Below are 144,179 nucleotides of genomic sequence, written 5' to 3'. Positions count from 1 at the left end.
AGAAAACCAACATTTAATAGAAATGTGAAGCATGATTTCTATCTAAGTAAGTTTATAGGAGGTGAGTTCCAGGAACTCCTAGAGTTTCTCAAGACCCCTTCAGGGGATCCATGAAGTTTAAATTATTTTTATGGTACTACTAAGAAATTGTCTTGTCCACCCTCATTTGCTCATGTAACCAAAAATGTGTGCATATGTAAGTCGTACAAAAGAAAACATCCTAAATATTTTCTAAAATCATCTGAAAGTTAAAATGGTTCTGGGTGCTACCCTTACCCTACTATCTTTGGACACTAAGAAATTCTTCAAGAAAACTACCCTACCCCCTAACACCAGATGGGGAACAAGAATTACTTTTCAAACAAATGGACAGTCTAAACCAGGGACTGATAAATTATTTCTATAGGGCCACATACTAATCTGGCTGCAGACACACAGTGTCACAGCTGCTCAACTCCACCACTGTAGTATATGAGCAGCTATAGATAATACAAAACAAGAGGCACAGCTGTGTTCCAATGAAAGCGTATTTACAAAATCAGGCAGTGAGCCATATCTGGCCTACAAGCTCTAGTCAACCCCTGCTCTAAACTAACATTCTTATACAAATCCAAGTGATGTTTCTGTTCAATGAAATTTATCTTAATAAAGTGGAAGATATAGTCCTCGAAATCAAAATTTAGGAAAACAGAAAAATCGTACATTATGTTATCTTGTTTCTAAGCTAAAACATCAAGAGTTTTCTGAAATACTAGTGATGCTAACTACTTCTACTACAACACCTGACAGATGGAAGTCTATTTTGATTTTCACTCAAGATTATATTGTTTTTGAAATAAAATATGAAATAGAACATTTTCAGGATTGACTTTATTAAGCATGCCAACATTGGATACATAACTATAGTAATTTAATCAAGTCTGAATAAGTTTTCTAAAAATCAAAGTCATACAAAACCAATTATAACATCCCCACAAAAGAAATAAGATTCCAAGTGGTTTATTGTATTAACTATTACCCCTGGGTACGTTACAGAAATAGCGATACAGTAAAGATGTTTACACCAATGAACTGAATCACTACAAAAAGAAAATCTGTAATTGACTGAAGTACTCTCCTTAAGTCAACATACCTTTCCAATAATTCTCTACTTTCTTGCACATCTCTAGTGGAGAGCGTAAGAAGCATAAGGTTAGCATAAGCCAGAAGTAAGTCTTTATTGGTAGTTTGCCAATTACTTTTATCAGACTCCAAACACTGTAAAGATGCCAGATATTCCTATTTTGTAGAAAAAACACTCCATTATAAAACTTTATCAAGCATTACCAAATTAGTTTTATGCCTATAAACTTTGCCCATCCCTATACTTCTAAAACTATATTAATGTTTACACCAGCCTACGAAAACACCAAAAATATATATATTAGTTTAATTTCTCTCTAATCTACCCATCATAAAACTGAAGACATCCTAGTAAAAAGTTCATTTCACAGTTGCTATACATAAATGAAAGAAATTTAGGGCGCCTGGGTGGCTCAGTTGGTTAAGCGACTGCCTTCGGCTCAGGTCATGATCCTGGAGTCCCGGGATCGAGTCCCGCATCGGGCTCCCTGCTCGGCAGGGAGTCTGCTTTGCCCTCTGACCCTATCCCCTCTCATGTGTTCTCTCTCATTCTCTCTCTCTCAAAATAAATAAATAAAATCTTTAAAAAAAAAAAAAAAGAAATTTAAGTCTTAGAGAGCACTGCTTAAATACAAAGGGATGTATATTAATTGTCTATATAGAAGTGTAGAGACCCAAGAGTTTTTACCTACCTTAAGGGTCTGTACAACACATGAATTCCATTCTAAACTTGAACGCAGGGCTATGTTTTTCTCTGCCTCATGGCAGTGGCCCACAGCATCCTTCAATCTTTTATTTGAGCGATACAGTTCTACTAGTCGGATGTTCACATAGACATCATCAGGTCTTGCATAAAGTTCTGACTGAATCAAGTCAAAAAGCTTATTCCATCCATCTTCACCTTTGCAATCTAAAAGCTGTTCCTATTAAAAAAGCATCATTCATTTAGAGAAATACCAGTGCAAGTTTAAACACATCATGGTTCCTATGAGCACCATTCCACCGTGTCTAGCTGTAGTAAATTACCACCAGAAGTACCACCTTATATACCCCAACTCTCATAAAAGAGAGCAGCTCCCAGACCAGAAACTAAACCTCAAGAAATTTATGTGGAGAGAAACATCTAGGATTATACAGTAGCAACAGTTGCATATACACCTCACAGACTGCAAGGACTACTGCCCCACATCCCTGTACACCCCAGTCACCACCAAAAGCCTAGGCCTCCCCAGTCAATCCTCATACCAGGGTCCTTATCCCCAAATTGTTCTGCACCTCCCTAAATCTGACTCAATCCCCTACCCCCTCTGCTCCCACTTTAAAGCTTCTACTGTTTTTGCTATCTTAGAGTCTTCACCATCCAGCCTTAACTAAATGGAGTGTTATCTCGAGATAACCCCTGTTACTTCTCTGCCATGGTGGTCTTTTCTCTGCTAGCCTACATACAAGTAGAGAAGTGGGGTCAGTAAACTGCTCACCTCCAAATCATATGTCCCCACACACACCTGCTTATAATCCTGTCTTCCAAAGGACATGCTATCCAGCTTTTCCATTCATTCCTCCTCATGAGCAACTGGAATAAAACACTCCCTTCCTAACAGCCCTTGCTAGTATTAGCAATTGGAAAGATGTACAAAGATACCCAAGAGCCTGGCTACTCGGTTCGGTAATTACCTCATCTTCATGGCTTTGCTCTATACTCCAGTCTCAGCCATCCACTTAGCATTGACTTGGGTCTTCAAAATCTGTATTTTGGTCATACTACTTAGATCATTATACCGCTCTTATTCTTTCACCTCACTGTGGGCACACATGCCCTCACTGCCACATATATTTGTCTCTACCACATGGAAAGAAAGCTTCTGTCAAGGGGCGCCTGGGTGGCTCAGTCGTTAAGCGTCTGCCTTCGGCTCGGGTCATGGTCCCAGGGTCCTGGGATCGAGCCTCACATCTGGCTCCCTGCTCTGCCGGAAGCCTGCTTCTCCCTCTCCCACTCCCCCTGCTTGTGTTCCCTCTCTCCCTGTCTGTCAAATAAATAAATAAAAAATCTTAAAAAAAAAAAAAAAAGCTTCTGTCAATATACTCATATCACCAGGTTTTAATTTTCCATAGAACACATATTTTCCTTCACTGTCAAGCTAAAATGTCCTAATTCCTAAAATCCATAATTACTGTTTGCTTACTAATCCCCTCAATTAATTCCCTCTACCTTTCCTTTGAAAAACCCTACCAACTGCTTTCTCTGTGCCTATCTATACACTAACAGTTGAGCAATAGGGGGTAGGGCATTCGGGAATTTGGGGAGATCACAACCAGGCTAACTAACTTTCATAATCTCAAGTCTCCAAACTGGTAATGCCTAGAACAAAATTATATATGACCTCTATCTATATAGATTCAAATTCTCCATTCCCTGAAAAGGTTACTTCATACTCTTCATCTTTCCTCACATTTCCCACTTTCCTTCAACACTTTCAACTTATGATCACCATTCACTCTTCACTGAGAAAACTGAAGCCATCATTCCACTTTACCTTATCAGCTTGTACTCACCTTTTCACTGCTCCCTCCCCACAGCAAAGACCAAGCTCTCCATTAGTGCTGTTTCACTGCCCTCTCCTTCACCAATCTCTCTCCTTCTTTTACATCATTTCCATAAACTTACACTTGGCCTTTCTAGATCTTCAAAAAAAACCTAGACTTTACTTATAAGTTTAAAAATTTGTGGGTCACCTGGGTGGCTCAGTTGGTTGAGCATCTGACTCTTGGTTTCAGATCAGGTCAAGATCTCAAGAGTCATGAGATTGAGGCCCGTGACAGGCTCCGCGCTCAGTAGGGAGTCTGCTGGAGTCTCTCTCTCTCTCTCCCCCTCTGCCCCTACCCCCACTGGCACACTCCCGCTTTCTCTAAAATAAATATTCCAAAAAAAATTTGTAAGTAAAAGATCAACACCTTCATGGGTGCTTTTCAAAAACTCTACTCTCATATTCAAGAGAAAAAGCCCTCTCACCAATATTTCCATTCATTAAAACAAATACCAAAAAACTATTTACCTTAAGTAAGCCTTAACTTTTAGGAGAAACAGAATTACTCTACTAAACAGTTATGAGTCTCATGCATTTCAATTTCAAGAAATGGGGGCAAAATCTAATATAAGGAAGGTTTAGCTTTAGACAACAGTGTATTTTTTTTAAGTTTTTAAGTAATCTCTACACCCAACATTGGGCTCAAACTCACAACCCCAAGATCAAGAGTTGCAGGCTCCGAATGAGCCAGCTAGGCACTCCTACAGACCAGTTACTAAAGTTACTAAAGAGGGGCGCCTGGGTGGCTCAGTCGGTTAAACGACTGCCTTCGGCTCGTGTCATGCTCCCAGGGTCCTGGGATCGAGCCCCGCATCGGGATCCCTGCTCAGCGGAGAGCCTGCTTCTCCCTCCCCCTCTGTCTGCCGCTCTGCCTACTTACGCTATCTCTGTTAAATAAATAAATAAAAATCTTTTAAAATAAATAAATAAATAAAGTTACTAAAGAGGGGCGCCTAGGTGGCTCAGTTAAACGTCTGCCTTCAGCTCAGGTTATGATCCCAGAGTCCCAGGATGGAGCCCTGCATCCGGCTCCCTGCTCAGCAGGGAGTCTGCTTCTCCCTCTGCCACTCCCTCTGCTCATGCTCTCAAGCGTGCACATTCTCTCTCAAATAAATAAATAAAATCTTTAAAAATAAATAATAATAAAGTTACTAAAGAAAATCAATATCCTTCAGAAGCAGCTATTTTACAAGAAAAATAAACTCCTATCAATATATATGTTCCTTAATGTCCTTGTCATCAAATGAATTGGATTGTCAAGGCCAACAGGAAATTATGTTTGAGGCTAACACAAAGGTAAAGAAATCTATATACTTAGACCTGACATTTTAGATTAATATTTAAAACCCAGCTGCTTATTACAGAAACAAGAAAACTTGATGTTACTGGTATTTACCTCTAGGGTTTTTAAAAATATCTCAGATTTTAAAATCTGTGCACACTTGTTCATATGAGATTTATAACAGCCAAAAACAACCAAAACAGAAACAACCAAAAGGTCCATCAAAAGTAAATGGTTAAACTGTGGAAATACTACTCAGCAATAAAAGGAACAAACTACTGATACACCCAACTTGGATTGATCTCAAAGGCATTATGCTGAACGAAAAAAACCTAACATCAAAAGGCCACATATTGCATGATTCCATTTATATAACATTTTGAAATTACATAATTTTAAATATGGAGAACAAATTAGTAGTTCCCAGAGGTTAAGAATAATGGGAAGAAGGGTAGGTAGGACTATAAAAGCATGAAGGGAGATGTTTGTGATGATGGAACAGTTTTGTACTTTAACTGCAGTGGTGGTTACACCAATCTATACATGTGATAAAATGAAAAATTATACACACACATTATACCAATGTCAAATTACTGATTTTGATATTGTACTACAGTTATGCAACATATAGCCACTGGGGAAAGCTGGGTGACATATACATAGAACCTCTCTGTACAATCTTTGCAACTTCTTGTGAAAAATGTAATTACTTTAAAATAAATTTTACTGAGGTGCCTGGGTGGCTCAGTCGGTTAAATGTCTAACTTCAGCTCAGGTCATGATCTCAGGGTCCTGGGACTGAACCCTAAGTCAGGCTCCATACTTAGAAGCTGAGTCTGCTTGCCCGTCTGCCCCTCCCCCCCACTCATGCTCACTCAATCTCAAATAAAATTTAAAACAAAATAAAAAAAAATTCTTTTTTTTTTAAATTTTTTAATTCTTATATGTATATGTACACAAACATGTATAATGGGGGTGGGGGAGCCATTAAAAAACAATATACAGTTGACCCTTGAACAATATATGTTTGAAATGCAGTTCTACATTTTTGTAGAATTGTTTTCAACAAATAGAGTACTGTAAATATATCTTCTCTTCATAATTTTAACATGTTCTTTTCTCTAAGCGTAGAAATACAGTATATAATACATACAGCATACAAAACAAGTGTTAATTGACTGTTTATGTTAAGGCTTCCAGTCAACAGTAGACTATTAATGAAGTTCTGGGGAGTTAAAACTTCTATGCAGGGGCTCCTGGCGCTCAGTCCGTAGAGTATGTGACTCCTGATCTTGGGATTTTGAGTTTGAGCCCCACACTGAGTGTAGAGATTACTTAAAAAAATAAAGTCTTAAAAAAAAATTACATGAGTATTTTCAACTGCACAGGGGGTCGTGGCTCCAGCCCCCCACATCATTCAAGGGTCAACTACACACTTAAAATTCTGTTTGCTTAGAAAATTTGGAAAGACTTTCTCCAAGAGTTACTTAAGTAAACTATATTTTACTCAGTAAAAAAATAACCATTAGAATTGGTCATTGGTCAAAAATTAGCAAAAACTTCCTATTATTTTTTAGTAATTATCTATAACATACTGGAGAAACTATTATCTTTTACTTGAAAATTTCACTGTCCCCTAACACAATCCTTTCCATATTTTTTCTTAGAATGATTTTATTTTTAAGTAATCTCTACACCCAACGTGGGGCTCAAACTCACAACCTGGAGATCAAGAGTCACATGCTCTACCGACTGAGCCAGCAAGGCACCCCAATGCTTTTTTAGATAATAGTTCTTAAAAACCTGTATAATAAACCTAAATTGTCATCCTTTTCACCCAATGAAGCAAAAATTTTGTATCAGACAGAGCTCAATTTAAATCCTAACTCTAGGGGAGCCTGGGTGGCTCAGGCCATGATCCTGGGGTCTTGGGATCGAGCCCCGCGTCAGGCTCCCTGCTCTTTGGGAAGCCTGCTTCTCCCTCTCCCACTCCCCCTGCTTGTGTTCTCTCTCTTGCTGGGTCTTTCTCTGTTAAATAAATAAAATCTTAAATAAATAATAAATAAATCCATCCTAATTCTACCATCTAGCTACAAAACCGTAAAATCCCTGTATTAATCATTTCATAAGGGTAAATGTGAAACTATTTGTATAACATAAGAGTGCCTAATAAAACAGCATACGCTCAGAAAGGTTTTGAAGGAAAAAATTTTGTTCTGCCATTTCTTATAGATAAAATTGACATATAACATTGTATTATTTAAGGTATACAACATAACGATTTAAGATATGTATATACTGACATGATTTCCACAGTAAGTTTAATATCCATCACTTCATATGGTTATAAATTATTCTTTTCTTGGGGTGCCTGGGTGACTTAGCTGGTTAAGTGTCTGCCTTTGGCTCAGGTCATGATCCCAGGGTCCTGGGATCAAGCCCCATGTGAGGCTCCCTGCTCAGCAGGGAGCCTGCTTCTCCCTCTCCCCTCAGCAGGGAGTCTGCTTGTCCCTCTGCCTCTGCACCCCCCCCCCCCCCAGCTCATGTCTCAAATAAAATCTTTAAAAAAAATTTTTTTCGGGCGCCTGGGTGGCTCAGTTGGTTAAGCGACTGCCTTCGGCTCAGGTCATGATCCTGGAGTCCCTGGATAGAGTCCCGCATCGGGCTCCCTGCTCTGCAGGGAGTCTGCTTCTCCCTCCGACCCTCCCCCCTCTCATGTGCTCTCTTTCTCTCTCTCTCAAATAAATAAATAAAATCTTTAAAAAAATTAAAAATTTTTTCTTGTGATAAGAACTTTTAAGATCTACTTGCTCTCTTCACAACTTTTAAATATACAACACAGTATGGTTAACAATAGTCACTATACTATACATCATATCCCCAGAATTTATTTTATACACAGAAGTTTGTACCTTTTGACCACCTTCACCCATTTCCCACCAACTCCCAAACATACTGGTTTAAGGTTTGCTAGTGAAAAGTCATTTAAATTCCAAATATTAGAAATGGTTGTGTCTTAAGTTTTCCCCACTGTTTTTACTATGCTTTGTTCTGTTTTTACCTTTAGTTTATAAATTGCAGGACTTCCTGGGAAAAGTTTAGCTGCTCTTTCAACCCAGTATTTTGCTCTTCCATCAGTAACATCATTTTTACAAAGCAATTCTGCAATCTTCAAAACAAGATCTTTTTGTGTTGGGTTTAATTCCACTGAACGCTGAAACCAGAAAATAATAAATTAGGATTCCTAAAGGATTCCTAATTCCTAATTCCTAAATTAGGATTCCTTATTTATATTCCTCACATATAAATAAAAGTTAAAAATTTATCACTGTCCACATTAAAAACTTTTCCACATGACAACATGGTATTTCAAAGTTGTTTAAATCAAACAAAGTGTCTTGGAATTTTTGCCGATTAAATAAAAATTATGTTTTTATTAGGTAAGTGCTCCCCAAAAAGAAAGAAAACCACACTTATAAGAACAGCATTTCAAACCATGTTAGTCTTAGAATTTATAGGTGTTAATCTTTTACAAGTGCTAACTTAAGGATTAAATTACAGTGTACTTTGGGCCAAATAATTAAAGATCTATTCTAATCCATGTTGCTTAATAGTACTATCATACCAATGCTTATTTTTATGACATTCATAAAATATATTTAAATTATTTATTATATAAATTACTCTGGGCATCACGTGAGTGACAATGCAAAGGCTATATTTTAATCTTAAACAGTTTACCTTGTAACATTCAACAGCTTTGTCTGTATTTTCCTCCACCTCATGAAGAAGACCAAGAAATCTGTGAGCTTTAGGATCTCTTTCTTGCACATTAATATATGCAGATATGTATCTGTTTAAAAATAATAATACAAAAATAATCTTTAAATTATCACATTCAGAACTGTATTTAATCCCAACCTGAAGAGTACATCTTAAACCAAAGCAACCACTAAACTAATGCATATTGTTATTCTAAGTATTGACTACCACTAAATTAGAATATGCAGAAAGCTCAAAAGCATCCATAAAAAGAATAAACACATACATACAAAATTGACAATATACTTATTTTACCATTAAATACTACACTTACCAAATGTTTTTTCTAATGCTACCGATACATAAGAAATGAACGCACAAATTACTTTTTCCTGATTATATTTTGATAAAGCACTACGATTTTACATAGAAATTAAAAAAAGATTATAGTAAATATTTACCTTTTTTTATTGTACTAGTCACCTTTTAAACAAGAAAATAATATTTAATAGTAGTACTGTTCCCAGCTAAAACAGAGCAGAGGAAAAATTACTAAAAAACTAACAAATGTAGGTAATTTCCACTTCTTATTCAAATTAACAGATAGAAAATAAGCATCTCCTAGGCTCAATAAAGATTATAAATAAATATGTAAATATATATTTTAACCAAAGACCAAAACTGGAAGAAAAGGGGTCATATTAAAAAGGAACAAGGTTGTTGGGGCACCTGGGTGGCGGAGATGGTTAAGCTTCTGCCTTCGACTCAGGTCATGATCCCAGAGTCCTGGGATCGAGCCCAGCATCGGGCTCCTGGCTCGACGGGGAGCCTGTTTCTCCCTCTCCCTCTGCCTCTCTCCCTGCTCATGCTCTATCTCTGTGTCTCAAATGAATAAATAAAAATCTTAAAAAAAAAAAAAAGGAACAAGATTGACAGCCCCATTGCTGCTAGTTAAATAGTTAAAAAAAGGTGTTACCATTTCCTTACATATCAGCAGTTCCATCTTCCCATAAATGCCTTTAACCTACCTGCCTGCCTGCCTGCCTTCTTCCCTCCTAATTTCCTACTTTAAGCCACGTTAAATCAGGAAATCAGATCACCAACCTTCTTGGCCTTAGAGGTGAGACAAAGCCTCAGAGTGTTACCTATTGAGTCAATTGAAGATCTTTTACACAAGCTATTCTCCTGCCCAGAAATCACAGTTTAATTTTGTATTCATTGGTATTTTTCCAGCTGATTAAAGTACCAGATATCTAACCAGGAAAAAATTAAAAATAAGCATGGTTCTCTTTTATTCCTTTGAAGTGTTTTAAACCAAATGATTTCTTGCCCTAAGTATAAACAAGCAGCAGGCAGGCAGAAAATACTCATTCTAGGCTCAACCTCCATGGAATTGAGGCTAGTCCTTTATATCAGTCTGAAGTGATATAATACCTTATTTCCAGGACATACTTAGGAAGAACTGCTTTTAAAAAACATAGTATTTTCTCACCCATTTCAAGTAAGAATATGGGGGGGGGGAAATGACTTTAGAAAACTAAAGCATGTTTACAGTTTGGTACTTACTTTTTAGCAAGATCATATTCTTTAACTTCATAGTATAGCTTTGCAAAATAGAATCCTTTCATTGACTTCTAAAAAAAAAAAAATTAAGGGTTCTTTTAACTTTTCATATTTTGAATTCTGTAAAGTTTTCACAGAACTAAAAATTTGCCCTAATAAGGTATTAACATACTTGATTTTTGTTCACCTAAAAGGGAGGAAAAAAACTGCCTGCAGACATGCATGTATGTTGCAAAAGTCATGATTCCATGTTTTATAATTCTCATCATAAAACTAAAAATAAATTTAAGAACAGCAAGACAACATCAAAAATTAAAAATTTATATCAGCAGATCATGACAGACTACGAACTCTGAGAAAGAAACTGAGGGTTTTAGAGGGGAGGGGGGTGGGGGGATGGGTTAGCCCGGTGATGGGTATTAAGCAGAGCATGTACTGCATGAAGCACTGGGTGCTCTATGCAAACAATGAATCATGGAACACTGTATCAGAGACTAATGATGTAATGTATGGTGACTAACATAATAAAATAAAATTAATTAAAAAAAAATTTAGGGGGCGCCTGCGTGGCTCAGTTGGTTAAGCGACTGCCTTCGGCTCAGGTCATGATCCTGGAGTCCCGGGATCGAGTCCCGCGTCGGGCTCCCTGCTCGGCGGGGAGCCTGCTTCTCCCTCTGGCCCTCCCCCCTCTCATGTACTCTCTCTCTCATTCTCGCTCTCTCAAATAAATAAATCTTAAAAAAAAATAATAATTAAAAAAAAAATTTAGGGGCGCCTGGGTGGCTCAGTCAGTTAAGCGTCTGCCTTTGGCTCAGGTCATGATCTCAGGGTCCTGAGACTGAGCCTGCTCAGCGGGAAGCCTGCTTCTCCCTCTCCCACCCCCCCGCTTGTGTTCCCTCTCTCGCTGTCAAATAAATAAAATCTTTAAAAAAAAAAATTTTTTTTATCAGCGGCACGCCTGGGTGGCTCAGTCAGTTAAGCGTCTGCCTTCGGCTCAGGTCATGATCTAAGGATCCCGGGATCAAGTCCCGTGTCGGACTCCCTACTCAGCAGGTAGCCTGCTTCTCCCTCACCCTCTGCCCTGCTCATGCTCTCTCTCTCTCTAATAAATAAAATCTTACAAAAAAAAAAAAAAAGAATTTATATCAGCACAAAAGCTGAAAAAACACATGGTGCCACTCTCTCATTTTACAGATAACTAAACAGACAGAAACCTGCTTTCTTAGGGGAGGTGAGGTATACTAAAAACTTCTCTTGCCATATTCAAGTCTTTATGGGCAAGTACTTCCAACCCATTAAAGCATGGGGGACTCTCTGGTCCAGGTACTATTTGCTGTTCTCTCTACAGATCAGTATTTTACACTCAAGGAATTAAAAAGGCAGAAATAAAAGTTGAATTCTTCCAGTAATAAACCAAGTTTACACCCTGGCCTTTTATTTCTGTGAGTTCCAAAGTTTAAGATCCTGGGACACACCAGATGTTATACATACATGATAAGAGTACACAGCCATCAAACATCTAATTTTTGAAAACTATAACAAGGACACAAAAAAAAAACATATTAAGTGAAAAAAGAAGTCTACAAAGCAGTATGTTTTCATTTATTATTTCTAAAAAAATGCAGATTTAGGATTTGCTCATTGTGCCTACAATAGGCACTGGGAAACGAGTAGTACACACAAAAAAATCTGTCTTCAAGAAGCCTGCACAGAGGAGCAGAAAAGAGTGCTATTTTATAGTATTTCATCTATTATTTACAGTACACCACATTTTAACAAAGCTAAAATCAGTATTCATCTCACAAATCAGAGGAATCCTAACATTGTTGCCTGTTTAGTTGGCAGAGTTTCTTCTTTCTTAGCTGGTAATGGTGGTAGTGCACAGACAATGGCATCATGTTTTATAAAATAAGAGAGTTGTCAGGAAAGGTCTTACTACTAAGGGGACATTTGATCAGAAACCTAATAAGGTGAAGAAGTGATTATCTAGGGTAGACTAGACAGCAGATGGACTATAATAATTTAATCCCCATTGTTAGTGTTTCAATTTTTCCTTTTTAATCAAACCTACAGAAAATACTCTTAATCACACTCATCTTAAAATACTCTTTCTCATGACTTCAGAGATAACTATGCTCCCTAGTTCAACTTCTACCTTAGTGGCCACTCCTTCTCAGGCTCTTCCTCACACTGAATTCCCCAGGAGTCAGTTCTAATTCCTCTTCTCTTTCAGGAGATCTCCTCTCTGACAAATACTGAATCTCATGTACGACTACTGACAGTATTTTGACTCTCAAATACGTATTTTTGGCTCTCATTTTTCCTATGCTCTAAACTTATGTGCAAAATATCATCACCAAAATCTGTCAGTACTACCTTCTACATTACCTCAGTCCACCCATTTTTCTACATCTCTGTTCCTATTACCAAAGTCCAAGCCTGCTATGATCTCCCTCCCTTCTGAAAAGGCTAATTCCTTCCTGTTTCCCTCTATATATTTTTCTTCCAGCTAATTTATTCACCAAAGGTGTAGCATTTCAAAAATAACACAAACCATGTTATGCCTTTGCTTAAAATTTAAAATCCTTCCATGGCTTCCATTATGTGTTGAAAGACCCAATTTTCCCACCAAAGACTAGCATGACATGGCACCTGCCTAGCTCTCCAACTGTACTTCATCTGGCCCCTGCCTGCTATGGTTTAGCCAGTGACTAAAACCAGAATGCATTTCTCCAACTGGGGTAGTCCCAAGGAATCTGTTTTAAACAAAGGCCAACAGCTGGTATTGATATGATATTTCTATCCAGCGCTTTCAATGTCAGAGTGAGAAATTCAATGAATGTATGTAAATGAAAGAGAAACTATGGTTCCCTTAAACAAATGCCTCATCACCTAGAGACACACGTGAATGAGCAAACAAGATTATCACTATCCTAGTGAAACCACAACTAAGGGGCAATCAGTTTGAGAGAATCACCTGACCAAAACAAAACAAAACAACCCTTACTGAGCAAGACTCTAGTCTGGCACAGTGAAACAGTTAAGTGTAGAATAAGTGGAAGGCTCCCCATGCCCCTCACCTCCTCTCACTCCCCTCTACACCTTGGGGAGGCAGGGCTGGGTCCAGTATATCTGTTAAAAACATAACAGAGGTATTCTAAGTGAGTAAAGAGAGAAAACTCCAGTGAAGCAAAAGGGGGGAAAAATCTATGTTTTCAGTAGGAATACAGACCCAGAAAAAGTGGGGTCTCCCACTCCTTCTGATATTTTTAAGTTTTGAGCAGATGCCAGAAAGTTACCATACTGACTTTGGGCAGTCAAGTCCTCAGAAACCTCACTTTTTGGTTCTTGATGTCCCTTCATCCTATCTTTGTGAAGCAAAATTCATCTATCACTGAATTTGTTCACGCACTAATAGAGCTAGGTTTACTTTTTATCCAGTTATGGGGGGTGGGGAAGGAGAGCAGGAGCACACACGGAGGAGGAGCAGAGGGAGAGACTCTAAAGCAGACTCCCTGCTGAGCACAGAACTCCATGCGGGGTTCGATCCCAGGACCCATGAGATTGTAACACCAGAGGCGAAACCAAGAGTCAGATGCCCAACCACCTGCACCACCCAGGCACCGCTGAGGGCTTTCTGCAGCTTCCCCAAATTGTCACTTATCTGTGTTTGTGAGATAAAGCTTCAATTTTTATGCAGTAAAAACTATCTTTACTGTTCATTTCTTTTTTCGGATTATATGGTAAAAAAAGGTCTTTTTCATTTGAGATGAATACTCATCTATATTTTCTTTCAGATTCTCTAAAATTACCTTTTAAGTATGAAACTTATTTTGGTAAATATTGTAGGCGAGAGCCCTATTTTTAAAAATAAATCATTAAACCAAAAAAATCATTAAACAAATGTCAACTGTTCAAGCAACATCTACTGAATAATCCATATTTCCTCCATTGCTTTGGAATGTCACTTTGCAATGCCACATAAATCTATGTTATGGCATCTTAACTTAAAACCCCTTTCTCCTACACTTCTTACTCCTCACCAAAGAAGGTGTTAAATAAGCAGATATGTTTTAAGTCATAAAAGTCTGTATGAAGATTAAAAAATTTAATTTAAAATTATAGAAAAGTTGGGGCACCTGAGTGGCTCAGTTGTTAAGCAGCTGCCTTCAGCTCAGGTCATGATCCCAGGGTCCTGGGATCAAGTCCCCTATCAGGCTCCCTGCTCTGCGGGGAGCCTGCTTCTCCCTCTCCCTCTGCCTGCTGCTCCCCTTGCTTGTGTGCTCTTTCTCTCTGTCAAATTAATAAATAAAATCTTTAAAAAATAAAATAAAATTATAGAAAAGTTGGGGCGCCTGGGTGGCTCAGTTGTTAAGCAGCTGCCTTTGGCTCAGGTCATGATCCCAGGGTCCTGGGATCAAGCTCCACACTGGGCTTCCTGCTCAGCAGGGAATCTGCTTCACCCTCTCCCACTCCCCCTGCTTGTGTTCCCTCTCTCGCTGTGTCTCTCTCTATCATATAAATAAATAAAATCTTTAAAAAAATAAAATTATAGAAAAGCATAAAGTTGACAAGACACACACACACACACACACACACACAAATCTGTTTGTGTATCACACTATTTCCTCTCTTAAGGAACCAATACTGCTAAATAATTTTCACAAGTCCTGACTGACAAAGTGAGGGAAGAAATAGGGCAATGATGGGACATGGATGTGGATAGTTATTCAGGCCAAACAAGAGCATGACTGTGTTTTTAGGCTAAGGAAAAACCGCCAGTTGAGGACAATCTGAAAGAAAAGGGGGGAAATAAGGGCTCAGGAAACTGAAAGGGATGAGAACAAGAAAAGATGTCAGGCAGGTACCTTGAAAAGGAAATATACAGATGACAGAAGAATGAATAGGGCCTGGTGGTTCACTGCCAACAGTCTAAGCTTACCAATGAAGAAGTGAGGTAGTTTGTTGAGTAAACATATGAAGAACTTCACGTGGACAGTGAAGTTCTAAAACAGCGACTGAAGTGATCAAGGACAGGCGCATGGCCCACAAATAAATGCTCACATATATGGTCACGTAATCTCCAACAAGGGTGCTAACAATACTCAATGGAGAAAAGACAGTTTACAACAAATGGTGCTGTGAAACCTGGACATCCACATGCAAAAGAGTAAACCTGGACCCTTACTTTATACCATCTGCAAAACTTAACCCCAAATGAATTAAAGACCTAAAACTAAGATCCAAAACTATAAAACTCCTAGAAGAAAACAGGGGAAAAGCTGTATGACATTTAATTAAGCAATGGATTTCTTGGGATTGACACCAAACACATGGGAAACAAAAGTAAAAATAGACAAAAAGGAGTACATCAAACTTAAAAACTTTTGTGTATCAAAGGACACAATCAACAGGATAAAAAGTCAACATACAGAATGGGAGAAAATATGTGCAAACCATACAGCTGATAAAGGATTAATATCTAGGATATATATATATTAAAAAAAAAATTCCTACAACTCAATAACAAAAAATCAAATAACCGAACTAGAAAATAAGCAAGACTTTATAATAGACGTTACTCCAAAAATGATGTATGAATGTCCTAAAAACACATAAAAAGATGCTCAGCATCACCAATCAGGGAAATGGAAATCAAAATCACCATGGGATACCACTTTATATCCATTAGAATGGCTACTATACAAAAAGAAAAAAAAGTGAAAACAAGTGGTGGTGGTGATATGGAAAAGTTGGAACCCTTGTGTATTGTTAGTAGAAATGTAAAATGGTGCAATTATTATGGAAACAATGTGGTTCATGACAAAATTAAAATTTAAACTACCGTATGATCCAGCAATCCAACTTCTGGGTATATAACCAAAAGAAGTGAAAGCAAGGTCTTGAAAAGAAATCTGCATACTCACATTCATAATAGCACTATGCACAACAGCCAAGGGTTGTAAGCAACCCTTGTCCCTCAAAGAATGAATGAATAAAATGTAGTATATACAATACAAACAAGAAAATGTTATTCAGCCTTAAAAAGGAAATTCTATGACAAACTACAACAGGGATGAACTTTGACAACATTATACTAAGTGAAGTAATCAGTCAGAAAAACAAAAACTTCATATGAACTTTAGATACGAGGTATCTAAAGTAGTAAATTCATAGAAACTAAGTCAAATGGAGGTGGCTAGGGGAAGGGAAAAACGGTTTAAGTTGTTCAATGGGTGCAGAGCTTCAGTTTGGCAAGATGGAAAAATTCCACAGCTCAACTGCACAATAATGTGTACTAACACTAATGAACTGCACAATTAAAAATGGTTAAGATGGCAAATTGTATATATTTTTTGCCACAATTTATGGGGGGTGGGGCAAGGGACAGGCAAATGGACTGCAGAATACCGAAGACCCAGGTGAAGTTGGAAATCTGAGATTTAAAGTGACACCAATCTAGAAAAGCAATTTAGAAGTGCAAAGATAAAACCAATCACCCAAAAAGAGCTTTAGAAGCAGTATTTTAGTTTTTATATGACAAAAGCTAATAGGAAAAGACTTAACTAGATAAAAGAATAACTATTTAAATAGTCATATCACAATAAAAAAAAGAAAAACACTAAAATTGACTCTAGACATCCAGCTTCCAGTTTGGCATGTAAGGAGTTTAGAAGTAGCCACTCTGTCCTAACAAAAAGTAAAAATTTGAACAAACTAAAAAAACAAAATACAACTCATTTTAGATCCATAAGAGAAGTTAAGGTCACTAACTGCCCCTCAAAATTGGAGACAAATACAGAGAATCAAACCTCACCACAGGAGAAACCTCCACAGGAGCCAGTGCCAAGGTAGGAAAACCTAAACTGTAATTGACAATTGTTGGAAACTCAGGGTGGACAAGTCTGAGATAAAAACCCCATCACATTACTCAAATTCTACCAAGTACATCATGCCCAGCTGTAAGAAAAAAAAATGACAAGGCTACTAAAAGGCAAAAAACAGTTTAAAGAGAGAGAGCAAGAAGCACCTGTGTGGCTCAGTCAGTTAAGCGTCCAACTCTTGATTTCGGCTCAGGTCATGATCTCAAGGTCATGGGATTGAGCCCTGCATCTCACTCCACGCTCGGTGGGGAGTCTACTTCTCCTCCCTCTCTCTCCCTCTAACCCTCGCCCTCCTCGCACGTGCGCTCTCTCTAAAATAAATAAATCTTTAAAAATAAAAATTAAAAAACAGAGCAAGCATCAGAATGAGACTCAGATATGCAAGAGATGCTGGAATTACCAGACTGAGAATTAAAATAACTATGATTAATACACTAAGGACTCCAATGGATAAAGTAGAACAAATGAGCAAGGTAAGCAGAGAGAGAAAAATTGTAAGCACAAAAAGAAATGCTAGAGATCAAAAACATTAGCATAGAAATGAAGAAAAGCCTTTGATGGACTTACTAATAACCTGAACATGGCTGAGCTAAGTATCTCCAAACTTGAGGCTCTCTCCAAAAAAATCTACAAAACTGAAAAGCAAAGAGAAAAAAAGATAAAGACAAACAAAATATCCAAGAATTGTGGAACAACTACAAAAGGATAATATCCATGAAATAAGACTACAGGAAAGAGAAAAGATAAAAGAACAGAAGAAATATCTGAAACAATAATTACTATGGAATTCCCCCAACTTAATGTTACACAAAAAAACCCATAAATCCAGAAAGTTCAGACCCAGCATGCTCAGAGAACATCAAGCAGAATAAATGCCAATAATAATAGTAATAAAACCTATGCATATCATATTCAAACTACTGAAAATAAGAGACAAATGACATTTAAGCTAGAGAAGACCTCACCTATGAAAGGAGCAAAAGTAAGAATCACATTTAACTTCTCAAAAACCATACAAGGAAGAAAAGAGTGGAGTGAAATATTTCAAGTTGAGAGAAAAAACAACCAACCTAGAGTTCAGTACTCCATGAAATTATTCTTCTTAAGAAATGGAAGAAATATTTCCTCACACAAAATTGAAGGAATGTTACCAGTACATCAGCCTTACAAAAGATGTTGATAACAGTTATTTAGAGAAAAAAAAAAATGATACAGCTGAGAAATTCACATCTACATTAAAAAAAACAGGAAAAGTGAAGATAAAATAAAAACTTCTATTTTTCTTTTTTTAATTGATCTAACGTATACCAGTTGTTCAAAACAATACCAAAATGTATTTTCATTATGTAGGAGAAATGTATATAAAATTTGTTTGTGTTTACATATATGCTCACGTATTTTATATAAAAGTAAAATATATGATGGCAATGACACAAAGAAAAGGAAAATTTAAGATTATTTTGTTATTATGAGGTACTCACATTACCCATGAAGTAATGCAGTGTTATTTGAAAGTAGACTTGGATTAGTTGTAAATGTATATTGCAAACTCTAAGGCAACTACCAAACAAGTAAAAAAAAGTTTAACTGACATGCTAAAAAAAGGAGCAAAATTGGGAGTCACAGAAAATGCTAAGTGAAAACAACAGAAGGCAGATTAAGAAAGGAAGACAAAAAAACAGGAACAAAGAACAAGGACAACAAATAGAAAATAGCAATAAATATGATAGCTCTTAACACAACCATATCAATATTAACTAGAATGTCAACGGTCTAAGTCTACTAAGAGAAAGATAATTTTTAATCCACTCTGACAATGTCTAAGATTCAACTATATGTTGTCTACAAGAAATCCCAATTAAATATAAAAACCCATATAGATTAAAGGTAAATGGCTGGAAAAAAACAAAACACTAATTCAAAAAGATATAAGCACCACCATGTTCACTGCAGCATTAACTTACAATTGCCAAGACATGAAAACAACCTAAGTGTCCACTGACAGATGAATAAAGAAAATGTGGTACATATATACAATGGAATATATTCTAACCATAAAAAAATGAAATCTTGCCATTTGCAATAATATGAATGGATTTCAAGGGCATTATGCTAAGTGAAATAAATCAGAAAATGACAAATACAGTATGATTTCACTTATATATGTGGAATTTCAAAAAACAAAACAAAGACTCAAGATCATAGGTACAGAGAACAGACTGGTGGTTGCCAGAGTTGGCAGGGTGGGCAAAATGGGTTAAGGGAGTCAAAATGTACAAACTTCCAGTTACAAAATAAATGAGCCAAAGGGGATATAATATACAGCATGGTGAACATAGTTAATAACACTGTATTGCTTATTTGAAATTTACTAACAGAGTAAATCTTTAAAGTTCTCATCACAAGAAAAAAATTCTGTGACTATATACACTGACAGATGCTAACTACACTTATTGTGGTGACCATTTCACTATATGAATATCGAATTGTTATGCTGTATGCCTGAAACTAATACAATAAATACATAAACAAGTAAAAGTAAGTGGTCTGAAAAAGATACACCAATCTAACATTAATCAAAAGAAAGCAAGAGTAGCTATACTGATTCTAAACAGAAGACTTCAGGGCAAAATTATCCAGGATCAAGAGGAAGCATTACATTTTGATAAGGTCAATTCTCCTACAAGACAAAGAAGTTCTTAACATGGTATGTCCTTAAACACAGTAAAATATGTAAGGCAAAAACTGACAGAACTGCGAGGAGAAATAGATGAATCCACTTTTACATATAGTTGAGCTATTTCACTTTTCCTCTATCAGAAATAGATACAGCAGGAAGAATCAGTAAGGATAATAAATGAACTAAACAATATCATCTACCAACTGGACATAATTGACATCTATAGAATACACATCCAACGACAGAATACATATTCTTCTCAAGCTCACATCATTCACCAAAACATTATGGGCCATGAAACACACCTGAACAGATTTAAAAGAATAGAAATCCTACAATGTGTGTTTTCAAACCACAATAGAGTAACAGAAAGGTAGCTGAATAATGCCAAAATACTAAGAAATTAAGCAACAAACTACTAAATAATACATGGCTCCAAGAAGATATCTCAAGAGAAATTTTTTAATATTTTGAACTAAATAAAAAAACGTATCAAAATTTGTGGGATACAGCAAAAACATCACTCAGAGACTTTTCCTTCTTTTAAACATAGTACAGCCCCCTCAGTGCTCACAGCACCCCAGTGAGGAAGGTGGGCAATGGTTCGGGGCTGCATGCTCCTCTAGCACAGGTATACTATGAGAAGCCCACAGAGAAGGGCCTGCCATCAATCCATTATCATGCACTAGAGATATATTAATATATATACTAGATAAGATCTAGAATTAATTATCTAAGCCTCCACCTTAGGAAACTATTAAAAAAGCAAACAAAATAGGCAAAAAGAAAGTAAAAATTAAAAAATAACATGAAACACAATTAAGAAATAAAACCAACAAAACCAACGGCTGATTTTTTGAAAATATCAATAAAAATCAATAAACATCTCATCAAGGTAACTTAAGAAAAAAGAGAACACAAATTACTTAATACCAGAAATAAAAGAAGGGTGACACCTGAGTGGCTTAGTCAGTTAAATGCCTGCCTTCAGCTCAGGTCACTATCCCAAGGTCCTGGGATGGAGCCTTGCATCGGGCTCCTTGATCAGGAGGGAGCCTGCTTCTCCCTCTGCCTGCCACTCCTCCTGCTTGTGCTCTCTCACGCACACTCTCTCTGCCAAATAAATAATCTTAAAAAAAAAAAAACTCAGACAAGAAATAGATTACCTAAATAGGCATATATCTGTTAAAGAAACTGAATAAATAATCATCTTCCAAAACAAAAAGCACCAGGTTCACTGGTGAAGTCTACCAAACATTTAATAAAAAAGATTATACCAATTCTCCACAATCCTTCAGAAAATAAAAACAAAGAAAGTAACTCTTAATTCATCTTATGAGACCAGCATTACCTTAATACCAAAACCAGAGAAAAACATTACAAGGAACTACAGACCAGCATCACTCACAATCCATAGCTACAAAAGAATATTAGCAAACCAAGTCCAACAATGTATAAAAACAATTATATGCCACAACCAAGTGCGATTTATCCCAGGTATGCAAGGCTGGTTCAACTTTCAAAAATCAATTAATGTAATCCATCACATCAACAAGCTACAGGAAAAAAAAAATCTCATGATCACATCAATACATGCAGAAAAACATTTGACAAAACTCCACACCCATTTCCAATAAAAAACAAAAAACAACAACGCTCAGTACATCAGGAACAGAGGCAAATTCCTCAACTTAATAAAGAATATCTACAAAAACGAACATCATACTTAATGGTAAGGAACTCAACGTTTTCTCGCTGAGATCAGGAACAAGGCAAGGATGTCCCCTCTCACCACTCCTTCACATCATCATACTAGAAGACCTAATTAATACAGAAACACAAGAAAAGAAAAGATACACAGGTTGGAAAGGAAAAAATAAAATTATATTTGCAGACAACATGACTGTCCACAAAGAAAATCCAAAACAACTGATGAAAAAATCCTGGAAATAATAACTTTGAAGGATACAAGCATAATACAAAAAAGTCACTTTCCTATATACCATCAATGAACAAGAGGAATTTGAAATATAAAACACAAAACCATTTTACATTAGCACCCCCAAAAACGAAATGCAGGTGATCCTTGAACAATGTGGGAGTTGGGGTGCCAACCTTCTGCACAGCTGAAAATCCATACATAACTTTTGACTCCCTCAAAAACTTAACTACTAAAAGCCTGCTACTGATTAAAACCCTTACCAAAATCATAAGGCAATTAACACATAGTCTGTACGTGATATTATACGTTGCATTCTTAAATAAAACTAGAGAAAAAAACATTAAGAAAATCATAAGGAAGGAAAAAAAATCGCAAGGAAGAGAAAATACATAATACTACATTGTATTTATCAAAAAAAAAATCACAGAGAGGTGGCCACGTGCAGTTTAAACCATGTTGTTCATGGATCAACTGTAGTTATAAATCTAACAAAATATGTGTAAGATCAATAAGAGAATAACTACAAAACTCTGATGAACGAAATCAAAGAACTAAATAACTGGAGACATTCCATGTTCATGGACAGGAAGATTTGATCTTAACAAGATGTCAGTTTTTCACAACTTCATCTATAGATTCAATGCGATCCCAATCAAAATCCCAAGAAGCTATTTTGTGGATATCAACAAAGCGATTCTAAAGTTTATATACAGAGGCAAAAAACCCAGAGTTGCACAATATTGAAGAAAAAAATCAGAAGGACTGACACTACCTGACTTCAATACTTACCGTAAAACTAGACTAATCAAAAGAATGTGGTATTAGGTGGTCCCTTCCAAAGAGCTGATAATGTAGCAGAAGTGGAGCAGAAGAAGCACACCTTCCACAAGTTCACATACCGTGGCATGGACCTCAACCAGCTGCTGGACGTGTCCTAGGAGCAGTTGATGCAGCTGTACAGCGCCTGGCAGCAGTGGAGGCTCAACCGGGGTTTGTGGAAGAAACAATGCTCACTGCTGAAGCACTTGTGCAAGGCCAAGGAGGAGGCTCCCCTGATGGAAAAGCCCAATGTGGTTAAGATGCACCCATGGGACACAATCATCCTGCCTGAGATGGTGGACAGCATGGTGGGTGTCTACAATGGCAAGACCTTCGAACAGGAGGAAACCAAGCCCAAGATGATTGCCCACTATCTGGGTGAGTTCTCCATTACCTACAAGGCTGTGAAGCACAGCAGGCCTGGTACTGGAGCCACCCACTCCTCTACTTCATCCCTCTTAAGTAGCCTGTTCAGCCAATAAAGGCACAGACTTTTCAAAAAAAAAAGACAATGTGTATTAGCAAAAATATAAACAAAATGGGACAGAATAGACAGCTCAGAAATAGACCCAAATAAGTACAGTTAACTGATTTCTGACAAAAGAGCAAAGACAATATAATGGAGGCAAAACAGTCTTTCAATAAAGGGTGTTGGAACAATTGACATCCACAGGCAAAACCATAATAAAATAACAATAACCACAGACCTCATACCCTTTACAAAATTTAACTCAAAATGAATCACAAACCTAAATGGAAACATAAAACTATAAAATTTCTAGAAGATAATGGGAGAAAATCTAAATGACCTCAGGTTTGGTGATGACTTTTTAATATACAACACCAAAGGCACAATCCATGAAAGAACTAATATGCTGTATTTCATTAAAATTAATTCATTAAAATTAAAAATTTCTGTTCTGGAAAAAAGTTTGTTCTGCAAGACACTGTCAAGAGAATGAAGACAAGCCACAGAATGGAAAAAATATTTGCAAGAGATACATCTGAGAAAGGACTATTACCCAAAACACACTAATAATAAAATGAGATTTAAAAAGGAATCAGTGATCTGGACACATCACCAAAAAATATATACAGACAGCAAATAAGTATATAAAAAGATCCACATCAATTTGTTTAAGTGCAAATTAAAATGAGACACCATTACATATGTATCCGAAAAGCCAATATCCAGAACACTTAAATCACCAAATGATGGCAAGGCTGTGGTGCTAAAGGAACTCTCATTCATCGCTGGTAGAAGTGCAAAATGGTACAGACACTGTGGAAGACAGTTTGGCAGTTTCTTACAAAACTAAACACACACACACACCCCCCAAAAACTCAAAAACCTAAACATATGATCTAGCAATAGTGCTCCTTGGTATTTCCTCAGAGGAGCTGAGAACTTAAGCCACCCAAAATCCTGCACACAAATGTTTTATAGTCAAATCTTCGAAGCGACCAAAATGTTCTTCAGTAGGTGAATGGATAAATAAACTGTGGTATATGCAGACAGTAGAATATTACTCAGCACTTTAAAACAAATGAGCTATCAAGCCATGAAGAGACATGGAGGAGACTTAGGTGCATATTACTGAATGGAAAAAGCCAATCTGAAAAGGCTACATACTGTATGATTCCAACTATATGATATTCTGGAAAAGGTAAAATCATGAGGATACTAAAAAGATTAGTGGTTGTCAGGGACTAGGGGGAAGGATGAATAAGCAGAGCACAGAGGATTTTTAGTGCAATAAAACTACTCTGTGTGACACAATAATGGTAGATACATACCATTATACATTTGTCAAAACGCACAGATTATACAACACCATGAGTGAACCCTAAGGTAAACTACGTACTTTGGGTGACAAGGATATGTCAAAACAGGTTCAACTGTAACAAGTATACCACTCTGTGGGAAATACTGATAATGGGTGCGGCCAAGCACTGTGTGCAGGCAGGGAGTATGTGGGGAATATCTGTACCTTCTGCGCAATATTGCTGTGAACCTGTAACTGCTCTAAAAAATAATTTTAAGGGGCACCTAGGTGGCTCGGTTAAGCATCTGCCTTCCACTCAGGCCATGATTCTGGAGTCCTGGATTGAGCCCCATGTCAGGTTCTGTGCTCTGCGTGGAGCCTGCTTCTCCCTCTGCCCCTCCACACTCATGCTCTCTTTCTCTCACTCTCTCTCAAATAAAATAAAATCTTAAAAACAAAAAATTGTTTTAAAAAATTTAACTCTAATTCTCAACAAAGTATCCTCATCAAAATGAATCCAACAGCATATTAAAAGTATTATACACCCAATATATGGCCAACTGGGATTTATCCCAGGAATGCAAGATGGTTCAATTAAAAAAAAAAAATTGAGAATACATTTTAACAGAAAAAAAATGATCATTTCAACTGCTGCCAAAAGAAAAATTTCACAATATTCAACATCTGTTCATAAAAACTCTCAGAAAACAAGAATACAAGAATTCTCTCAGAAAACTAAGTATAACTTCAATATGATAAAGGCCATAAATGAAAAGCTCACAGCTAACATCATACTCAATGGTAATTTTAAGGCTTTCCCCCTAAGATTAGGAACAGCTTTTACCACTTCTATTCAACATTGTATTAGAAGTTCTTGTCAGAGCAATTTGAGAAGAAAGAGAGATAAGCTTCCAAATTTCAAACAAAAGGAAGATGTAAAACTATCTCCCTTCACAGATGACATGATCCTAGATAGAGAAAATCCCAAAGAATCCATAAAAAAACCACTAGAGCTAAGAAACTAATTCAGTAACATTGCAAGGTACAAGATCACCACACAAAAGTCAGTTGTGATTCTATGCACCAACAATGAACAATCCAAAAAAGGAATTAAGAAAGCAATTCCACTTATAATAGCATCTAAAACAGTAAAATACCTGGGTGACAAATTTAACCAAGGAGATGAAAGACTGTGCACTGAAAATTACAAAACATTGCTGAAACAAATTAAAGTCTTAAACAAGTGAGAAGATGTGTTGAGGGATAGAATGACCTAACACAGTCAAGATGACTCTACTACCCAAAGCAATCTATAAATTCAACACAATCCCAATAAAAATTCCAACAGCCTTTTCTGCAGAAATGGAAAAGCCAATCCTCAAAATTCATATGGAACTGCATGGATACCCAAACAGACTAACACTCTTGAAAATGACAAAGTTGGAGGACTCACCACTTTCCAATTTCAAAACTTACTACAAAGATAAAGCAATCAAAACAGTGATCCTAACATTAAAGACAAACATATAGTCTAAAGGAACAGAACTGAGAGTTCAGAAATAAACCCATACATCTATAGCCAATGGATTTCTGGCAATTCAATGGGAAAAGAACATTCAATGGGAAAAGTTTTTTCAATAGATGGTGATGGCACAACTGATTTTCCACATGCAAAAGAATGAAACTGGAACTGTTCCCCCCACCATATGCAAAAATTAACTCAAAATGTGTCAACAACTTAAACATAAAAGCCACAAAAATTTCAGAAGAAAACCCTGGGATAAGTCTTCATGACCTTGGATTTAATAATGTATTCTAAGACATGACACCAAAAAGCATAAGAAACAAACAAAAGAGGTAAAATGAAATTCATCAAAATTAAAAACTTCTGTGCATCAAATTACATTTTAAAGAAAGCAAAAAGGCAACATATAGAATAAGAGAAAATATTTGAAAATTATATCCAATATATAATTTCTGCAACTCAAGAAGAAAACAAATATTCTATTACTAGCCCAAGGCAGATGCTTGGGTGGCTCAGTCGGCTAAGCGTTTGTCTGCCTTTGGCCCAGGTCGTGATCTCAGGGTCCTGGGATCGAGGCCTTCACTGGGCTCCCTGCTCAGCAGTGAGTCTATTTCTCCCTCTCCCTCTGCCCCTGCTTGTCCTCACACACGCGCTCTCTCACATGTGTGCACGCGTTCTCTCTGAAATAAATAAAATCTTTTAAAAATAAATAAAATAAAAGCCCAAAGCAAAGAACTTGTCTACACATTTCTCTATGAAAGACCACTTCAGGGGAGCCTGGGTGGCTCAGTCGTTGGGCGTCTGCCTTCGGCTCGGGTCATGGTCCCAGGGCCCTGGAATCGAGCCCCGCATCAGGCTCCCTGCTCCGCAGAAAGCCTGCTTCTCCCTCTCCCACTCCCCCTGCTTGTGTTTCCTCTCTTCTGTGTCTCTGTCAAATAAATAAATAAAATCTTAAAAAAAAAAAAAACACTTCATGTTGATCTGGATGGCTACATTTTAAAAAGAAAAATAAAATAACAAGTTTTGGCAAGGATGCGGAGAACCTGGAACCCCCTTACACTGCTGGTGGGGATGTAAAATGATGCAGCCACTACATAAAACAGTTTGGGATTCCTCGAAAGTTAAAAAGAGTATGACCAGCAATTCTACTCCTGGATATATACCCACAAGAATTGAAAACAAGGTCACAAATAGATATCCCTACACCCATGTCCACAGCAGCATCACTCACAACAGCAAAAAGGTAGAAACAACCCAAGTGTCCTTCAACAGATGAATAAACAATGTGACATATATACAATGTATTATTATTCAACCAAAAAAAAAGAGAGGCTCTGATACATGCTACAACATGGATGAACCCTTAAAACACCCTAAGTAAAATAACCCAGATACAAAAGGACAAATATTGTATGCTCCTGCTTATATGAAATATCAAAAATAGGCAAATTCATAGAGAAAGAAAGTAGATTAACAGTAACCAGAGGCTAGAAAAAAGGGAAACCTGAGGAGTTACTAGTTAATGGTTACAAAGTTTCTACATGGGGTGATGAAAAGTTTCTGAAAACAGACAGTGGTGGTAGTTGAACGTTATTAATATAACTAAAAACTGAATTGTACACTTAAAAGTGGTTCATGAAGGCTGGGAAGATGGCAGAGTAGAAGGACCCTAAGCTCACCTCATCCCACAGGAACATGCACATCACTGTAAATATCCCAGAAAATGATCCAGAGACTGGCAGAACTCCAGAACTAAAGGTTGAGAAGAGGCCACAGGAAAGAAGGTAGGAAAGGTGGAGGAGACCTGGTCTGGGAGCAAAACAGACTGTGGCCATCCACGGTTAGGAGGGAGCCAGTAGCACAGTGGAGGGCAAGAAACAGATTATCACACCAGGGAGCCCACACGGGGGAGATGAATCCCCCTTGCTTTGAATGCAAGAGGGGCCAAGCAATTTAAAAATCAGGAAGATCTGGCTCTGAGAGCCCAGAAGGCATAGACAAACCACAACTAACAGCCTACAGAGATATAGCATAGAAGCAGCAACTTGAAAAATGTCTACGACATACAGGAGGAAGAGTTATTTACTCATCTCACAGTGTGTCCCCGAGAGGCAGGGATAACAGGGAGTCCCCTCCAGGAACAAAGAAGCTGGCAGGGGCCATTTCCCTCCAATGACCCCAGCATAAACACATGACCACCTCCAGGAAACAGAGTGGTATCACATTTGCTACTTAACTTGCTTACACCAACCACCCTCCCCATGCCACCCCACGCTTCTCTGGACCTATCCTTCCCAGTCACACTTCCCTCAGTCCCTGTGGGTACCTGCCCCAGAAGATCAGTGCAAACCCTGCCCACACCACATCTCTGACCCACACATTTTCATCAGTTCAGCAGCAGTGGCAGATCTCATTTCACAAGGAGACCAGCATGTACCTTGCTAAAACAAGCCCACCCCAGCAGGGAACACTGCCCACAACAGGCAAAAAGAACCTCTGCAGATGACTGGACTAAAGAAAAAAGTAGCCAGAACACAATAGCAGAGCACATCCAACACGCAGAGGAGACACTCCCTGAAGCGCCAGGTCCTGGAAAACAGGGGATACCTCACTGCAAAGCATTACATCCTCTTCATAAGGCATTACCTTCAAGAGTGGGAGATGTAGCTGACTTTCCTAATACAAAGAAAGAAACACAAAATAAGAAGACAGAGGAATATAACCCAGATGAAAGAACAGGACAAAAACCGCAGCAAAAGACCTAAGCAAAATAAATTTAAGTAATATGCCTGATAGAGAATTTAAAGTAATAGTCATACAGATACTCCCTGGACTTGAAAAAAGAGGGGAAGACATCAGTGAGACCCTTAACAAAGAGATAACAAAAAAACAAAACAACAAAAAAACCAGAGATGAAGAATAAATGAGATTAAAAAAAACACACTTAATGAAATAAATAGGCTAAAAGAAACAATCAAACTGAGCAAGTGAGAGACAAAAAATTATGCAAACTGAGAATAAACTTGGGAAACTCAGTTACTCCACCAAACGTAGTAACATCCACATTATAGGGATCCCTGAAAAAAGAGAAAAGAAGGCAGAAAATTTGTTTGAAGAATTAATAGCTGAAAACTTCCCTAATCTGGGGAAGGAAACAGATACCCAGATCCAGGAGGCACAGGGATCCCCTGAAAAATATCAACTGAAGAATATCTACACCAAAACACATAATTAAAATGGCAAGAAGTACTAACAAAGAAAGAAATTTTATTTATTTTTTTTTTTTTTTTTAAAGATTTTTTTTTTTTTTTTTTTTTTTTTTATTCATGAGAGACAGAGCGAGAGAGAAAGGCAGAGGGAGAAACAGGCTCCCAAGGAGCAGGGAGCCCGATGCGGGACTCGATCCCAGGACCCTGAGATCATGACCTGAGCCGAAGGCAGACGCTTAACCATCTGAGCCACCCAGGCGCCCAAAGAAAGAAATTTTAAAGCAGCAAGAGAAAAGAGTTACATACAAGGGAAACTCCAAAAAGCTATCAGTGGATTTTTTTTCAGCAGAAACTCTGCAGGCCAGAAAAGAGTGGCATGATATATTCAAAATGCTGAAAGGGAAAAATCTGCAGCCAAAAATATGTTATCCAGCAAGGCTATCATTCAGAATAGAAAAAGAGATAAAGAATTTTTCAGACAAATGGAAACTAAAGGAGTTCATGACCACTAGACCAGCCCTACAAGAAATTAATTTTAAGATTTATTTATTTGACAGAGAGATTAATTAAAGGGGACTCTGAGTGGAAAGGAAAGGATATAAGTAAAAATATGAAAAGGAGGAATCACAAAAGTAACTTTTACACTTAAAAATAAGTGTATCTGTAAAAAACAGTCAAGGGACTCACAAAATAAGAGGATGTTAATGAATGACACCATATACCTAAAACATGGGGGGGGGGGCGGGGAGAAGAATGGGTTGAAACATAAACATTAAATCATACAGAGTGCTAAATGACGATGTTACATACAAACCTAATGGTAACCACAAATCAAAAACCAGTAATAGATATGCAAAAAATAAAAAGAAACCCAAGTATATCACTAAAGCTAGCAAATCATGAAAAAGAGCAAGGATCAGAGCAAAACTACACGAACAAAACAAGTAACAAAATGGCAATTAATACATATCAATAATTACTTTGAATGTAAATGGACTAAATGCTCCAATCAAAAGACACAGGGTGACAGACTGGATTAAAAAAAAAAAAAAACCCATCTATATACTGCCTACAAGAGACTCATTTCAGACCTAATGACACTGCAGATTCAAAGTGAGGGGAACGGCGAAAGATTTATCATGCAAATGGCTGTCAAAAGAAAGCTGGAGTAGCAATACTTAGATCAGACAAGAGAGACTTTAAAGCAAAAACAAGAGACAAGAAAGGACATTATATCATTGTAAAGAGTACAATCCAACCGGAAGACATAACAATTGTAAATATTTATGCACTCAACATAGGAGCACTCAAATACACAAAACAGTTAATAACAAACATAAAGGAACTAACCAATAGTAATAAAATAATAGTAGGTACTTTAACACTCCACTTATATCAATGGACAAATCATCCAAACAGAAAATCAACAAGGAAACAGCGACTTTGAATGACACAGTGGAACACATGGATTCAACAGATACATTCAGAACATTCCATCCTAAAACAGCAAAACACACATTCTTTTCAAGTGCACATGGAACATGGTCCAGAAGAGAACACACATTAGGCCACAAATCTCACCAAATTCAAAAAGATCAAAGTTATACCATGCATCTTTTCTGACCACAAGATTAAACAAGAAATCAACCCCAAGAAAAAATCTGAAAAGACCACAAATACATGGAGGTTAAATAACATGGTACTACCAAGAAATCAAAACCAGGAGCTGATTCTTTGAAATGATCAAACATTGAAAAACAATGAATGGGTCAACCAAGAAATCAAAGAAGAACTCAAAAAGTACATGGAAACAAACACAATGGTCCAAAAATCTTTGGGATGTAGCAAAAGAGGTTCTAAGAGAGAAGTTTAGGAGTGCCTGGGTGGCTGAGTCCGTTGGGCGTCTGCCTTCAGTTCAGGTCATGATCCTAGGGTGCTAGGATCCAGCCCCGTGTTGGGCTCCCTGCTCATCAGGGAGCCTGCTTCTCCATCTCCTCCCTCCTCATGCTCTCTCTGCTCTCTCTCAAATAAATCAATAAAATCTTAAAAAAAAAAAAAAAGGAAGTTTATAGCAGTACAGGTGTACCTCATGAAACAAGAAAAACCTCAAACGATGTAACCCTGTATCTAAAAAACCTAGAAAAAGAAGAATAAACAAAACCCAAAACCAGCAAAAGAAAATAATAAAGATTACAACAGAAATGTTATATGGGGCGCCTGGGTGGCTCAGGTCATGGTCCCAGGGTCCTGGGACTGAGCCCCACATCCGGCTCCCTGCTCCACAGAAAGCCTGCTTCTCCCTCTCCCACTCCCCCTGCTTGTGTTCCCTCTCTTGCTCTCTGTCAAATAAATAAAATCTTTAAAAACAAACAACAGAACAATGAAACCAGGAGATGATTCTTTGAAGTGATCAACAAAACTGATAAACCTCTAGCCAAACTCATCAAACAAACAAAAACATATGGGGGGGGGGCGGGGGGCTTAAACAAAATCACAAAAGAGAAACCACCACCACCACCACAGAAATACAAACAATTGTAACAGAATACTGTGAAAAATTGCATGCCAACAAAATGGACAATCTAGAAGAAATGGATAAATTCCTGGAAACATGTAACCCACCAAAACTGAAGCATGAAGAAACAGAAAATATGAACAGACTGATTACCAGCAATGAAATTGAATCAGTAATCAAAAAACTCCCAACAAAAGTCCATGGCCAGATGGCTTCAGAGGAAAATTCTACCAAACATTTAAAGAAGAGTTAATACCTATTCTTCTCATACTATTCCAAAAAGTAGAAGAGGAAGAAAAACTTCCAAATTCAAATTCATTCTCTGGGCCAGCATTACCCTGATAGTAAAATTGAAAACAACAGAAAAAAATGAAAAGATATTCCATGCTCATGAATTGGAAGAATATTGTTAAGATGTCAACCCCACCCAAAGCTATCTCTACACATTTAACACAACCTCTCTCAAAATACCAAGAGCATCTTTCACAAAGCTAAAACAAACAATCCTAAAATTTGTATGCAACCAAGGAAGATCCTGAATAGCCAAAACAATCTTGGAAAAGACAAAAAAAAAAAAAAAAAACTGTAGGTATCACAATTCTGGACTTCAAGTTATATTACAAAGCTGTAGTAATCAAAACAGTTTAGTACTGACACAAAGACACACAGATCAATAGAACAGAACAGAAAGCCCAAAAATAAACACACAATTACATGGTTAATCTCCAATGAAGGAGGAAAGAATATGCAATGGGAAAGACAGTCTCTTCAACAAATGGTGCTGGGAAAACTGAACGGCTACATGCAAAAGGAGGAAATTGAACCACTTTCTTACACCATACATAAAAATAAATTCAAAATGGATTAAGGGGAGTGCCTGGGTGGCTCAGTCGTTAAGCGTCTGCCTTCAGCTCAGGTCATGATCCCAGGGTCCTGGGATCGAGCCCTGCATCGGGCTTCCTGCTCAACGGGAGGCCTGCTTCTCCCTCTCCCACTCCCCCTGCTTGTGTTCCCTCTCTCGCTGTCTCTCTCTCAAATAAATAAATAAAATCTTTTAAAAAAATGGATTAAGGATCTAAAGGTGAAACCTGAAACCATAAAAATCCTAGAAGAGAACTCACGAAGTAATTTCTCTGACATCGGCCATAGCAACCTTTTCCTAGACAGGTCTCCTGAAACAAGGGAAATAAAAGCAAAAATAAACTATTGGGACTGCATCAAAATAAAAAGCTTCTGCAGTGAAGGAAACAATCAAAAAACTAAAAGGCAACCTACTGAATAGAAGGTGACATATCCAAATGACATATCCAAAATACATGAAGACTTTATACAACACCCAGCAAATACAATTTAAAAAAGGACAGAAGACACGTACAGACATTTCTCCTTAGAAGACATACAGATGGCCAAAGACACATAAAAAGATGTTCACTATCACTCATTATCAGGGAAATGCAACTCAAAACTACAATGACAGATCACCTCATACCTATCAGAATGGCTAAAATTTCCATCCTTGTTGGCAAGGATTTGGAGAAAAAGGAACCCTCCTGCACTGTTGGGGGAAATGCAAACTGATGAACCCACTATGGTAAACAGCATGGAGGTTCCTCAAAAAGTTAAAATAGAGCTATGATGTAATCATAACTACTGGTTTTTCACTCAAAAAATCAAAAACACTAATTCAGGGGCACCTGGGTGGCTCAGTTGGTTAAGTGTCTGCCTTCAGCTCAGGTTGTGATCTTGGGGTCCTGGGATCAAGACCTACTTGGGACTGTCGGGCTCCTTCTGCTTCTCCCTCTCCCTTTTCCTCTGCCCCTCCCCCCTCATTTGTACGCACAAACTCACTCTTCCTCAAATGAATAAATAAAATCTTTAAAAAAAAAAAAGTTAAAGGGGCGCCTGGGTGGCTCAGTTGGTTAAGCGACTGCCTTCGGCTCGGGTCATGATCCTGGAGTCCCAGGATCGAGTCCCGCATCGGGCTCCCTGCTCGGCGGGGAGTCTGCTTCTCCCTCTGACCCTCCCCGCTCTCATGTGCTTGCTCTCTCTCAAATAAATAAATAAAATCTTTAAAAAAAAAAAAAAAAAGTTAAAAACAAAAACACTAATGCAAGGGGATACACAATCCCTTTATTTATTGCTGCATTATTTACAAAAGGTAAATTATGGAAGCAGCCCAAGTGTCTATCAAGAGTTAAATGGATAGGGCGCCTGGGTGGCTCAGTTGGTTAAGCGACTGCCTTCGGCTCAGGTCATGATCCTGGAGTCCGGGGATCGAGTCCCGCATCGGGCTCCCTGCTCGGCGGGGAGTCTGCTTCTCCCTCTGACCCTCCTCCCCTCATGCTGTCTCTCATTCTGTCTCAAATAAATAAATAAAATCTTAAAAAAAAAAAATATTAAAGAGTTAAATGGATAAAGATGTGGTACATATATACACAATGGAATACTACTCAGCCATAAAAAAGAATGAAATCTTGCCATTTGCAACAACATGGATGGAGCTAGAGAGTATAATTTGAAGTGAAATAAGTCAAAGAAAGACATACCATATGATTTCACTCATATGGAGTTTAAGTAACAAAACAAACGAGCAAAGGAAAAAAAAGAGAGAGAAACCAAGAAACAGACTCTTACAGAGAACAAACTGATGGTTACCAGAGGGGAAGTGGAAGCAGGGATGGGTGAAATAGGTGATGGGGATTAAAGACGTATACTTATCATGATGAGCACTGTATAATCACTATATAATCACTACATAATCACTATAATATAATCACTATATTGTACACCTGCAACTAATAGAACAGTGTTAATAATGGAATTAAAATTAAAAACTTTTAAAAAGGCATTAAAATGGCAGATTACATATATTTTACAACTTAAAACATCAATAATGTAACATACCAAAATTCATTACGCTGTACACTTTAAATGGTGAACTGTATGGCATGTGAACTGTATCTCAATAAAGCTGTATAAAATATACTCTCATTTTATGTCAAAATAGTGACATATTCTCAGAAAATTATTCCAAGTGACCTCAGTATGACAGTATTGAGTATACATCCTTAACAGGATATATTTTAAAAGTAAAGAATAATAGGAGTGCCTGGGTGGCTCAGTTGGTTAAGCATCTGACTCCTGATTTCAGCTCAGGTCATGATCTCGTGGTCATGGGATCGAGCCCCACGCCGGGCTCTGCACTCAGTGTGGAGTCTGCTTCAGATTCTCTCTAAGTATTTTTTAAAATAAATATAAAAGTAAAAAACAATAAGCAATCTTAAACTTCAGTATTAATAAAAAACCTGAGAAAAACAAGGAGGCTAGAACTGTAATCATAACAGAGCCTTCCTTTCCCTCCCCAAATCCATAAGAGCTATGAAGCAGTTTATTACAATAATACACAACAGTCAAGATGGGCATTAAAATGAACAGAAAATGAATAGATTCCCACAAGTTACAATGTCAACACATAATAGAAAAATCAACTCCACTGTCTATTTTGCCTCGAAATATCTCATTAAAGTCTATCTCAGGATTGGGGTGCCTGGGTGGCTCAGTAATTAAGCGTCTGCCTTCGGCTCAGGTCATTACCTCAGGGTCCTGGAATCGAGCCCCACATTGGGCTCCCCACTTGGCGGGAGGCCTGCTTCTCCCTCTCCCACTCCCCCTGCTTGTATTCCCTCTCTCGCTGTGTCTCTGTCAAATAAATAAATAATCTTTAAAAAAAAAAAAAGACTATCTCAGGATAACTGAACAGCAATTATTAAATAATAATATATAGAACCATAAAATTGGGGGGAAATGTGATAGTCTTCTGTCTTCATTCTGCTCATTTCATAAGGGAACTGAAGCCTAAGGGGGTAAAGTGCCTTGTTTAAGGATACACAGGTAGGAAGGAAAAGAGCCAATGTCATCCATAATTCAGTCAGTCCATGATTCAGGACATCCATGATTCAGTCACTGCTTCTTTCCATGATACTTTATGCCACTGTAAGCAAAAACTTAAATTCATTTACACTCCTATCAAAACTGATGTGGGGCTGAAAACAAGAACATTCAGACCTGGAGAGTTGTCACATTAACCCTCCTCTTGCACAGCCAATGACTCTCCATCACCCCAGGTCTGGAACACCCCCTGCAAAAAGCTTAAGCAAATGGATTTTTTCTCAGTATAAACCAAGGGGCACCAAACTTAAGGCGTCCTGACAAGGGTGAGGGCAGGGGTTATAGAAGCAGATAAGCAAAGTCTAGATACTGAATGGTGGTGAGTTCCCCAATCCCCTTCCCCTGGAAGACAAGGTTGAAAATAAAACAAAAAGACACAAGTAAGAAAGAAAGATATGGATGATCAAACCAGAACCAACTTTCACTTAGCAAAAACGTAAGATTGGGGCAAGGGGAGAGGAGAACTTGGGATGGGGGGAGAAATGCTCAAAGAAATAACACCATGTCCCAGAACTGGAAGAAATGAGTTTTCCAATTGAAAGGAAACTTCCAGAAAACCTACAAGCTATCAATAACAAGAATCACATCAGATTTCTAACAATACAAATGATCAGAAAATGAAGCAATACTTTCGAAATTGAAGGAAAAAATTATTTCAAACCTAGACTCTGATAATCAAACTATAAATTAGGTGAAACTTTTTCAGGCATACCATGTTAAAAAAAAAAAAAAAAAAAATCCCATCCATTCCTTCTCAAAGCAAACTGGAGACTGTGCTACACCAAAACAGAGAAAGTCAAGAGGACATGAATTGCAAGAAACCAAGGGTCTAAGAAAAGAAGTGAACATAATTCTCAAGATGATGATAAGCCAACTCCCAGAGCTAGAACTGTGTAGCAAAGAGGAAGAGCCAATCCAGACTGCAGCAGTAAGACAAGAGTGCTCCACAAGAAAGACCCTTAAAAAAATTTTTAAGCTGAAATCGATGGATGTGACCTCTTTGATCACACTTGAGAGTTGAACTGAGTTTGGGTAAAGAATTAGTAATACATCCTAGATAACTCAACAAACCAAAAAAATAAACTATTAACTTCAGGGAAAATAGAACTATGCAATAAAGGTGGCTCAAATGCAAAAATATGTACCTTATCATAATTATATAAACACAAACTATTCGTTTAACCAAAAATTACAACAATGAAACTGGAAGAATGAGGGGGAGAAAGATCTGTGGACAGAGATCTGGAGGACAGATTGTAAAGTACCTATAATGTGGAAAAGGAGAGAGAGAAAAGTATGTTACTATGTTATTCACAAGTCTAAAGTATATGGTAAACAAACAACTAAGAGCTGTCCGGTTGTGTCTGAGCAGTAGGAATTAGGGGTGCGGATTGGGAGACCAACTCAAGAGAAATCTAGGAAAACTAAACAGAAGCCAACTAGAGAAAGAAAAATTGAAGAAACACAAGTGATATTTTCAAAAAGGACAAAAGCAGGCCTGAAGGAATAGAAAATGACAAAACAAAAGAGACAAACAAATGAAAGCATAATGGAAGCCTGGGAAGGTAAGACTATGGACCCATCATTGCATTCCAGAACCTGGGACATCCCAGAAAGCATCGCCAGTTCAAACATGGCGGATCTTTACCAAACTGGGAGCCAAGTAAATACTAATCTTTCTACTCTTAAAAGCCACTGTCTCTGCCTCTTCCACCCTCTCCCTTCAATGCTATCCAAAGCACTGTTTTGTCCTTTCACTTAGACCTAAATTTATAGAATACCATCACCTGTTACAAAGTTACTCACTTGGCAATTGAAATCCCCAATTTCTAAAGTAAATGATTTCTCCTGTTTGAAGAAAAACATCTGATTAAAATAATACTCTTTAAATGTAAAACAGAGGTAGCATTAATATCCAGTCCTTAAAATTCTGACTCCACCCCTCCCCCTTATTTGATGGAAAAGTTAGGTAGTTCAAAGAACATTCTAAATTCTGTCTACAGAATTAAGATATTAATCTTTTGGGAGCCAGGGTCCCCACTAAAAATCTCATGAAATCTCTAAACTTGGCTTTTTAAAAAGTATGTCAATGTCAGCGTACAGAAACCCTTAATGAAGTTCTGTTTTAGACTCTGGCACCACATTTGTTGTTTATGACTATGCCAGCAGTTTAAAATTACAATCTGTATGTAGGTACCTATTCCTTTCCTCTGCTGGAACTGGCTGTAACCTACTCCGTTATTCCTAAAAGAAACTAAATCAGACCCATTACCAAAATCCTACAAAGACATATGCCTACTATATTGTTAAAGATACAATTATGCAGCTATTATAACCATGTTAATCCCTGGGTTTCTTTTCATTTCCTCACACATCTTTATTCTCATAGGCCCTTACCCAGAAGAGACCTTGAATGACTGTCCTTTTAACATCAACGTTTAGTGCTTACTATGTGGCAGGCATTGCCCTAAATGTTTACCATGAGTCATCCTATATACTCCTACCAATACCATTACTCCAACTTACTAAGTTTAACTTGCCTCAAGTCACACAGCTTATAAATAAACCGCAGTGCTGTGATTCAACTCCCAAGCAAACTGACTCAAGATCCTGTGCACACCACCCTTAGCCTTTTTCCTCACCCTCCACATCCAATCACTAAAATTCTGAAAAACCCAAAATATATATGCTACATTATCTTAAAAGAGAAAAAATACGCTGAGCATGTTGTCAAAAAGATTAAAAATTTTAAGCCATAGTAACAACGGCCTGTAAGAAATTCAGAATACCCAAGACTGCGTTTTAAAAAAATAAAGGCAAATAAAAGAAGCCTCTTAAGAGTGCTGGGAATGGGAGAGTGGGAGAGTGGGAGTGTGAAGAGGAGGGGCAGAATCCTTATAAACGCACGACAGATGCCTCAAAATAGGGGGGTCTACCAGTGTCATTTGCGCGGTCTGTCAGGGAGTTTTAAGTGTAGCTATCCCTGCACCGGTCCGCTGGATGCCTATGATGGTTGCCCGTCACCGTCACCGCAGTAAAAGCCCAACCCGGAGCTGCGTCAGTCCCCCGCTGGGTTCCATCGACCTCCAAAGCCTGGAAGGTGCCGCTTCCGCCGCAGCGGTAAACTGTCCGGGAGACGAGAAGAAACCCCGCCGCAAATGGCAGGCTCCGGAGCCCCGGTGACGAGGCCGCGCCGACGCAACCGAGAAACCCCGGGACGGGATGGGCCCGCGAATAACGACCGTCAGGAGCAGGCCAGGAGAAAGAGGAAGAGCTGGCGCCAACGGCAGCCCGCCGCGGCCTGCCCCCCCTCCCCGCCCCCGAGCTCGCGAGCGCCACGCCGCCCACCGGACCGCGGGAGCCGGCCGGCGCCTCAACGCGCCAGGGAGCGGCGGCCGCCAGAAGCCATGACGCCGGCGCTGCGCGGGGCCGCGGCAGGGCCAGGGCGGAGGCCGCCCGGCTCTCCAGGACCCGCTCACCTCTCGGGGCGACGGGACGGAACCCTGCACCGAGGCGATATACCGCTCCACATCGGCCTTGCTGCGCCTCATCGCGCCGAGACCTGACTCCCAGGGCGCGGGAGGCCAAAGCCGAGGCCCACAGCGGTCGCCGTCTCCAGGAGCAAAGCGCCGCAAAGCCCGTGACGCAGCGCCGTCGCCGGCCGACAAGCGGCCCGCCCCGCCCCGCGTGCGTGTTGCATCAGCACTGTGCGCCACGCCGACGTCGGCGTCTCTCCCGCCGCTCGTAGCCCTCTGGCCAGCCCCGCCCTAGGCTCTGCGTGGTCTTGCAGAGGCCAGGTCGGATATTTTCTGTGAGAGTCGGCTGCGAGAGGCGGGAAGGGGAAGTTCAAGACCGCGCTCGGACCAAGGGCTAGTAACTAGATCAGCGGGACGATGTTTTACCGGATGGATTCTCAAAACTTTGGGCCATTTCTTCTTAATTTTAATTACGTGGTGGTGTGGAAGGGAAAAGCTCAGGCCATTTTGGTGAGCTTGTAAATTGGAAACACCTTTCTGGAGGCTGTTGGATAAATATATGTCGGACACGTGTGAATACGGAAGCATACATGTTAAAATTCATGTATTTTGAAAGAATATGTGAGAAAATTAAAAGTGCATAATTAAAAGGTAGGCCACAGGTACTGTTTTTGGACGATTATAATTGTATAATTTGAAGAGCCCCCCAGATTTTTATATATATATAAATATATATATATTTCAATAGCAGAACAGTATATACCAAAATGTTTATAGTAATCGTGTTAGCATGTCATCTGTATTTTCCAAATCTTCAAAATTATTTACTTCCTCCCAACCCGCACCCCAAGACTGCTTTTATTGAATGGCTTTCTCAGAACAGAAATAAATCAACTTATTAAAGAAGTCAAATATTCTGATAATTTAAAAACAAAACCTGGGTGGCTCAATCGGTTAAGCATCTGCCTTCGGCTCCGGTCATAAGCCCAGTCTCCTGGGATCCAGCCCGGTGTTGGGCTCGGTGCTCAGCAGGGAGCCTGCTTCTCCCTCTCCCTCTGCCTGCCTGCCTCTCTGCCTACTTGTGATCTCCCTCTCTCTGTCAAAAAAATACATAAAATCTTTTAAAAAATAAAAACAAAGTCAAATTGGTGATACTTTTGAACTTACATCAGGTTTGGAAAATACTTCTTTGAATTCAAATTATATTTCAACAATAAAAAATACAATTACCATTTTTAAAAATAGTATTTTGTTTTGATTAAATTATCTGATTTATGAAATTACACAGTTTAATTTGAAAAGGAGGTTTAGAGTTCTTTGTATTTTTGTGGTCAGATACATCCTCCACACCTGTTCTTTTTTATAAAAAACACTTCTGGGGCGCCTGCTTCTCCCTCTCCCTTTCCCACTCCCCTTGCTTGTGTTCCCTCTCTCACTGTGTCTCTCTCTGTCAAATAAATAAAATCTTTTTAAAAAGAAAAAAACACTTCTGTTTTATAATCATTCTGTTCTTTTTTTTTTATTCTTATGTTAATCCCCATACATTACATCATTAGTTTTAGATGTAGTGTTCCATGATTCATTGTTTGTGCATAACACCCAGTGCTCCATGCAGAATGTGCCCTCCTCAATACCCACCACCAGGCTAGCCCATCCTCCCACCCCTCTCCCCTCTAGAACCCTGTTTGTTTTTCAGAGTCCATCGTCTCTCATGGTTCGTCTACCCCTCCGATTTCCCCCGCTTCATTCTTCCCTTCCCACTACCTTCTTTTTTTTTTTCTTAACATATATTGCATTATTTGTTTCAGATGTACAGATCTGAGATTCAACAGTCTTGCACAATTCACAGCGCATAATCATTCTGTTCTTGAGAGCAATTTAAAACAAGCAAAATTCTATTAATGTACAACAGAATAATTTTCTTTCCTACAAAATCATTTTGGGCTAGGACCCCCGAAGCAGTACAAATGAAGTGAGACATGACACCTACTAACAATTTGTGTTCACATAAGTGGGACTTCCTCAATTGTTCTACCATGGATGAAGGCAGAGAACTCTACACTCACCTACACAGCCCCTTCATTCATCTTTTCACTACAGAAAACAAGGTACCAGCAGGCTTTTTAGAATATCCAGTGTAATAACCAGCTTAGAACAAGTACCGGAGGAAGCAAAACAAAGAGCAGAAGAAAACTTGTAAGAATTGAATTATTATCCTCAGGAATATCTGAGTATATATTGTAGCCCTAAAACAAAAACAAGTCATTAAAGTCTACTTTGGAAATTTGAATTTTAAAATCTTAGTTTAAAATGTTTTAGAAAATTTCAGTGGTGAAGACATTAGGTATAAAAAGATCATATCCCTGTGTACATACAGTAGGGTCTTAATTATCTGGGAAAATATCAAACAAATGAAATATGTTGAAATTTTGAACTGGAAGTTTAACATGTTATGGAAAATTTTTGTCTTTTTTTAAAGATTCTATTTATTTTAGAGAGCATCCATGTGTACAAGCGGGGATGGGGAGTGGGGGCTGGTGGTGTGCAGAGAGGGAGGGAAAGAGAGAATCTTAAGCAGGCTCCAAGCCCAGTGTGGAGCCCCATCTGGGGCCAAATCCCAAGACCCAGAGATCATGACCTCAGCCAAAACCAAGAATCTGGCACTTAACTGACTTAACCACCCTTATTTTTATCGTTTTTTAATGTAGACAAAATATAATTTTATCCAATCACTTAGAAAAAACCTGACCTCTTACAGGCCATCTCCCCAGTCTCTCCTTTTTGATTTTTCCATATTTTCCAAATTTTTTACAATCAGCAAGTATTATCTTTATAAAGGGAGAAAGAGAGCATTTTCCTTTACCTCAATCATGCTGGATGTGAATAAAAGGAAGTGATTCTGAGATTAGTAGTGTGACATATATTAGAAATAAAACTTAAAGAGAATGTGGGTTGGGATAGAAGATCCTATTTTAGATAGTTGATTTATTTCGCTTTAGGTGCCATTTATATATATCCAAGTGGAGATGCCTAGTATATAGATGGAATAGTAGGATGAAGATCTGTGATGGATTGGAAGTCATAAAACTGAGGTGACAGTTGAAGCCATGAGTTTGCCTTTGAAAGAATGTTAGTAATAACAGCCATAGCTAACAAGTAAGCACTTGCTCTGTTCCATGTCCTTTTCTTAACATTTCATGTATTAGCTCATTTAATTCTCAACAGCTTCAGGAGGGTACTATTATTTTTATTATCCTTGGTTTTATAAATAGGAAACCAAGGGAGGGAACAGTAAACAACTTTCCCAAACACACTTACCTAGTAAAATCACTACCATTAATCTGTTTAAGTCAAATAAACTGAAAAGGAGTGGGCCAAAAGGAGAATCTTCTTGAGGAACTCAGATGACTTAAGTACATTTATTACGCCTCAAAACATAAATTTTGGGGGCACCTGGGTGGCTCAGTATGTTAAGCGTCCGACTCTTGATTTCGGCTCAGGTCATGATCTCGGGGGTTGTAGGATAGAGCCCTCACTTTGGGCTCAGCAGGAAGTCGTCTTTTTTTTTTTTTTTTTTTAAAGATTTTATTTGACAGAGACAGCGAGAGAGGGAACACAAGCAGGGGGAGTGGGAGAGGGAGAAGCAGGCTTCCCACAGAGCAGGGAGCCCGATGCGGGGCTCGATCCCAGGACTCTGGGATCATGACCTGAGCCAAAGGCAGACGCTCAACGACTGAGCCACCCAGGCGCCCCTCAGCAGGAAGTCTGCTGGAGATTTTCTCTCCCTCTTCCCCTTCACCCCCCCCTCGCTAAAATTAATTAAATCTAAAAAAAAAAAAAACCTCAGTTTTCACCAAATGGGAAGATGAGTCTGACCTTCTAGGCTTTCAAAATAGACATTCTCCATGATGATGTCCATTCTAGCCCACATCTTTTCCCAGCATAAACCAGTTACATCCAAATTTCTCACAAGTAATTACCCACCCCCGAAATCACACGTGTAACTGTAATGTTCTCTACAAGGAACTCCTTAGCAGGGGGATGCATTCCTCTCTAATGGCTCCATTACTCATGTTGATGCATTGCAAATTCAATTCAAATGAGGGTTGAATCCATAGAAATATTTGGCTTATGACATTTTTCATTAGCAGCAGTTTTACCTGATTAATCGGAGTCCTCAACTTCTTAACTAATTGAACTAACAGGCATTTAACATTGATGCTGATCAAACAAGTTTCTCTCATTTCAAACACCTCTAGCCTCTATTGCTAATTATCATCAACTGCAGACACAGCTTTCATATACCACATGATTCCTTTTTTTTCAGAACCATTCATACTGTCAGTTCATCCCATCATTTTCTGTGTTCCCAATTTGTATGATTCTACAGTAATCCTAAACTGTTTTGTAGACAGCATTTTGAATATTCTCATGGCTTTTGAACTTAATAGACATGATGAGATTTAAAATGTTCATAAAGAACCTCAGAGACAAAAGGAACCAACATGACTGCGCATTGCCATTTTTTGGTTCTTGGACATAAGTTATTTTCATTTTAAAACTTTTGCTTTGATTTCATCTCTGAAAATAGAGGCTTTTGCACATGCTGCTCTCGACATCCATACAACCTAAACTGTCTTTCATGTGCAGGAATGGATCTTCCACCCATCAACTGAGAAAGGATTTGGAGCTATCACATGACAGCACAACCCTGCCTGGAATTATGTGAGGCAGAGCTTGTACGAATAATAAATTAAGGAATACATGCACACACGTATGTATATGCATTTGTATGTATATATCTATATGTATGTGTATATGTGTGTATATATATACACATACATATGTGTGTATGTATGTATCTATGGGAATTGAATCCCCCAAATCAGTGCTGTGTAATATAATGTGACCCAACATGTAACTTAAAATAATCTAGAAGTCACACTTTAAAAAGTAAAAAGGAACAGGAGAAATCAATTTTAATAATCTTTTATTCAATCCAATATACTTAAAATATTATAATTTCAACATGCAATTAATATAAACAAATTGTTAATAAGCTATCTTACATTCTTTTTTGTACTAAGCATTTAAAATTTGGTATATATTTTACATTTACATCTTAATTCAGATGCCAAGATTTCATCAAAAATACTCGATCTGTATTTAGATTTAGATTAGATTTAGGGTTGAAAAAATAGGTTAATATACCCAAGTTGTTCCAGACATACTTAGAAGTTTTCAGGAATTGAATTGAATATCAAGTTTGTTTGTTTATGTATCTGTTTATTTTTAGATATGGAATACTTCACAAATTTTCATGTCATCCATGCTCAGGAGCCATGCTAATTAATCTTCTATCATTCCAATTTTAGCATATGTGCTGCAGAAGTGAGCACCAGATATCAAGTTTTTAAATTAATTAAAATTAAATCAAATTTAAAACTTCATTTCTCAGTAGCAGTAACATTTCAAGTGCTCACGTGCCATGTGTCTAGTGTGTTGGACAGCACAGTTCTATATAATTCTGTCACTTGTTCAGACATTAAACATAAAAAGGAAGAGGTTATGTAACTGTAGCACTCAATGTGGCTGAAGGAAAATCCAAAAAGTACAGCATCCCAGAAGCCAAAAAGCAGAGCTTTAAGGAGAGAATAATCAACAGCATAAAATGCTACAAAAAGATAGGAACAGGGGAGCCTGGGTGGCACAGTCGGTTAAGCATCAGATTCTTGGTTTTGGCTCAGGTCCTGATCTCAAGGTGGTGAGGTTGAGCCCCATGTCAGGCTGAGGACCATGGGCTCCTGGGTGGCACAGTCAGGCGTCCAACTCTTGGTTTTGGCTCAGGTCATGATCTTGGGATCATGAGATGGAGCTCCATGTCGGGCTCTGTGCTCAGTGCAGAATTTGCTTGAGATTCTCTCTCCCTCTTCCTCTGCCCCTCCTGCTCCTGCTTTCACACACACACTCTCTCTCTCAAATAAATAAATCTTTAAAAAAAAAATCAGGAATGATGACTGAGAAAAACTCTTTAGACTTGCTTCCTAAAAGTTGATTTTTGAAAGAAATGGTGCAGACAAGAAACAGCATGCAAATGGCTAAGAAGGAATTAGGTGGTAAGGAAATGAAGGCACAAAATGATGATTACTCTCGTTTTAATAAGGAGAATTGATGTTGGTATTAATGGTAAATAATAATCTCAAAAAACTGCCCTTTTGGGGGGTGTATAGGTTTATAACTTTTGAGATATATAGATGCATGGAATCACTTCCACAATCAGGATACAGAACAATTCCTCATCCCCCAAGATTCATTCCCATTATTACTTTCAAGTCACACCCCACATTCAACCCTTACCATTGATCATTTCTTTATACTCTGGTTTTGTCTCTTCAAGAATATCATATGAATGGAATCATACAGTATGTAACCTTTGGATACTAGCTTATGTCACTCAGATAATGCCTTTGAAATTAATCCAAGTCCTTGCATGTATCAATAGGTTATTCTCCCTCATTGCTGAGTAATAGTCCGTGTATGAATGTACTACAAGTTTATCCATTTACCATATGTAGGACGTTCAGGTTGTTAACCAATTTCTGGTAATTATGAATAGAGCTGCTATAAACATTTGTATACATGTTTTTCAATGAACACAGTTTTCATTTCTCTAGGCCAAGAGGTAGCAAACTATGGCCTATGGGCTGCCTGCCTATTTCTGCAAATAAAATGTTATTGTAACACAGCTTCGCCCATTCATTTACATACCTGTGTTCTAGCCGCTTTTGCACTACTGTGACACTGTTGAGTAGTTGTGACAGAGACCTATGTCCTTAAGCCTAAAATATTTACTTTTCTGGCCCTTTAAGGAAAACTTCACTTACACCTACTATAAAGACTCAGGAGTGGGACTGGTGGGTCCTATGGTGGGTGTTAGGTTTAACATTATAGAAAACTGCCAAAGTGTTTTCTAGAGCAGCTATATCATTTTTGCTTTCCCATCAGAAATATATGAGATCTAGGTGCTCTGCATCATTGTCATCACTTGGTATTGTCAGTGTTTTTTTGTTTAAGCCATTCTAAAAAGTATGTAGCAGATGTCATCATGGTTTTATTTTATCCCTTAGTAGGCAGTATTGTTGGACATTATTTCACAGACATATTTGCCATCCATATATCTTGTTTGGTAAACTGTGTTTTATTTGTTGCCCATATTTTAATCAGTTGTTTGTAATCTTAGGGTTGAGGCTTGAGAGGATTTATGTGTTCCGATGGCAAGTTCTCTATCAGATATGTGATGGGCAAACATCTTTCTCTCAGTCTATAGATTATTTCGTTTTCTAAACAGTGTCTTCCACAAAGCAAACATTTTTTATTTTGGTAAAGTTCAACTTTCAATTTTTTTTCTTTTATGAATCATGCTTTTGATGTCGTATCTAAGAACTCTTAGCGTAACCTCCAGTCACAAAGGTTTTCTTCCACATCTTACCCTTTTATTGATATATATGATCCACTTTGAGTTAATTTTTGTCAAGAATTTGGGGGGTTTTTTTGCATATGGATGTACAATTATTCCAGGACTATCCTTTCTGCATTTAATTATTATTGCCTCTTTGTAGAAATTAGATGACCGTATTAGCTCGAGTCTATATCTGGATTGTTTTGTTTCACTGATTTGTGTATCTTTTTTTTTTTTTTTTTTTTTTTTGGGAAGAGAGAGAGAGGGGGCATGAGCTGGCAGGGGCAGAGGGAGAGAGAGAATCTTAAGCAGGCTCCATGAAGGCCTCGAACTCATGACCCTGAGATCATGACCTGAGATTATGAGCCAAAATCAAGAGTTGGTGTTTTAACTGACTGAGCCACTCAGGCACACCTGATTTATGTATCTTTTTGCAGATACTTCACAGTCTTGATTATGCTAGCTATATATGTCTTTTTTTTTTTAAAGATTTATTTGAGAGAGAGAGAGAGAGAACACACATGAGAGTGGGGTGGGGGTTGGCAAAAGGAGAGGGAGAGAGGGAATCCTTGAGCCGACTCCCTGATGAGCGTGGAGCCTGACATGGGGCTCCATCCCAGGACCCTGAGATCATGACCTGAGCTAAAATCAAGAGTCGACTGCTCAACCAACTGAGCCACCCAGGCACCCCTAGCTGTATGTAAGTCTTAAAAATTAAAAATTAATTTTTAAATATTAGACCATCCTCAAATTCCCAGGATAAATCTCACATGGTTGTGATATGTTTTGCTTGTTTGCTTATTGTGGTAAAATACACATAACATAAAATTTACCATTTTAACCATTTTAAAATGTACAATTCATTGGCAATAAGTACATTCATGATCTTGTGCAACCATCACCACTACCATTTCCAAAAGTTTTTTTATTGTCCCAAATAGAAACTCTGTACCCATTAAACAATTAACTTCCCATTGCCCCCAGGCCCTGGTAACCTCTGTTCTACTTTATGTCTCTATGAATTTGCCTATTACCTCATATACCTGGAACTATACAGTAATTGTCCTTTTTGTCTAGCTTATTTGGCTTAGCATGATGTTTTCAAGGTCCATTCATGGTATAGCATTTTCCAGAATTTTATGGCTTTCTGTGGCTGAATGCAGATTAACCTTTTATATACTACTTGATTCAATTTGCCGATTTTTGTTGAGGATTTTGCATCTAAGTTAAGGGATATTGATGTTTTCTTTTATTATCCTTTCTAATTAAAATTCAGTTTAATTAACATAGACTGTATTATTAGTTTCAGAGGTAGAATTTAGTGATTCATCAGCTGCATATAATACCCAGTGCTCGTTACATCAAGTTCCTTCCTTAATGCCCATCGCCTGATTACCCCATCCCCCACCCACTTCCCCACAGCAACCCTCAGCTTGTTTCCTGGAGTTAAAAGTCTCTTATGGTTTGTCTCCTTGTCTGTTTTCATCTTATTTTATTTTTCCTCTCCTTCCCCTATGTTCATCTGTTTGTTTCTTAAATTCCACATATGAGTAGAAAGCATATGGTATTTGTCTTTCTCTGACTGACTTATTTTGCTTAGCATAATACACTCTAGCTCCAACCATGTTGTCGCAAATGGCAAGATTTCATTCTTTTTGATGGCTGAGTAATATTCTATTATATATATATATATATATATATATATATATATATATATATATATATCACATCTTCTTTATTCATTCATCTGTTGATGGACATCTGGGCTTTTCCCACAGTTTGGCTGTTGTGGTCATTGCTGCTATAACCATTGGGGTGCAGGTGCCTCTTCAGATCATTACATTATCTTTGAGGTAAATACTTAGTAGTGCAATTACTGGGTTGTAGAGTAACTCTATTTTTGACTTTTTGAGGAATCTCTTTACTGTTTCCCAGAGTGGCTGCACCGGCTTGCATTCCCACCAACAGTGTAGGAGGGTTCCCCTTTCTCTGCATCCTCACCAACATCTGTTGTTTCCTGACTTGTTCATTTTAGTCATTCTGACTGGTATGAGGTGGTATCTCATTGAGGTTTTGATTTGGATTTCCTTGATGTCAAGTGATGTTGAGCACTTTTTCATGTGTCTGTTGGCCATTTGGATGTCTTCTTTGGAAAAATGTCTGTTCATGTCTTCTGCCCGTTTCTTGACTGGATTATTTGGTTTTTTGGGTGTTGAGTTTGATAAGTTCTTTCTAGATCTTGGATACTAGCCCTTTATCTGATAAGACATTTGCAAATATTTTCTCCCATTCTGTCAATTGTCTTGGTTTTTTCAACTATTTCCTTTGCTGTACAGAAGCTTTTTCTCTTGATGAAGTCCCAATAGTTCATTTTTACCCTTGCTTCCCTTGCCTTTAGTGATATTTCTAGGAAAAAGTTGCTGCGGCCAAGGTCAAAGAGGTTGCTGCCTGTGCTCTCCTCTAGGATTTTGATGGATTCCTGTCTCACATTTAGGTCTTTCATCCATTTTGAGTCTATTTTTGTGTATGGTGTAAACAAATGGTCCAGTTTCATTCTTCTGCATGTGGCTGTCCAATTTTCCCAACACCATTTGTTGAAGAGACTGTCTTTTTTCCAGTGGATATTCTTTCCTGCTTTGTCGAAGATTAGTTGACTCTAAAGTTAAGGGTCCATTTCTGGGTTCTCTATCTGTTCTACTGATCTATGTGTCTGTTTTTGTGTGTTTTAAAAAAGATTTTATTTATTTATTTGACAGAGAGAGACACAGTGAGAGAGGGAACACAAGCAGGGGGAGTGGGAGAGGGAGAAGCAGGCTTCCCGCTGAGCAGGGAGCCCAATGTGGGGCTCGATCCCAGGACCCTGGGATCATGACCTGAGCCGAAGGCAGACGATTAATGACTGAGCCACCTAGGCGCCCCTATGTGTCTGTTTTTGTGCCAGTACCATATTGTCTTGATGATTACAGCTTTGTAATACAGCTTGAAGTCCAGAATTGTGATGCCTCCAGTTTTGGTTCTCTTTTTCAACATTCCTTTGGCTATTTGGCGTCTTTTCTGGTTCCATACAAATTTTAAGATTGTTTGTTCCAGCTCTGTGAAAAATGCTGATGGTATTTTGATAGGGATTGCACTAAATGTGTAGATTGCTTTGGGTAGCATAGACATTTTAACAATATTTGTTCTTTCAATTCATGAACATGGAATGTTATTCCATTTCTTTATGTTGGCCTCAATTTCTTTCATAAGTGTTCTATAGTTTTCAGAGTACAGATCCTTTACCTCTTTGGTTAGATTTATTCCTAGGTACCTTATGGTTTTGGGTGCAATTGTAAATGGGATCCACTCCTTGATTTCTCTTTCTTCTGCCTCATTGTTAGTGTATAGAAATGCAACTGACTTCTGTATGTTGATTTTATATCCTGCAACTTTGTGGAATTCCTGTATCAGTTCTAGCAATTTTTGGGTGGAATCTTTTGGGTTTTCTGCATAGAGTATAATGTCATCTGCAAAGACTAAGAGTTTGACTTCTTTGCCAATTTGGATGCATTTTATTTTTCTGTTGTCTGATTGCTGAGGCAAGAACTTCTAGTACTATGATGAATAGCAGTGGTGAGACTGGACATCCCAGCCGGGTTCCTGATCTTAGGGGAAAATCTCTCAGGTTTTCCCCATTGAGGATGCTATTCACTGTGTGTTTTTCGTATATGGCTTTTATGATATTGAGGTATGTTCCCTCTATGAGGGATACTGATATTTTCTAATTTCCTTTGAGATTTTCTCTTTGATCCATCAATTATTTAGAAGTCTGTTGTTTGTTTAACTTCCAAATGTTTAGAGATTCTCCTGTTTCATTTGTTTTTTCGATTCCTAGTTTACTTCCATTAAGGTCAGAGGATATACTTTGCCTGATTTCAGTTCTTTTAAAATTGTTAAGGTTTGCTTTTTTTATTCCAAGATATAGTCTGTTTTGGTGAATCTTCCATGTGTACTTGAAAAGAATGTGTATTCTGCTGTTGAGTTTCTATAAATGTCAGTTAGATCCAATTGGTTATGGTCTGGTTCCATTCTCAGTATCTTTATTGATTTTTCTATCTACTAGTTATATCAATTATTGAGAGAGGAGTATTTAAGTCCCAAACTATAATTTTGGATTTGTCTATTCTTTCCTTTAGTTCTGTCAGTTTTGGCTTCCAGAATTTTGAGGCTCTGGTGTTAGATGCAAACACATTTAGGATTATTGTGTCTTGTTAGTGAATTGACACTTTTAGCATTATGTAATGTCCTTCTTTATCCCTGATGATTTTCTTTGCTCTGAAGTCTACTTTGTCTGATACTAATATGTCTACTCTAGCTCTTCTGATTAATGTTCCTATGGTATTTCGTTTTCCATCTTTTTACTTTTAAACTACCTATATCATTATATTTAAAGTAGGTTTCTTAAACAGCATATAGTTAGGTATTGTTTTATCCACTCTGACAATATATATCTTTTAGTTGTTATGTTTAATCCATTTGTACTTAATGTAATTATTGATATGTTTGGATTTATATCTACCTAATTAAACCAAATAAATGGTTTTTGTTTGTTCCATTTTTCACTTCTCTGTTTACTCTTTTCTGCCTTTTTGGTTATTTGAATATTTTGAATAATAATATTCTCATTTTGTTTTAATTTATTTATTGTCTTTGAATATATCACTTTGCATAGTTTTTTTTTTAATGGTGGCTCTAGGGATTACAATATACTTGTAGACTACTTAGAATGAATACTGTATCATTTCAAGTAGACTGTAGAAACCTAATGACCATATAGATATCTTTACCTTCCCCTCTTTATGTTCTAGATGTCTCAAAGTACATTTACATGCATTGCAAACTGCGCTGAACAATCTTACAATTTTTTCTTTCAATCATCAAATATATTTTAAAGAACAGTAAAGGTAGATCCACTAGAGAAAGATCACTAAGGGAATAGAAGACTTTAACAACATTATAAACAAATTAGATCTAAAAGACATCTACAGAAAACTCTACCCAACAACAGCAGATTGCATGTTACTCTCAAGTGCACATGGAACATCCCCCAGTGTATACCATATGCCAGGGCATAAAGCAAAACTCAATAAATTTAAAAGAATTGAATTCATAAAAAATATGTTGTCCCACAACAATGGAATGAAGACAGAAATCAATTACAGAAAGAAATCTTAGAAATTCACAAATACGTGCATATTAAACAACATACTTTTTTTTTTAAGTAGGCTCCATCCCCAGCATGGCAATATAGGGCTTGAACTTACCACCCTGAGATCACACCCGAGCTGAGATCAAGAGTTAGATGCTCAGGGCGCCTGAGTGGCTCAGTCGTTAAGCGTCTGCCTTCGGCTCAGGTCATGATCCCAGGGTCCTGGGATCAAGTCCCACATCGGGCTCTCTGCTCAGGGGGAAGCCTGCTTCTCCCTCTCCCACTCCCCCTGCTTGTGTTCCTGCTCTCGCTGTCTCTCTCTCTGTCAAATAAATAAATCTTTAAAAAAAAAAAAAGAGTTAGATGCTCAACCAACAGAACCAACCAGGTGCCCCTAAACAACATACTTCTAAATAATCAGCAAGTCAAAAAAGAAATCACAAGGGAAATTAGAAAATATCTTGAGCTGAATGAAAATAAATATACAACATATCAAAACTTACGGGATGAAGTTAAAGTGGTACTTAGAGGGAAATTTATAGCTGAAAATTCCTATATTTATTTAAAAAATATTTTATTTATTTATTTGACAGAGAGAGAGACACAGCAAGAGAAGGAACACAAGCAGGGGGAGTGGGAGAGGGAGAAGCAGGCTTCCCGCAGAGCAGGGAGCCTGATGTCAGGCTCGATCCCAGGACCCTGGGACCATAACCTGAGCTGAAGGCAGATGCTTAACAACTGAGCCACCCAGGTGCCCCTTAAAATTCCTTTATTTAAAAAGAATGATCTCAAATGAAAAACCTAAACCTGTGCCGTAAGACACAGAAAAAGAAGGGGCACCTGGGTGGCTCAGTTGGTTAGATGTCCCACTCTTGATATTGGCTTGGGTCTTGATCTCAGGGTCGTGAGTTCAGGCCCCGAGTTGGGCTCCATGCTGGCCATGGAGCCTACTTAAAAAAAAAAGGGGGCTGCACCTGGGTGGCTCAGTCAGTTAAGCATCTGCCTTTAGCTCAGGTCATGATCCCAGGGTTCTGAGATTGAGCCCCACATTGTCGGGCTCTCTGCTCAGCAGGAGCCTGCTTCTCCCTTTCCCTCTGCCTGCCGCTCCCCCTGCTTCTGCTCTCTCTCTCTCTGTGTCAAATAAATAAATGAAATCTTAAAAAAAAAAAAGAAGACGTAGAAAAGAAGAACAAACTAAACAGAAAGCAAGCTGAAGAAAGGAAATAATAAAGATTAGAGCTGAAATTGGTGAAATAGAGACTAGAAAAATAATAGAGAAAACTAAAAAAAAAAAAAATCTAAGGAAAAAAATGGGTAGAAAACTTGGATATTTCTCCAAAGATGATATACAAATGGCCAACAATCATATGAAAGATGCTAAATGTCACTAATTATTAGAGAAATGAAAATCAAAATCATAATAGGATCATCTTATTCCCAATTAAGATGGCTACGATCCAAAAAAAAAAAAAATCAGGAAATGACAAGTGTTGGTGAGGATGTGCAGCAATTGGAGTCCTTGTGGACCGTTGGTAGGAGTATACAATAGTGCAACCACTATGGAAAACAGTATGACAGTTTCACAAAAAATTAAAATAGAGTTATCATATGAACCAGCAATCCCATTTATGTGTGTATATACAAAAGAAGTGAAAGCAGGATCTTGAATTGATACTTACACACATATCTTCCTAAAAGCTTTATTCACAATAACCAAGAGGCAGAAGCAATCCATATGTCCGTTGACAGATTAATGGATAAAAAATGTGGTTATATATACAATGGAATTTTATTCAACCTTAAAAAGAGGAAATCCTGTCACATACTATCCCATGGATGAAGCTTGAGGACAATGTACTAAGGGAAGTAAGCCAGTCACCAAAAGGCAAATACTGTATGATTCCACTTGTATGAGGTATCTAAAGTAGTCAGATTCAAAGAAACAGCAAATTGAATGGCAGTCACCAAGGGAGGGACAAGGAGGAAACAGAGAGCTGTTTAATGTGTATAGAGTTTCAGTTTTTCAAAACGAAAAAGTTCTGGAGATCTGTTTAACAACAATGCAAATATACTCAACACTACTGAAATGTACACTTAAAAATGGTTAAGATGGTAAATTTTATGTTATACATTTTTTACTACAATTAAATTTTTAAAAATTATTTTAAAAAATCGTAGAGAAAATTAACAAAACCAAAAGTTGGTTTTTGAAAAGATTTTGAAAAGTGACAAAATTTTAGTTGATTGACCAAGAAGAATAGGCTCAAATTACTAAAACTGAGAATGAAAGAAGGGATATTAATACTGACTTACAGAAAGAAAAAGGATTGTAAGGGAATACTATGAACAATCATATGCTTGTGAATTAGGTAATTTAGATGAAGTGGAATAATTCATAGATAAAAACTACCAAAATGACTCAAGAACAAATAGAAAATGTGAATAGACCTATACAAGAGATTGAATTGAAATTAAAAAATATCTAGGGCGACCTGGGTGGCTCAGTCGTTTGAGCTACTGACTCTTGGTTTCAGCTTGGGTTGTGATCTCAGGGTCGTGGGATCGAGCCCTGTGTGGGGCTCTGTGCTCAGTGTGGGTTCTCTCTCTCCCTCTCCCTCGGCCCCTTCCTCCATTCTCTCTCTCTCTCTCTCTCAAATAAATGAATAAATAAAATCTTTTTAAAAAAATTAAAAAAAGGGGCGCCTGGGTGGCTCAACCATTAAGCGGCTGCTTTGGCTCAGGTGGTGATCTTCAGGTCCTGAGATCGAGCCCCGTCCCAGGCTTCCTGCTCATTGGGGAGTCTGCTTCTCCCTCTTCCTCTGCCCCTCCCTCCTGCTTGTGCTCTCTCTCTCTCAAACAAATAAATAAAAATCTTTAAAAAATAATAAAAATAAAAACCACCCAACAACAAAAAGCCCCAGAACCAAATGGCTTCACTGATGAATTCTACTAAACTTTTAAAGAAGAATAAATGCCAATCCTTCTTAAACTCTTCAAAAAATTAGAAGAGAATGGGAACACTCTCTGATGTAATCCCTGACAAAAGTATTACTCTGATTCCAAAGGCAGGAAAAAACAACAAAAGAAAAGTACAGACCGATATCCTTTATGAATATGTATGCAAAAATCCTCAGCAAAATGTAAGCAAACTGAATCCAGCAGCTTCTAAAATGGATTACACCAAGTAGGACTTATCCCAGGAATGTGAAGTTGGTTCACATACAAAAATCAACCCATGTATTACAAAATGTTAATAGAATTAAATGACAAAACCACACAATCATCGCAACAGGTTCAGAATAAAGCATTTAATAAACCCCAATCCCTTTCATGAGAGAAATAATCAACCAAGTAGGAACAGAGGAGAATTTCCTCACCTGGTAAAGAGTATCTACAAAAAACCCCACAGTTGACATCATATTTAATGGCAAGAGATAGAAAGGTTTCCTTCTAAGATAAGGAACAAGACAAAGATGTCCTCTTTCACTATTTCTGTTTAACATTATACTGGAGGTTCTAGCCAGGGCAATTAGAGAAGGAAAACAAATAAAATGCATTCATATAGGAATGGAAGACATAAAAATACCTCTTTCACAAATGACATAATCTTATATATAGAAAACTCTTAAGAGTTCTTTTTTTTTTTTTTAAGATTTTTATTTATTTTTTGACAGAGAGAGAGACAGCGAGAGAGAGAACACAAGCAGGGGGTGTGGGAGAGGGAGAAGCAGGCTTGCTGCCGAGGAGGGAGCCTGATGTGGGGCTCCATCCCAGGTCCCTGGGATCATGACCTGAGCCAAAGGCAGATGCTTAATGACTGAGCCACCCAGGCACCCCAAGAGTTCTCAAAAAAAAAATACTAGAGCTAATAAGCAAGTTCAACAAGGTTGCATGATACAAGATCAATTAAAAATCAGTTGTCTTCTGTAAAATAGCAATGAACAATGGAAATGAAATTAAGAAAACAATTCCATATAGAATAGCATCAAAAAGAATAAAATACTTATGAATAAATTTAACCAAAGAAATGTAAGATTTGTAGACTGAAAAGTACACATTTTAAAAAGGAATTAAAGGAGATCCAAATAAATGGAAAGATATCCCATGTTAATGAATTAGATGAAAATATGTGTCCACAAAAAACTTGTATGCAAATGTTTATAGCAGCATGATTCATAACAGCCAAAGGTGGAAACAACCCAAATGTCCGTCAACTGTAAATTTATAAACAAAATGTGGTATCCCCATATAACAATATTATCTGGTAAAAAAGGAATGAAGAACTGATGTATGCTTCAATGTGGATAAACCTTGACAACATTATGCTAATTGAAAGAAACCAGTCACAAAGACAACATATTATATAATTCAATTTTAAAAAAAGATTTTATTTATTTGTCAGAGAGAGAGTACAAGCAGGGGAAGTGACAGGCAGAGGGATAAGTAGGCTCCCCTCTGAGTAAGGAGCCCCATGGGGGGCTTGATCCCAGGACCCTGAGATCATGACCTGAGCCAAAGGCAGACGCTTAACCGACTGAGCCACCCAGGATCCCTATATAATTCAATTTATATGAAATGTCCAGAGTATGCAAAATCATAAACACATAAATAACAGAAAGTTGGCCAGTGGTTGCTAAGGGATGAGAGGTGGGATTGGGAGTGACTGCTAACATGTATGGGGTCTCTTGTTAGGGTGATGGAATCATCCTATAATTAAATCATGGAGATGGCTGACTAACATTATGAATATATTAAAAAAAATCACTGAATTAAGTTAAATCCTCTGGAGAATGTAGATATTTTTGTTGAGGCAGATAATCCACCTGGTTAGATTCAAACCACAACTTCCAACTCCCCTTCTGTAGTCTGTGATTCAAAAGTCAGTTCGGTTCCCAGAGTATGGACGGGGCTATTCAAGTTCTGTTCCAGTTGTGTGCCACCTAGTGGTCGGTTGAGGACCACGGGCGGTGGTCTGTCAGTTCAGCCTTAGTCTTTGGTGTATTGAGCAGGGCCAGGTCCGTGCAGGGGAGCAGCTCAGAAAGGAGCCCCGAGTTCGTAAACAACTTTGTGGGTTCACTTCCCTAACAGCTCTCTTGGCAATTTCCCTGTTACTTTTGTTTCCTGCAGCTTCTAGTTTTTAGTCTTCTGATCAGAAAACTGAGGCTTGACCTACACAGCTCTGCCATGTATTTCTGCATCTGGGGCCAACCAGCCAGAGGACAGAGTTGGAACAAAATCAACTTCACCCTCTTAGTTTCACCCTCTTGGGGCTACAGCTGCGCCAGCTGAAGTTTCTCCCCTTCAGAGTTTTGGCTCCTGGGTCCCAAATAAACGGGAATTCTCACAGGCTCTTTTCCAGGCTCTTGGCTTGGAAAGCCCCCTTCCCCGTTCTCCCTCTACAAAGCTCTTTGCTGTGTCTCTCAAAGCCTTGTTCAGCCGTCACCACCTTTGGGAAATCTTTCTAGAGTCCATAGAATGAACCATTCTCTCCTCTGAGCAATCTCTGTATCCTACCCCTATTTCTAATGTCAGTTCTTAACTTCACGATGTTCTGAGGCATTTTTTTATGGCCCCTGGTACACTGAGACTTCAAGGCTGGCACATTTATTGCTGCTTCACTCTCTTGTAGTGCAGTGGCTGACAAAAGTTTACATTCAATAAATGTTTCTTGAATTTGTTTACTTTTTGGTTTACCCTCTCCCCAGTTCTAATTTGTGTCCTTTTATCTGGCATTGGAAACTCATTAAGCTCATTAGAATTGTGTATGAACTAAGCAGGTGACAAGCAAGGGCCTAGGGGATTTTTCCGAGTGACATATGAACGTTAGTGCGTGGACTTTAATAACCTTTGGTCTTTTTAAGGCTCTTGTTCCCTCATTTTTGCCTGTATTCTGGTAGAAGTTACCAGAAAGCTTAGTTCCAGATAGTTTAGGACTCATAACTGTACACAAAATTAGAAGGCCCTAGCTGTCCTCTGTAGGAATCTACAATTTGAAAGAGGGAAATAGCCATGTAAAGTTTTCAAAAATAGAGAATAACGTTTAAGAACAATACCTCCTGATTAAATGCGGGGTTTGGGGGGATTACCTGGAAAGCAGTATGAATAATTTTCAAAATGCTGATATGTTGACCCCCAACATAATCCCTCTTATGGGGTTTAACATGGTGCTAAAGATATGTGGTGAACAAATATCCTTTTAGTAAGCTGCTCCTTTCATGCTTGTCTCTAATATTTTGGGGATTGAGATATTCTTCTTGGGCTGTAAAAACACAACTGAGATTTCTAGTAGGGAATAAGAGCCCAGTCGCGTGCCGGTACAATTTTAGATTTAAGAAGCCATTTTTGACCTATGCACCAATTAGTGACAGTCATCAAGTGGCAATCTCCTACTTGATCTTGTGACATCAAAAATTCTAATATGACAGTAGATTAGAAAGTGAAGAAGGAAATCCCAAGGTTTTAGAAGGGAGAAGAAATTACATTTTTTCCTCCCCAGACACTGGGGTCTCCCCAGTGGAGAAGTCGAGTCAGGTGAGGCAAATCAGCACACTTGTGCAATCCCCCGTTGACTGGAGATTCTAGAACGTGAGGGGGTGAATCCGAGGCACCGAACTCACGATCCACCCAGTAAGATCTTCAGGTTTGGGTGATCACAGCACAGTTTAGGGAGCACAGCCGGAACAGAGCTTTACTTTCAACTCTGCTAAGTTAGAATTCCTGAGAATTTATATAGGAGCTTGCTTTAAAAATCTCACCAGTGCTCCACGGATGGAGGAAAATTTGTCAACAACAACAAAGATGCAAACAATATTGCAGATACATACTTAACCCATTTAACAAAACACATTCAAAAAATAAAGTTAGCATTTCCATTACTGTAGCATAATATTAATTTTGGCAAACCGGAAAGCACTACCTGAATTGAATACGGTCCCCCTTCTTCCCTGCCAAAAAACTCCAAACAAAACACTTCAGAACCATTTTAATAACATTTTCTGAAGATTTATTTTAGAGAGACAGAGAGCGAGCGAGCACCAGGGCACCCACCCCTGGCCTCTTCCCCTGCCGGGCTGACCGTGTTCCCCTCTGGAGATCCAGCTCCTCTAGGAGCCTTCCCTCCCCCTCTGCTGCTGGGATCTGGCAAAACCCTATGTTCACCCTCGCAACACTTCCTACGTGGCGCTGTGATTACCCACCTCTCCCACTTGGGCGGGAGGAAATCAAAGCTCTGCACCCGCACAGGGGAGGAAAAGGAGTCCGAGACTCAAATCACAGAGACCCTGGATCCCTACGTTCAAGGAGGACGAAGGGCAAGGAAAGGATGGTGCACGGGAAGAGGAATGCCCCTCGAAAGCGCCACACAGTGCCTCTGGCCTTGCTGAGGGACGTAGTAAGATATGTTAACATACATATATAAGGAGATGTAAGATATCTCCTTTGCTAAGAAATGAAAAATATAGGAATTATGGTGAATAATGGGAAGACTCCACCACTATTCTGTATGGTCCTGGGATTTGGCTCACAAAGTAACCAGATCATTTTCTTTTATTCATACACATGAATATTTCTACTTCATATTCACGAACACTTCAATTTTCTCTCTTGCGTGCGCACGCACACACCACAAGTAACAGAGTAGAAACATTTATACATTTGGAATCACAGGAATACTTGGGTTCAAATTCTGAAGATGCCATTTTTAAGTCGTGCAACCTCAAAGGACCTACTTAATGTCGTTTTGCAGGTCCTCTGCTATAATGTGGAAAGAATTTTAAGTAACCCATATAATTTTAAGGATTAAATAAGATAGTATTTGTGGAACCCACCTTGTGAACTTTATATAATGTTTAATTTGATATTCTTACATGAATGTAGATATGACTACTTAAATTATGTTCCAAAAAAACTACATATAGGAAAAATTTAAAATGACTTTTAAGAGAACCTTAAAAAAAAATTGATATATAATTGACCTATGACATTCTATATCAGATGTACATGATTCAATATCTGTATTTGTGAAATGATCACAGTAAGTCTAGTTATCCATCACCACACATAATTACAAAATTTTTTATTCTCATAAGTTTTCAGATACACAATACAGTATTATTATTATTTTTTTTTACAATACAGTATTATTAACGATAGTCACCATGCTGTATAGTACATCTCCTCCATAACTTTATTCTATAACTGGAAGTTTGCACCTTCTGATCCCCTTCACCCACTTCACCCACCCCAACACCCAGCTTCTGGCAATCACTGATCTGTTCTCTGTATTGATGAGTTGGGTTATTGTTGTTTTTTCTTTTAAGATTCCATGAGATCATATGGTATTTGTTTTTCTGTCTGATTTATTTCACTTAGCATAAAGCCCTCAAGTTCTACCCATGTTGTTGCAAATAGCAAGATTTCCTTTTTTATGGCTGAATAATATTCCATTGTGTGTGTGTGTGTCTCTGTGTGTGTCTGTGTGTGTGCCTGTATACATACCACAATTTCTTTATTCATTCATCTGTGGATGGGCACTGAGGTTGTTTCCAAAACAGTTTCCTTTTTAAAAAAGATTTATTTATTTTAGAGAGAGAGAGAGAGTGAGGGGAGGGCAGAGGGCGAGCACCCTTCAAGCCGACTCCTTGCTGAATGCAGAGTCTGACGCCAGGCTCGATCCCACGAGCCATGAGATCATGACCTGAGCCAAAACCAAGAGTCAGATGTTTAACTGACTGAGCAACCCAGGTGCCCCATAAAGATTTTATTTTGGGGGGCGCCTGGGTGGCTCAGATGGTTGAGTGTTTGCCTTCAGCTCAGGTCATGATCTCCAGGTCCTGGGATCGAGCCCCGCATTGGGCTCCCAACTCAGCAGGGAGTCTGCTTCTCCCTCTCTCTACCTCTCTCCCTGCTTGTGCTCTGTCTCTCTCTCTCTCAAATGAATAAATAAAAAAATATTTAAAAAAAAGATTTTTTAAAGTAATCTCTACACCCAACATGGGGCTCAAACTCACAACCCTGAGGTCAAGAGTTGCACACTCCACTGACTGAGCTAGCCAGGCACCCCACCAAAACAGTTTTCTTAAGCATTAGTCCCATCTTCTCATAGTTCCATGTCTCAAAGTCATTCAAATGAAACAATGCACAATAGGATTATTCTTAATAATTATGAACATTTATTAAACACCAAGAGTATACTGCAATGGTTGCTATGTAAAAACACAATTAACAGCATAGCGTCCCTGCCATCGAGCTTACAATCTAAAATGAAATACAACAAGAATGCTGTAAGCCTACCTCAAAATTTTCTTAACTTAGAAATGGCTATTTTGGCAAGTAAGTGAGGCAAAATGGCCTATCATTTTAGATACAATAAGGCTTTGAACATGATCCAAAGAATATTTTACTTGTACCCAGGCATTTCCCCCGATTATAGTAGGCTTGGTAAGAAAAAGAGCACTTAGAAATTGGGTGAGAACAATGAATTATTTCAAATTGCCTTGTAGGACTTTAAAGAGAGAAATGCTTACTAGCCTGAGTTTTTCCACAGCCAGGGAAAACCCCATGAAAAATATCATGAATTCGACCAAGCCTGTCTTCTATTCCACTTGCAACTTTTCGACTTCCTCCTCCTTTCCCACAGGTAAGGACTCCAGTGAAGCCCCTAGCAGGGAAGAAGTACTGTATCTAGACAAAATATCCTAAAGTTGTAGAGGGTTACCAAATCGAACTTCCAGGAAATACTAATTCCTATTTTAAAAGAGGAGTGAGCAAAGACAGCAGTGCGCATCTGGCTGCAGGAGAGGCCGGGCTATGTAAGATATGTAAACAAAGCAGCTGAGCTCAGTTCATGCATCTTCAAAGTGATTAAGAATATGGGTAAATAATTGCTTTCTGTCCCTTATTTCTGGTGTAGGGGGATTTGACAATTTAGCATCAAGATCCCAAACTGCAAAACCTGTACTCTTTGGCCTACATCCATAGTATAATATTTAATAAATACTTCCAAAGTTTTCCTTGCTGGTCATGTATTAGCTGACAAAGGCATTCTGAAGGGATTTTGATTCTTACTGTCAAATGCAAAGACTGTTTGAAACGTCTGAGTACATATAGTCTTAAACTATATATTGATTATTTTCAACCACTGATAATTCTTTGAACTCTAAAAGAACACTAAAAAGTAATTGGTTATAAGTTATCTGAATAGAAGTTACTCTGTAAAGTGCATGCACAAATTTAAAAAAAAATACATGCATACAAATATTTTAATGGCAGAGTGGTAGCATCCTGAGGTGTTTTTTTTTTTTTAATGGCAAAACAATATTTCAGCAATTTTTTTAAAAACCAGTAATTTCCTCCTTAAAAGTCCATCTTGGGAACTTTCTTTTAAATGATAACACAGCAGCAGCAACATTGAAAAAATGTTCACAAAATTTGCTTTGCATACAGGTTTATCGAGAAAGAATGGTCCAGAAACTTCAGGATAAACTTTCTAAAAACACTTTTTATAAAGTATACACTACTTTTGACCTAAAGTTGACATTTAAACACCCTCCTCCCAATTTAAAAGTGTCATTTTTACCTCCTCCTTATAGTAAATAAAATCCAATTACAACATTTGAAATGAAAAACTTGAAACACCTATCAATATCATTCTTCTAACAAGATGACAAAAATTAATTTCAATTAATTAAATTCAATTTTTTCTCCCAAAAAAAGGAGAGAAAAATAAAAAATCAAGTATCACCATAGCTGTGGCAGAGGAATTTGGGTTTACAAATCTCAATCAATGCACTTATTTTTGGTATTGCATGAAACAGCTAGAATTCCTGAATAACCTATGTTTTTCTAAGGCAAGGCAAGTTTGATTATGTGTAAAGCATAGACATTAGCATGGTTATAAAGGCAGTAGGACCAATACATATACATTCACTTGTTTTAAGTGATACATCAAGCTACATAAAATTTAATTTCGTGTCCTATTCTAAGACTACATCTTTGACCTTAAGCTTAGAAGCATAATTGCTGTAAATACGTTAAAAAATACTTCATTTTTTCCAATATTGTAAAGTATACTGAATTTTCAAATGCCTAGTATAAATTTTTTTGCACAAAATTTAAAAAGGCATACTATTAGCTAGCTATAACTACTGTGTTAAGTAATTGTAGTAAGGAAGAAGTTCACAAGGAGAACAAAATATAAACTAAGCATAATTATTGCATTTAACAAAAAATGAAATCAAGTAGTTCTGAATGCACTTTTTTGTCTTAGTAATGTGTATATTCATTTTATGGCTACTAGCTACTAGTCTGATAAACATACTCAGATTCTATAAGATTTGTTTTTCTTGGCTGGTTATTTTTTTTCCTTCTCTCCAACAACAGTTGGAATTATTTTTTTTTCAAATACAAAGTAAAATAATGTTTCTATTTTTTATCTGAGCCATGTGAAAGCTGACTCCCTACTTTCATTTTTAGAAGTTAAATTAATTTTTTTGGACCTTAGTTAAAATCTAACATCTAAACCATGTGTTTTTTGCTGTTAAGTACAATCTACATTTCAATGAATTGATAAGGGTTATTAACAAAAGCAAATCTTGACTTCTTCTGTGTTTTAAATATAATTACACAGGCTTTTTTTCTTTTTTAATGAGAAGAAGGAGATGAAGAAAACCATTCATATATGAGGCCCTCTTCACTCAACTATTTTGAGATACAGCTTTAAATAGGGTGGATCAAGTCAAGTAACATTGGTAATCTCTTTTCTTTGCGTAGAAGAGAAAAAACAAATAAAGGAAGTTACTTCCTTCCTAAGGTCTCAGCTAGTTTCTTAAGTCTTTTCTTCAGCTCCAACGGAAATTTCTCATAGCACTTCTTACAGACTGGCTTCATGTCAAACTCCACAAATTTATTCCTAAAGAGAGTAACAATAATAAAAGAAATTAGTAGAAATGTATTTGACACAGATATATAAATAATGTGAGGTAATTTTACTGAAGTAAATGAAGACACTATATGATAACATTGATATTCATAGCAAAAAACTATAATTCTAATCTCAACTTTTGTCATTGTGGTAGATGTAAAAAATTACCATATCACTTGAAAAAAATTGTCCTTATAAATTGATCTTAAATATCTACCTGTGTTATACAGAATGTACATTACATTTTAGTCTGTGCTATGTACACAGAAAATCTAATGTCAGTATAATTTAGGTAAGTAAAGTCAATCACACATTGAAGTACCATGAGAACACTTTAAAGAACAGTTATTTAAAGCCCAGAGTTGTATTTCTATAATTTGAATGACCTTGTCTTTGTTGAAAGCAAATTAATCTTCATTAATATTTTAAATTAGGTATCTATGAGGTTTCATCTCTTTCCTTACATAAAATGGTTTGCTTCCTACCTCCAACAACAAAAAAAATCATTTTCAAAGAAATCTTAAATTGTAATGGGTTATTTTGGTTAGTTGTCTGACAGAAAGGTTGGTAGGGGAGATATAAGAAAGTTTTTAATCACCCTTAAGAAACAGAAATGAAACAGATTGCCTGTGGTTCCATTTTGTGAATGGTCAGCTGTATGGAGAACTCAATTCTTTCTTTTTAAAGTTAGAGCAATACACATTATCAATTTATTTGTAAAACAGTTCTGGAGAGGCCAGGTTTTTAGACAGCTTCCTAACTATCTGTTATGCATTTCCAATTGGTAATTACGATTGCTTATTACTGTTGGAATCTAGGGTCCTAAACAGTGAACTGAGGAAATACACAACTTTATAACTTGTACATTTTCCTAACTTGTTTTTAGGTGGCATTTCTGGAACAAGTCTAGTAGTACATTGTTATCTATGGCAAACGATTAAATCAGGTGATACAATTTTAAAGAACAAAGTTAATAACAAAGGTAATTCCTAATCACATATTTAATAAAATGAAAACTCTTATTTTCAAGCATTACATGGAATTTATTCCCCGGCTGTTTTTCACAGAGATCTTAATGCTGACAGAAAATCAAATGATGTTATTTTTCCACTGACAGTTTGATTTTAATAGTACTCCTGAGTTACAATTTTCTCCCAAAGACTTCTAGCATGAAAGCTATTAAAACTGCCATTTTTTGGATGAAGGAAATAAATTATCACTGCTTTCAGAGATACTGTTAAGCAAACTTCAACGGTTTTAATTTTATATTTGAATTTTAATTCCTTTTTACGGAAGGAAACATGAAAACTGGAACAATAAAAAACTTTCGGAGCTCAGAACACAATGGTAACCATGAAGGAACAATGGGACAATCATGCTAGTAATTCAACAGAATTTCAAAGATTAAAATATTTCCCATAAAAATTAGGAATAAAGTACGGTTTGAAAACATCAAGAAAATGAATTCATAAACAGCAGCAATGAGCACTCTATGAAAGTGCATACAGACACCAAAGACAGATCTCTTATTGTGTCCAGTAGATGGTCTTTGCTTAGATACAAAATAGGCTGAAAGGATTTAATACAGAGCTTAGAACATGTGACACTTCGAATTTATCAAATAAATCATTTTAGGCAAAGAAACCAAAAACCAGGATTTTAGAAGCTGTAATTAGCAGAGAAAAATACCTTAATTTCCCCAATATCCATTAAATAGAGATTGGAAATCTTCCCTTTGAATCCATTTTAAAAAAAGAAATCTATATACCATATTGTGATATAAACAAAGAGATGAGGGAGTCGACAGATTAAGGGAAATAAGTGAAGTACAAACTGGTATTAGGTGGGGATTTTATTAATGTAGCTTTAATAATTTTAGTAAGTAGGCAAAAGAACCAGCTCTACACGGGACAAGTACGTGGATTTCAAGCTCTGACAGCTACAAATACATGCCAAAAGAAATAAAAAAGCAAAAGACCCAAACAGAACAAAGCATACTCTAAAGGACTAACCAAAGAAGAAAGCAGTGAAAATGATGACAGAAGGGACAGAAAAGTTTACAAACAGACTGGCTTTTTCTTTTTCTGCTTGTCCTTATCCTTTGCTTCTCTCTCCCGTTTGGCAAGTCGCCTCTTAAATTCTTCTGGCATTTTTTCATAACAGTGTTTGCAGACTGGTTTTAGATCAATTTCAACAAACTTATCCCTTTGAGCAGGACAAAGAAGGAATAGAAGAAAGAACATAAAACAATTAAAGGAAGAACCTTTACTTTTGGAAGGCCTAGACAGAAAGAATAAGGAATCAATTCTCTTTTTTAAAACTCCATATTTTATAAAATGTTACCCCAACGTTTTCAGTCTTAGGATTCACACCGGACTAAACTGTAGACTTACTTGAGTGTTAGTTTAGTGTTGCAGGTGGAACAGGCAAAACAGTTCACACACCAGGCCTTATTAAGAGCAGAGACCACTAGAGAAAGAGAAAAGACATCGGGTCACACACACTGGTATGGAAAGTGGTGAAGCTGACACTTTCGACTCAAACAGAGCTAAAAGGTGGCTTCCACGACACTTGGAAGAGGTTCTCAAGAGGTTTTCTTGCAAACGAATCACATGACTAAAAATCTCAGTGCCATTAACGTTTACAGAATCAATCTAATTAATTAATTTAAGGCTATTTTTTCACATTACTAAAAAACTGAGCACTTATGTCCTCCACGACTGTAGATTGGTTTCACCTTAGGGAAGATTACCACTGGCTTTTTCAACCTTTATTTATAGTTAAAATTTTTCTTCTTTCCTTTGAGTATCCTGTGAAGCATATAAATGGTATGTAGCATGTCTTCCCACCCAAGCTCGTGCTCTCACTCCCGTGGATGATGGGGTGTATATTTAACATGCACTACGTCACTCAGATGAGCTTTTCTGGCACAGGGCCTGCCTACAAGCACACTGCTGCCACCTTTCCGTACCTACTGCCTCTGGCCCAACAAAGATATATGGACTAGATAAGTAATTTTAAAAAATCCAGACATTACATTATTTGCCTGTAGTCTTTTTTCCAAAGCTGATGAACTGAGCTTCCTTTGACAGCTTCTCTCACCTGACAACTATCTCACGTAGGGTCCACGTAGGAAGGAGTTAAGTTTTATTTCCTATGGCGCTGAAGACTGCTCTCCTGAACTACTCCTTTTGCAAACTGCATCATGGGCAGGGTTTTGCGAAGTATTTCCCGAGTTGGGTTCTCTGACGAGAATCATGAAGCATGCTGAAAACAGGAATGTTTAAATTTTGCCAGGAAGTTTCTAGCAGAATTGTGCTAGCGACGATTAGCAAACACAGCTGCTTCCTTTCTGTCCCAGTTAATCAGCCCTGCTTAATTACCACAATACAAGGCTGGTAAGCCTAGAAATGTCTACAGAAAACTGCCAGGTTTTAGCATCTGCAGGGTTAAAGTGACTCTCGCTGACTACCATGGCAGATTAAGCTGTTCCTAATAAACACTGCTCTACAGCTTCCAAGTTATATAATTCCAGGGGATGGAAATAGAAACAGATCTCAAGGTTGGCCATGAATATTCCCACAATATCTACCGTAACAACCCTGTGGCAATGCCCTAAAGTATTATCATAAAAGAGTAACAAATTCATCTCTTAGGATATTATCATTTCTGCTACGGATTACTTGAGAAATATGCCAAAGGAAAAAAAAGGAAACTGATAATGATCATATTCCAAACAATAGCTATCATTGACCTTCTTTCAATTTTCACATTACCCAAGTGTTTTTGTGTCAAAACGATGCCATGTAAAATCCCTATAGATACTTACCATCACCTTCTATAACACGGTTGCAATGGAAGCAAACATCACCAAATAGCTGAAAGTGAAAAAAAAAGCGGTAAAAATTCAAGATGTGTTAGAACGAAGTTTTAGAACACCAGATATTTAATATAATTTCAGTTCTTTCTACCACTTAAATAGCTGGCTACCTAGATCCAGAATTTACCATTCATTACTAGAGAAAATCAGTAAAGTTCACGGACTACTTTTTACTTTTTACAATGAAAATAATTTACTCTTCAACACTATCAGAAACAAAAAGGCTTTGGAAATGTTCCAGATCTAAGGAAGCTAAAGGAAAATGAGAACCCTAGCTAGGGTCCAGTACTGGAGTGGAAAAAAATGATACAAGGACATTACTGGTACAAGTGACAAAATTGGAATAAATACACTAACGTATTATATCAATACTGATTACGATTATGTAAGAGCACTCCATATTATTGGGAAATATGAGTTCAAGTATTTAGGGGTAAAGGACCATGATGAATTAACTTATCATCAAATGCTTCAGAAAAAATAAGTGCCTATATATGAATACATACATTTGTATATAAAGATATGTGCATTTATTAAGTGTATGTTTTTATACAGAGAAACACATGAAAATGATGAAAAGATACATAGGTATTCTTCATATTTTTATTTTACAACCTTTCGGTGAGTCTGAAATTATTTCCCAAATAAGAAGTTAAAAAGAAATCTCTATAGTCCAATGTACATTTTCCAAGAGATTTCCTTGTAGCTAAAATATTAAGCTCAAATTCATCTAAGTATATGTAGTATCCAAGGAGTACAATCAATACCTGGTTATAGTGGGTTTCACAATATGCCAGGCCCTTCCTTTCATAATGGCGATGTCCAAGAAATGGCTTTTCACATTTGGCACAAACAAAATGCTGAAAAAAATTGCTAGAGGTCATTTTTGAATTGCCGTATTTTATTTATTTAATGAAGTAAAACTCCAAAGTTAAACTATCCTCAGAGAAGATACATGGAAGTTTGAGGTAGTTATTCCATTTGGCCAGGGCTAACCCTGTGACACTTTGAGTCTTAATTCAGGTGTCTTGAGCTTTTGACAGGTTACTCTAAGACACAGCCTATTTAAACAACGCAGAATGAGAAAAGCGGTCAACATGTTAGTAGCATTGATAAGGGAGGGGCTACTGCTGGATATGGACCATGACACTTTCAGCTTCAAGAAGGATTTAAGAACAAAAGAGTATATCCTGTGTCATTACAGAGAGATCACAAAAGCAGGGTATATTCTATATTCTTAATTTTCTACAAATTTTCATTTGTCTTGAAAATTTCCATACTTAATCTTTAGAATCTCCTACTCTTGCCAGCACATCTGATTGAAAAGTACTGGTTACCCCTCTACCAGGGGTAGAGGAGGTGACTCACCTCCACATGCCACTGTTTGCCCATGGCATTCACCACACGCCCTTCAATGGGCCGTCGGCAAGCGCCGCAGATGGGGACCCCCATCTTATCGTGGCACGGCAGGCAATACAGCTCTCCTTTCAGCTCCCGGGCATCAGCTGTCAGCTCCTTCCTGTCCATGAGAGAGATACCCCACTGAATATTACTACTGAGAGAGGAAAAACAGGTAACCAATGTGGCTAACTGAAGACCTCACTGTAACACTCCCTGTAACCTTCTTTTTTCCCCTCTTAGTGTTGCTCACAGTAACCTAAATTAATAGGCTTGAATGGGTTTCAGATTCCTATCAAAACATCAGTATCATACAATAATGATAAAATGTACAAATAAGTCAGATCACATTGATCATATTTATCACTTCTTTTTTTTTTTTTTTTTAAGATTTTTATTTATTTGAGAGAAAGAGAGAGACAGCATGAGCAGGGTAAGGGGCAGAGGGAGAAGTAGACTCCCGGCCGAGCAGGAAGCCTGATGCAGGGCCCAATCCCGGGACTCCAGGATCACGACCCGAGCTGAAGGCAGACACCCAACCAACTGAGCCACCCAGGCGCCCCCATATTTATCACTTCTTTGTCTATTATCACATTACAATCCCTTTGTCTTCCTTAAAAAGCTAGAAGAGAATCATCACAATGCCCAGGACGGACTTGGTAATAATATTATCTATATTATCTAAAATATATAACTGAGGTCTAAAGTTAGAGACTAGTTCCATTTACTAACAATTAAATTGTCACAAGTTATTAAGAGTTATAGGTTAATAGAAAATAAACAAATGAAATGCCCAGAACTTTCCTCCCCCAAATGCTTAAGTTCAGTATTATTTTCAGTCTCCTGCATCAATAAACATTTAGCCAGAGATGGCCCCAATCAGCGAAATGGACTTGTTTAACATTTCATCTGTTTTAAGTAATTCTTAAACAGGCAAGAAAATGAGATAAGATACAAACTGATAATCACAAAAAAGACGAGGTGGCTGTACTTACAGAACACAGCTGTTTTCTTGATCTTTAGCTTATCTTATCTCTCTTCACCCCACAATAATTTAGCATGTACGTTCATACTGATTAAAGTAACTTTTTCCATTAAATTTTTATATAGCAAATTTAGAAAACCACAGTCTAATAATTTATCATGAGTTTCTGAAGAAAAAAAATCCCTTTAGAAGTAAATAAAGCAAAATTAAATAAATGTAATTCAAGATATTTTAAGATAACACCCTAATTATTACAACTGTAAAAATTATGTATGTATAAACAGAAGACTTCTTAAAGTTTTTTTTTTTTTGATCCTGTATTCAAAAAACAGTTATCAAAATCAGTTTTGGGGACAATTGAGGATATCTTACTATCGACTGAATAATTAGAGGTATGTGTGTATGTACATGTGTACACACACACACACACACACGGGGCGAAAGTATGCTGCGCACACGCAAAAGTGGCAAAATGTTAAGCGATGAAACTCAACAATGGGTATTCTTTCTATTATTCTCTTGATTTCTTACAGGTTTTAAATTTTCTAGGTTACAAGTTGGAGAAAAGCAATCTGGTGTGCTGGAGTAACAGAAATATAGAAAAATGTGATCTTTATTTTATTTCCACTATTTGTGCAATCAAAAGGGAGGGGATGGCAATACCCGCAGTTGGCACAGTTGAAATGGTCTGGATGGTAAGGGTCATTCTTGAATATCAGCGGCTGCTCATCAATGATGGCATGGCATTTCTGGCAGATGTATTTTCCAAGGCCTCTGGCTTTTTCACGATTATGACAGGGACGACATAGATGTCTAAATAGAGCCAAAACTTTTTTAGAAACTTCAATTGAAAATCTGAGGTTCTTTCTAATAATTAGAAAGAACTATGCTTCTCATATCTTTGAAAGGAAGTTAAAGAAATCATTTTTTAAAAAAATCACTCCTGGCTTACCAGAGCAGAATCAAACCACTACTTGAAAATTTATTTATTCCAACCCAGGTAACCCGACTCCATCTTAAGTACCTATCCCCCTTCTGCTGGCCCAGGGACATGTGCAGCAGCAAGGCTGCTACCCAGAAATTCTAAGGTCCTCTCCTGACAGACACCAGACGAGCCAATACACTGCAGGCTTGAGTCCCTGTACCTTCAACTCAGTGCCCTAAAGAACCGCCTCACGGTCCCAGGGGAAAACAGGCATGACCTTGTAGCAGTTACTTCTCCACCCACACCTGACAAGGATGGAAAACTCCTACCTCCCAGCATTCTTGACAAACCCAATATCCGCCAGAACTTCCTGGCAGAGGTCACAGCGGAAGCACTCAGGATGCCAGCTGTTATTCATGGCTTTGATCACTCGGCCAATGATGAATTCACCTGTGGGAAAGTAACACACCCAGGACATCCAGTGTGCTCCTACTGCTGAAAGTAGTGAGACAAAGGACACGAAGAAAACACTGTTTAAACCATTCTCCACAACTAGGGACTCTCTATGTATGTGTTGACCACAGTAAGCACTGCATTAGGAAGAAACTCTGTCTCATCGGAGTCCTTGGTTTTGATTCTGTAGTCATATTTTCAGGTTGTCTTATCACATCTCTAAATGTGGTCTTCCTTTTCCCAATGAAATACTGGGCTCTCTTGAATGCCTTTTGTTTATTTCTGGTCATTGCTGACACAGAAAACTGAAATCCACAGCACATTTTCTTGAAACCTATATAAAATTTCTTCTTTCACTAAACTTTAGAACATTCTACTCAGTTTTTCCAATCTCTGGAGACCTTCTCGTAGAAGTGTTAGCAACCAGTGAGGTGGTTAAAATGCAAGCAAGTTAAACACTTGTGTAACACACAGCAATCCCGAAGCATCTGAAGCACCCCTCCAATGTCTTCCCTGTCTCTCTCCTGGCAACCCCCAAAGTAAGTAGGTAAAGACTGAATTAACAGGGGACAAGAACATTCCAAAAGATCATCTGATAAAAGTCTTAATCCCCAATTTTACAGTAGATGTCCTTAAAAATCATTTCTCTCTGGGTTTTGATACTCTCCCAGCTTGTTATATATTAATGATAAGGAAAAGGACCAATAAGATGCTATTTATAATGAGCACCAAACACCATTTTCACCATTGACATAATTTTGAGACTCACTTTTTACTTTGCCATTCAGCAGTAAAACTTACCACACTGATGACAGCAAGGAGCAAAGAGCATCTGAAAGTCATGTTCACAGTACTTCCTTCCTTCAAACTGAAATAGAAAATACCATCAATTTGTATAGATGAAACAATCACAGGATGAATATAATTATTCTGTGGAGACATATAGGAAAGATGTTTCTGGATGAAGAGCTCTGCCCTAAGAATTTATAATTCTACTGAGATTTTTAAAAGCAGATGTACTTTTTTTTTTTTTAAAGATTTTATTTATTTGACAGAGAGAGACACAGCGAGAGAGGGAACACAAGCAGGGGGAGTGGGAGAGGGAGAAGCAGGCTTCCCGCGGAGCAGGGAGCCCGATGCGGGGCTCCATCCCAGGACCCTGGGATCATGACCTGAGCCGAAGGCAGACGCTTAACGACTGAGCCACCTAGGCGCCCCGCAGATGTACTTTTGTACCTTCCCTAAAGACACACCAAACAACTGAGGCGAGACCTGGTACTATGGCTCCGGAGTACAGTGACCTCCCTGCAGCAATGCTAACTCTTTGGCTAACTCACCTTGAAGAGTCTAATGAATGCGCAGACCCCTCTCTCCAGGAAGTAGGCATATACACACAAATCCCGTCCCACTTTTCTTTAGGTTGATATCTGAAATATTGTACCACAAGCTTAAATATCTCCAAAGAGTAGATATTCTAGTATATTTTAGATTTACACATTTCAAACTGAGGCCAAAACCCATTAAAAAAAAAAACATATTCTACTTTAACAGTTGGAAAAATTTATACCCTCCACTTTTCTCCTTGAACTATTTCCATTTCATTTCCCCCAGAGTTTTACCCTGGTGTGATATTTTTTTCTGAAACTCTATATTAAAGTCTTTAACAGATCACCGTACCATACTTCTCAGCAATTAAAATGTATATAATGAAACTTTAAAATCTGTTTTACTTTCTGAACCCATAAGGCTCTAAAACATTCTTTTTCTTCTGGATTATCATTACAATGATTATTAATACACAAATGGTCAAAACATGAATATGTCAAAATGTCAAATTTTACTTTCCACTACTTGTTTACTTGAAAAGTCTATCTTTTTTTTTTTTTAAATGCTCCTTCACTGCATTCAAGGATGCACTCTTTTTTTTTTTTTTAAGATTTTTTATTTATTTATTTGAGAGAGAGAGAATGAGAGACAGAGAGCATGAGAGGGAGGAGGGTCAGAGGGAGAAGCAGACTCCCTGCTGAGCAGGGAGCCCGATGCGGGACTCAATCCCGGGACTCCAGGATCATGACCTGAGCCGAAGGCAGTCGCTTAACCAACTGAGCCACCCAGGCGCCCTGAAAAGTCTATCTTAATGAGATGAGTAGGGCTCCTCTTCCTCTCACAATTATTCCATGTATCCATGGATGAATATGACTTACCATTGGAAGAGTCAGGGTTCAACATTAATTTCTATTTTGGGGGCTGCTTTTACCCTCTTCTCATAAGTCATGAGAATTATATCATGTCTCCCTTTGAATCTTTGAGCTCCTTGCAAGTTATATGTCACATATATCACATAACTGTTTGACTATCAAAATCCATTTTTATTTATTTATTTTTAAAGACTTTATTTGTCAGAGAGAGAGAGAGACAGCACAAACAGGGGGAGTGGCAGGCAGAGGGAGAAGCAGGCTCCCCACTAAGCAAGGAGCCTGACTCAGGACTGATCCAGGGACCCCAGGATCATGACCTGAGCCGAAGGCAGATGCTTAAACGACTGAGCCACCCAGGCGTCCCTCAGAATCCATTTTTAATGATATATCAGTAGTCAACTCAATTTGCTCAATTTATTGAACATTATCGACTACACCTTAATTGGCAGACCAGCCAAAGCAGATATATCTTATGCCAGAAAAAGGCTTACTTCATTTTGAAATTCAAATGAATAAGTTTTAATACATTTAATGCATCTGTTTTTAAAAGCTACAGATACATTGATATGCTACATTAACCCAGTCCTATCATAATGCACTGTGTGTAGCCCCAAGCAGAAGTTATTTACGAAGTAGATATGTTCCCTTATTGAATGTATATTACGTATATATATAGAAATCTGATGTTTAGCTTTTAGCAATAATTTTAAAAAATTCAATATAAAGACTCAGAACCAGCTCCATTGATTTAGTTGGAAATGATAAATTGTTTACCATCCACCCCAGTCTTAATCGGTGGTGAAAGACCAGGCTCAGAACTGTGTGTGTCAACTGGTCACTTACATTCAAGAGTAAAAGACTGATTAATGGTAACAGTGCATCACTAATGAATCGTTGAATACTACATCAAAAACTAATGATGTGGGGTGCCTGGGTGGCTCAGTCGTTAAGTGTCTGCCTTTGGCTCAGGTCATGATCCCAGGGTCCTGGGATCAAGCCCCACATCGGGCTCCCTGCTCAGCGGGAACCTGCTTCTCCCTCTCCCACTCCCCCTGCTTGTGTTCCCTCTTTGCTGGGTCTGTCTCTGTCAAATAAATAAATAAAATCTTTAAAAAAAAAAACTAATGATGTACTATATGCTAGCTAACTGAACATAATAATAAAAAAAATGCATCACATCTTCAGAAGGAAAGGAGAATGTTTTGTGCACTATTTGTGTGTGTGTGTGTGCGTGCATGCATGATAGTTTTATTATAGTTTTTAAAATCAGTACTTTTTAATGGAAACAACTTGACCAAAAAATCTGTCACAGAATTTGGAGACCCATTAAAACAAAGTTTAATTAAAAAAAGAAAAGAAACACTCAACTTTTAGTTTGTATTTAATGAAAGAGAAAGATGTATATTGTTTAAAACAAAAACAAAATGAGTCCAGCAGTTGGCATATATACTGTATCTGCTAGCGGAAGGTAGAAAAAATTAGGATCGGTTGCAATTTGAATAAGTTTTTTTTTTTTTTAAGATTTATTTATTTAGAAAGAGAGAGTGTGTGCAGGGGAGGGGCAGGGGGGGAGGAAGAGAATCCCAAGCAGACACTCTGCTGAGCATGAAGCCCAAAATGAAATGGGGCTCAAACCCACAACCCTGAGATCATGACCTGAGCTGAAACCAAGAGTCAGATGCTTAACCAACCGAGCCACCCAGGCGCCCCTCGAATAAGTTTTTTAAGATATAATTCAAACAGGTAGCATAGCGTAGCAGTTAAGAACACTGACTGTGGATCCAAAAGGCCTGAAGTCTAAATTCTGGCTGAACCGCTGACCGGCTGTGTGACTTTGGTCAAGTTGTTTAACCTCTTGGTGTCTCGTGAGAGTCACAAGCCTCTTCTGTTTTGGCTGTTACTTCTGGCTCTTAACACATACTCATCATGTTCACAATTTCTTATCACTGCTCTCTTTGTTTTGCTCTCACAGGACTCTCCCTTTAAAAGGATCAGTTCTGTGGTATAAATATACAGTGGAATACCATTCGGCTATAAAAAAGAAGGAAATCCTGCTATTTGCAACAACGTGGACAGACCTGCAGGGCATTATGCTAAAAGAAATAAGTCAAGCAGAGAAAGACAGATACTGCGTGATCTCATTTATGTGTGGAATCTAAAAATACCAAACTCACAGAAACAGAGAGTAGATTGGGAGTTACTGGGGCCTGGAGGGATGGGGGAAATGCGGAGATGTAGGTCAAGGGGTACAAACTTCCAGTTATAAAATGAGTAAGTTCTTGGGATCTAATGTATAGTTATAGTTAACAATACTGTATGGGAGACTTGAAGTCTGCTAAGAGAGCAGATCTTAAATGTTCTCACCACACACACACACACACACACACACACACACACACACACACACACACTCTCAAGATAATTACATGAGGTGATGGATGTGTTGACTAACCTTACTGTGGTTATCATTTCACAATATACACATATATCAAATCATCACGTTGTACACCTTAAACTTATACAATGTTGTCTGTCGATCATATTTCAACAAAACTGAAGAAAAAGGATGAGTCCTTCTGAAATTAGGGATGAAAAAGGCAAAGTCTTAAAAGAAAGTTGTCATGATTACTCCCCACATTTCCAAATCTGCCACAAATCTGAATATAGAACATCCAACACAGTTCCTAAAGCCAAGCTTCATTCTTAACAAGAAAATGCCTTATGGGTTTGAGGACCCCTGGCTAATGTCTTTTGATTGGTGTCCTGGAGCAATTATCACAGAAAGATTTGAGATTCCTTTCTCTTGTGACGTGGGAGAAGTAAGTGCTACCATGAATACAAATATATTAACAGACAAATCAACTTTTGGAAGAGGAATTCAGAAATTTAGTTCCCTGAAACCAAAATACAAGGATCCAGAAATGGATTCCCTTGAAATCATTCATACTGCAAACCCCTTGCATACTCTGGGTGTGCTTACTCCATATAAGGACTAATGCAAGAGGTAATTTCTTTTGCTAGAACAAGCTACCTCTTTTTCACAGTGTGTAGAAATGCTCAAACACAGTTATGGCTTGATTTCCAAGGCTAGGAGAAAGGCCAGAAGTTGATCCAAAGTGAAACTCTGGGATGAAAATGAAGAAAAATCAGAAATCATAAATTTGAAAAATCAAACTTTCAGAAATACTGCCTTTCTAGGTAACTGCATGTTATAACCCAAAACTGGTTTAAAATACCATCAGCCTATAAGAAATATTAATGCTCCAGACAGTGTTAAAACAGAATGTCCAAGAACCCTGGTTGTTGCCACCTGCAAGGAACAGGGATTATTCAGTATGGGGGAGGATGAACTCCAACCAAAAATAGTTCTGCTTTGAACTGTTTTAAGTTTTGAGTTCTGTGAAGATTCTCTTTGCGGGGGGGGGGGGGGAGGTAGGGAGAAATTCTGCTGCTTTAAAGAAAGCTCAGAATTAGAAACTTAGCCGACAGTCTCGTTTCAAGGCAAGTGCAAACGTTAACGATCTTCACTTGGTGATTTGTACTGGTTTGTTGTAAACTGCTTTGAAGTCAGTGGGTCAGCAGATAAGCACCTCCCCTAGTTGGAAAGTTTCCTCCCAAACAGACCTCCCTTCTCAGAGTTCAGCCTTCCTGAGTAATCATGATTCTGTATAAGAGGAAATGAGTGAAGAAATCTCTTTGTAAACCCTCTTTCCACTAAATCACTCATCATAAATTGGTCTTTCCTGTTATGCATTCTGTGACAGGGAAAAAAGGACACATTTGGGAAATTCAAACTAAAGAGAAAGAAAGAAATCTGAAGTATTAACAAAGAACCTATCCTGTACTATGCCAAACTGAAAAAGGCTTCACACCACGTTCATAGTCCTTGGTTCAGTGCATCGTGATTCGTAATGTTTCTGGAATTACATCTCTCTTTAACTGTCGGTTCCATTTTACTTTCAAAAGTATCTTCTTAGGGGAAATATAAGATAATCTTTTTACTGGAGATACTCCAAGATATCACAAAGTTAGATTTAGGAACCATTACAGCGGCTATATATAGTCAGTAACGTTAGGGCCTCTGGTCTGAATCGTTAATCCCCCCCACTTCCTGAAATGACATTTAAACAGCCTTCTCATGCCACCAATGACTTGGTCATTTTACAAATATTTCTTCATATGTATTGGAAGATGATTGGAGATACTGGTAACTCATGAACACCAGCACTGATGGAAACAGATTTCCCTTCGAAGCTACCATACCAAATTCAAAGATCACTAATCATATACTCATACATTTATCCAACCTCTCTAAATTTTCCTGATCTGAAAGTGAGGAAAAGTACCATGGAAGCCATCTTCAAGTTCTACCCAAATCACTGTGAAAACTGTAGTCACTCCCAAGACTAGGGCACAGTGTGGCCTACACACTCCACCACACATTGCATTTATAAGTTTTCCATAACTATTTCCTGAATGAACGAAAAAGCAGTGATGGCCATATACAAGACAGCATTATCTCTCAGACTGATAAAACATCAGTCCTAGGAAACCACTTCAGTTTTGGTGAGAGTCAGGGCATCTTTGTGCAGGCGAGCAGGCATGAGATAAAATCTCCACTAGTTAACTGTGGGCAAGGCCTCTGAGCCTCATCAGGGCCACATGTAAGTTAGGAATAAAAATACCTAATTCACAGGGTTCGTGTGAGAATCAAAGGAACGAAGAAGAACAGCAAGAACAGTCTGTAAAACACCTAGTACAGTGCCTGGCTCATAACAGAGGTTGTTATTTCGGAAATAAAAATATTAATGTAACTCAAGTCTTCTAAAATTAGCAAGTATAGGGCATTAATTCACACATAAAGTACTACATTCCAGGCAAGGTGAAGGACTGTGAAGAACATGAACTAGGTGACCTCACCCTCAAAAGACTCACATGAAACCAGAAACAGCACCTCAATGCTTGGTGGTGCTGTGGTAAAAAGCAACACCACCATGACTGTTTTAGTGTGTTCCTTGTTTTTATTAATATCCTGAGCACTACATTCTGATACAGACAAAATTAAAAGATAAATCATTTTTAGAATCATTAATGTTTAAAAGGTGTTTAAAATTAAAATGCAGGGGCGCCTGGGTGGCTCAGTCGTTAAGCGTCTGCCTTCAGCTCAGGTTATGATCCCAGGGTCCTGGGATCAAGTCCACATCGGGCTCCCTGCTCCACAGGAAGCCTGCTTCTCCCTCTCCTACTCCCCCTGCTGTGTTCCCTCTCTCGCTGTGTCTCTCTCTGTCAAATAAATAAATAAAAAATCTTTAAAAAAAAAATTAAAATGCAGAAGTAGGGTACTTGAAAAAAGAAAAATAAATTTCAGTTTGCGGAACCAGTTCAAATCACCACACAGGTAGTGTATCTTGCCTTTTGCTAAATGAGGAGGACACTTTCATCATGATGACTATCCAAGAATGGTGTACTTATCTTTCCTTGTGCCAATTTAAGCCAAAAAATACAGGCTTTCTTAAGGGTCTTTCTTAAGTGAAATCTGTCTGGAAATACTTTCTAATTAAATTTATGGTACAAGAATTAACTCTAAGTGCAGTCAAATTCTTAGAAACAGAAAAAGGGTTTTGTTTTATGAGGCTATTGTCTAAACAACCTGGGGAACATGCTCACTTAGAACGGACTTACTATTACCATAGTGAAGCTCATAACTTATTCAAAGGGATGCCCTCATTCCATGTAGTGGTTCTCAGTTGAGGGTGATTTTTATTTTTATTTTTAAAGATTTTATCTGTCTGAAAGAGAGAGCATGTGCACAAGCAGGGGGAGCAGAGGCAGAGGGAGAAGCAGGCTCCCCACTGAGCAAGGAGCCTGACATGGGACTTGATTCCAGGGCCCTGGGATTATGACCTGAGCCGAAGGCAGATGCTTAACTTAACTGAGCCACCCAGGCATCCCTCAACTGGGGTGATTTAGCTCCCCAAGGGATATCTGGCAATGTATGGAGATACTTTTGGTTGTCACAACTGGGGATCTAGTGGGTAGAGTGGTAGAAATATTACTAAACAGTCTACAATGCACAGGAGTGCCCCCAAAACAAAGAATTATCGAGTTCAAAATGCCAACAGTGCTGAGGATGAGGAACCCTGGTGTAGTGTGTGCAAGCATTACTTATCGGAGCAGTACCCCCTGGGAAGTGGTACTAGGGAGTGAGCTAATTTACTAGGTACTGTACATGCTACCTTGGTTCAAACTCACAACCCTATGAGACACGTATGATCATCCCCTTGTTAGAGAAAACTGAAATTCAAAAATATTAAATAACTTGAACTAAAGCCAGTAGAGCTGGGATTCAATCCAAGGCTGTAAGACCCTAAAATCTGTGCTGCTTCTTCTGTATCCACCACCTCTCTTAGGCAGACCAATAGAGAATATAACCTAGAATTCTTAAATTATCTTGTGGGTTTCTCTAAGAACTTAAAAATCATGATTGAAAGATCCTCTGGCTTCTCTGCCAACACACAATCTGAACTTGAGAACTGGCCATCTGAACACAGATGAAGAGGTAATTCTACTGAATGTGGAACAATGACATTAAAGCCTTGAACTACTGGGTTCCTTTTTGACCATGTACCAATAAAGTGAATCTACCCTCTGTTTCCACTGCACAAATCTGAGAAAAATGCTGAGGTCCCAAAACATCCTAATTATGGATACATGCTTCCTAAAAAAGAATGAATAAACAACACTCCTGGAAAATCTCATGGAAGTCAGACCAATCGAGGCTCTTTGGTCACCTCCAATCTGTGACAGTTCCTCAGTCCTGCCCTGTGTTACATGACATTGACAATTTTGAAGGGTACCGGTCAGCTGTTTTGTAATCATCATGGGTTTGTCTCATGATTAGACTGAGGTCATAGATTTGGGGGAAGATATATAATACCACAGAGGTAATAATGTGCTCTATTTCTTGCATCATATTGGGGAGTACGTGAGCTCAACATGACTTCTTACTGGTCAAGTTAACCTTGTTCACTTGGTTAAGATGGTGTCTGACAGGTTTTGCCACTGCAAAGTTACTGCTTTACTCATTTCTATATCCCTGTTAGAAGTGAATCATTAAGTCCAGCCCATATGCAAAGAGAATTGTGCTCTTTCTTTTCCTTTTAACCAATGCTCTTGGAGATAAGAGTTTAAAGTCATTTGAATCATTTAAACAAACTGGGGGGAGGGGAGCTTTTAATTCAAGAAATAGTGCTCCAAGTACCAGAAGTGATTATATTAAAATCCAACTAGATACAACATGTCACTCAAAAACAGAACATTTTGGCAAGGCCAGTATCCCAAAAATCATCTCTTAACTATGACCTTTTCATTGTACCTCCCCTACAAAAACCACAAAAATTAAAAGTAACTTCATTGAGTGTTATATGTCTGCAAATTACTTCCAAATAATTTGGCAGAAAATGGGTGTGGTGGTTTTTTGTGTGAGATGCATAAGGGTACATGATATTCATTGTACAATTCTTTCAACTTTTCTGTAGGTTTTAAATCAAAAGTAAGATTATTCAACAACACCACACTGACCTGAACTAACATCTCAAGTCAGCGGTCCACATATGGTACTGAAAATATACCATGGCTCAGGCATTTACTCAGGGTTCTTTCCAAAACTGAAATCTCCTCTGCTTCTACTTAAGAATACATTTCTTTCATCCACCACTCTGGACAATAAACCTTGGACAATGTTCATGAGATGAACAATAGGTAAATGAGTAAAGCATACCAAGATTTTGCAAATGTTTATGTTAGAAAATGTTTGCCCTGGTTCCTAGTGGGTATATTAGCATTTTATCTTGCCATCTATACTATCCAAGTACTATATACACATCATTGTATTTATTAAGCACCTAGGAGTCATCAAATACTGTATAACAAATGATAGATATACCAATTAATGAGGACAGTCCTGACACCAAGGTATTTAAAGTTAGAGGGGAAGAAGATAAGCATATAAACACATGAAATGCTCTCCATATTAAAGGTATAAACAAAGTGCTGTGTGTACTAGAGAAGATAACTGAAATGAGACAGATAGGAGTGGCCTGAAAACACAACTCATGTGGTTCTGTAATAAAAACACGCTGGGGAAAGCAGTCATTGATGACAGAAGCTACGGAGCCCAAGAATCATTGAGCCCAACCTTTTATTCTTCAGGGTTGATGTATTCCAGTCTAATGGCAAACTTTAAGTTCACTAGCTGAACCACATGATCTGGTGGGATTGAAGTTCACCTTGAGAGAGGAGCGAATGCAGATAATAATCCTGGTTGCTGCTAACTCACTCTTAAGAGGAGCCGCAGATGAGCCAGAAATAGCTGAGCTCAATCAGCTCACCTCCAGACAAACATCCTCATGAGTGGGTAGGAAACAGTAGTGTAATACTAAACTCGCCTTTGGGGCCAAAGGGAGGAGCATCCTGGCCATCTGATCCAAAATATCAGAAGTTCCACAGTAAAAGTGAATCCCATTTTCTTTCTTTCTTTCTTTCTTTTTTTTTTTTAAGATTTTTATTTATTTATTAGAGAGAGACAGAGAGCACAACTAGGGGGAGCAGCAGGGACAGAGGGAGAAGCAGGCTCCCCGCCAAGCAGAGAGCCCGATGCAGGGCTTGATCCCAGGGCCCTGGGATCATGACCTGAGTGAAGGCAGACACTTAACGGACTGAGCCACCCTGGCGCCCTGAATCACATTTTCAAGGGGAAGTGAGTGCAGAAAACCCACCTCTAAGTCTTCAGAACCAATCCTACGGAGAAAAGAGTAGATACTGTAGAAAATAAGGGAAGGATGATGTTTTAATCATAGACAAAAGCAATATCAAAGCTGTAGAGTGGAAAGAACACATTTGCTGTTATTTTTTTTTTAAAGATTTTATTTATTTATTTGAGAGAGAGCGAGTGAGCATGGGGAGGAGCAGAGGGAGAGGAACAAGCAGACTCCATGCTGAGCATGGAGCCCGACAAGAGCCTGATCTCACGATGCTGAGATCACGACCTAGGCCGAAATCAAGAGTCGGTTGTTTAACCCACTGAACCTCCCAGGTGCCCCACATTTGCTATTATTACATACAGCAAGACTGAAGTACATACGTTGTATCTCAAATGAAAAGCAAGCCAGGTAAATTTTTGGGCTTCCTTTTCAATAACTGAGAATACGTATTATTTCTTGGAAGACTTGGATAGCTTTTTCTCTAATATCATTCAACCAAAAGGAAAAGCCAGATTTTCCACATGCAGGTTTACAAATCCCTGGCCTTGGGAAAGGGGTTTTAATTGTAAGTGTAGCTAAAATAGCAATCTTCCTCAGGACCCAAGGGACCTTAAGCTGGGCAATAGCCCATTAATAGACCAGTTCTGGGTATTTGTAACATTCTGGAATAATAACAGACCCAGGGAGCATATGTTTTTTTAAAAAGATTCTATTTATTTATTTGTGTGTGTGAGAGAGAGAGAGAGAGAGCATGCACAAGCAGCACGCAGAGGGAGAAGCAGACCTCCCATCAAACAGGGAGCCTGATGTGGGACTCGATCCCAGGACCTTGGGATCATGACCTGAGCTGAAGGCAGACGTCCAACCAACTGAGCCACCCAGGCATCCCCCAGGGAGCATATTTATAGTCCAGAAGTAAAAAGGAGTGAGAGGTGGGCAGGAGGACAAGTGTGAGTCATGCTTTATTCTGTCCTACTGGAAGCTCTCACAGAGCCTTCCCTCTGACTAAGCACAAGTGGCCTGGCAGCTGACAGCTTGCAGATGCAGAACCAGGTGATTGTGCTTGACAACATTATTAATTCCAAAGTGCCAGGCAAACGGACCATATAATATGGAATTAATGTTTGGAGAAACCGACCCGGCCTTTCTCTTTTGGGTCCTTGTCTTGCTCCTCTGGACTCTCTCCTAAGGCTTCTGCCATAACTACCCACTTCAATAAAAATATCTTAGATTTGAAAAGAATATGCAAGGGAAAAAATACCATATTGGGCATTAGGAGATCAAACTAGGTTCCAATCCCATTCGTGTCACAGATCTGCTGTGTTACAGGGACATTTCAACCTCTTTGGGCCTCGAGGGGGAAAATAAGTAGGGGTAGGTTGGGATTGACAGAGTATGTAGACTCATGTTTCCTCAGGAGGCAGACTCCTGACTCTCTTAAGTGACCTCCTTCCTTGCCCCAGTCCTGGCACGCCTCCACTGTGCTGACCCGAGAACCTGAATGGTTTCATCAAGGACCCACGGAAGCAGGTCCTCGTCCTTTACTCCAATTGAGGACCACTCTCCATTCTGCCCCCGCTCCCTTTCTCTCCCTGCTGCCCAGATCCCTAGCAATCTCCTTTTCTTCTTCAGGAATCTAGCTGCCACCCTCCTCATTACCACTGGCAGCCTCTCCCACAGCCTCCGGGGGGGTCTGTTACTGTGATGCCAAGCAGCACAGCCCCTGCTCCAGCCGCCTCCCCGTCTTCCCTCCTACTGTGACTCTCCTGACTATCACTTGCTATTCCCAGCCCAAAGCCATTACCTTTGACAGAAAAAGAGATTCCCACTGCCCAGGAAAAGAGGAAGAATGAAAGAAAAGAGAAAAAGAGTTCCTGTTCCTATTGCTAGGGTTTTTATTGTGAGGAATGCGGTTTCTAGGATATAGCAGGAGCTCAAAAATGTGTTCTGGTGAATAAAAGAGTGGTCCCTAATCAAATCTCTTAAAGCTGTTCTCAGAGTTATGTTACTATATACAGGGCCGTTCTGTTTGTCCTGTACGTATGATGGACTAAATAGCTTTTCTGCAGGCTGGCCTGGAAACCTCCCTCTCAGGAGGCATTGTTTCTATGGGAAACTGCTGTCTGAGTGGCAAACAATTAACTTACTAATAACCATTAGAAACTACCTTTCCTTCCTTAGGAATGGCTTTTAAAACAGGGAAATTAAAAAATGTGGTAGGCAAAGAAGAAATCAAAGAGCAGCCATCTCTGGCTATAACATAATTCTATGTACACACATTATCATAGACACACATATGAATAACACACATACAGATACGTACAAGTAAGTTGATAAAAATACACTATATAATTGGACACACACATACGCCACTCTTATCTTCATTAACAGCATGGGTTCAGCCTCCACAGACTAGTCCCAAAAGCAGACATATTCTGTGAGAAGGGGGTTTCAGTGATCATAAGGGAAATACAAAGGATGTGTAGACACCACAGGGTAACGCAGGAGAATCAAGAACAAGAAACTGGAGGACACCTGGCTGGCTCAGTTGGTGGAGCATGTGTCTCTTGATCTTGGGGTTGTGAGTCTGAGCCCCACACTGGGTAAGGAGATTACATAACAAAAATAAAATCTTTAAAAAAAAAAAAGAAAGAAAAAGAATTTGGAGAAGAAGATACACAGAAGAGCTTAATATGGACAGGATATCCCTCCAAAGTATCTGAACAAGATCCTCCTTAGAAAATAAATGCATGGAAGCTCCCACTCATTGCACGAAAGGTAGGTAACCGATGTTCGGCATTAGAGAGGATATTTCATGGTACTCTGAGTCGGGGAAAGAGACAGAGGCAGGAATCAGTAAGGCATGTGTAGGGGGCAAGCAAGTGGGGATCTGAGTGGAAAAGCCAGAAAGCCTGTGGCTAACATTTATGAAAGGACTCTGTCTGCTGAGCTGAAGTGCACAGGTCTGATAGGTCAAGTAACAAGGTACCAAGGGTTCTTTCTTTCTTTCTTTTTTTTTTTAAAGATTTTATTTATTTATTTGACAGAGAGAGACACAGTGACAGAGGGAACACAAGCAGGGGGAGTGGGAGAGGGAAAAGCAGGCTTCCCGCGGAGCAGGGAGCCATATGCAGGGCTCGATCCCAGGACCCTGGGATCATGACTTGAGCCGAAGGCAAACGCTTAGCGACTGAGCCACCCAGGCACCCCGGTACTAAGGGTTCTGAAACAGGAAGGTGAAATGAACAATACAAGTGGGGGGCAGGGTCTGGCAGGGCATTCTGCACATAAACCATCACTGACCTGACAGGTACCAAAGACCAGGCACGTCAATACAATTTTCATACTGAAATTCAAAACAAAGGAGGATCCTCAAAACAGTGCCCCTGTGCTTCTGTCCAGGCTGACTCACCTCATAGAAGAGTCCCTCCGGGAACTGCTGGAAGCACTGAGCACACACAAAGCACTGCTCGTGGTACAGCTCCCCGTTACTGTTTACTATCTTCTCGGCGGGCGCAAAGCCCCCCTTGCAGCGCTCACAGGTGGCGTTGGCCAGGGCATTGGCCATGTTGCTGTAACACATAAAGCACAGGAAGTCACAAACTGTCTACCTTTTCTTAGACTTAAGACCAAACGACACGAAGAACTGAGGAGAAAATTCTATCTGATCACAAAAATCATATTGTAGCCCTAAAGCCCAAATTCTTGTGTCTTAAGAACTCAAACTGCTCCCATCTCTTTGCCCTTGCATCTCAGGTGCTGAAAGGGCCTCCTGCTTGGAATCTGTTTTTCTTTAACATATCTGACATTCCTCTTGCTAAATATCCTATAAATGAGTGCCCACTACCAGTGAGGAACTAGGGATAGACAGAAGTTCAAGAGCTACCCTCCAGGAGCTTGAGGTTACAGCTTAATAAGCCTAATTAAAATATCCACAGGTCACCATCTCAAAGCCCATTTCTCTTCCTTCTGAGAACAGAATCTAAACTGCATGTCAACTGAACACCATGTCCTGACACAGGTTATCCCTTTGGTTAGATCCTGCTGAAGGCAACTGCTGTAAGTAGCTCCTAAAACCCGCCAGAATGCCATAGTCCTGTAATCTCATTGGTTAGACAAGTATTGAACACCAACATTGTAAGCTGTATCTTAATCAGAGGATTGTACATTGTGAAGATCATTTTATAGATATGACACGGGGAGGTTCAGGGAGTTGGAGTGACCAGCCCAATGTCACAAAGCTCAGTAGTTAATGGAAGACACTGGAGCAGAATCCAGAGTCCCCGTTCATAAAATCACAACCAGATTACAGTATCAATTTCAAACACCCGAGAAGACATGATAGGGACACCTATCACCTATCAAATGACCACTGATGAACCCAATGGCCTGGTCTTTCCCTGCCATCATTCCACTATACCCTGAAACATACGAGGCACTCAATAAATGGACCCACATCCTAACTAACCACTGTGTAGTTTGCAAGAAGAAAAGCATATACTCAGATAATTATTTAGCTCTAACAAGCCCTGTTTCACATAAAGAACTGCTTTGTTCTAAAAGGCCTTGAAGTGGGGAGGGTCCCCTAACCAGAGCACTCATTGGCCAAGCCGTCCTTCACGATTTGGCAAGTTTATTTTCAGACGCCCACTCAGAGCACAAGCTCTACCTGTGTGTCTAGTTGCCTGGTGCAGCCTGTAACCACCTAGATATTGAGTCAATCCACCTTGTAAAGTTACCGCCAACATTCTCTAGAATCAATCACCCTGTGAGGCAGGTGAGGAGCCTTCATTTTACAGACAGATTAATTGCCTTGTCCCCAGCCAGTTTCTAAGTTTTCCTATTTCCTTAGCAGAAGGGCTCACACATATCTTGTCTCAACTCCATCCCACCCCAATGGAAGATAATTTAGCCTTCTTGCCCTAAACGTTTCAAAAAACAGTATTCCTGGGCGTCTGGGTGGCTCAGTCGTTAAGCGTCTGCCTTCAGCTCAGGTCATGATCCCAGGGTCCTGGGATCGAGTCCCACATCGGGCTCCCTGCTCGGCAGGAAGCCTGCTTCTCCCTCTCCCGCTCCCCCTGCTTGTGTTCCTGCTCTCGCTATCTGTCAAATAAATAAATAAAATCTTTAAAAAAAAAACAAAACAGTATTCCTATTTTGTAGCCTTGCCATAACTAACCCCATGTAGAAGTACCACGTTCATAACCACATACCAAATCACAACTCAACTTTACTTAATAGGCTTAAATATAGAATTAAAACATCACAAAAAAAGGGAAAAAAAGGAAGAGAGGCAGCCTCATTGCTTGGCAAAACTGGCCTAAGTCTCATATTACATTTTCTACTTTGTCATTTCAAAATTACTGTAGGTTATGGAGAAAAATGCATCACATTTCCCTTCTTCATTTGGCTTTGCCATAAGCCAGATGAATTGTAGCAGTTTTAGCAAAGCTCTTGGAAAGGTTTGTGCTTCCCCTTTCTCCTGACCAAAACCCACAGGTGTTTCTAGTTGAAGTATGGTAAAACTGCCCCAATAATTCCTAATATCTCTTTGAGGATAAAATAAGAAAATGTATATAACTTTGGAAGCCAGAAGATGCTACTCAAATATAAAGCATTATTATTAATTTTGAACCCTCTCAAAAGATTCACCAGATGCTTATAATTTTAATAGAACTCCCAAAAAGCAGGAAGAGAAGAACATTCTGGAATGTCTTGATCCATTATCTAGATCAAGTGGTTCTCAAAGTATGGGGGCCACCGTGACCCTTTCAGGGTTTCAAAATGTCCTCCCTTTTCCAACTACATCTCTGTGGGAGGCATATTTTCTTTATATACATCATCTAAAGCAACATATTGCACTAGGATAAATGCAGAAGCAGAAATGAGAAACTGTCTTATTTAGACAGTCATTAATGAGATTTGCAAAAATGTAATTCAATGCCACTTTTCCCACCAAGCTTTTGTCATTTTGGAAATAGTTATTTTTCATAAAAATTCATTAATATTAATACTTATTAATATTAACATGTAATGAGTTTATTGTTATTTTAAATCAATACATATTTAATTTTGCTCTCTGTGTTTATTTTCTAAGACAGTAAATACTGATAAGCAAAAGCTCTTTGGGGACTTCAGTAATTTTTAAGAGTGCAAAGCAGTCCTAAGATCAAAAGCATTTATTACCTGTTTCCTACTCATTATACTAAACACTGCTTATATTCAAATTTAAATACTCAAATAGTTAGAAAATAGGTAGACACATTATAAAAACAAACATATAGTTTCCCAACACACAGGAAAAATAAGCTAGCTTTAGAAATAATGTAATGCGTATTTTTGAAGTAGTATTCCTTTTAATAACAAGCAGGATAAGAAAAGAAACTACATTAGAAGAAACTTTCAGGAAAGAACCCCTAATAATCTCACCAACCTACTTAATTGTTTACATTTCCTTTTCCTCTCTTGTCTTTGACCCTCTGGCACTGTGAATTTTTTTAATGGACTATTTTTTAGAGCAGTTTTAGGTTCACAGCAAAATAGAGAAAGGCGGAGAGTTCCCCTTCAGCCCCACATGCAAGCCTCCCCTGCTACCATCATCCTCCACCAGAGACGTACTTTGTTACGACTAATGAACCCACAGTGACCTGTGTATTTTTTTTACAATTGTTTTTTATATTTAACACTACCTATGACAGAAATTACATTTTAAAAGTCATGAATGATAGTTTTAACTGTCATCCGGCTAGTTATAATTAGTTGGCTAATTTTTCAAAAAAGGATTTTTGCTAAGAAGTGGTGTTGATGACAAAGAATATATATGTTGGGAAATATATATGTAAAAGCCTTTAATAATACAGAATCTTCACATTTGGCCAGTCGTAACTGATTTACCAGACCTACTTCCACAAATCAACCGCACACAGAAAACTTGGTATCATTGAGCTTTTTGTTTTTCAAGTGCCTCATTGATCAAAGTATGTGAAACAAACTTTCTGGCATCAAAATGAAAAAGCGTGTAAATCCAAAAAGCATCTTGAGAGTCCACAAAGCATTTTGGCTACAGTATAATTGTAATTGCCCAATTACACTTAAACAGAACTCTTTGTAAGTTGTGAAAATAAATGACATCTGTTACAATACCACACAGAATGTATTAATGGAAATAGAGAATTAGGTCAGTTAAATTCTCCTTAACTCTTAATTGAAAAACTGGGTATTTGCAATAATTCCAAACTTACGACTTTGCAGGAGGTCAACAATCTTAAATGAGTTGGTCTAAATACTACTCTGCACTACTTTTTTAAATTGTTTGCTAAAACCCATTTAATAACATGTATTAGACATTTTAGACCTAATAGCATATATATGTATATATAAATATATGTATATTTGCTAGTTACACAGCATCCTTATTTATTCATTCAATCCCCTCAAGACAGTATTAAGAAACCCAGTTAGCCTATTTCAAACTGCTGTTAAACCTAACAAAAATGTGTATCTTTATCAACAGTCTGTAATTCAATTTTTACTGCTTCCCTCAACCGACCCCTCATCTGTGGAAAGTTTTAGAGCATACAATTTTTCTATTATAAATCCTGACAGCAAAAACTCTAAACCTCCCTCTTGGACTACATAATGAAAATGTACTATTGTCAGGAACCTATTGAACACAAAGACATTACTACTATTACTGTAAAGGCAGCATTTTCTTTCACTTCTGCATTTCATCTGGTGTATTCCTGCCTGCTGGAATATGCCCCCTCCCCCTCCATCACCCTGGAATGCCCCTCCTGAAAGTAGAGGAAATAAAACCATCAATGGCTAATGAACTCAAAGCCCAAGAAGGCTAGATCTGGAAGACGGGAGCACCTCTTCCAGGAGAGGAGACACTTACAATTTCGCATAAAAGTCACAAAACTCCTTGTAGACCTTTACGTCACTGTGCCTGCGCTGCAGTTTGGACACAGCCCTCTCGTCTTCACTGCCATTAGCCTGGTGGACACTGTTAAGGGCTGCCTGGGAAATTTCTTCATTCTCTGGGATAACATAGGGGCGCACCCTGCCCGGGAACGCCATCCTCGGGTGCTTGAGAGCTCTGAGCCCCGGGCAGAGAGTAGCAGGACAGGGGACAGAGAAACAATATCCAGGCCTCCCCCGCTTCCCTGCCAGGGTCACTCCCACTGTTCCCACACACGTCAGCCCTGTGTTTGCCAGGGTCGCTCCTGGCCCTTCATGTTAAGAGCTCTAGCAGCAAAGCAGTCACTTGGTGTGCCAGTCCTGACTTACTGAGGCATTTCTGGAAGCTCTAGAAGACATCCCCCAAAGCAGTGACACAGTCTTTGCCGGAGCAGCCTTCCCCGTAGACTGGGTCTGTAAACACTGCCACACGAATAGGGGATTGCTTGGCAGGGTCCAAGAGAAACAAACATCCACGTGCCCTGGGGAATCTGTCACCAAGCATCATCCACATGAACACTGTGCTTCTTGTAAAGCACCCCCAGATATTCTGTTTCTAACAAGCTCCCCCCTGAGGCTAACGTGGCTGGCACACTCTGGGGGATATCCTAATGCCCAGGGCATGCTTGCCAGCTATGCCCCTGGCTGCCTTCCCCCAAGGGTCTGTGAGTCCCTGAGATTTGGAGCTACTTTTGACTTTTATTGATACTAGCATTTGGCACATAGCAAGAGTTGGATGATGTGTTCAATGAATGGACACAAGAGGAAATAGAAAAGGGTTGGAGTCTAGTTAGAAACCCCAGCTAATCGTGGTCTTTATTATGCTAAGGCTGCCCCTGGCATTCCTGCTGGAGTCAGTCCACACTGCTGTCATCTTGTAGCAGTGCCACAGATGAGGAGGGTGATTATGAAGGCCATGGGCAATACAGGGGCTCAGAACCTTTCTCCAAAAACAAATTAGTAAGTCAGAGGGATAAAAGGTACAGCACAGGGAATATCGTCACTGGTATTACAGTAACATTGTATGGTGACACATGGTAGCCATGTTTGTAGTGAGCATAGCATAGGTTATATAGAGTTGTCAAATCACAAGGTTGTATACCTGAAACTAATATAACAGTGTCAACTATACTTTAATTAAAAAAAAAATACACACACACACAACAAACCCAAAATACTTATAAGCAAAAACTACAGAACCTCATGGATAAAATACAGGAGAGTAGTTACTAAATTGTATGCAAAAAACTTTTGAAGATTTATTTATTTTAGAGAGAGCAAGCAAGAGAGAGAGCATGCATGCACATGCACATGCACATGGGGGGAGGGGCTGAGGGAGAGACACTTCAAGCACTCTCCCTGCTGAGCACAGAGCCTGGAGTGGGGCTCCATCTCATGGCCCATGAGATCATGACCTGAGCCGAAACCAAGAGTCAGACACTCAACCAACTGAGCCACCCAGGCTCTCCTAAAAAATTGTTTTAAATAAAATAAAATAAAATAGAATAGAATAAAAGCCATCTTGTATGGGTGTTTCTAGTAACTGATACATTTGTTCATGCCTAAGGAAAGAAGCTATCAGGCTCTATTTGTTTGTTTTCCTTATGATATTCTTACAGTTCTTAATCCATAGTAGGTACAGTGATCCTGCCAGAAACATCATTAGATCCAAAATATTCTGCCCACACTGATGTAATACTACTTGGAGACACCAACCAAAGGGCAGATGCTGAAGTAGGTCCTGGAGACTTCCCTTTCCTTCAGTTCAAATAGTTTCCAGGGGATCTGGGGATACATTTTCTATGTTCTTTTAGCCTCACTTCACATGTCAGAAATGTAACCTCCAGGAAGGTAGGAACTTTGTCTTGTTCATGCCTGTACTCCAGCATCATGAATAGTCCACCACTTAGCAGGTGTGTGGTAATTATTTGTTGATGATTGAACCCAGATTAATAATCCATCTACTTGATCTAGGAAGCCATGAAAACAGTGAAAGAGCAATTTAGCTACCAGTCTGCTAAGCATTTTGAGTCAGCAGATCTAAAAATATAAACTAATTATCTTAACTTCATAACAACTAGTCTTATTTCTACTAGACAGAAAAGCAGAACTATGAAAAAAGCTACTTGTGTATGAACAGATACAATGAAGACTCTTATCTGGCAAGGAATTAAAAATAATGTGAAAGATCTACAATCAAATTTTAACTTTTTATTTTGAAATAATTATAGTCACAGGAAGTTACAAAGATTGTACAGAGAAGTCCTTCAGACCCTTCACAAAGTTTCTTCAATGGTTACACCTTATGTAATTATAATCCAATGTCAAAACCAGGAATCTGACACTGGAACAATGTGTGTATATACATTATGTGTATGTCATTTCATCACATGGGTAGATTCATGTAACCACTGCCCCCAATCAAGATATAGCACTATTCCATCACCACAAAGATCTCTCTCATATTACCTCTGATTGTCACACCCTCCTCCACACCTTGCCATCCCGTAATCTCTTGCAACCACTAACCTGTTTTTCATCCGTGGAACTGTAATTTAGAGAATGTTACTGCTATGGACTGAATGTCTATGTCCCTCTAAAATTCCTATGTCGAAAGCCTAATCCCAAATGTGACGGTATCTAGTGGTAGGACTTTGGGAGGTAATTAAGGTTGGATTAGGTCATGAGAGTGGAGCATTAATCCCTCATTATGGGATTAACATCCTCATAAGAAGAGGAAGAGACACAGATCATTCTCTGTCAGCCATGTGAGGATATAGCCAAAGGCGGCTGTCTACAAGCCAAAATGTGGGTCCTCACCAGACACTGGATCTGCTGTACCTTGATCTTGAACTGCCCAGCCTTCAGAGCCTTGAGAAATAATTACTTGTTGTTTAAGCAAACTGACTAAGACAGCTACATGGAATCTTATAGTATGTGATCCTTTAAAGGCTGGCTTTTTGTATTCAGCATAATGCCCTCAAGATCCATCCAAGTTGTTAATATATATCAACAGTGTGTTCCTTTTTTATTGCTAAGTAACATTTCATGGTAACCATTCACCCACTGAAGGGCATTTAAGTAGTTTCTAGTTTTGGGCCATTGCAAATAAAGCTGTGTATCGGTTTCCATGTGCATATAACTTTTCATATCTCTGGGATAAATGTCCAAGAGTGAAATTGCTGAGTTGTACGATAAACATATGTTCAGTTTATTTAAGAAAGTACCAAACAATTTTCTTAGAGTGGTTATAGCATTTTACATTGCCACCAGTAATGTATGAGAGATTCAATTTCTCCACATCTTCACCAGCATTTGGTGCTACCATTACCTTTAATTTTAGCTGTTCCAACAGGTGTGTAGTCATAACTTTTATTATGTATATATATTAAGTTTATGTATATGTAGGTAAGTACAAAAAATAAGTCAGAAATTTCAGTCTACCAGATAACTGTATTGACTAGAAGGGAAAAAGTAATACATGTATTTGGGAAAAAATTCAAACACTAAAGAGAGATATAAAATGAAAAATAAAGTCTCTTAATAACTTATCCACACCTTCAACTAAGTCAGTTCCATGGTGTCCTTCTGCTAAATCAGATTAGTGCTGGAAATTTAGTAAAAATTCTCTTATCTCTTCAAATTATGCTATTTAAAAAATGCTGTGTTAAGGTGAAGGAGGTAGGAGACCTTCCATTTTTTCTGGTTTCCTCTACTTCCTGCTGGGACCATGTTAATGAGTGTGTGCTTGGCACACAGTACATCCAAATAGAATTCTTCAATAGAAGACACCTCAATAGGAGTCAGTTTTATGATCGAAGTTACCATATACGAAGTTAATATTTTTAAACTATTTAATCAATCAGTGTGTCTATTATATGGATGTTGAGACAAATTTGTGGCTCTCTTTGTTTACACTTTTGCCAGATCTCATTCTTTCCTCCTTTCCTTTCTTTTTTATCACCAAGGAATATCATAACTGGCAGCAGGGAGGGAGAAGGGAGGCTGAGGATCTAAAGAAAGAAAAGATGGGACAGGACAGAGCCCGATCATCTATCCCACATCTCCTTCCTATGAGCCACCCCCTCACCCCAGGAGCAAAAGACCCTGGCCAGTAGACTCTTGCAGAGAATTCCCTGAACCTTATATATACCGAAACAACAAAGGCACAGTTAGGGTTAAGGCCAACCAGGAAGGCTTAGCTCCTGCAATTGTGAATGAGCTCTGCTCATTCACAATGGGCTGCCCTTCCTTGAGCAGCTTTTCCATTAAGGTTTATAGCTTCTTAAAAAGTAATTGCTCCCATTAGGGGCACCTGGGTGGATTGGCTGGTTAAGTGTCCAACTCTTGATCTCAGCTCAGGTCTCGATCTCAGGGCTGTGAGTTCAAGCTCCACATTGGGCTCCACGTTGGGCATGGAGCCTACTTTAAAAAAAAAAAAGTAACTACTCACATTATTCCACTGTTTGCTTGTCTGCATTATTTTACATCATTTCTGAACATATGGGACTTTTACTACGAGCTCACAATGCAACAGGCCTAAGGGGTACCTGAGAAGTGCCTGCTGAATGAATAAACAAGTGAATACAAGTCACAGCCTGTTTCTATGAGTATACAATGTACTTAGGGAAATAATATATGGATATACATTTTTTTTTCCATCATTCAAGCCTATAGGATGCAGATTTCTATTTCAGTGCCAGGTGCTAAGTGAAGAGGGCTGTCTGTGTGTGTCCTAGTACCTGAGTAAAGGTCAGTAACCACATGGCCACTGCAAAGTTAGGTGGCACTATTCACCCAAAGGGACTGCAAAGGGGAGTCGGTTGGTCAATCACTTCTTATCCAGGTACCAGAGAAGAGAGCTAAAAGAAATGTGTGGTTGTTTTTCCAAGAGGACATGGGGGGTCATTTCAGGCCAAATAAACACCACTGCTGAAGTTTTTATCCAGGCATTTTGCTACTTTCAAACCATTTTTGACACTTAATAATGTCACTCTAAGAAATGTAAACAATCCTTTTAGACTGTGATTGCAGCCATGAAAAAAGTATTTATCTGAACACCTCTGATGGAAATTACCACTGCCACTACAGTGGCATCAAATTAGTCCTTGAAGTAGGGTAGGAGGCTGTTTTTAAAAAATACTCCCAAAAGCCAGTTTTGTCTGAATAGCGGGCCTGTTAGGTGGCTTTTGCTGAAGAACTAGGGTTTCCTGAGGCCCATGACTCCTTAAGGGTTCTTCCCAGGAGGTTCTATAATCTGATCACCATGGTTGATTCGGGTCCTTGAGAGACCCCACAGGACACGTCTGAATCCCAAACATCCTTTAAATCCATCCACAGATGACAGACTTCTATTTCATAAACTCAACATTTTTTGATCATCTACTGTGTGCCAAACTCCACCACTCGTTGAGGGACCTATTGTGCTGTGTCTTTGTCCATTTGGGCCGCTGTAACAACAAAATACCGCAGACTACAAATGGCAGAAATTTATTTCTTACAGTTAAAGAGGCTCAAAGTTCAAGATCAAGGTGCCAGCATGCTTGGCTTCTGGTAAGAGCCCCCCTCCCCTCTTCCTGGCTCACACCCTCTCATTGTGTCCTCACATGGTAGACAGTGCTGGGAAGCTCTGTGGGACCTCTTTTTTAAGAGCACTAATCCCATTCATGAAGGCTCCACCCTCATGACTGAAGCACCTCCTAAAGACCCCACCTCCCAATATCATCACCTTTGGGGGTTAGGACTTTGGTATATAAATTTTGGGAGGACACAAACATTCAGACCCCAGCAGGCAGGATCTGGAACCTGGTGGACTGCATCTAACAGTCTGTTAGATACTAAACCACACACAGCATATCTGATGCTAAGCTGCCCATTCCAGTGTCCTGTAAAGAATGCTGCAGGGCTTCAGATTCCACCAATCCAGCTAACTCCACGATTTCAGCCAAACCAAATTCCACCCAACATATTACCTAGCCAAAGATAAATAGCCTACTTAGAGATATCATGCAAAAATATTGTAGCTATTTCCAGAAGCTCAAATACTTAAAGCCTGTATATAATCATGAGCATGGCTGCCAAAATTAATAATCAAATTTTTAATAACTGGTATTTTAAAATTAAAATTCTCTCAAATAGCAACAACTGAACTATGTGTATCACTACCAAATAGTTCATCTATGTGGTTTTTAATATCCAAGCTGAACATTTTGACCAACTGCTTCTAAAACACAGGACTCTAATGCAGAAAAAAAGGCAGTGCTATTATATGTTTTACGCCATTCCACAGACAGATGTTCATATGTGGATGGCTAAGCCAAGCACTTGGCAATAACAACTACTAGAATGTAGCTTCTCCAACTTCAATTAAAGGCTTCCATGAATACTTCGGGTATTCAAATTGCTGAGACAGTGTGGTTAAATTAACATATGCAAAATGAGTTATTTTCACTATGATGCCCTACGCTACTCAAATGGAAAATACAATCTGATTTCCCCCCTACTATTAAAAACACAACAGTCATGACATGCAAGTAAAGATAATGGAGCTGGAAAGTTCTTTCTCATTTCCCAGCGACCAGGACAAATGCACTGTGTTTTCTTTCAACAGACAGTGAGGAAAGAGACCAAGGTCGGCTGGCCAGAGAGGGCAGAGTTGCAATTAACATGCCATTTTGCCTTGTCTGTTAAAATTGTTTCCTCATTCTGGATTGCACAAGCAAAAAGAAAGTATTTATTACAACCGAGGCAAGAGAGTGAGAAAGGGGTAAGATGCACATCTTGAACTAACTTCAAAGAAAGGCACGTTTGTTACCTGCCTGTATGAGCGCTGCTTACAGATCATGATGAAAGCAGGGAGTAAGGTCTCTAGCTTTGTCACTGTACGCTGGAAACAACTGAAGAGAATAAGGGGAACACATTACTGCCTAACAGTAAGGAAAGAACAGACTTAAAGAACCCCCCTATACCAGTAACTGCCTTCCCAGGGCCTCTCACTTATCCCAAATACTCAGACCAACCCAGCAGTGACTCAGAGGCTGGGACTCCAGAGGTTATTTGAATCTGATTCTAAAACCTTCTTAAACGAAACTCACCTAAAAGTTAGAGACTCTTTGGTGTTGAAGACAGAAGCACCCCAAACCTTGTGCTATTTTAAGAAGTGTGCTCATATCCCTCATAAGGAAAATGAGGGAAACACAACTCAAACTCAAGTTGATAATTTTCAAGAAGTAAACTGCAGGCACGCTTTCCACCCTAAAATCAACAATTAAAATATAATGTTTCTAGTGAAAGCAGGTGAGGTAAAAATTCCTCATCTGGTGTCTGAAACTGTCCTGGTTTTATTCTTGATGCCCATAGTAGAAGGGTCCCTATTCAGGAGCCATCGGGTGAGAGCTGCTACCCGCTCTCCTCAGTGCCCTGACGGTTCTGTGAAACAAGACAGGTCCCGAAGGTGCTCTGCAGCTCAGGAATACTTTGCCCACAACAGGCACAAATTATTGCAAATTATAGTTCAGTTTCTCAATCTTAACAAATTTACCAAGTATTGACAACCTACTTAGCGGCCTACTTCTCAGGAAGTACAGCTTTCTGGACAATCTCTAGAAATTTTCCATCATTACTCAACCAACGAATACCTACCCACAGACTTCAGCGTATAGAAGACACAGAGCCTAGGGAAGGTGCAGGAATGAGACTGAAATAAAGCTCCTTAGAGTATCTCCCCCTCCTCCATGACACTCTGACACTGACAGGTCTACTTTATTAAGAGACATTCCGAACCACGTGTGGAGAGAAACCAACAGAGTTCAAGACTTAGGGCACCTTTCTCTCCCTGGCAGAAGCACAAGAGCACTGACTTGCTGCCTGCAACTAGCCACCACCCTGTCTCTGCAATAATGATGACATTCTCATCCCACAAGGCAACCCACTACAGAAGGAAAGAGACAAAATTAGATCGGGAAAGTAGCAGAATGTGTGGCAACAAGGCAAAATCAGTAATAACAGAAAACTAACAAAGGACATGAACAATGGAGCAGCCTCAGTTTCTGGAAGCCCTATGTATATGGGAGTGTGAGCACTCTGAGACAGGATCACTGGGCTGCACTGTGTTGTTTGGCAAGTTGAATTTCTCCACCCCCATCAACCCCAAAGCAACACAGCTTGTTACAGAGCATTTATAAAAGGCAGAGAAGACTCACTCATATTCTTGCCATCCAGAGATAAGCACTGCAACATGTTGATCTCTATTCCTTGTAAAATACATATACAAATGTATATAAAAATGTAAATAAAGGCAGGATTGTTGCAAGGTGATTGTTCAGAATTATCTTTATTCCTAGTACTGGACATAAAAGGACACAAAGTTCTTTGGATGAATACCACTGCCCCCCTTTCCCTGAACTCTCTGCCTATCTGAAGCTTGCCCAATCCTCAAATTTCTTTTTTTTTTTTTTAAAGGTTTTATTTATTTATTTGACAGAGAGAGACACAGCAATAGAGGGAACACAAGCAGGCGGAGTGGGAGAGGGAGAAGCGGGCTTCCCGCCGAGCAGGGAGCCCAATGCGGGGCTGGATCCCAGGACCCTGAGCTCATGACCTGAGCCGAAGGCAGACGCTTAACGACTGAGCCACCCAGGTGCCCCCAATCCTCAAATTTCTATTCAAGGTCTTCTCTAAGAAGCCCCCTCTGAGCATTCCAGCTTGTACTAATCTGTTTAGCATCTACAGGGCTCACTGGGTATCCTGTTCAGTGAGTGAGTAAGATTTTAGTCGATTCCACATCGTGTTCTGTATTGCAGAGGTGCTCTTCTCAAGAACACCACGAGCCCTTTGGTGTGAAAACTTCTAGAGAGTCTTTGCATCAAACACCCTTTTAGTAGGCAACTAATCAAACTGGCCCTTTTGTGAAAAGTTGCTGCACAACAGAGTTGGGGAGGTGCTGGTAAGCTGCCACCCTCCCCAGAAATTCCAGACAACTTAGAGTAGCTTTAGTATGTACTTTACCAGGATGTTCTGGTATCAGTAAAGAGAACTCTCTTAACTATCATCACTGCAGTCTGAAATCTATAACCTTTTTTTTTTTTTTTTAAAGATTTTATTTATTTGACAGAGAGAGACACAGCGAGAGAGGGAACACAAGCAGGGGGAGTGGAGGAGGGAGAAGCAGGCTTCCCGCTGAGCAGGGAGCCCGATGCGGGGCTCGATCCTAGGACCCTGGGATCATGACCTGAGCTGAAGGCAGACGCTTAACGACTGAGCCACCCAGGCGCCCCTCTATAAGCTTTCTAACATACTTTCTCTCACTAGATCCCCATGGTTGCTCAAATAAGGGGAGTGTTTGGTCAACTGAAAAAACATTCTTAGAATTCTCTTTCATAGGCTGGGCAATTTTTCTCTGATTTTTCAAACATCTCCACCGGAAAATGTCTCTGTAGCAGATCCTCCATTATCCAAATCATTTCTCCCTGTAATTCATACCGTGACCCACTAACACATATTCTCACCCCTAAACATCTTTTTAAAAAGATATCTTGTGTCCTAATCAAAATAGATGAATTTGAGAAAGTCCTGTATTTCAAATATAGAACAGTATTTTTAGCTAAGAGTGTTGGCCCCGTTTACCAGGGAAATCCTTCAGTGAATCCACAGGCTCCTTATATGGCTGGGATGGCCATCAGCACCAAACTTTCTGGCTCTAAATGACATTCTTATTTTAAATCTGACTCAGCCGGGGATATCTCACTGAACACTGACATTCAGCTAAATTGGGAGAGGAAGTCAATGGGAGTTTTTGTCAATAAGATTAACATGAGGTCTACTTTCCTCAATGATAAGGTAAAAGAAAACCATGAGAGTTTCAGTATGGAGGGGGAGAAAAAACCCCGTTGTATTCAAGTGAAAACAACCCTTTTAAATTTCAATCTATGTATCTTTCCTCTTCAGTTTTATTTTTAACACAAAACATATTTTTCATGTATATTTTATTGCATTAAACATTTGAAAATACTGGATAGGATTAAGCAGAAGAACTGAAAAAAAAATTTTTGCGAACTTTAAAAAGGCTTCTTCTCTTTCACTAACTTCAAGTTTTGTAAAGTGCATATAGAAAGACAAGGAACTGTTTTAACTACCAGGACTGAGAGTTACTATTAATGTGATCAAAAGATGTGGAAATGATTTAAGGTCACAGGAGGCCTGAGCACCTACTGATGTCAGTATAAGGCTATCTACACATAGCTAGAACTTCAGTTTCTCCCAGATATCTTTTGCATATTCCTCCTCTTCTTCTGGATCCTGTCTTCAGCTCTTTTCTCTCCCCATATAGCTCACTATCCTCTGTCACAGAATGAAGTCTGGGTTTTTGAAAGTAGCTTACAGGGTTAGGTAGGAAGCTCTTTGTTCAGATCCTTTAGCTCTTTTCAAAGAGACAAAGTCTATGAATCCAGCAATAATATATAAGAAGATGATCATGATGACCACAAATAGACCCCTCATTTCCTGATGGAAGATTACTAGAATATTTTTGGCATGCTGGGCAAGTGGTCTTTTCCCTCTACCTGCTGGTCCAGGGGCCTTTCAGCAGAGGGCACTGGAGAGACCGAGCGGAGGAAAGGGTTTTGCACGCTGGTCCTTGCATGCTCTCTTGGCAAGCTCCTGGGGGGCAGAGCTTTCTCGGGTCTAGCCTCCAGCAGCACACACAGCTTCTTCAGCGTCCAGCTCATGTGGGCATGGCAGCCAAAAGCAGCCAGTTGGCAAGCAGCTTGCCTGGTGGTTCTGCAGCAGGGGGCCTCTGGCTCCTGCAGTGAGTGGCAGCCCACAGCACGCTGACTGCGCTGCCTGGCCTCTCCAACCACCACACTGCCCACCTCCCCCACTCTCAGCAGTTCTGGAATGGAGCACCCTGTGGCCCCCTGTAGGGAGGCTCTCCTACAAGTGCAGATTTCTAGCATGTTTCACTGGTGCAGCACCAGAGCAACCTCTCTGCTGTTCCCAAGAGCAGTGAGTCCTGGGAGGGGAGGAGGGCTCCTCCTTGCTAGCTCTTTTCAGCCCTGGAGTGGTAGCTGCTACATATAGCTGCTATTCCTATACTGTTAGCCTTCTCTCCACTTCGTACTAGCCAATCCCTTACTACTGCAAACCCCTGCTGGAGTTAATAACTTTTTTAATCTTTTTATTAAACGTTCCTCCTTCAAATTTCTGTGTGGTTTTTCTCTCCTGATTGGATCCTGATTGAACCTCAGCCAATACGAGAGGCCAAAGTCAGGACTCTTAACTGACTGTTCTTAGACTGCATCTGGTCCTTTATCTAATATGAGGTATCTGTCTCACTTAAAACAACCGAATCTGCATTTGAAACTAGAAAGGGACGGGAGGGGCGCCTGGGTGGCTCAGTTGGTTAAGCGACTGCCTTCGGCTCAGGTCATGATCCTGGAGTCCGGGGATCGAGTCCCGCATCGGGCTCCCTGCTCAGCAGGGAGTCTGCTTCTCCCTCTGACCCTCCTCCCTCTCATGCTCTCTGTCTCTCATTCTCTCTCTCGCAAATAAATAAAATCTTAAAAAAAAAAAAATTGCTAGAAAGGGACGGGAGGAGGAGGGCACAGGAAACATGAGAAACGGAGGCTGAAGATTTAAGTGGCAGAGAATTGACAATTGATTCTATAATGAACAAAGTGAGAGCTATTAAAAATAAATTTAAAAATGAAGTCCTTACTGATGAGCTAAGCTTGAATTACAGTCAAGCAATTGAAGCCCTTCCTCCAGATAAATATGGCCAAAATGAGAGTTTTGCTCAAATTCAAGTGAGATTTGCTGAATTAAAAGCTATTCAGGAGCTGGATGATGCCCATGACTGCTTTCAGATGGCCAGAGCAAACTGCAAGAAATTTGTTTTTGTGCATATACCTTTTGTACAATTTGAACTATCGCAAGGTAATTTCAAAAAAAGTAAACAACTTCTTCATAAAACTGCAGAATGTGGAGCAGTACCACTGGAAATGCCGGAAATTGCCATTCGGAATTTAAACCTTCAAAAGAAGCAGCTTTCAGAGGAGGAAAAGAAGAGTTTATTAGCATCTACAGTATTGACTGCTCAAGAATCATTCCCCAGTTCACTTGGACATTTATAGAATAGGAACATCAGTTGTGATTCCAGAGGACAGACTAGGAAAGCCAGGTTTTTGTATGGAGAGAACATGCCCCCTCAAGATGCAGAGATAGGTCATCGAAATCCCTTGAAACAAACAAAGCTAAATGGTCGTGCCCATTTGGAAGAGTCCCAGTTAACCTTCTAAGTAGCCCGGATTATGGGAAGACAGATGGTTCAGTTGTACCAAGTCTTACAAGAAGACAGATGTCTGGATCAGAACGCCGAGATATGATTGTGCCTGGATGTAAATCAAGTGGAAATGATTCCAGTGAATTGAGAAATTTAAAGTCTATTCAAAATATCCATTCCAAGGAACCTCTGATGTCAGATAAGAAGAGTTCTGAACTTATTACTGAAACTGAATCAGGCCTTCTAACAAAATTAGAAGAAACTAAGGAACATCAAGAACCAAAGGTTCCAGAGAGTAACCAGAAACACTGGCAGTCTATGAGAAACCCAGAATGTGTAAACTAGAATACTGCTACATCTTCAAATCAGTGGCAGATTCCAGAGATATCCTGAGAAGTTGATACAGAGCAGAAACAAACCACTTTTGAGCAACCTGCCTTTTCAGTTTCAAAGCAGTCACCACCAATATCAGCACCTAAGTGGACTGATCCAAAATCTATTTGTAAAACACCCAGTAGCAGTGCCTTGGATGATTACATAAGCTGTTTTAGAACTCCAGTTGAAAAGAACGACTTTCCACCTGCTTGTCAGTTGTCTACACCTTATAGCCAACTTGCCTATTTCCAGCAGCAACGGCAGCAAATACCTGCTACCCCACTTCAGACTTTACAGATTTCAGCACCCTCTTCAACAAATGAATGCATTTTGGTTAAAGGAAGAATGTATTCCATACTGAAGCAGATAGGAAGTGGAGACTCAAGTAAGGTATTCCAGGTATTGAATGAAAAGAAACAGATACGTGCCATAAAATATGTGAACTTAGAAGAAGCAGGTAATCAAACAACTAAGAGTTACCGGAATGAAATCGCTTACTTGAATAAACTACAACAACACAGTGATAAGATCATCCAACTTTATGATTATGAAATCATGGACCAGTACATTTTACATGGTAATGGAGTGTGGAAATACAGACCTAAATAGTTGGCTTAAAAAGAAAAAATCCATCAATCCATGGGAACACAAAAGGTACTGGAAAAGTATGTTGGAGGCAGTTTACACAATTCATCAACATGGCATCGTTCACAGTGATCTGAAACCTGCTCACTTTCTGATAGTTGATGGAATGCTAAAGCTAATTGACTTTGGGATTGCAAACCAAATGCAACCAGATACAACAAGTATTGTTAAAGACTCTCAGGTTGGTAAGGTTAATTATATGCCACCAGAAGCAATCAAAGATATGTCTTCCTAGGGGTGCCTGGGTGGCTCAGTTGGTTAAGCGACTGCCTTCAGCTCAGGTCGTGATCCCAGGGTCCTGGGATGGAGCCCCACGTCAGGCTCCTTGCTCAGCGGAGAGCCTGCTTCTCCCTCTCCTTCTGCCCGTTGCTCCCCACTGCTTGTGCTTGCTCTCTCTTTCTCTGTCAAATAAATAAATAAAATCTTAAAAAAAAAAATATATATATATATATATATGTCTATCTCAAGAGAGAACGGGAAATCCAAGTAAAAGATAAGTCCCAAAGTGATGTTTGGTCCTTAGGCTGCATTTTGTACTATATGACTTATGGGAAGACACCATTTCAGCATATAATTAATCAGATTTCTAAATTACCTGCCATAATTAACCCTAATCATGAAATCAAATTTCCTGATATTCCAGAGAAAGATCTTCAAGACGTGTTAAAGTGTTGTTTAATAAGGGACCGTAAACAGAGGATATCCATTCCTGAGCTTCTGGCACATCCATATGTTCAAATTCAAACTCATCCAGGTAACCAGATGGCCAAGGGCACCACTGAAGAAATGAAATATGTTCTGGGTCAACTCGTTGGTTTGAATTCTCCATTTTGAAAGCTGCTAAAACTTTATATGACCACTATAGTAGTGGTGAAAGTCATGATTCCTCTTCATCCAAGACTTTTGAAAAAAAAATGGGAGAAAATATGATTTGCAGCTATTCATAAATTGTCAGATATAACTTGTAAAATATATGGGACTGTTATACTCTTGATTCTCTGTGGAAATCTGCTCTTAAAGACAACTTCACCCTGAAATGTCAATGGCAGAAAAATTCAGTGGATTATCCTCAAAAGAAAACTGTAAAAATAATAACTGCTAATGATACTGTATATATTAAATTGTAGAATTGTTTTTTCTCTTTTATGCTTTCCTGTAAATCTCCTCTATTTGTTACCATTTCACACTTAGAATAGTGGGTGAACAACTGAAATATATTCTGAAGAACTATGTAAATAAAGCTTTGTAGCATAAAATGAAAAAAGAAAAAATAGAAAGGGATGGGAGGAGTGAATTATAACATAAAAAAAGTCCAGCATAGTAAAATGGCCAGTTAGAAGGGAGTTCAAGCCAGTTGACCTCACTCTGTTTCTCCAAGAATAGACTTATCATTCAACTCGGGGCAAGAGGATAAGGCAGCCCCCACTCTCCCTCACCTCCCCAGTACAGAGCAGGCATCCCTTCCAATGAGCACTCTCTGGTACAAGGGGCATGTCTGAGGACCAGTCAATTTGGGTTCTTCTAATATTTTCACACTAGGTATTAACCCAGGAAAGAGGCAAACAAGGGGACATACCTCCGTTTCAGTCCTCAAGAAACAAAAGAAGAGAATAAAGGAACCTATGATAACCTTCAGTAAGCTCTCACTCATCTTCAAGACTGTAAGGAGGCTAATGATAAGAACTGCAAGCTTCCTGAGCATGTACTATGTACCCGCTCACGTGGCTGTGGGGTATTCTGTGCTATTTGCTGTGAGTGTTATACAGGTCTCCTTGGTCACCGCTATTCCTGTTTTCCTCACTGTCATGAGAGTCTTGCTGTGTAATACCTAAGCAGCAGCCTGCTTCCTAAACAGTCCCTCAATTTCAGAATACTTGTGGTGAAAAGGACCATGTGCACCGCTTAACACTGACTTGTGTGCAGCTCTGCAGGGGTGGTCACACAAAGAGCCCATCTGTGGCTACAGCCAGCACAGTTCCAGGAGGGCCTGCAAGCCAGCCCTGTGAGGTCTCCAAGGCCTGTCCCACGTTTCTGAGCTTCCACATTTTCTGAGGGGATCGGGCAAAATCTAAAATGTAATACAATAATATTCAAAACAACTTCTGTCATAAAATGCGCTTTTAAGAGATGATACATTACCTTATTATTATCTCTTCTATCTCATCATCTACCTTGCTTTCACTCCCCATATATACGAAAGCTGAACTGAATGGTGGGCACAAACAATGAACGGGAGTCACTGAACTGTGGGTGCTGTGTGAAACATGGCAGCAGCCGCGACAGAGAGCGGAGCAGCCCTGAGGTCCTTCTTTCCCTTCCCTTTACAGACATCCTGGTAGCAGCTGTCTGCAACCCTCAACGGGCTAGTGTTGGACCAACTTCACAAGAGCTGTCTTTGTTCAGCCTGCTTCCCCCTCTCCCCATTCTTGCAGGACTCCCTGAGGACGCTGCTCCCTCCTCCTCTATCTGCCACAAAGAGGCTAGAGACATCATCCAGTTCCCAACCCAACCACAAACCTTCCAGAAATACTATTTGTAAAGAACAATGTATAAGAGAAAAATCAAGAAAAAGGCTTGGGAGAGAAACAATACCATCGAGCTCACAAAGACTATTTCAGTTGCTTTTATAATTGGGGTTTACACATGTGCATGTGCACCCATGCGTGTGTGTTGTCTTTTAATATTTAATTACTTAAATCATGTTAAATAAAACTTAAACCTTCCTGACCGCAGGACATGGAGACTCTTGCTCTAACCCTTTTACAAACAGAACTGACGCCAAGGGTTTCAGTTTAGGACAGCAAACGTGTACTTGGATGACTGTGTCTACCCAAACCTTTAACTGAGCATAGCAACACGTAAAACAGAACAATGTCTTTTCATGGCATAAATAAGCAAGCAAAATGTCATCAAAACTAACTTGGTACCAGGTCAAATTCTAAGCTGGGACAATAGAGCAAAATAATTAAGTTCTCAAACAGCCTGGAATCTAAGTAGGAAAGCAAATGAAATGATGAAATGCTGAGAATGGTTCACATAAACTAATAAAACCATATAGTCTGAATATAAGTAAATGAGCTGTCTAGTCCTCAAATGATCATATCTGTGATAGCTGCATCAAAAGTCAATGATCTGCCTCTATTAAAAGGGGTAGTAATTTCTACTCTTCCACAGATAGCCATATTCCAAACTAGTAGAGACAAATGACCACATGATTATTTCAAGAAACAGTTTTATCCTTTCAGATAAAACTGCTCTGAAGTAAAGGAAATAATTCTGTGTTAAAAGGGTAAATGAGAAACAAACACCAAATCAATCACTAAAAGTTAAGATGCTGGCAAAAGTGAAGGGACAGAAGAACAGTTAACATTTTAAAAGGGCAAAACCCAAATTCTACACTGCTGTCATGATAAACATTCAAGTCATAAGGGATGCATGAATGCTTTCAGGGACAGAGGGGGAAGGGATGAGGGGGAAAATCATGTGGTACAGTTTATGACCCTGAGCACAAATATAATCAGTGCTCAATATCATAATGGCTCATAAAGTAATGTCAGTGTTTTCTCATCCAGAAATCAATTTGTTTACTTGCTATGCAGGTGCAGATTGCCTCTAGGCAAACTGCTTAAACACATATGAACAAGCCAGTTTACCTTCCCTTTTATTTCATGTTTCCATGTAAATGGAGACAGGCTGAGTCATTATTACAGAGCCCAGAGGCCATAACCCAAGGGGCTCACTTTTAGCTCTGTAGAAGCAGTTTCAGACAGTCAGACCGTGATTCACATTTTGGTTCTTTAGTAACATTTGCATTCCCTCTTATATTTTCAAGACTGAAGAGGCAGATAAAGAAGCCAGAGGCTTTTCTACAGCTCATTTACCATTCATTCGACCCTAAACATCATTTCATGCCATAAGGTCTGGCACTGCCTGGCAAAGAACAAACTGTCCCAAACCATGAGAATTCTGAGTACATGCTCCCTTGGGTATTCTTTCTTGATTTCATTATACTTTCTGAAAAGCTTGCACTTTTTTTTTTTAATATTTATTTATTTATTTGAGAAAGAGAGAGAGAAAGAGAGAGGAGGGGCAGAGGGGGAGGGAGAATCTCAAGCAGACTCCACTCTAAGTACAGAGCCCCAGGCGGGGCTCAATCCCAGGACCCTGAGATCATGACCTGAGGCAAAATCAAGAGTCAGATGCCCAACTGACTGAGCCACCCAGGCGCCCTGAGAATCTTGCACATTTTAAGTGGCTCCAGCACTTAACTTTTAACAAGGTGTCTTTTTTTTTTTTTAAGATTTTATTTATTTGACAGAGAGACACAGCGAGAGAGGGAACACAAGCACGGGGAGTGGGAGATGGAGAAGCAGGCTCCCTGCAGAGCAGGGAGCCTGATGCGGGGCTCGATCCCAGGACGCTGGGATCATGACCTGAGCCGAAGGCAGACGCTTAACGACTGAACCACCCAGGCGCCCCAACAAGATGTCTTTCAAGGGAGAGAAGTCAGGTGAATTCCAACAAACTACTAATACCAGGTACTCAGGAAGCAAAGCAGAACGTTTGTTTCCCCTTACAAATGTTTCTGCTTTGCAAATAGATGTGTCTTCCCAAACAGTAAAAATGGATTTGATATCCAAAATGAAATACAATAAACCTTCCTTGAAAAACTCTATATCTGTTAATATTATTCAGTTGGCAAATGGAGAAACTCAAGCTCCTAAAAATAAGTGACTTGCAAAAGTCAATTACTAAGCGGTGATACCAGATATTGGACCTAGTCTCTGCTAACCCAGGCTCAAAAAGCTATCTTAAATGGCCTACATTCTACTGGCCAAGTTTTTCTTTTCAAAATAAACATAAACTGTCCTACAAATGAAACAAATCCATCTCTGCCATGGAGGTAAGAGCTGTAAATGAGATGCTCAATCCAATCTCTTTTGATACAAATTGTAAAAGGCTTAATAATTACCATAGGCAGACATCCTAGTTAAGGTAAGGGGCTCCTATCTCTTTCCACCCTCCTCCTCCCACCAAACCTCCAAATTACACATGCCAGAGCCACAGATGCTGATATCCTGGTTGGGTTTATATGTCACTGACAGGCAAGTAGCTGACAGACTATTGTTATAGATGTTGATTAGGCACAACCACTGATAAACCCAGTAAGTGATAAATTCTAATGTGGTAATTACATATGAGGAGGGAAAAGTTAAAACTGTGTCACTTGGGGCGCCTGGGTGGCTCAGTAGGTTAAGCTTCTGCCTTCGGCTTGGGTCATGATCCCAGGGTCCTGGGATCCAGCCCCGCATCAGGCTCCCTGCTCAGCAGGGGAGTCTGCTTCTCCCTCTCCCTCTATCCCTCCCCTCCCCCCTGGCTCGTGCTCTCTCTCTCAAATAAATAGATAAAATCTTAAAAAAAAGAAAGAATGCTTAAAAAAATAAAATTGTGTCACTTATCACGATACATATCAAACAATTATAAACTTAATTACTGAAGATTTCAAGCACATATTAAACTAGTGAGAATAGTGAAATGAATCCCATTAAATCCAACTTAATGCAAAAAGTTCTCAAACCATGACCAATTTATCTATTCTTCAACCATAAAATATTTTGAAGCAAATTCCACCATCATATCACATCATATCCATAAATTCTTTAGCATGTAACCGTAATATATATTTAAGCTCTTATTTCCTACTGGGATGTAATGTAGCACAGTAAATTTTGAAGGAGGCTCAGTACAAAGATGCTTGACTTCCACTGTTTCAAAATGACAGACTCTTAAGTGTGAGCAGGCTAGTTTTCATATCAGGCAGAGATGCCTCAGCAGCTGCCGCAGGACTGGGGGAAGGTTCAGGCAAAGAATCCGGTCTAGCCATCCCGCCCCTTTCCTTCTCATCACTTCCACAGAGCATCACTGCTTTTGTTCTGTACACCACAGTGCCCAGGGAAATCCTGTCCCTGTCTGGCAAAGATGATTCTTTTAAAAGCTTCTGACTGGACCTTCTATTCCATTCCTGAGATTCTCAGATACCTGTTTTTTGTTGTTTTTGTTTTTGCTTTTTGTCTGTTCCTGTAAAAATCGAAGCTCAAAACATGGACTGGTTTTCTGAAATGGTCTGATACTTTACCACTTCTATTATGAGTGAAAGTTAACTCATTGGTATATACCAGTTTTAACTGGTAATTGAGTTGATCAATCTCAGTTGCTATTTCTCTATATACAGCTCAGAAGATCACCCTATGCTCATTCATAGAGAAGCATCTTGCCTGGAAACAATCCTGTAAGTCCTTCTTTTCCCCCTCAAACATGGCTGAAACATTACAAATGAGTAGCACACACATAAGCTGTGGCCCATTTCTAGTTCCATGCATATTCATGCTTCCTCCCTATAATACTGTCATTTTTTTCATTCCCATTACAACCCTAAGCAATCAGAATTTTGATAATAAAACATACCATTTCATCTCAGTACCATTCAACAATGCCTTCTTTAAGTAGTTATAATAGCAGATGGCAATATAAAGATGTACAAAGGTGACAGTAGTAAGTTTCTGCTGAATTGCACAGTTGATTATGGTGGCCACAAAACTTACCAGTATCAAATAGACATTTTTCCAAAGAAGGCAAACCAGTGGCCAAAAAACACATGAAAAGATGCTCAACCTTATTAAACATCAAGGGAAATCAAAACCACAATGTGGTATCACTTTACACCAATCTGAATGGCTGTTATCAAAAGGACAAGAAACAATCATTGTTGGTAAGGATGTGGAGAAAAGGGAACCCTTGTGCACTGTTAGTGGGAATGTTAACTGGTGCAGTCATTCTAGGCAACAGTATGGAGGTTCCTCAAAAAATTAAAAATAGAACTACCATATGACCCAGTAATTCCACTTCTGGGTATCTACCCAAAGAAAACAAAAACACTAGTTTAAAAAACATATGAATGGATAAAGAAGATGTGCTATGTATATTTTACACTGGAATATTACTCAGCCATAAAAAGAATGAAATCTTGGGGCGCCTGGGTGGCTCAGTTGGTTAAGCGACTGCCTTCGGCTCAGGTCATGATCCTGGAGTCCCGGGATCGAGTCCCGCATCGGGCTCCCTGCTCAGCGGGGAGTCTGCTTCTCCCTCTGACCCTCCCCCATCTCATGCTCTCTCTCTCTCTCATTCTCTCTATCAAATAAATAAATGAAAATGTTTAAAAAAAAAAAGAATGAAATCTTGCCATTTGTGACAACAGGGACGGACCTACAGGGTATTATGCTAAGTGAAATTAAGTCAGACAGAAATAGACATACCATATAATTTCACTTATATGTGGAATCTAAAAAACAAATGAACAAATAAAAAACAGAAGGAGACTACATAAATATAGAGAACAAAATGATGGTTGCTGGGGGAGAGGGTGATGGCCAAAAAAGTTGAAGGGGATTAAGAGGTACAAACTTACAGTGGTAAAATAAATCACAGGGATGAAAAGTATAGCATAGGGGATACAATCATTAATACTGTAATAGCATCCCCCCTTAACCTGTGATGTTTAATTCTCCATCCACTGACCCCTACTCTGTTCTCTATAAATCCCACTTTTCCTCACTGTATTTGGAATTGAGCCCCATCTCTCTCCCCCAGTGGGAAACCTCACTGCAGTGGTCCCTGTACTTAATCTTGATCCTGAATATCTGCCTTACTGTTGTTTAACAAGTGTCACTGGATATTTTTTTTAACAGTACTAACACCTTTGTGGAACCCCCTCATCTGCAGTGTAGTAGGCTGGACTTCCTGACCTAATGAAAGCGGTAAGTCATTTCTGAGATTTGGTTATAAAAAGACTGTGGCTGCCCTCCTGAGCTCTCTCCCTCTTCTGGATCACCACCCCCCACCCCCTTTGAGCCTTGAGAAGACTACAGCCCTGACTGAAAGCTCAACAGCAGTATCACAGAAGACCCTGAGTCAAAGTCACTGAATGAAGACCTGGATTCCTCACTGACAGAAAGTGTGAGACAACAAATGCTCATTGTTTTAAGCCTGCAGTCAGTAAATCAGTACCCATAGGCCAAATGTGGCTCACTGTATGCTTCTGTAAATAAAGTTTTATTGGAACACACACAGCTACACTCATTCATTTCACGCATTTTCTACAGCTGTGTTCACACTACAACAGCAGAGTTAAGTAGTTGTGACACAGAACGTGTGGTATGCAAAACCTAAAATATTTATTATTTGGCCCTTTACAAATAAATGTGTCATCTCCAGTTGCCCCTAAGTTTGGGGGTAATTTGTTATTCAGTAATACGTAACTAATGCACTCTGATTTTACAGTGTCACAGCTATTCCTCTCTCTCTATATAACACCTTTTAATTATCCCTGTCTGTCTGTTTTTTCCACCATACACAGGGTTCCATGTTAGTAGATAAAGAATGTTTTCATCAACTTCATAACCCCATTTCCCTGGCACACAGTAGGACCTTAATAAATGTAGACTGAACCAAGAATGCCTAGACAAATATATTTTACCTACTAATGTGGGAAACTCACAACCTAGCAATACATCCTTTAAATAAAGTACATTATATTGAGAAAAGCCAAAATTACAAGTGGTGCTGAATAGCTACTACTTCCAGTTGAATCCATTTTAAAGGTATTTGTTGACTGCCACAGAAACAATGATTCTAGATCTAGGAAAATTGTTATCTTTTAAACTGGCTATACTTTTATAAAACCTCATTGTTTAAAATACCTGTACATCAGTTTATATCAGATACTTCCAAGATTATTGCCATTAGTTGTGACCATGAAACAAAGAATATATTTTCCAGCACCTGGAAATGTTACTGAAATTTTCCAAAACACTGCAGAATTTCAGTTTTGTCCCAACAAACTCTGCATATCAGAATTAAGAACTAAAGTTGGCAGCAGCAGCTGTCAAATATAAGTCAACATCCTACATGCAATGATTCATTGTAGCTTTCTATCTCAGTCTGGTTCCCTTCTCACTCTGTTTGCCAGGGGCAGGAGGACAATACTGTTGGCAAAAATAAAAACTTGGATATTCTTGTAATGTTCAATTTTAAGGAATATATTCGTTATGACGTATAAATGTAATATTTTTAGTTTTTCAAACCTGGATATTTTCTCTGGCAAATTTCTACAAAGAAGAGGCAGAAAAAATCCATTTTTGTTTCAATCTTACTATCCACAGGCAAGCACAGGAGGTTAACCTTTACTTTCATGTTCAATGGTAAATTTTTAACTTTTAAGATATGATCAAATATATTCAAAACTTCCACGTAAGAAAACTTACTCTAAAACCTAAGTGAAGCCTAAGTTTTGTGGTTCAGAGCTCAGACTTTGAACACAAGACACAAATGGGTGTGGCCCTGGGTTCAAATCCCAACTGCCCAAATTACCAAGCATGTGTCTCTAAAGTCCTTTCCTTTCCCATCTGTGTGAAAAGGGGGAAATACGCAGCACCTCACAGGATTATTGTGAGGATTCAGAGGCTGTGAAGCACTTACCATATAGCCAGAAAAGCACTAAATGGTATGAAAGGCCAAGATGATTTCTAAAAATAATTAATGAGTTTATATGGGACATATGTATTAATAATCTGACTGTGGGTTTGGGAAAGATTCTAAATAGGACACAAAAAACACAAACTTTATAAACAGAAAAAAATCAATAAAGTTTCAAAATAAAAAAACCTCCGCTTTTCAAAAGATACTTATAAAAATGGGAAGATAAGCCACAGACTGGGAAGAGACATTTGCAAAATATTTACCTAACAAAAGACTTATACATAGAATATAGCAAACACTGTTAAAACTTAGAAACATCCCAATAAAAGATGGGCAAGAAAACTGAACATTTTGCCAAAGATACACAGATTGCAAATAAGCGTATGAACTGATGCTCAACTGCATGAGTCATTAAGAAAATGGAAATTAAAATCACAATGAGACACTACTACCCACCCTCAAAATGGTTAAGATTGAAAAAAAATTTACCAAACCAAGTGTTGGTGAGAATGGGGAGAAATGGAACCCTCAAATACTGCTGGTGGGAATATAAATGGTACAACCTCTTTGGAAAGGAGTTTAGACATTTCTTTTTTAATACTTAAAAAAAAAAGATTTATTTATTTGGGAGAGAGAGAGAAAGAGCACACGTGGGCAGGGAGGGAAAGAGGGAGAGGGAAAGCGAGAATCCTAAGACAGACTCCCTGCTGAGCATGGAGCCAGAGGACCCTGAGATCATGACCTAAGCTGAAATCAAGAGTTGGCCACTTAACCTAAAAATTTAATATACATAAGCTACCCAACAACCAGTCATTCCACCCAAGAGAAATGAAAGCACGTGTCCCTGCAAGAACTGTATAAGAATGTTCACAATAGCTTTATTTGTAATAGCCAAAAACTGGAACCAACTCAAATGTCAACCAACAAGTGACTGGCTAAACAGATTATAACATGTCCCTAAAATGGAACATTACTCAAGGATACAATGGAATGGACTGCTGATACAGGCAACAACATGGCTGGATCTCAAAATAAGTATGCTGAGTTAAAAAGCCAGTTCAAACAAAGAAAACACTATTGTATGATTCTATTTATATGAAAGTCTAAAAAATACAAAGTAATTTAGAGTGACAAAAAGCAGATCAAAGTCCCTAGGGATGCAGGGAAGGATTATAAATGGGCATGAGGAAACTTTGGGGATGATGATCGTGATTATCTTGATTGTGGTGAGGGTATCACTGTGTATACTTGTCAAAACTGATCAAACTGCACATTAAAATTGTGCACTTCATTGAGATTCATTAGTTCAACCTCAATAAAGCTATTTCTTAAAAACCTGCACACCAGAATGATTTTTATTTTTTATTTTATTTTATTTTTATATTTTTTAAAGATTTTATTTATTTATTCATGAGAGACAGAAAGAGAGAGAGGCAGAGGCAGAGGGAGAAGCAGGCTCCCCGCGGAGCAGGGAGCCCGATGTGGGACTCGATCCCAGGACCCTGGGATCATGACCTGAGCCGAAGGCAGTTGCTTAACCAACTGAGCCACCCAGGTGTCCCACCAGAATGGTTTTTTTTTTTTTAAAGATTCCATTTATTTATTTGACAGAGAGAGACACAGCGAGAGAGGGAACACAAGCAGGGGGAGTGGGAGAGGGAGAAGCAGGCTTCCCGCCGAAGCAGGGAGCCCGATGTGGGGCTCGATCCCAGGACCCTGGGATCATGACCTGAGCCGAAGGCAGATGCTTAACGACTGAGCCACCCAGGTGCCCCCCACCAGAATGATTCTTAATCTTTATACACTAGTGTATGAACAGACCACTACTATGGGTTGAATTCTGCCCCCCACCAGAATGATTTTTAATCTTTATACACTACTGTATGAACAGACCACTACTATGGGTTGAATTCTGTCCCCCCAAAAGATATGTTGATGTCCTAACCCCTGGTACCCGTGAATAGGGTCTTATTTGGAAACAGAATCTTTGCAGATACAATTAAGATGACTGATGTACTATTACAAAGAGGAGAGGAGACACACAGATAAGACGCACCCACAGGGGAGAATATCACGTGAAGAAATGGACACATATGGAGAAGACAGTCATTAAAGAGGTAGAGGCTGGAATGATACATCTATAAGCCAAACAGTGAATAAGCATTGCTGGCAAAAGCCAGAAGCTAGAATAGGCAAGGAAGGATTCTTTCAATTTCAGGTTTCAGAGGAAGCATGGCCCTGCTGACACAATGATTTCTCACTTTTAGCCTTCAGAACTGTTAGACAGTAAATTTGCTGTGTGAAGCCACCCAGTTTATGGTACTTTGTTACAGCAGTTCTATGAAACTAACATAACAAATAAAAAGACTTAAGGAGTTGGGGGGTGCCTGGCTGGCTCAGTCAGAAGAGCATGTGAACCTTAAGTTCGAGCCCCACACTGGGTGTAGAAATTACTTAAAAATAAAATCTTAAAAAAACTTGAAGGGCACTGGAGTGGCTCCGAGGGTTAGGTGTCTGACTCTTGGTTTCAGCTCAGGTCATGATCTCAGGGTAGTGGGATTGAGCCTTGCATCGGGCTCTGCGCTTAGTGTGGAGTCGTCTGGAGATTATCTCCCTCTCCCTCTGCTCCTCCCCATGCTCATGCTCTCTCTAATAAATAAATAAAATCTTTAAAAAAAAAACCCAAAAAACTTAAGGAATTGTATATTTATGTGAAAACACGTTTATTTTTATTATTATTTTTTAAAGATTTTATTTATTTATTTGAGACAGAGAGAATGAGAGAGAGAGCACATGAGAGGGGGGAGGGTCAGAGGGAGAAGCAGGCTCCCCGCCGAGCAGGGAGCCCGATGCGGGGCTCGATCCCAGGACCCTGGGATCATGACCTGAGCCGAAGGTAGATGCTTAACGACTGAGCCACCCAGGCGCCCCAAAGTTGGTTTTAATCACAGAATGGTCACTGGGTCTCACAGATACACAATAAATGGCTGTGTTTCCAAAATACATATTTTTATACATAAATATATAAAAAATAAATAACAGTTTCATTTTAACAGCATCTATCCAAATAATATAGGTAAGGTGTAAATTTTAGTCAACTGCTGTTTTTTAAAATAAGTGATTTATAACTGATACTTTAACATTTTTTGTGTGTTTTAAACCAATAGGAAAGCAATTATAATGGTTAAAATCTTGGTATTTAATTGTCATGGTAAATCATTTAGAAAATTTTATGTGTATTGACAACAAATTCACAAACTGATTCTGAAGTTGAGGTTCATTCCAAAATGTCTTCAGCTATACAGAAAAACAGAAAAGGGATCTTTATCTAAAGACTTTTCACTCCTTTTAATAATTCCTTTCAGGGACGCCTGGGTGGCTCAGTCGGTTGAGCGTCTGCCTTCGGCTCAGGTCATGATCCCAGGGTCCTGGGATCGAGTCCCGCGTCGGGCTCCCTGCTCCGCGGGGAGCCTGCTTCTCCCTCTGCCTCTGTCTTTCTCTCTGTCGCTCATGAAGAAATAAATAAAATCTTTAAAAAAAAAAAAAAAACAATTCCTTTCATACAGCTAATTTTTTAAGCATTAACATTGCTATTTTTAATTTCAGCATATACTTTCTAAACTATAAAGAAATATTTTTTATATTTCTTTGGTAACAAAGAAAACATACTCCCCTTCAGAAAAGAAGTTTCCCAAAACTAATGAAAAACAAAATGACCATGATCTTTTGATCACGATATTTTGGTAGATATAAAAGAGGTACTGCTAAGCCACTTTAGTTTCTCATTTCTTCACTCATTCAATGAGGAATAGATACTGGACAGTGATGACCTACTAGGCACTATGGTAGATGCTAGAGATACAGAAGAAGTAAGGCAAGGCCTCTGGGCTTGGAAAATCCTCTCTATTAATGGGGGGGGGCATAGGAGAGGGACAGGTAAGCGAGAAGGTTGAGGAGGGGTATGCCTACAAAACCAATTATTACAATATAAATACCTGTGGATTTTAGTCTTTTATTTATTTTTTTTAAAGATTTTATTTATTTATCTGACAGAGAGAGACACAGCGAGAGAAGGAACACAAGCAGGGGGAGTGGGAGAGGGAGAAGTAGACTCCCTGCTGAGCAGGGAGCCTGATGTGGGGCTCGATCCCAGGACCCTGGGATCATGACCTGAGCCGAAGGCAGATGCTTAATGACTGAGCCACCCAGGTGCCCCGATTTTAGTCTTTTAAAAACATCTGTGTAGGGCAACTGGGTGGCTCAGTCATTAAGCATCTGCCTTCGGCTCCGGTCATGATCCCAGGGTCCTGGGATCGAGTCCCACATCGGGCTCCCTGCTCAGCGGGACGCCTGCTTCTCCCTCTCCCACTCCCCCTGCTTGTGTTCCCTCTCTCGCTGTGTCTCTCTCTGTCAGATAAATAAATAAAATCTTAAAAAAAAGTATCTGTGTAATTGAGATATAACTGGCATTATGTAAGTTTGAGGTAGCCAACCCAACCTGTTGGTTTGATACATTTATGTATTGCAATATCATTGCTACAGTAGCTTTAGCTAACATCTTTACCATGTCACATAATTATCACTTCCTTTATGTGCTGAGAACAGTTAAGTTCTAGTCTCTTAGCAACTTTGAAGTGTTTAATACAGTAGTGTTGACTATAATCACTATGTTGGGCATTAGTTCTCCAGAACTTATTTATCTACTAGTTGCAAGTCTACACCCTTAAAACAACATCTCTTCAATTCACCCACCCCTTCGGCCCTCTAACGACCATTCTACTCTGTTTTCACAAGCTGAGTTTTTTTTTAGATTCCACATACAAGAGAGATCATACAGTATTTGTCTTTCTCTGACTTATCTCAGCATAATGCCCTCAAGGTCTATCCATGTTGTGGCAAGATTTCCTTCTTTTTCACAGCTGAATAATATTCTAGTACGTGTGTTTGTCTGTATTACACTCTTAAACACATGTAAGAAAGCATGACTTACTACCTTTTAAAAAGCAACCTTGGCAAACTGATAACTCTGTGTACCACAGAGGGAAAAAAACTGTTATTAATTGTGTGATGTATTCATTGTTAGGAAGATTAAATGTGCTCTCACTGAACCATTAAATAATAAGAATAGACAAAAATGGCAAAGCTGCAATTTTATCCCAATTGTATACTATATTTCTAAAATTAAAATACGTACATTCATTTTTCATCCAAAAGACAGGTAAAGAAATGATAAACTACAAAACAGTTATGCAAGGAAATGCACATCCTAAACTGACCTACTCCAAACTCAACTGAACTCAGAGCACTAACATATGTCAATCAAGGTCAGGAACTGGTTAATAAGGATGATCACATCTTCTAACTTTACGTTCTTCTTCCTCCTTATTGAATTGTGAGTTAAAAAACAAATAACCGCCCCCCCACCCCAAACTCTCAAACATGAGAATTCTTAATAGAATGCCTGACCCATAACAAGGGCTCAATCAATGGTAATGTATTATTCGGGAACATACGATTTGAGTTTTCTGCTCTGAAGCCAAGTCAAGGACATATCCACTAACTAAATGATTATATCCTATATCTAGAAAGATATGAGCTCAGAACGTTTACTTAATAACCAGAAAGTAAAGGTTACTTTTCTTTGCACTTCCTCCTATTCCTGATTGTCCAGTTCCACCAGAAAAAGGGCAGGAAAGGACAGCATAAAGAGGTTCTAACAAGTAAGTAACTTCTCACTGCTGCATCCAGTCAATTTCATGTAAGGATACAAACTTCAAAGTATTTTTTCTTTTCTTCATACTCATTTCAAGATTGACACAGCCCTGGGGCGCCTGGGTGGCTCAGTCGGTTAAGTGTCTGCCTTCGGCTGAGGTCATGATCCCAGGGTCCTGGGATCAAGCCCCGCATCGGGCTCCCTGCTCAGCAGAAAGCCTACTTCTCCCTTTCCCTCTGCCTGCCGCTCTGCCTACTTGTGCTATCTCTGTCAAATAAAAAAATTAAAAAAAAAAAAAAAAAGATTGACACAGACCTGACTTTATCCAGGTAAATCTAACTGGGACATGGAAGAGTGGGAAGGGTAGATGCATAACTTAAAGGAACAACAGGGAAAGATCAAGGTTTTTTGTTGTTGTTTTTAAGATTTTATTTATTTGTCAGAGAGAGAGACAGAGAGAGTACAAGCAGGGGGAGTGGCAGGCAGAGAGGGAAGCAGGCTCCCTGCTAAGCAAGGAGCCTGCCTCGGGACTGATCCCAGGACACTGGGATCATGACCTCAGCCGAAGGCAGACACTTAAAACAGCGGAACCACCCAGGCGTCCCAAGGGTTCTTTATCTTAGCACTACAACAAGGATGTAATGTCACTGTAGCAAGAAACTACCAGAGACAACACATGCAAATAAGCTTGGCTGTGTTCCAATAAAACTTCATTTATGGATGGTGAAATCTGAATTTCATGTAATTTTTATTATGTCATGAAATATGCTTCTTTTAATTTTTTTCCAACCACCGAAAAATGTACAATCCATCCTAAGCTCGTGGGCTATACAAAAACAGGCAGTGGGCCAGATCTGGCCAACGTTTCTATATAAACTATGTTTTGGACCTAGCCAGCAAAGACTTGAATTTTGAGGTGTCCCCAGTTATTTACAGATCCTTTATATCTAAGGCAGAACAAAAGTGACTTTGAGAATTTTAAGGGTATGTGTGTGTGTGTATGTATTGTTTAGGTGTGTTTTTCATTCATGTTTCCTCAAAAAACAACAGGATGCAACATAGTTTGAGAGATGGAATAAACAGCTAAGAATTAAGTATATGTGTGTGTGTGTGTGTGTATCTTAGATGCAATTTTTGAGCATCAAAAATTCCAAGGAAAAAAAGGTGAATGCTTTGTAGAGGTGTAGGGCTCAGAGTTCTGAGCCCACTGACATGAAAGTGTGAGCTACTTTGTGCTAAGGAGTCCACTGTTTAAATTTGAAAGTTAAACCAGTTCTATTCAGGTCATGAGAGATGGCCCTAAAGACAATCTATATGTGTATACACAGCCTTTATATAGAGTCTTTGAGTATAAATGAATAACCATGCTTTATCTAAATCCTTAACATTGAGCTTCATAAGGAAAACAATTTCCAATTATTTCTTAGGCATGTTAGAATCTAGCCAAAATTAAGGACATGCTCTAGAACTCAAGACAAAGGCCCACGGGACACTTTTTCTACTAGGAGTGACAACTACTATTTAAATAACATAAATTGCCATAGCAGAACCCTCAAATGTAGAGAGTAATGTTCTATTGTACAAAGTATGCAAGTGTAGTAAGTTTTGGGTTATATTTTGTACTTTAAAATAAAAATCTATAAAGTCAGTGTTTTTCATGCTGACCCTCACAAGTCTGAAGCCAGAGTCGTTTTCATGTCTTTCATGATGCTCCTTAAACACTTGTGTTTTGTTTCAGAGCACAATCTTTTATTTTAACTTACAAGAAAAACATTTTTTGGCAATGAGCACAGCTCTTTTAGTCTCTGATAGTTCTGTTCAAGTCCATAAACATGCCAAGAAAGTGAACAAAGAGTGAGAAGGAATGCAGCAGGAATGGGTCTTGCGCAATACAGAGACGGTGTTAAAGATGTTTGATATTTTATGCATTCAAAGTCAAACAACTGCTCACAGGAAGAGCACCTGTTGGTCATGTTCATGTGCCAAAACCTTGGTGTGCCTTGAGGGGAAGAACTGTGTCTAATTCATCACTGCATCTTTATTTAGCACAGAGTAGGCACCCAATAAAAATTAGTTAAATAATGCATGAAAGCCATTAACCCTACAGCACTACACACAAGATAATAATGCCCCTGCCTCAGTAGGTTGGGGGTGAGGATTTTGAGATAGTAAATGATGTTGAATAACAGCAGTTATTTTTATCCTCATTCTTTTTTTTTCCCCCTGAGGAGGAACAAACTGAAGTTCAACAAGCTTACATAACTTGTCCAAATGAGTGGTGCTGAAATGGGTGTGCCTACCCTCCCTGATTCCTATTAGCTAAGAAACCTGATTTAATACTAAACATAGGCTTCCTATAAAATTAGAAAAACAACCTGACTGCCTAAATTAACAAAAAGTCCACGGAAAAACAGACAACTGCCTACTTTTCCTAGCTAAGCACTGCATTCCTAAAATAAGGAATGATGGTTGTTCTCTCTGCATTAGAGGCCAGAGAAATGGCAGAAACACGAGTCCCTTATTATCACCAGGGAATACATGACCAGAATGGGTGGGAAAACATTTCTCCTTACCTCAGTGTAACAAGCAATACTTCTTAAGAATTATTCTTCCTCCTTTGATTTCAAGTCAAGACAAAAGAAAAGTATCTAGTTGTTTCGAAGGTCATTATAATTATATAAATAACTACCGCCTTGGGCGTATAAGCAATTTTATTCATGGGTACTTTGCTACTGCCTGAAAATAAGTAAAATATGGTTGGTCTCAAATATTGTTTTACATATCTCAATTTTTTAAAAAAGGACTCCAAATCTGAAATCAAAACTGTTTCTGGTAACTTTTCCCTCTTGGATCAAGAGTAGATTGGAGTCTACAAGTAAATGTTGACTTCAGAGGCTACTTCCCAAAGCCTTACCCGGTTAACAAGAGAGAACTCAATATTTTCACTAAACCTTATAAAATTTGTAACAAGTCAAACTCTGAAGGTTTTAAATTCTAATACAATCAATTCAAAGTTAATACATCAAATGTACCTAAGAGACACCTGATATAGTATGAAATAAATTCTAATAATGTTAGTATCAATCACAGTCCTTTATTGCTACTATTCTCTTCAAAAGGTAATGAAAGAGTTTATAATTTTCAAGTAAATGTTTCCCTCCCAAACTACAGCTCTCATAGTATATATAGTGGATATAAGTTTAAAAAAGTTTCCTTGACAATTTCTTCCCTGTCAAATTTAAAATATAGAATTTAAAAGAAACTCTAAAAATGAAGCTATTTATGGAAAGAAAATAGTACACAGCATACAAATATCCCTCTGACCATCTAGTTGAAATATTCAAATACTTAAATCAAGAGTCCATAAAGAAATTTAAGTACTATACAGTAAATGTAATAAAAAGAAAAGGAAGTCTCTCTTTACTGCAGCCTCCTGTCAGCAGTAAAACAGGAATACTTCATCTTAGAAACAGAAAATCTAAACATAGTATTTTAAATATGGTTTAATGTTGCAGGGACTTTTTAGAACCTAAAATCCAAAAACAATTCTCAATAACTGTAACAAAAACAAAATTGTATTGTTAGAGGCAAATTAACTTTGAAAACAAACACCCCCCCCCAACCTTTTAGTTAAGATGGTGTCCAGATTTTTGACGTCCTTCCTTCCTAGGTTACATTCAGTAGTTTCTGCATTCCTTTGCTCAATTCATTTCAATAACAAAGAATCCTCTATGAACACCCCCCAACCCCCACCCAAAACACCACAAACAAATCTCACCACCAAAATTCAAAGAAAAATTCCACACAGAAACTATGTTCTAATAGGCCAAAGCAATCTATCTTTAAACTAAGGGGGAAAAAAATCAATTGTTTCCAATTTTAAATATTACTTTGATGATTATATAATTTTTTTAAAGACATAGCACAGCAGGTTGGGGGAAAAGCTAAAACACCTTACGGGATTTGTGAAGAAATGGAAAAATGAGTTCTAGTTTTGCACAGTTCCAATCCAGCACAATCTTGGGATTGTGTTCAATCTTTAATTATAGACTGAGAGGTTCCAGTGGAACCTCTTCAACGTATATTCCCCACTACTGCATCCACTTAGACATGAATCTCGCCGCAATCACTAGGTGCCTTGACCTCCAGCCAACCATGACTTTGCACTCACCTTAGCTCTTCCTCCGGTAACCCATTTAGTCTCACACTATCAGGGCGATCTCGTCTTCTCCGGTAGAGACCTGAGTGTGACAGCTCTTTAAGCTGTAATGCAGTCATACTTCTCTCTACACATTAGTTAACTGACAGTCTGAAGCATTTATGCTGAGCAACGTGGCTGCCAGGGTTTGGAAAGAGCGTATCTCTTGCCGGGACCTCAGCACACCTGACCAGAGTTGGAAACCTCCAGGCAAGCCCGGGTAAGCACAGCTTCCTGTTTCTCTGTTGGTACACACCCTCCTCAGCAAGGCCTGGCCCGCCTTATCTCTGGGCCTTGCACCTTGGGGGGGGGGGGAGGGGGGAAGTCCGTGACCAGGTTGCTCACATGTTTACTAATACATGAAGTTTAATTGTTATGAATAATCACATCAATTCCTTTATAAATCTTCCCAGCATCATTTTGAATTAAAATTGGGCTAAAAAGCTCCGGTAAGGTAATGACTAAAGAAGGGTCCTGCCCTATTTTATTTGCCAGGAAATCCACTAACACTGCACAAGCAGCTGTCAGTTTAAAGAAGTGCCTGGTCATCATGAGCTCTTTGGGATATTTTCCTTAAAAAGAAAAAAAAAAAAGGGCAGAATTGTGAAGGAAGCAGTACAATTCCTCTCTCCCCACTCCTCTTTAGAAAGGAAGGAAATGTCTTTTCTTTTCCCCTAAATACTATTCAAAAATTCCTAACTGAAAGGAACTGCAAGTGGTTTCTTCTATCAACCTCCACTCAATGATTTTCTAAATGTAACTACCTATTCTAAAAATTCCCTCTTATCAAATGTGCACCTCAGTATAATCAACCTCGTAGTTAGCTGCATACTGGATCCTAGATGGTAAAGTTAGAATGGCATTTTGTTTTGGTGTGTGTGGGGTGTACGTTGAGTTTCTGCAAGAGGGGTTTGCAGATAATGGAGGACAGATAACTGTGGAGCAAATCCTTTATCGTTATGGCTCCAAATGATGTTGGTGCAACAGCATGCAAGGTTCTAGCCTCCAGTTCTGTATCAATCCCACTCAATACACATCACCATCTCACAGATACAGGTTAGATCCTTGGAAAGTTCTTAGCTAATAATTTGACTTCATGGTTCTAATAATTTCTCTTTGAGTAATCTGTATTAGCTTCTTTCCCTTCTAGAATCCATTCAATAAGAACAGAGAGAGGTGTCTCTGAAACTTCTTTTTGCACGAAGGGTTAAAGAGTTAACATATTCCCTGAGAGTATCTATATTATAAATACAAAGGTTAAGGCACCCACAAGGAAAGGGGAGTCTATATCTTACTCCTTCACTCAGGACATGCAGATGCTAGCTCCCCTCAGGGCTACAATTTGTCACCCTGCTTCCATCACCCCGGTGAAAAACAGCTTCTTAAAGCTGCCATCATGATGTAACGTGCATTTTTAAAGATGCAAGAAGTTACTAATTTTGTTATAACACTAGACTTAAATAGTCACAAAACACATAAAAAAATCAAGTGACAAATGTATCTGTTTCTCTTTCTGGAAGGATACACACATATAAAAGGGTAATACTGGGGGCCTCTGGGGAACTTGGGGACAGGAGCAGAAGAAAACTTGCTGTTACAAAGTTCTGCTCTGAACTTTGAATATTCTGCCTATTCAAAAATAAATTAAAAAATTTAGAAGATTTACATATGTCTTTTGTACAAACCCTAGGATCCTACTGAGACCTAAAATACAGAAAAATTTAAAGTTCACAGTAACAGAAACATATAAAATTATGATTCCTAAAGTGTCTAATTCTCACATTTTTGTCAAGATAGGTGTGAAAAACAAATGAAGAGAAATAACCACCAATCTTCAGTTTCTTTTTATTCAAGGCATCAGGACAGAATAGATGCCTGATGAATAAAACACAAATTAATTTGTATTTACTACAAACACAGAAACCTCAACATAATTTTTTTCCTGTTTCAAGTATTTATTTAAATCCCAGTTAGTTAACATACAGTGTAATATTAGTTTTAAGAAACCTCAACATTAAATAGTACTTGTTTCTACAAAAGATATAAATAAGAGAGCTTGATTTTTAAAAGCTTTAAAAGAAGTAATGCAGCATGCTGACAAGGAAAAAGTGCTTGGCAACTACTAAAGGTTAACAAGACAGGAAACACCTCTCTGTGTAGGACGAATCCTGTATTTGATGAGTCTAAGGTTAAAAGGATGTGACCAGAAAAAAAAAAAAAAAGTTCCAAGCTATATAACAAACAAACTGAAACAATTCTTGCCCTGACTTTTAAAATGGCTGTAATGCCAAAAGGGAATTTCAGTAAATCAATGCTTACAGTCTAACGAAATTGTCACAACTGAGTAAAACTAAATTCTGAGGCTTAGGGCAAAGCTCTTCTCACAATGTCTTTTCACTGAGGAGAGGCTTCCTCTTTGTCTTTAGCACTCTTTCAGATGTGCTCTGAAATTTTACTGAGCTGTAAGTAGAACCAAGGGAAGGAAAAACGGGCATAGCTACGCACCTGCACAATTTCTGAAAGGGAAATTCATAAATGCCACAAAACACACCACTGAACGACCAGTTCACGAAGCAGCCAGATCATCACGTCCTCTCCTCACAACAGTGTTCCTGAACTTCAGCACCAAGGGAGGGAGAGAACACCTCTGGAACACACAACAGGGGAGGAACTGGCAAAGGTGGTCTCGTATCTTTTTTTTTTTTTTAAACATTCATACTTTTCCTTAGAAACAGAGCTATGAATGGTGCCTTCTGTTAACAGTACAGAGGGAGGCCTATGCAAGCATTTTCTCTGGTCTCTACACAGGGAAACATTTCATTTTAGCACTCCAAACATCCCTGAAAGCCAGTTTTGCCTCCCATTCAATGCAGAATTCCCTACTCTCATTCTCCACATGGCCTCCCTCCCATACAGTTATCATTTGCCAGGGATTCTGCCTTTTAGAGGCTTCCAGGGATGAAGTGCTCACTACTACATAGAACTCCTGGGGCTTTCCCTAGCTCCCATGCCCAATGGTTGTTAAGGAACAATAGCTCACAAAAGTTATTAAGGTGAGCATCTTTTATCCCACTTCCACTATAGTGCAGCTGGTCTGTGAACCTAATTACAACTTTTTGTTCATGTCTATCCAAACTGTTGGGTTCTCTTTGAATCTGTACTTTGACATAATTAGATACCTGGCATAATTAGATATCTGTTCCAGCTTAACCTCATCAGAATAGCTGATAATTTCTTTTATGAGTTTAAGCCCTTGACTGATATGACTAAATACAAAGTTCTTTGGAACATCCATCACACAGGTCTTGTTCTCCCAGGCTAATATCTAACCCAGTGGTTTTTGACTTTTCAGAGGGTCAGGGACCTTTTACGAATCTGATGAAAGTAAATGACTCTCAGAAAATGCATGTGAGCACAAAGTTTTATAATCGTTTCAGGGAATTGATTGTTTCTTCAGAAGCCAAGAGATGGACTTTACCTTGGATCTTCTGATTTGCACTGCTCTCCCCCTTCTCTGAAAACCTGCAGCACTTCAGAGCAGGACTTTGGATCTCATTTGTTCATTTAGTATGTATTTACTCAGTGCTCTGGACTGGGCCAGACAATTTCAGAAGAGTTCCTTTGTCTCCCCTTCATTTCTCCTAACCAATCTTTCTGCCACTGAGCTTACCCTCTTCCAATCTATCCTCCAAATTTCAAAGTGGTCTTTCAAAATAAACTGATCATGTATTGATTCTGCTGAAAAACTCTTGAATGGCTCACTGCCATGGGTCACCAACCAAACCCTGCTGAGCCTGCGCCCTCCTCACACCTGCACTGAACTCCAGGTGGTTCCCAGGACAGACTTCACTTCCTCTTAACTCCTGACCTTTCCACATGCAGCTTCATAAGACTAGAAGATGGACCAGCTCCTAATCATCCCACTGGGACTCATCTCTTACAAGACGCATTTCTAGACCCTAGGTACCCACAGTTCCCTTTCTGTTGCTCCCAGAGTGTCTCCACCCCCACCCCCGCCCTCACAACTGTGCTTGCTTCCTTCTGTCATCATAATCACACAGCCTCATGATAGGTTGTTTCTCTACCCACCTTTCCCCTTAGGATAACAGGTCTGCGAGGGTAGCAATATATCTAATTTACAACCATGTCCATAAGGCCAGATACATGGTAAACATTAGTTACACAAGTTCTTTGATTTAGTGGTTCAACCAACTGATTTCGAGAGCCTAATCACTTTACAACACTACTTGTGAGATTCAAGCTCCAGATTTTTGAAACATTTTTTTTTTTGCATTTAACACTCAACATTACCTAAATGAGATTTTTTAAAAAGATTTTATTTATTTATTTGAGAGAGTGAGAGAGAGCAGGAGCAGTGGGGGAGGGGCAGAGGGAGATGGAGAAGTAGGCTCCCAGCCAGGCCCGACACCAGGACCCTAGGATCATGACCTGAGCCGAAGGCAGAAGCTCAGAAAACTGAACCACCCAGTCACCCCCTAAATGAGATTTTAAAAGGCACATCTAGGGACGCCTGGGTGGCTCAGTTGGCTAAGCAACTGCCTTCAGCTCAGGTCATGATCCTGGAGTCCCGGGATCGAGTCCCACATCGGGCTCCCTGCTCGGCAGGGAGTCTGCTTCTCCCTCTGACCCTCTCCCCTCTCATGCTTTCCCTCTCTCAAATAAATAAATAAAAATATTTAAAAAAAAAAGGCACATCTATTCCATAGTTTAGCAAAAATTTACTTTCTTGGTGAGACTGTAAAAACTCAGAAGCTTTTCATATTTGTAGAGTTGAACAGTACCTCCCCACAGTATAAACACTTTCTATTTGGGATAAAAATAAAAAACTTAGCCTAGATTTTTGCATATACCTGACATGGTCCAGTTTTTTAAAGTTTTTTTAACATATTAACTAATACTAGTTTTGAGTGTACAATATAATGACTCAACAATTCTATACATGACTCAGTGTTCATCACAATAAGTGTACTCTTATGACATAGTCCAGTTTTTAGTGTACTTGGTCCAAGTACTCCTTCAGGCATGACAGGGTAAAGAAATCTAGTTAAACATCAAACCTCTAAAACTGATCATTAGTGTTACTGAACATTGTCAATCTTCTTCCTATAAGAGAGCGGCAAACTGGCTTCCATGGCAGAGTTAGAGTTAACTGGGCCTCATTAGCAGTACCTTTTGTACTAGCTACTAAGAGAGCCTATAAACTGGTCGAACAGCTGTACATTTCAGGCTATTCATTTCCTTGTGTGACATATAGTAAGAGAAGAATTTTATGTTTTGCAACTAACTCTGAACTTAATGGAAATGAATCTTTGTTTAAATTTTATCTTCTGAATAATCATTTACAGGGGAAAGCAAACTTTCTCTAGTCAAGCAAGAATATCATCCTTTTTCACTATGTCTAACACATTCATCTCCTAAACATTTGTTTATCAGCCATGCTATCTCCCTAAATGAGACTTCTCAAGAGTGTTCTGGGCTATCAATGAAGGAAGGACCCAGTGTTGAAAACAAATCTGAGGCAGAAGAGTTCAAACTCTGACATGCCAAGTTCAGATTAACCAGAGCAAAGAATATGAGAAGGCAGAATAAACTCTGCAAAAAACCCACCCCAGAGTCAGAAAAAAAAAATCACCCAAAAACATGGTCCCATTCATAAGGAGATGACACTGCAACTGTCTCCAAGTCCCTCTGAATTTTTTCTTTAATCAGCTTTTCTGTAACTCACTCAAGATGGACACACCCAAGTGGACAGGCTGCCCTGTCATCAGAAGCTTGTGAGAAGCTCACTGAATCATTCTGAACCAGAGAGAGACTGAAGTTTCTCTCACAACCAGCAGCCTGAGGTCATCTGCAGTACTTTGTTAGACAATTAAAGAATGTTCTCAGATGCTGCTGTCAAAATATGGCAAGTTTTCCTAGCATATTTCAAAGGAATTTGGAATAAAATTTTAAGTAACCTATCCCATCCACATTTTTAAAGGGTTAAGTACAAGGGAAGCTGGTGTAAGCATACAAGAAGGAAACCAGAAGACTTTTCACATTTGGCAGTTTACTTGCTGTAGCTGGCATATAAGTACAGGAAGTCATTTTACTATCAAAGTCCTCAATTTTTCCATTTAGAGACAGAATCAACCGAATCAGATGATATCAATGGTCTTTTCCCTAGATTAAAATGACTTAATTTTAAGAAAGGACCCGAGGAGGGGCGCCTGGGTGGCTCAGTTGGTTAAGCGACTGCCTTCGGCTCAGGTCATGATCCTGGAGTCCCGGAATCGAGTCCCATATCGGGCTCCTTGCTCAGCAGGGGGTCTGCTTCTCCCTCTGACCCTCCCCCCTCTCATGTGCTCTCTCTCTCTCATTCTCTCTCTCAAATAAATAAATAAAATCTTTAAAAAAAAAAAAAAAGGACCCGAGGAACATGATGTGCCAATGCTGATGAAACTCTGACAGCACACTTTACCCCTAATCACTGTGTTAGTGAGAAATCCCATTCCTGAGTAAATCAGAAACACAAGATCAGGATTTATACATCAGCTCTTCAACAAACATTGCCCAGAGCCTAACATATGCCAGGTCCTCAGAGTGCAGAGGCAGGAGCTGAGGAGAAAGATACTAAGCATCTCTGAACTTTTCTTGATTGTTGCTCTCCCGTTCACTTACTCTTAGGGTCAAAAGAGCTGTTCCAAAGATAAGATCTAACAAGGATATAAAATACCACGAAAGGCATACTGATCATCCCAGCTCCAACACACACCTGCTGCAAAAACAGACTCTTCCTCAACAGAGCCCTGAAATCATAGGGAAGGGACAAGGAAGTAGATGTTTGCAGGAAGATTGGACTTTTCCTCCAGAAAGGAGGAAATTGTAATGTACCTCATTTGATGTACTAAACATGTTTCTGGAAAACTGAATATAAGATTAAACTTTTGTAAACAGAATAATTTTTAATTCTCTAAGGAAACTTGTTCTAAAAAGAAATTCTACCAGTAATATTTCAAGAAAAGAGAGCTTTCCTGATTATCCAGATTTTCACATAATTCAACTTATATAGTATTTTGATACAATTTTTTATAATATTGCTATATTGATTCTACTCTCTCTACCTGTCCACCTTATAGGGCATTGATATCTGCTGAGCATATTTCTAAACTAAACTCTGATCTGGAAAAACACAATAGGTGAAGTAATTGTGTGTGAGAGGACGAAAGAAACAGTTATTTCACATTCCAAGGCAGGCAAAGTCACAAGCCAGCAACTGTGGTCTTCTGAAGACCTGGAAGAACAAACACGGTTCTGCTCCCTGCCCTGGAATTTCAGAGGTATGTCTTAAAAACTAAATGGCAATACCTGCCCTACCCCAGTATAGGACTCATTACTACAGGTAGCACTGTCAACACATCAACTTCACAGCAAAACTATTTTCACCAAGTTCTCAAAATATTTCCAGGTTCTGTATGAGGTCCACCTGAAAGGCAACAACATTAAAAAAAATTGTGTTGCCTCTTTTTTTTTAAATTTAATTTTATTATGTTATGTTAATCACCATACATCATTAGTTTTTGATGTAGTGTTCCATGGTTCATTGTTTGTGTATAACACCCAGTGCTCCATTCAATACATGCCCTCTTTAATACCCACCACCAGGCTAACCCAACACCCCAACCCCACTCCCTCCCCTCTAGAACCCTCAGTTTGTTTTTCAGAGTCCAGAGTCTCTCATGGTTCGTCTCCCCCTCTGACTTCCCCCCCCTTCATTTTTCCCTTCCTACTATTTTTTTTTTTTAACATATATTATTTGTTTCAGAGGTACAGGTCTGTGATTCATCAGTCTTACACAATTCACAGCGCTCACCATAGCATATACCCTCCCCAATGTCTATCACCCAGCCACCCCATCCCTCCCAACCCCCACCACTCCAGCAATCCTCAGTTTGTTTCTTGAGGTTAAGAATTCCTCATCAGTGAGATCATATGATACATGTCTTTCTTTACCAGATATTTACCAAATAAGATTGACTGATTTCGCTTAGCATAATACCCTCTAGTTCCATCCACGTTGTTGCAAATGGCAAGATTTTGTTTTTGGTTTTTTTTGATGGCTGCATAATATTCCTGTGTGTGTGTGTGTGTGTATACATATATATACACACACACCACATCTTCTTTATCCATTCATCTGTTGATGGACATCTTGGCTCTTTCCATAGTTTGGCTAATGTGGACATTGCTGCTATAAACATCGGGGTGCACATACCCCTTCGGATCACTACATTTGTATCTTTGGGGTAAATACCCAGTAGTGCAATTGCTGAGTCATAGGGTAGCTCTATTTTCAACTTTTTGAGGAACCTCCATACTGTTTTCCAGAGTGGCTGCACCAGCTTGCATTCCCACCAACAGTGTAGGAGGGTTCCCCTTTCTCTGCATCCTCGCCAACATCTGTCGTTTCCTGACTTGTTAATTTTAGCCATTCTGACTGGTGTGAGGTGGTATCTCATTGAGGTTTTGATTTGGATTTCCCTGATGCTGAGCGATGTTGAGCACTTTTTCATGTGTCTGTTGGTCATCTGGATGTCTTCTTTGGAAAAATGTCTGTTCATGTCTTCTGCCCATTTCTTGATTGGATTCTTTGTTCTTTGGGTGTTGAGTTTGAGAAGTTCTTTATAGATTTTGGATACTAGCCCTTTATCTGATATGCCATTTGCAAATATCTTCTCCTATTCTGTCTGTTGTCTTTTGGTTTTGTTGACTGTTTCCTTTGCTGTGCAAAAGCTTTTTATCTTGATGAAGTCCCAATAGTTCATTTTTGCCCTTGCTTCCCTTGCCTTTGGCGATGTTTCTAGGAAGAAGTTGCTGTGGCTGAGGTCGAAGAGGTTGCTGCCTGTGTTCTCCTTTAGGATGTTGATGGACTCCTGTCTCACATTTAGGTCTTTCATCCATTTGGAGTCTATTTTTGTGTGTGGTGTAAGGAAATGGTCCAGTTTCATTCTTCTGCATGTGGCTGTCCAATTTTCCCAACACCATTTGTTGAAGAGACTGTCTTTTTTCCATCGGACATTCTTTCCTGCTTTGTTGAAGATTAGTTGACCATGTGTTGACTCATTTCTAATGTTAGCATCATCTCTTCACTTACTGTTATTTTTTTCTCGCTAACTCAGATAAAAGTTCAATTCCATGATAAAAACAGGATTTTAAAGAAAGCTCTAAAGACAACATTATTTCAATAAGGAAAATATTTCCTGTAGAGTTTTATGTTCTACAGTGATTGGTGGCAATTATTTGGCACGAAAAGGTATTCACCAGTTGGTACAAAGACCCAGGGGAAGGAGGAAAGGAAATCCGACTGTGTGGCTAAGGGGAAGCACTGGCAGGTGAGATGAGAGACAGGCAGTGGCACGTTTCAAAGGGCCTTGCATTTTTTACCCTAAGAACAACGGGAAACCACTGTACTGTTAACCAAGGGACTGACACGATCAAATTTGTTCCACAAAGATTCCTCTCACGGTGGCATCTGGGGAGGGTGGGTTTTAAGGGGCAAGTGGGGATGAGCATGAAGGCAGTCCAGGAAACAGATTCCAGCCTGAGCTACAGTGGTATGAGAGGAATTCCGGAGGTAACAGAGAAGCAGGGGCCATAGCCTAGACACAGGGGCAGGAGAAGCAGTAAGCACTGACGCTGTTAACATTTCCCCACATTCTGTTAGTGATGTAGCAACAGCACTGACCTGGTGAAATACACATGAGCTGTACTTCATGTTTCTTTAATCTTGTCCACGGGCAGGCATTTTAAACCTACTCTGAATCTAAAAAAATAGTTTCTAAAGAGTGTTTACAAAAGAAAAAGCTGGGACACAAAAATGTTCACCTCCCTTACTACAAAGTTCAGTCTCCTGACTCTCTAATATGGCTGGTCATTACTAACAACAGCAGGGTTCTGAGTGCCTACCGAGCATGCTATGCATGCCATCTAATTTAGTTTTCATCTCGGTCCTATGAGGTACGTATCATTACTTTTCCCATTTTGCAGGTGAAGTAATTAAGTGCTAAAACAGTTCAATGTCTTGACCAAACAACATAACCAATAAGGGAGATAGTGTGGATACCAAGTCAGGTCTACCTGATTCAAATGTTCCTGTTTTAGCCATTGACTGCACTGTCTCTGGGCCCCCAAACACTCCCTCCACAGATCATCAAAAGGTCCACTCTGAACTAGAACTGCCTCTCAACACTGACAAACCTAACCCAGGAAGCTTCTGGAACTTGACAGGCACAGGAGCCCTTAGGACAAGTCCCAGAATGTAAACACAGATGAGAGACCGCCAGGCTCACCACAGCCAGCCCACACTTTCCGTCCCTGAAAATGAAAAGTAGTCTAGTTATGCTCTAGATGAGTATCGTGAATGGGCAGTCTGAGGGTTTGGAAGGAGACCTGTGGTGTATCCCTGTACAATCCCCACTAATACACATCTTCCTCCTTGGCTAATTTTCTCCTACCAGTCTGGAAGCAAAGGCCAATGAAAGAAAGGAGTCAAATTATTAATCTTCAATTTAACTGAATTCTGGGATTCCTTAGAGTTCTGCAGGTCAAAATTACCAATGCTGCCTTATTCCCTTGCAGAGTACATGTGATGACTCAATGTTTCCAAGAGTTCTGGAAAAAAGGGCAAAGATTCTAATGAAAACAGGTTTCCTGTATCAGAGCAACTCTGCTGAAACCATGCGCACTGTTATACAGCAACAAGGGAGATTCTGGAAGCAACCGAGACAACACAGAGATGTTATGAGGGTATGGGTGCAGGAAGAGGCATTGAGAATGTGACCAAACCCATTTCAATTCCTCTGAGAGCACTTTACACTACAAACAAATGTTAGCGTTTAAGCCATACAAACAGCCACCTTATAAAGGAGGTGATTCTAAAACAAACCAATCACTATGTGAGACCGATCAAGAAAAAAAAAAAAAAAGTATGCAGTTTCATTTCCTGATCATGATCTTAAGAAATCCCTGTCAAGGGAAAAAAGATAACTCCTGAAGCCCATATTTGATTGATCTACACATACTAGAGAAATATGTTCTATTCAATAAAAATTCTTAAGATAGAGGTGAAATACTTAAAACTGAATGAGATCCCTGTCACAGAACCAAAGCAAAGGAACTCATTTTCTAAGCAAATGGTCCCCCCAACCGCTGCCATGGGAACCAGCTTCTTCTCTGACATTCACTATGATTTAGGAAATACTACTGAGTGCTTACCATGTCCCAGGAACTCTTCTGAGCACTCTGCATGCATTTATCAAATTTATTTTTTGCAATGATCGAATAAGTATTATTATTTCCATTTCAAAGATGATGAAACTGAGGTAGCAGTATAAGTAATCTAAGATCACACAGTTTTTATGTGATTAAGAATTTGAAACCTTATGCTTGGTTTTAATCATGCTTTTAACCATTACAGTGTACTGCCTCCTAGCCAGAAAAGGGCTATTTTTCTCAACAGTAGAAGAGAGCTTGTGATCACAAATTATTTTAAAATTCAACCAAGGCTAAATGCAATGTAGTATCCTGGACTGGATGCTATGAAGGTAATGTAAGATGTTAACAAAAGGGGAAACTGGGTGAGGGGTACAGAAGGATTCTCTGAACTTTCTATCTTTGCAACTTTCCCATAAATCTAACATTATTCCAAAATATAAATTTTAAAGATTCAAAACTATAATTCAACATGACAAGAGCATTGATATCGCCAAAAAGTAGTTACAGGAGAGAAAAATGGGGAAGGAGTTTTCCTCCAAATTAAAAGAGATTTAAGAGACGTAACAATCAAATATATGATTGAAGTATGGCCTTTGTTTAGATCCTGGTTCAAACAAGCCAACTGTAAAGGAATATTCGTAGGATAGGTGAAAAATTTGATCAGGGACTGGGTATTGGATGATGCCAAAGAATTATCACTCATTCGGTCAGATGTGATACAAGCATGTGTTTATATAAGAAAATGTCCATATTATCAGAGACTAATGCTGAAGTATATTGGGATGAAATGACCTAATGTCTGGGATTTGCTTTTAAATACTTAAGAGAGGGAAAAAAAGGCCCCAATAACCAAGGCAATCTTGAGAAAGAAGAATAAGGCTGATTTCAAACTATATTACAAAGCTACAGTAATCAAAACAGTATGGTATTGGCATAAAACACACACATAGTTCAATGCAACAGAACAGAGAGCCCGGAAATAAACCCGTGAATTTATGGTCAGTTAATTTATAACAAAGGAGCCAAGAACATACAATGGGGAAAGGACAGTCTCCTTAGTAAATGGTGCTGGGAAAACTGAACAGTAACACGCAAAGAATGGCACTGGACCACTCTCTTAAACCACACACAAATACTAACTCAGAAGGGACTAAAGACTTAAACATAAGACCTGAAACCATAAAACTCCTAGAAGTAAACATAGACAGTAAGCTCCCTCACATCATCTTCACAATGAGTTTTTTTTATTTGAAACCAAAGGCAAAGGCATGGGAAACAAAAAATAAACACGTGGGACTACATCAAACTTAAAAGCTTCTGCACAGCAAAGAAAACCATCAACAAAATTAAAGGGCAACCTACTAAATGGGAGACAATATTTGGAAACCATATATATGATGAAGTTAATATCCAAAATATACAAAGAACTCATACAACTCTATAGCAAAAAAAAAAAAAAAACGATTAAAAAACAGGCGGAGGATCTAGACATTTTTCCAAAGAAGACAAACAGATGGTCCAACAGTGCTCAATATCACTCATCATCAGGGAAATGCAAATCAAAACCATAGTGAAATACTACATCACACCACTTAGAGTGGTTATTAACAAAAAGACAATAAGTAACAAGTGCTGGTGAGGATGTGGAGAAAAGGGAACCCTTGTACGCTGTTGGTGGGAATGTAAATTGGTGCAGCCACTGTGGAAAAAATATGGAGATTCCTCAAAAAATTAAAAACAAAACTACCATATGATCTAGCATTTCCACTTCTGGGTACTTATCTGAAAGAAACACAAACACTAACTTGAGAAGATATTGCACCCCCATGTCCATTGCATCATTATTTACAATAGTCAAGACATGGAACCAACCTAAGTGTTCACTGATGGAAGAATGGATAAAGAAAATGTGACATACGGGGGCACCTAGGTGGCTCAGTCAGTTAAGTGTCTGCCTTCAGCTTGGGTCATAATTCCGGGGTCCTGGGATCAAGCCCCGCATCGGGCTCCCTGCTCAGCAGGGAGTCTACCTCTCCCTCACCCCCTGCACCTCCCTCTGCTCTCTCTTTCTCAAACAAAAAAAAAAAAAAAACTAAAAAAAAAAAAAAAGAAAATGTGATACACACACACACACACACACACACAATGGAATGTTACACAATGGAGCCACAAAAAAGAATGAAATTTTGCCATTTGCAGCAACATGGAGGGACCTTGAGGGCATTATGCTAAATGAAGTAAGTCAGACAAAGACAAATACTGTGTGATCTCACTTATATATGGAGTCTAAAAAAAAAAAAAAAGGACTCATAGAGAGAGAACAGATTGTGAGTTGCCAGAGGTAGGAGTTGGAGGGGTAGGCAAAATGGGTGAAGGTGGTCAAAATGTAAACTTCCAGTTATAAGATAAATAAGTCATGGGGATGTAACATACAGTGTGGTGACCACAGTTCATAATATTGCACTGTATATCTGAAAGTTGCTAAGAGTAGATCTTAAATTTCCTCATTACAAGAAAAATATTTTGTAACTATCATAATGGATGTTTAGACTTATTGTGATAATCATTTCACAATCTATAAATATCAAATCATTATGTTGTACACCTGAAACTAATGTATGTCAATTATATCTCAATTAAAAAGAGAGACAACAAGGATATGTGAAGCAAATATGATAATATAGTAAGTATGTCAGGATAATAAGTATATGGAGATTCATTTCTTCCAATTTTATATTAGAAAATTTTCATAATAGAATTATTTTAACTTAAAACAAAATTCAACCAATGGGAATGAAAGCAAGCATGACTACCTTGAAGTCAGAACATAATACCCTGACAGCAGTATAAAAACAGCCCCAGATGCCATGACTGGACAATAGAAAGTCTGGGACAGGATTCCCAGGTTCACTGAGTGCTTTTTGTAATGAGGTATCTGAGGATGTCACATCTGAGAGATGTTTAAGTAACTCCATCACACAAAATACAGTAAAGGATATGTTAAATTTCAAAAGAAGGGCACGGGCAGAGAGGAGGAGATAGTATTCTAGGTAGAGAAAAAAGAAATAGAACAAAGGCACAGAAAGGTGGAGAGCTGACTCAGAAGAGTGGGTAGCCTCTTCCTGTGGCAACACAGTGGGAGCAGAAGAATGTGGGAGGTAAGGCATTAAGGCAGTTAGAGCCATATTTTGAAGACCTGTCAATGCCAGGCTAGGAAATTTATGTGACACGTGATAAAAGGCCATAAATAGTTTGGATCCAGGGTGGAGAGGGTTACAGGCCTGGAGACATCCAGCTGTGGAATACAGTCTAGGCGGCAAGTTGTGCCATGGGAGGAGGGAAAGAGAAACTCCAGAGTGGTGGTAGAGCCTTCATGATTTGTCAGGTGAAAAGTTGCTGAGAAAAAACAAAACAAACAAGAAAAGCATATACACCTAAACAGGAAATTCTTTTGCAAGCACCTAGCCAGATCATGGCCCAAACAAGGCCACTTCAAACCCTCAGCACTCTCAAATCATCCACCCACCCTCCTTTCCCATCACTCTTGCGGATAACCTCGCCTACTTTAGAGAAAGCAGAAGTCATCTGAAAGAAGCCACCTCAACTGTCTACAAGTCCTCATTTTCACTATGCTCCCACCTTCTTTCAGATGACTTCCAATTTCAACAGAATTTAATAAATGGCACAAAATAATGCTGGTTCTACGTTACTGTTATCTTGTTGTAGTGGTGATAATAATACTTATGGTGTTAATGCTCTATATACTATTTCATTTAATGGTCACAACACCCTGTAAAACAAGTACTACCCCTATTTTGCAGAAGTAGAAACCAAGCTCTGTACTTAGTAAGTGACAGCAATGGGATCTGAAAGGGTATACCAGGTCCCCAGCTCCCCAGTCTATAATCACTCTACTATACTGTCTCTTTAAATGTCTATCCTTAAGAAAAAAAGATGTAAAAAGTTGTGATCTCTTCAATGGAACACTATATAGCTACAAAAGAAAAGTCATTCACTAAAACTACATAAATCCACATGAATAAATCTAAAAAATAATGTTAAGTGAAAACCCAAAGTTTCATAGTAACACAAATAGTGTAACACTATATAAAATCTAAAGCAAAAGAAACAATCTCATGCACTGTTAAGAATACATAAATGTGTAACAAAACTATAAAGATATATAGAGAAGTAATACAAATTTAGGAAAATGGTTTCCTAACGGAGGAAAAGTAGAGGTGGGGGATAACTGGAACAGGAAAGTGTACCAAGAGATTTCAACTACATTTGTAATGTTTTCTTTCTTAAGATACATGATAGATATTTGAAGGCTTCTTCTACTAAATTCTATACCTTCTTCTTTTTGTCATTTTTTTAAATAAAAAAAGAAGGATGAAGATATAGAGCAGACACTCTCTTAGAGCATGTTTGTAAGTCCACAAGTTTCAAAGCACTGTTTCTGCCATCATGTGGTTCCTAAAGATACTACATGCACACACTTTTCAGAAAACGAAAGTTTAAAAAGGGGCACTGTTAATTCTCAGGTACAATATCACATGAATGTAACCCACAGTGAAAGCCTGAATAGCCACCACTTGATATACAATGATTATTAAAAACATTTTACCACTTCTGGGCGCCTGGGTGGCTCAGCTGGTTAAGCGACTGCCTTCGGCTCAGGTCATGATCCTGGAGTCCTGGGATCAAGTCCCACATCGGGCTCCCTGCTCAGCAGGGAGTCTGCTTCTCCCTCTGACCGCCCCCCCTCATGTTCTCTCTATCTCATTCTCTCTCGCAAATAAATAAATAAAATTTAAAAAATAAAAAAATAAAAACATTTTACCACTTCTAAATAATACTTAATAAAACAGAAGACATAAAATATTATGCTGGTACAAAAGAATAATACTGGACCCCTATCTTACATCACTCACAAAAATTAACTTGAAGTGCATTAGGGACTTACATGTAAGACCTGAAACTGTAAAACTCCTAGAAGAAAAGCAACTTGACATCAGTCTTGATAGTGATTTTTTGGATAAGACAGCAATAGCACAAGTGACAAAAGCAAAAATCAGTAAGCAGGATTACATCAAATTAAAAAGCTTCTGCACAGCATAAGAAACAATCAACAAAATGATAAGGCAACCTAACAATGGAAGGAAATATTTCCAAACCACGTATCTAACAGGGGCTAACATCCAAAATATAGGAGGAATTCATACAACTCAATAGCCAAAACACACACACCTGACTAAAAAAAGGGCAGAGGCCACAAACAGATTATCCAAAGATATCCAAATGGCCAATAAGTTCATGAAAAAGTGCTCAACATCACTAATCATTAGGGAAATGCAAATCAAAACCACAAGGATATATCCCCTGATACCTGCTGGGACAGCTATTATCAAAAAGATAAGACTTAAGTGTTGGTGAGGATGTGGAGAGAAAAGGAAACCCTCGTGCACTGTTGGTGGGAATGCAAACTGGTACAGCCATGTGGAAAACAGTATGGAAGTTCCTCAAAAAGTTGAAAATAGAGCTAGTGCCATTTACACCTCAATAAAGGTGGAAAAATAAAAATTAAAAAAAACATTTTGCTAGGAAGCATACTCAGAAGATGATAATGAGAGTTACTGGATATAAACTTTAAGAGAAAAGGATCAACGTAAGATGCATTAGAGACAGTTAAGGTTAAACAGTCAAGACTAGCAAAAAGGGCTAGCTTTCAGATGCAATTCCCTTAAGAGGTAAATGAAGACCTAAACACACACTTCAAAACCCTGAAGTAAATAAGCAGAAAGAACAGAGTAAAAAGAAACCCTAGCCATAGTATTAAGTTTCACTTAATTTTGTACTCTGGAATTTAGTACCTTTAATAGCAAATTTTATGAGAGATCAACGTCTGTCTCTTTTCTGAGTATTCAGGTTAGAGAGAAATAAACCTAAAATTTATATCCCAGTGAATCTTAACTAGATAGAAACATGTCCTTGCGTAAAAATAATTGCATACAAGCACTACCGATATGGTAAAGGTATTAGACAAATGGCATGCTTCATTATGTTCTATTTATCACCAGTGGGGGAGTGGGGAAACTGAATATTGTACAGCAGTGCCCACTATGTCCTTTATCTTGATCAAAGGCATCCCTGGTCACCTAGCTGCCAAGCTAAAATCTCAAAGTCTTCCTCAGCAACTTCTTTCTCACCAACCCAGTCACTAAAACCAGTTGATTTAATGTATCAAATATCATCTCCATTCCTCTCTTCATTGACATTTACGTGCCTAACACCCTCCCCATACCATATTTGCATACTCAGCTGATGTTCCCCATCCTCACTCTCCCTTCCGTAAGAGGCTGGGTTCAGAGTCAACCAGCCTTGAACTCAGATCCCAGCTTTGGTTCTTACTAGCTATTTTTCTTTTATTTCTAAAAAGGGGATGGTTATAACCATACCCCATATAGCTCCTATGAAAATCACATGGGTTAATGGAAGGAGTAAGGGAAACCTCACTGAAAATGGACTCAGGAAGCCCTGAAGGGGGAGCTCTCAACAACGCACCACTCGCCACGGCCTGCATAACCTGCAGCAAGAAGGAAGGTAATTCTTATCTTGACAAAAAAAGGACACTTTTCCCACAGGAATGTTATCTCTGGCTTTTGAGAAGAAGAGGGACAATCTCTCCCCACTCCAGAAACCTCTAGCCTCAAACTCTTGTTCTTTTCCAGTAAACTTTTGTTCACAACAATCTTCCCCAATTTCCCCCAACACGTAATAAAAACAACCTTCCCTTTGTCTCTATGGACTTACCTGTGGTTTGCCATAGTTTGCTTGTCCCAAATTGCAATTCCTCTGCTATTCCTGAATAAACTCATTTGACAAGTGACACATAATAAATGTTAAATACAAAATACATATCACCATTATCATCAATATTTCTCCTTTTTCTCACTGCAGTCAAAGATGTTTTTTTTTAATGCAACTCTGATCATACTATGTTTCAGTTTAAAATATTTCCATGGATGTCTATTTTATATGGGATACAGTTCAAAGACCCTGGAGTAACACATGAGACATATGTAGGAGTGCTGACAATACTGACCCCATCTTTGGCCCTCTATCATGTTTGCGTTCAATTGATGACCTCTTTGGAGGCTTTATGTTCCAGGTCCCTTGGAGATTAACATACATACCTTAGAAATGCCTGCCAAGGCCAGGATGGGGGGAGGTCTGTTTTGGCCTGTGTTAGAGATAATACAGTCTTCCCCCTTCCTAATGCACAGGTGGTGCCGCAAGATCTAATTAAAGGTTAGCTGTTGATCAGGTGCATGCAAGCCCTCTGAGGTGTGTGCAAACCCTCTGATCTCCCTACAGTGCCCTTCTGCATGTCCTGTTGCTTTATAAAATCTGTGGACTAAGGTCCGGACTTTACGGAAAATAACTGTGCAGCTGCCATGGGTCATCTTCTCGTCTTTTGCAAGATTCCCCTCACCACCGCTGCCCCTTCTACCGCCCCCACCCCCCACTGCCGTCAGTAAATTACCCTGAATAAAACTCAAAACTGTATGGAGTCACCTGCTTCCTCTTCAGGTGTCAAAATGCCTTCTCAGTTTGGAGGACACTATACTGTCCCTTCCTCACCTTCTAACAGCATAACCCTTTACAGTGTACTTACTTACCTGTCTGGCCTCATTTCCAGCCATTTTTCCCTTCCAACTGTGAATCACCTTCCCACCATAAATCCCCTTCCCCAACCACTGTTCCCCCAACTCAGCACCATCTTTTGTGTGTCCATAAGGACAGGCAGGGGGGAGTCAAAGGAGCCAGTGGGCTACACTAGAGGGCTCCCATAAAGCCTCCACCACTACAAGGAGTGATCATATCCTTGCCCTGTGACCACGGTGCCCAACTGCCCGGCAGAAAGCTGCACCAGCTCCTGAGGCCTCCCTCTGGCTTTTCTGTCATTCTAGCTATTACATGGCCACCCACAAGTTTTCTGCAAAGCCTTTACTTTCCTTGCTTATAAATCAAAGACAGCATATGCTTGTTTACCCCACAATCTTTTTGTAAGAATTAAATAGTGTATTCATTAGAAATGAACTGGGAAAGATAATAAAGTACTAGAGCAATGTTGGTCACTGAATGGCGTGACCTTAGTATACTACTACTGGGTCACAGGGAAGTCAAAAGAGTATTAGCTCTTAATGTGTCTGCAGCAGAGAATAAAGATCCCCTACAGGATTCCTTAAGCATGTTTTAAGGCACTGCTACAAGTACATGCCAGGAAATCATTCCTTGTTCCTAATCTTTGCTCTAAGGGAACTATTCCAGCATGTGCCTCCTACCATCCATAGATGCCTAAGGCCATCCCCAAGCCTCAGGCCTTGACATTTCTTTTTTTTTTTTTTTTAAGATTTTCTTTATTTATTTGACAGACAGAGAGATAGCGAGAGCAGGAACAGAAGCAGGGGGAGTGGGAGAGGGAGAAGCAGGCTTCCCGTGGAGCAGGGAGCCCGATGTGGGACTCGATCCCAGGACCCTGGGACCATGACCTGAGCCGAAGGCAGACACTTAACGACTGAGCCACCCAGGCGCCCAGGCCTTGACATTTCTATAGGTAGAAACTTCTGCCTTGAATTAAATCACTGGGTAAAAATATCACCCTTGCTTTACAGAATTCAAAAATGAGGCTTTGATCTTTATCAAAATCTCAGTAATGTTTTTTGCAGAAACAGAAAAATCCATCATAAAATTCATATGGAATTCTGAGACCCCAAAAAGCCAAATCAATCTTGAAAGAAACAAAGTTGGAGGTCTCATACTTCCTGATTTCAAAACTTACTACAAAGTTCCAGTATCAAAACAGTGTGGCACTGGCATAAAAACAAACACACAGACCAATGGAATAGAACTGAGACCTAGAAATAAACCCTCACAAATACGGTTAAATGATTTTAGACAAGGGTGTCAAGACCATTCAATGGGAAAAGAAGTCTTTCAACAAATGGGAAAATTTAATTTTTTAAAAAGCTTTTTATTTATTTATTTGAGAGAGAGAGAGAGAAAGAGACAGTGTGTGCGAGTCGGGGGAGGGGCAGTTGGGAGAGGGAGAGAGAAAGATTCTCAAGTGAGGCTCAATATCAGGCCCTGAGATCATGATGTAACAAGAGTCAGATGCTCAACAGACTGAGCCACCCAGGAAGCCCAAAATAGGAAATATATCCCCATACAAAAGAATTGAGTTAAACTCTTTATCTCTCACCATATACAGAAATTAACTCCAAATGGATCAAATAAAACTCCTAGAAGAAAACATATGGGAAAAGCTTCATGACATTGAATTTGGCAATGTCTTCTTGCACAGGACACCAAAGGAAGAGGCAACAAAAGTAATAATAGAGAATTGGGACTACATCAACATTAAAAACTTCTGTGCATCAAAGGACATAATCAAAAGAGTTAAAAAACAACTCATGGAATGGGAGAAAATATTTGCAAATTATATATTTGATAAGGAGTTAATGCCCAGAATCTATAAAGAACTCATACAATTCAACTACAACAAAAAAAACCAACCAGATTTTTAAAAAATGGGCAAAAGACTTGAACAGATTTTTCTCTAAAGAAGAAACAGAAATGGCCAATAAGTATATGAAAAGATACTCAATATCTTTAGTGATTAGTGATTAGAGAAATGCAAATCAAAATCAAAATGAGATACTACCTCACACAAATTAGGATGGTTACTATTTAAAAAAAAAAAGAAAAAAAAGGGAAAATAACAGATGTTGGGGACGTGGAGAAATTGGAACCCTTCTGCACTGTTGGTGGGAATATAAAATGGTGCAGTATGGAAAACAGTATGGCCATGCTCAAAAAATAAAAAATAGAGTTACCATCTGACCCAGCAATTCTACTTCTGGATATATCTAAAATAATTCAAAACAGGGACTCCAAG

General features: G+C 38.9%; 2 protein-coding genes, 2 non-coding genes and 2 pseudogenes across 7 annotated transcripts in view; 2 read left to right on the top strand and 4 right to left on the bottom strand.

Moving 5' to 3' along the window:
- The window catches only part of RANBP2 (RAN binding protein 2), an 82,222-nt gene extending 42,955 nt beyond the window's left edge, over positions 1 to 39,267 (bottom strand). The window contains exons 1-6 of one of the 2 annotated variants that reach the window (XM_021680311.2): positions 39,082 to 39,267; positions 10,318 to 10,385; positions 8,731 to 8,842; positions 8,051 to 8,203; positions 1,815 to 2,045; positions 1,133 to 1,278 (exon numbers count right to left, since the gene is read on the bottom strand). In XM_021680311.2, the coding sequence (XP_021535986.1) occupies positions 1,133 to 1,278; positions 1,815 to 2,045; positions 8,051 to 8,203; positions 8,731 to 8,842; positions 10,318 to 10,385; positions 39,082 to 39,153 (782 nt within the window). In that variant the 5' untranslated portion in view covers positions 39,154 to 39,267. The remainder of the gene's footprint in view (positions 1 to 1,132; positions 1,279 to 1,814; positions 2,046 to 8,050; positions 8,204 to 8,730; positions 8,843 to 10,317; positions 10,386 to 39,081) is intronic. The other variant, XM_044918725.1, reaches the window with a different exon arrangement.
- On the top strand, positions 17,564 to 23,121 carry LOC110572017 (annotated as a pseudogene).
- Positions 20,427 to 20,562, bottom strand: LOC123326118. Its single transcript, XR_006540897.1, has one exon. It is a non-coding gene; the product is annotated as a small nucleolar RNA SNORA42/SNORA80 family (small nucleolar RNA).
- Positions 39,268 to 44,370: 5,103 nt separating the features above from the next.
- LOC123326079 lies at positions 44,371 to 44,477 on the bottom strand. Its single transcript, XR_006540867.1, has one exon. It is a non-coding gene; the product is annotated as a U6 spliceosomal RNA (small nuclear RNA).
- A 16,395-nt stretch (positions 44,478 to 60,872) lies between these two features.
- LIMS1 (LIM zinc finger domain containing 1) lies at positions 60,873 to 123,032 on the bottom strand. 3 transcript variants are annotated; one of them, XM_021680316.2, is made up of 10 exons: positions 122,918 to 123,032; positions 85,656 to 85,815; positions 72,085 to 72,151; positions 71,160 to 71,280; positions 70,569 to 70,718; positions 68,891 to 69,041; positions 68,290 to 68,382; positions 67,472 to 67,520; positions 66,036 to 66,111; positions 60,873 to 63,630 (listed from the first exon to the last, which is right to left on the bottom strand). In XM_021680316.2, the coding sequence occupies exons 1-10, from the start codon at positions 123,022 to 123,024 to the stop codon at positions 63,516 to 63,518; spliced, it is 1,089 nt and encodes a 362-aa protein (XP_021535991.1). In that variant the 5' UTR covers positions 123,025 to 123,032; the 3' UTR covers positions 60,873 to 63,515. The 3 variants fall into 3 exon arrangements, with proteins under 3 accessions (XP_021535991.1, XP_021535987.1, XP_044774912.1); XM_021680312.2 differs by lacking the exon at positions 122,918 to 123,032 and adding an exon at positions 90,141 to 90,322; XM_044918977.1 differs by lacking the exons at positions 60,873 to 63,630; positions 122,918 to 123,032 and adding exons at positions 65,700 to 65,847; positions 90,141 to 90,322.
- LOC110572050 lies at positions 100,013 to 104,446 on the top strand (annotated as a pseudogene).
- Positions 123,033 to 144,179: the final 21,147 nt, after the last annotated feature.

The sequence above is a fragment of the Neomonachus schauinslandi genome, chromosome 10 (genome assembly GCF_002201575.2).
Source record: "Neomonachus schauinslandi chromosome 10, ASM220157v2, whole genome shotgun sequence".
Lineage (NCBI taxonomy): Eukaryota > Metazoa > Chordata > Mammalia > Carnivora > Phocidae > Neomonachus > Neomonachus schauinslandi.
This window is presented reverse-complemented; position numbering and strand designations above follow the sequence as displayed.

What these genes read in the sequence shown, in the direction of transcription:
- LIMS1 (XM_044918977.1), bottom strand. Translation starts at nt 90,322, where the DNA reads ATGGCGTTCCCGGGCAGGGTGCGCCCCTATGTTATCCCAGAGAATGAA. An exon ending in TCCTTGCTGTCATCAGTGTG is followed by an intron (nt 71,281 to 72,084) that starts GTAAGTTTTACT and finishes ACTTTCCCACAG; the next exon opens with GTGAATTCATCATTGGCCGA. An exon ending in GCAAACAGTGGCATGTGGAG is followed by an intron (nt 68,383 to 68,890) that starts GTGAGTCACCTC and finishes AATTTTTTTCAG; the next exon opens with CATTTTGTTTGTGCCAAATG.